A 128,040-nucleotide genomic window follows, 5' to 3' on the forward strand; every position below is an offset into this window, starting at 1 on the left:
AGAAAAATGATAATTTACGTTTTTAAAGTACTGCGCAACTTCATTTGAAGGTCACGTGACAACTTTCTGCTAATTAAATACAAAATATCTGCTTAAAACATGTGTGTGCCCTGCTTTAACGAAAATCACAACTTTTATAAAGCAGTGCATATACACACGTGTGTGCCTTGTTTTAACGAAAATCACAACTTCTATAAAGCAAGGCATACATAAGCTCAGAAAAAAGAAAAAAAAAATTACGTGTATGTGTGTGTGTGTGCCCTGCTTTAACGAAAATCACAACTTCTATAAAGCAAGACATATACACACGAGTGTGTGTGCCTTACTTTAACGAAAATCACAACTTTCTATAAAGCAGGGCATACACACGTGTGTGTGTGTGCCCTGCTTTAACGAAAATCACAACTTCTATAAAGCAGGGCATGCACACGTGTGTTTGTGCCCTGCTTTAACAAAAATCACAATTTATCAATTTATCAATTTTGGCCACGTACAGTATTTCACAACCATAAAATTTTAACTTAAATGGCACCGTTAATATGAGTATGCGGACAACTTAATTTGTGAATATAGTAACAAATGAAGTTGCGCACTATTTAAAAAACGTAAATTATCATTTTCCTACCTTACCAACATCAAAACTTTAAAATTAAATTTAAAAAAAAACGAGACCTGAGCGACGATTTTCCTTCTCAGAATGTTTTTTACACACAAAAATAAACAATTTTACAAAGTTTTAAGAAAATCGGAGGGGAGAGCGTTATACTAAACATTTACCATGTAAGCGTTATATATAGTCTACATATGTCATAACCAGCGCAAATATATAATTTTTCAAAAATCATCTTAAGAAACAAATTCAGTTTAAAAAGAGTAATAAAATTTTGAATTGGATATATGATATAATATTTCTCAATGTCGGGTGAATGCTTGAAATATGCATAACATATTGTAGATACTTCAAGAAAATCACGAAATTTTCTATAAATATTGCAGAAAAATTTCTAGAAAGTTTTTATTATATATATATATATATAATGCTTTCCAGAATATTATGTTCCAAAATATTCTTTAAATATTCCTAGAATAATTAGAATGTTTTTAATATTTTTCCTAAAATGTTTATAGATTATTTTAAAAATATTCTACTAATATGTAAAAAATATTCTATTAATATTCTGAATATTTCATGTTCATTGCAATGTTCACAGATTATTATTGAAATATTTATAGCAATTCTAGAAAAGTTTTTCAGAATATTCATACCACATGCTATAAATGTTTAAGAATATTAACAAAATGTTCCGTAAATATTCCAAATATTTTATATTTGTTAAAATATTTATAGAACCTTCTATAAATTTTTTAAATGTACTATATTTATTAGAATATTTGCAGAATATTCTATGCATATTCCGAATAGACAAAATTTCATGGAATATTTATAGAACTTCTACAGAATATTCTGAATAACCAGTGGAATATTAAAATATTTATAGATTGTTTATAGCACATTTCTTGCATATTCCATGCTGTATGGGATAGTGAAGGATGGAATATGGAATACAGCAAAATACAAGTGCATAGTGCTCTTGTATTCTTTGTTTAGCTTGATATCTTATATATTCCACCTGTTTAGGATATTTGGCATTTTTAGCGTGCAGGATTTGTGCCATAGTATAAACACTCTGTAAAAATCGAAATCTCCTAATATGTGTTCTTTTTCCTTTTTTTTTTGGATCATATAACAATAACCTTTAATGCATTTATTGTTTGTCTATTTTCTTTTTAAAATTTTTCAGTTTTATAATTTGTTTATTGTTCTTACATCTTAATAAACTTTTTACACACATTTGATAACTTATTATGACATTTTATTGTCTCATTTATAAACATAACTTGTAATTTTTTATAAGGCGCATATTCTACCTATGAATATCATTTATTCCACCCCTATGGGATAAATGGCAAATAGGATATATGACAAAAATGCAAGGATCTTTAAAAGTTTATTTTTATTAAATACGAAGAATAAATATTTTATATTTTTAATTTTTTTATAGTAGTAGACAGTATAAAGTTTTTATTGGTATAATTTATTTGCCTTAAACATATTAAATAGTACTCAATAAATTAAGTTTTCTTTAAGTCCGGCGTATATATAGGAGTTACCCTATGTTATTTAAAGTATTTAAACAGTTATAAGAATGCAGATTTAATTTACAATTAGTTTTGCAATCTGCCATTATATTCCGTTAAACCTGTATCACACTACGGATAGGGATTGAAATTGGATTAAAATTTAACTAATAAAAATAAAAAGAATTAATCTCAAGTTTAGTAAACTTTGATCTGATCGGTCAAATATTAATCTAATCTCAATCCTTATCCGTAGTCTGATACGGACTTTAGCAGATCCTGTTATAAGTCTGCTGGTACTCTGCCGACTTTGTAACAGACACTTTGCAAAATGTATTTTCGAGAGATTTGGCCGTCTATCTCTTCACACATGATCTTTTGTGCCCGTAACCGTTAAGAAAAAGCCTTTTCGAGATAATATGCTTTCAAGGGATTAGGATCCACGCACTTAGTAATGACACTTTGTACTTTAGAGTATACTTATACACCATGAGATTCCAAAGCGATCTGCCGATCTTGTCGTTACTTATATATTAATTAATCGGAAAAGAAGGACCGGGATTATAGTGACCCTAGCCGGAGTTACGGTATCATGCTCCATTTCTAAATCATCTTTTGAATCGTCTTTTACTTACTTGGTTTTAATTACGATTCTCTTTGCAATAATTTATCTTTCCTTTTATTCTTTTAGTAATTATTTAATCTTTCATAAACTGTTCTTCTTTTCTTATTTAATATTTCTTAATTTTTTTCGAGGTTTCTCAATGTATTAATTAATATTTCTTAACGTTTTAATGCTTCTTTCAGTGTTTTAATGTTAAGAAATCGATCGGGTTACGACAGATTCCGCAGCATTTTTCCTTACACGTGGAAAGAATAATAATGTTATATTTCAGTATTGGTCTCATTAAAAATAATTTTGGTAATTTAATAACAAATAATGAAACAAATAATGTTCTACTAAAACAGGAGCATCACGTATTTATTTTATTGTTACTAAATTAACAAGATTATTTTCAAAGCTAAAACAACGTTATTTTTTTCATAAGTCATTAAAAAAACTTTTCATACTTCTACATTTTGTTAATCATTCTCTTTCACGGTGTTTTCTCGAACTTGCCATCAAGCGATGCGGTAGCGCCGCGACGCCAAGTGCATAAAAAGAGAGTTAGCAGACGACGCTACCAAGTAGTTTATCCGGAGTTTTCGGGGCGATCAATTTTCCGAATAAAGTATCTTAAGAAAGAAAACTGCGATCAAAAATCTGAAGACAGTTTTCTAATATAACCATAACGTTGATACGAGTTTTCGATTGCGACCAGTTTGATTAAGATTGGTGCAGTCAATACTGGAGATCTCGAAATCTTACATGTCAAGAAGTAAATTTTTTTGGCGACATCTTAGCAAAAAGTTAAGATTTCATTCACATGAACACATACACGCAAAGCCAGTTTGTCTTTCAAAATGCGTTCATAAGTACATACATACCGCTCTGGTCAATGCAACTGCATTCACACGCTCACATTTTTTGATGCTGATTGGTTATTTTGCTTATATACAAAGTTTGAAGTGATTTTTACTTCAAAATGGACCACAAACGATCGGAAGATTTTGTCAACGCGGCGATAAACGACGTAAGTATTGTGTTATCCATTTTGTATCTTTTATTGTATTGTAATAATAACATAAATATTGCCCATTCCAGAAAAAGGCACAATAACATTTCTGGAGCCGCTGCTGCTGCTTTCCCTGCTGCTATCACATAATCTGCTACAGTAATTGTCATATCTCCTGCTGCTGCCATTGCGTCGCCTGCCATCAATGCCAGAGCACCCGAGCATCAAAGTTTTCCAGGTAATTCTTTAGCTAATTTATATCTCTCTGTCTCGCTCTCTCTCGCTCTCTCCCTTTCTCGCTCGCTCTCTCGCTCTCTCGCTCTCTTGCTTTTTCGCTCTTTTTCTTCCTCTTTATCTTTTCCTCCTGTTCTTATTCTCTTTAAAAAACAAGTCTCTTTTTCTGACAAATAAATCTCAAATAATCCCTCAGCCACAATACTTTATTTTCTATTAAAGAATGGAGACCACGAGGTATTCGATCAGGAAGATGAATGAACCAGCAAGAGAGGTTTATGTAATTTTTATTTCGCTTGTCTTCAGCGGAGTGGAATTGGGGACTGAAATGAAGACAAGGACGTCAAGGATAAAGAGGAAGAGGCAGAAGTATGGCACGACAAGAATAATTAAATATTAAAACCTCTGTAATCATTAAAGATAGATGTGCACACCAAATTATTAAAAAAATTAATGAGTCTCACAAATTATTAAAAAAATAAATATAAATAATAAGTAATTTGATAATATTTATACGAATATTTATATACTTCTCATTGGCTTCGCCAGACAAATTCACATTGCAGTTATAACACGTATGTACACTGACCAGCAGGAATGCCTGGACATTTCGATATGTATATGACGTATATGTATATTATATGTATATGTATTGTGACGTTGCGGTTGCCGCCGCGGCGTGGCAGCGCTCCGCTTCGCGCCGCCGTCACAAGGCGCGGATTGCGCGCCCGAGGTCGGCTCACGAATCACCCTTCGATCTCCAGGGGCGTATTAAAGTTGCGATTCAATATTCATTATTGTTTTTTTTTTTTTTTTTCTTTTTTCTCTTGCGATATTGCGTGGCGCCTCACCCCGTCGAGTTGGAGTTCCAACGCCACACTGAAGCTGACGAGGAGTAACCAGGAGAGCGGATGATAAAACGGAATCACAAGGACGAAAGCGGATGTCGAGGGCGAGGAGCCGAGTTACGAGGACCGCTACTAAGCGAGGGACGACGTGAGACGCGCGCGCTGCGCGCCAGCAACGGCAGGCGAACCTGTGCATCGCAGGGGCCCGGCGTCGGGCCTGTCTGCAGTCCTCCGAGGCCAGACGGACTCTGGGGGTGGATGGCCACCGCCCCCGAGTCCGAGCCAGAGGACAACGCGGGAGTCATCGCCTTGCCTACTACAACGGGGAAACCTGGAAGGACCCCGCGAGCGCGGAGGGCACGTTCGAACGACCCGCCGAATCCACGGTCGATAACCCTGCTAGCGGCTCCCACGCGAGCTTGCGAGCTCATCGCCAATTGGTCCGCTTATCGCGCGGAAGGGTCGCGCATGTCCCGCTAGGGGCGTTAGATCGACGCCTCTATCGAGCGCACTTCCGCGATCATTCTTGAGCCACCCTCGGGACGACACGCACGGCTTTCTTGAGCGCTTCTCGACCGACTCTTGCCGCGCACTTGGTGCCTGATTCTCTCGCGACGGTTTTTGGTGACGGCGGAGAGGACAACCCCGATCGAGGAAGTATCTTACCGGTGAGGTTGCCTCGTAATAGACGGTAGTAATGTAAGCCACGACACCGCCCTCCGGGCCACGCTCTCGCCTAAAGTACTCGCGTAATTGAGATCTCGTAATTTTGCATCTGCGATCGAGAGCGAGAGTGAAGGGCTTTGGAATGGTCTCGTGGCCGGTGAATAGTACTCATCGCGTGAAAGTCCTGGAGATCGCGATAGATATCTCGATTCGGTAATTCGCGAACATTCTTACGGTATCTGTGGTTGCGATCGCGTATTATCCGGCTGTGCGTCACGCGCGACTCTCGTGATCGTAGTTTATTCGTCGAGAATGATTCTCTTGCGTACGCCGTTTCAGTAATCTCGTGTGCTTGCGGTCAAATTCGCGTTTTCCTCGTGTAGATATTTTCCCCTGCGTAGATTTAGTTGTACATTGCGTTAGTATGTAAGTTCGTCATCTCTTGCGTTAGATTTAGTTTATTTCGCGTTAGTCTGTAAGTCCGTCAAGACATTATCGCGTTGTGTAGTCTCGCGCTGGTTTAGCGCTATTCTCCTCGGAAAATACGCTTTCTTTCGCGTTGAATTAAGTACTCTTTTGCGTAGGGCGTATGTCCCGTAAAAATTCGTTAGATTGAGTACGATATTCTTCTCGCGCTGATGATTTCCTCGGCGCGATAAAACCTAAATATTTCGCGTTACCTGTCGCGTTCGGGCTTGATCCTTGGCCCGTCGTTGTGTTATATTGCGCCTCGTATTTCGGGGATACTCTATCTTGGCGACAGAATTCTGAACAATCGCGATCCTGCGTACTTTCTGGAGTAAACTTGGCGTCTGAGATCGCAAAAAATTTTGACTTGTTTTCGGAGTTATTATTTTCCTGGTTGTAACGATTTTTGATGTATTCTTCCACGCTCACTATTATTCACGTCTATATGATTTCGCTTTTGTGAGAGATGAATCAACGGTTCTTTAATTTATTAGAGCAATCTCGTGAGCTAATGGTTTTTTTTCTTTGCAATAAATGTTAATCTCTTTTGTTATTAATTGTTTGAGTTCGTAATTTCTGTGTCGCCCGTCACAATTCGCGCTGCCCTATACCACCTTCGTCCCTGAGTAATACGCCGAGCTGGTCGATTTCTCGCACGCCGTTTAATTACGATAAACGTTTTGATAATTTGTGATAAATTTCGTGTTAGTGGACGCGGGATACCGCGTCTGGCGCCCAACACTCACGTTCGCGTTAGAAATTCGGTTCGTGCGAGAGATCCGTCGGAGAGGCCTGACATCCTACTCTCCCGCAACCCCTTTGATCCGGCTTTGCGCCCGAACGGGTAAAAAGTCGTGACAGTATATGTATATGTATATGTATATGTATATGTATATGTATATGTATGTATATGTATATGTATATGTATACGTATACGTATACGTATACGTATACGTATACGTATACGTATACGTATACGTATACGTATACGTATACGTATATGTATATGTATATGTATATGTATATGTATATGTATATGTATATGTATATGTATATGTATGTGTATGTGTATATGTATATGTATGTGTATATGTATATGTATGTGTATATGTATATGTATATGTATATGTATATGTATATGTATATGTATACGTATACGTATACGTATACGTATACGTATACGTATACGTATACGTATACGTATACGTATACGTATATGTATATGTATATGTATATGTATATGTATATGTAGGTCCGGAAGTATGTTCCGGGACTTTTATTTTTGATATCGGTATATTCCGGGACATTTGGCAGTTTCCAGGACTGCCCTGGAAAAAATTCATGTCCTACGGCAATTTTCGGGACAGTTTTTTGAATCTGATTACATATATTCCAGGACTGTACATTTCAAAAAACGTAAACAGTCCCGGAACATACCTCTAGACCTACATATATATATATGTAGGTCCGGAAGTATGTTCCGGGACTTTTATTTTTTACATCGGTATATTCCAGGACATTTGGCAGTTTCCAGGACTGTCCTGGAAAAAATTCATGTCCTACGGCACGTTTCGGGACAATTTTTTGAATCTGATTACATATATATGCGTTATATTCCAGGACTGTACATTTCAAAAAACGTAAACAGTCCCGGAACATACCTCTAGACCTACATATATATATATATATATATATATGTGTATGTGTATGTGTATATGTATATGTATATGTTGCGGAACGCATCAATGCGGTGTTCACCCATAATGATTTTCGTGCAATTCACTACAAGCTCGGACGGTGCTTTGCCTCAGCATCTACAAAATGTTGACGAAAAACTTGCTGAGCCTCGAGTTTGCGTGGAGCTTGTCGTACCTCGGTTGCATGCTCATACAGATTTATTTGTACTGCTGGTTCGGTAACGAAGTGACACTAAAGGTTAGTCATTAAAAAAAATCTTAAACTTTTAAAGCTGCTATCTTGTTTAGGAATGTTTAACTTACTTGAAGCCAGTTTAATAAACTTTTTTTAAAAATTAGTTTATTCTCAAATATACATAGAGCACTGAAATCGGAAGTGCTGTTTACGAGATGGATTGGCCGATGTTTCCTGCTGATTTAATGAAGACCCTTTTGATGATAATTACACGAGCTAAAAGACCAATCAAGATAAATAGCGAACTCATAGTTACTTTGTCCAACGAATCATTTATGAACGTCCGTAAGATAATATCACGGTGATATTAGCAATAGTAAAAAACATTTTTAATAAATCCAGCGCAGTTATATTTTAATTTGTGTACCGTTTTAATTCTTATTCTTTCAGATTATTAAAATATCTTAATCGGCGTACAACGTCCTTATACAGAGGTCTTATTGTTAGTACAAGTGAAAGAAATTCTTTTTTTCGATCTCGCGTTCCAAAGAAACCTGGTGGCCAACTAATTATCTCCACGTGAATAATGAAAGTGAAAAAAAAAGTTTAAAAATCTGTTATTTTTTTAATCAGCTATTTTTTTAAATATTCTTATACGTATGTCTTTCGCATAAACCGAGGAGAGATATCTTCTGAGAATGATCTTTCTCTCGCACTCTCCTTACCGGCTCTGTACTCAATGTGACAGCAGCAGCTCGCGGGAAGTCGAAAGTAATCACGGATGATCTTGCCAGTTTCGGAAATGGCAGTGAGCTCGCGATAAATGTATTTCTGCTTGCACATCGTGATGTATCCCTCAGCGAAACCGTCGATTACCTCGCACTTAGCGTTCTCCTCTCTGAAAATAGAACAATATTGTGCGACATTTCTCGTAACGTTCTATACTTGCTCCCGTCCTACGATCTACATATTCATATATATATATATATATATATATATATATATATATATATATTAAAGTACTGTAAAACTCTGATTTATATATAGCGTTTTTTCTTCACTCACGAGCAAGCTTCGATTCGTAAACCTTGAGAGAACTTCGGCTCCTTCGACTGGAGGATGTACAGCCACACGTCATTCTTGTTTACGGCTCCTTTTGGATAAATCAATTTCTCCTGGAATTTTATGTCGTTTTTTAAAGACAATTTTAGAACTGTGCATTAATACATATTACATGCAATAATAGATCACAGTTTAAAGATAATTTTTACCATAGACAGACAAAGTGGAGTCTCTTGGTCGTCTGTTTTCGGCGTAAGCTTGCTCTCCTTCTATTTAATGAAAGAGAAAATTCTGGATTAAAATCTCCCTCTAGTTTCAAGAGTAAACGATAATTTATAGGTCTATACTAACAAAGTCCTCAGACGCGTAATATAGCAGGCTGGAATTCGCGGCGAGCATCCGGTTCACAAATTCCTGAGGATAATTCGGGACGTCCTCGCAATAAGTTTGTCTCCTTTGATCGCAGTGTGTCACTCCTGCGTAATTATCGTCGCCGTTTCTCACTTGCGATACGTCCGAAAATCCAAAACGATCCATGCTCGCATGTATACCGTTATTTATAGATGTATCCACTAAAATGTTATATTTTAAGATCGCAAGAATAGTCTCTGTGAAGTTGGCACCTCACTTTCAAAAATCGGAAAGATTATCAACAGTTCTATTTGCACCCGCAATAGTTCTACAGTTTCCTGCTAATTTTTAGAAATAGTTCCGTTGATTTAGTTTTAAAAAAATGAATATTGAAAATATGAGGTGCTAACTTCTCGTAGCACCTCATGTTTCGAAAAAAAATAATTTTAACCATGACATTTTATAGTTCTCGAAAAGTTCTACAGTTCCTGATAGGTTTTAGCAATAGTTTCCGGTCAATAAGTATTTTTAATTTTTTTTTTTTTACAAATTTTTAATCTGACCACGAGCACCTCAAGTTTCAAAAAAATTGATTTTACCAATGAAATTCTATAGTTCTCAAAGAGTTCTACAGTTCCTGATAGATTTAGCAAAGTCCAGCCTCTAAATATTTTTTTAACAATTTTTACTTTACCGCTGGCACCGCACACAAGAGTAAAGTCATGAATCGCAGGCAGTTCCGATCGACTTCGTGACGTTCTCGATAGTTCTCGCATAGTTCCAACAGTTTTTATAGGTTTTCAGCAACAGTTCCGGCCTCTAAATATTTTTTAACAATTTTTTAATTTGACCGCTGGCACCTCATCTACGGGAAATACGGGGGTGCTGGCAATTCTGATTGTTTTCTCAGAGTTCTTTGGAAACTCTTGTCAAAACGTATTTAAATGCTCGGAACTAGGTGAGAACTGCTGAGAACTCTGAAGAAAACGATCGGGTTGCCAGCACCCGTATTTCTCGTAGATGAGGTGCCCAGCGGTAAAATTTAAAAATTGTTTAAAAATTGTAATAGCTGGAACTCTTGTCAAAAACGTATTTAAATCGATCGGAACTATGTGGGAACTGCCGAGAACTCTGAAGAAAACGATCGGAATTGCCAGCACCCCGTATTGACCGGTAGATGAAACTGGTGCCAGTCGGTCAAATTAAAAAATTGTTTAAAAAAAATTTAGAGGCCGGAACTGTTGCTAAAACCTATAAAAACTGTTGGAAATATGCGAGAAACTATCGAGAACTGTCAAGAAGTCGATCGGAACTGCCTGCGATTCATGACTTTACTCTGTGTGGCGGGCCTGCCAGCGGTAAAAAGTAAAAAAAAATTGTTTAAAAAATATTTGGAGGGCGGAAACTGTTGCTAAAACCTATAAAAACTGTTGGAACTATGCGAGAAACTATCGAGAACTGTCAAGAAGTCGATCGGAACTGCCTGCGATTCATGACTTTACTCTTGTGTGCGGTTGCCAGCGGTAAAAAAATTGTTAAAAAAAAATATTTGGAAGGCCGGAACTGTTGCCAAACGGAAACTGTTGCCAAAAACTATTAAAAACTGTTGGAAACTATGCGAGAACTATTTTACGAGAACTGTTCAAGAAGTCGATCGGAACGGCCTGCGATTTATGACTTTACTGAGTTTGTGTGCGGTGCCAGCGGTATTTTTAAAAGTAAAAAATTGTTAAAAAAATATTTAGAGGCCGGAACTGTGCTATCTATCAGGAACTGTAGAATTCTTTGAGAACTATAGAGGTAAAAATCAATTTTTTTGGAACTTGAGGTGCTCGTGGTAGATTAAAAATTTGTTTAAAAATACTTATTGACCGGAATATTGCTAAAACCTATCAGGAACGTTAGAACTTTTCGAGAACTATAAAAATTGTCATGTGGTTAAAATATTTTTTCGAAACAGGAGGTGGTGCTACGAGAAGTTAGCACCTCATATTTTCAATATTCATTTTTTTTTTAACTAAATTCAACGGAACTATTTCTAAAAATTAGCAGGAACTGTAGAAACTATTGCGGGTGCAAATAGAACTGTTGATAAATCTTTCGATTTTTGAAAGTGAGGTGCCAACTTCACAGAGACGCAAGAATATACATTATAAATAATTTCTGAGGTATAAATTATGTGACTTAAAAGATGAATATTGAATTAATTAATTTTGAACGGAATACAATCGCGTCAAATGTCTAAAATACTGCTTCAGAATCTCATATGTCACCTTTATTAGGGTTGTAATACGATTCCTTGGGCATTTCGTACGAAGCGGTCGTTGGTTTCAATCCGCCATTAACGTGATTATTGTAATACTGTTTGTAAGACTCATAACTGTGAAAACGACTCCCCAGAATAATCTAAAATGGAAAAATGCGGTTCTTTAATGCTTCATTTTTCTCCAGCGTGTTCTTAATTCTCCTTTATCGGTGCAATATTCTATATCTCGATAATGTCGCGATTAATAACTTCAAAATCGCATTTTGTTTTCTAGAAAAGAAAACAATTGATTACATATGATTTATCTCGAATGGGATCACTCGATATTACATATCGCTGCGATTGATTTTTTCGACAATCGCCGCTTATCTGATTGCGCAAACCCGTGTTTCGCTTGTATCGCAGTTAGGTATTCTCTCTTCATTTTTATTTAACTTATTCGATATTATAAATTCAATTCTATTAATTGATATTAAAACAGATATAAAATCTACTATTGAACACTGTTAAACACCGTAATAATTTTTTTCTTAACGCGCAGACTGCACTTTTAAGTTTCTGATGAAATCGACTCGAATGATCCAAGAAAAATGTTATGTACCGGTAAGATGAGGAGGGCCTGCGTCAGAAGCACTACAGCAAATTTTCCCATTATTAAGAAAAACTTCTCTTCTCTTCAATCACTCGTGCGATGTAATATACGCGATATACGCGATGTAAAGCGAGCTGAGACTAACTGTGAAAAGTGTCAATGCTACCGAAGCACACGGTGACTGCGCAGCTTGTGAGCTTTAAGCAGCTCTTCGTGGACTACTTAAACCGATTTAGGTACATGACGACTTCCGACCGGACCGCAGACTGATGTCAGTTTTGCCTTATCGGCCGCATTATTATCGGCTTCTGAAGCTTTATCTGCGCAATCATCAGTCGCGTCACCGGTCGTTTGCATTTTTTTTTCTGCGATGATATAGATTAGTTAGCTTAACGTAGGATATAGGAAAGCTGATCCAACAAATCTGGCGAGAATACTGTACTCATCGAAATCGACAATTTAAAAAGGGCGCGTGCTGGTTTCTAAATATAGCAGAATGTCAAAAGATAACATAATGACGTCTATTTTGGTTCACCAGGCGTCATTATATTATCTTTTGACGTCAATTTCTATTTGGATTGATCTCTCAAAATTACGAAATTCACATTGTTGAAATTGAAGATTGGTGAATACTGAATTTCTTAATTGATTTTCATTTTTCTTCCCGTGCCACTCAATCGTGTCCTTCCAGGAAAGCCTGCTGATATAATCTAATCTCAGTAGATTACTAGTATTATCTGTTATTTTATACGATCGAAATGTGTCATTTATGTTATTTAAAGTATTTAAACAGTTAGGGTAACCCCGATATTTACGCCGCGCGGGGATTTACACCGCAAAAATCAGAAAAAATAGAAGGAATGAAGGTATTTGCTCGCAATTACTCTGTTATGTGCCTTTATGCCACATTAGTATTGTGTTGTAATTTTAGTCCTTTACTGTTAATATTAACGAAACCGTCGTGAGTCAAGGGGATGCTGTAGTGGCAGTACTGGCAGTAAATTATTATCGACATTTTTTTGAACACACAAAACTTTGAATTAGCTTTACGGAATTAAAAGAACTTTTTTACAGAATTAAAGTACGCACAAAAACGAAGGGCTCTGCAGTCGACTTTACATAAAAAACGAAAAAAAATAAAAAAATTATAGTTTTGTTATCGATTTCTACGGTCGACTCGTGACAACATTTGCCGCACATAAAAATTTAGACTTTGTACGTATAAAATAAGTATACAACGCCATTGTTTAGCTTGATATCTTGTATATCCCACCTGTTTAGGATATGTGGCATTTTTAGGGTGCAGGATTTATGCCATAGTATAAACACTCTGTAAAAATCGAAATCTTTTAATATGTGTTATTTTTCCTTCTTTTTTTGGATCATATAATAATAACCTTTAATGCATCTATCGTTTGTCTATTTTTTTTTAATTTTTCAGTTTTATAATTTGTTTATTATTTTTACACCTTAATAAACTTTTTACACACATTTGATAACTTATTATGACATTTTATTGTCTCATTTATAAACATAACTTGTAATTTTTTATAAGGCGCATATTCTACCTATGAATATCATTTATTCCACCCCTATGGGATAAATAGCAAATAGGATATATGACAAAAATGCAAGGATCTCTAAAAGTTTATTTTTATTAAATACGAAGAATAAATATTTTATATTTTTAATTTTTTTATAGTAGTAGACAGTATAAAGTTTTTATTGGTATAATTCATTTGCCTTAAACATATTAAATAGTGCTCAATAAATTAAGTTTTCCTTAAGTGCGGCGTATATACCGGAGTTACCCTATGTTATTTAAAGTATTTAAACAGTTATAAGAAGGCAGATTTAATTCTTCAGTTTTGCAATCTGCCATTATATTCCGTTAAACCTGTATCACACTACGGATTGAGATTGGATTAAAATTTAACTAATAAGAATAAAAAGAATTAATCTCAAGTTTAGTAAACTTTGATCTGATCGGTCAAATATTAATCTAATCTCAATCCTAATCCGTAGTCTGATACGGACTTTAGCAGATCCTGTTATATGTCTGCTGGCATTCTGCCGACAAAATTTGTAACAGACACTTTGCAAAATGTATTTTCGAAAGATTTGGCCGTCTATCTCTTCACACATGATCTCTTGTGCCCGTAACCGTTAAAGCCTAATCTACAATGTGTTCTTTGGTTTCTGTTTTCTGCTCTTAACCTCTTTGCGACTATCTCGTATTTCGCAATTTCGTCGCGTAACGTGATGTTTCTTGTCTCTTCTGAAGTTCGTCAATTTTTATCTTGGGCGACAGCGAACAAAAAACATCGGTAAAACTTCGGATTAAGGGCGACCTCACCGATTTCAATGACCTTAATATATGTTGTCAAGGTCATGACTCCGAGTGACATTCAAAAGGTTTTAGCCGTCGCTCGTTATTTGTTAAAAAGTTATTAACAAAAAAAGTTTGAAAAATATAGCAGCTATTTTGAGTATTAAAAGGCATAAATGACTAATATATATGTCGAAATAGTTCACGCATACACATTTTTTTCTACGCGAAACGAGGTGCCGTATGGGTTCGTGGCGTGCTTTACAAGCTTGTTTATATATATACATAATGAAACATTATATATTCTCTATTAATTTTCTGAATACACATATTTTATGTCATCTAGTAATACATAAAATGGGTCTCCTCCAATTCTTTTCACATAAATGATCGACTAACTTATCTTGTTTAATACCACTTCTACTTAAACGAGCTCGTAAAGCACGCCACGAACCCATGTGACCGCAGGAGGGTGATAAAGAATTATTGAAATATACTCTACATTGTAACACCGAAACGATAAAGAATTGCGATCAAAATTCATCAAATTATTACATCGAGGACAACACGCAGAACTTGGCAGAACTTTGTGATTTATTAGATAATCAATAAGTTTATTTTTATCATCACATATTCCCAAAAACTCGTAAAGCTTTATTTTAAGTCGTATCAGTCTTGCAACAACGATTGACAAAAGATGACTGATAGAATATGAGCACAAACACGCCAAATAGACCGAATACTACAGAATGTAAATAATCAAAGCTAGTATGAAGCTAGTATGTACATACATATATAAACGAGCTTGTAAATTTAAGCACGCCACGAACCCATGTGACACCTCGTTTCGCGTGAAAAGTGTATGCTTGAACTATTTCGACATATATATTAGTCATTTATGCCTTCCAATACTCAAAATAGGTGCTATATTTTCCAAACTTTTTTTTGTTAATAACTTTTTAACGAATAACGAGCGACGGCTGAAACCTTCTGAATGTCACTCGGGGTCATGACCTTGACAATAATATATCAAAGTCATTGAAATCGGTGAGATCGCCCTTAATCCGAAGTTTTACCAAAACATCGCGTTACTCGAGCCTGCAGCATTTTTCCTTACACATGGAAAAAAATGATGTTATATTTCAGTATTGATCTCATTAAAAATAATATTATTAATTTAATAACAAATAATGAAACAAATAATATTTTACTAAAACAGGAGCATCACGTATTTATTTTATTGTTACTGAATCAACAAGATTATTTTTAATTAGATTGCTGTTAAAATAACGTTATTTTTTTCATAAGTCACTAAAAAACTTTTCATACTTCTACATTTTGTTAATCATTTTCTTTCACGGTCTTTTCTCGAAATTGCGATTAAAATTCTTCCCAATCTATTCCTGAGAGAAAATATCCAATCTGACATAAAGTGTATAAACATAAAATGTATAAAAAATACAAAAAATGTGGTGCAAATATGTTGGAAATAAAACAAAAGTTTACAAATTGGTAGACCGCTTGCTACAAAGATCCCGAGCGATGCGGAATTAATTACGTATTCATTACGTAGCTGGTCAGTCAGAAATTCTAAATATATATGATTATATATACCATTATGCCATCGTATTATCGTCAGTAACTGCGTCAAGATTTGTTACAGACCGCAAACAGGAAATCCGATGACAGATCCTCGCGATAGACTGCACGGCGATCGGTTGGTATGAAACTTCATTTTCTCTTTCACAGCTTTTATGTGAGATCTGTCCATTGTTTTTCGAAGATTTTTCGAAGATTACTGACTCATAGATATTTTAAAGGAAGAGATCCGTTTGTTTCCGGAAATTCCAAATGAACTACTTAAACATATGAAAGATAAACTTCGGGAGGCTTTTAAAAGCAACAAGAACTTTGGAACAAAGATTCAACCTTATCATATCGACAAGATAATATTAAAGATAATCGATCTTATAAAAATTTGTGACTATTGAAATTAGATGCCATGGTTAGTTCATAATATAATGTTAATTTTATGATTTATTATTTATTATTATAATATTTCATAGACATGTACATATGGTACATATGCCTACAAGACGATAATATTCAATTTCTCTATATTTGCATTTTTATCGTCATCTGAGTTTGATCATCGACACGGGGATGACGAATATGGAAAAAACTGCAGTCAATAATATATTTAAAGTTGTACACAAGTATTTTTATTTGAAATTTTGAGGCAAAATTCTTTTTATTTACGGAATATGCAGACATGCACTTCATTTATTATGCATGGGTACTTGATTTGAGAAATTATTCAAACATAAACTTGCAATATCTCGCTTAATATTAAAGATATTAAAAAACTGTAAAGCACTTTTTGATTCAGCTTTTTTTTTACGTAGAATATGCGATTTCTTTTATGACATACGTCAATCAAACATCTTGTATATATATATATATATATATATATATATATATATATATATACTTCGTCGTGAAACTACAGTTTCTTTTTACACTTATCATATCACATGGATAATCAAAACCGGATGATGACAATGAAATTACAGTCTTAAATAAAAATAGAATATTACCTAATCATAAATGTATGAACGTCATGCCTACAAAACACCCGGATAATATAAGTCATAAAATTAACATTATACTAATCATCTAAATTTCAATAGCCACATTTTTGAACATTTATTAACGTGATACTAGTTTTATTAAGATGTCTATTTAAAGATTTTATACTTACAATCAGTTTTTAAAATGCACAAACAGTAAAACACATTTTGTTTTACTCTCGGAATGTCTATTATATAAAATGGCTTATATTTAATATTTTTCCATTGAACAGCGTCGTTCGAAACAAAATCTTCTGCGAAACATTACAAACTTCATGAACAAAACTGGTCAAATTGATAAGTAGGTAAAATATGTTATAGTAATAAAGTAAGATAAAAAAATGGGATTGTATGTTGTTACACCCACATGCAGGATATTAAAGATTTTTTATATAAATAAAAATGTGTTCTTATCTATAAAAACTTACCTTTTTAAAAAAGGGTACAAAAGAGGCGCCAAGTACAAGCGCGGCGTCTACAAAAAGTATGATATCATCAGAAAATGGCATCACCAAGTAGAAATAAATCTTTGGAAAAAAGCTATTGTATATTTTAATCTATGAAAAAAGCTTTTTTGTACAGTGTGTGCTTGCCGCCTTTCTTGTACCCTTTCTTGAAAAGGTAAGTTTTTATAAATACTATTTTGCAGAGAAAATTTATAATACAAACTACAGTTATATAAATTTTACACAAAGTAAACGGAAAATTTAGTGTAGAAGTTAATACATGTATTGAATTCGTAATTCTTCTTTTTGTGTTGTGTCACATACGCAAGATGAATAATTACACGTCATTGGTGTCTACTTCGTCTCTTTCATTTACGCGAGTCAGAACGCGTGTTTGTTAACAAATTTTTATCTGAATCTGCAACGTTGCTGTTTATTGATCTTAAATTGGTCATTCTGCACTTATATAGGGGGAGTTTCCCTAACGCCGGACGGCACCTAGCGCCGCGCCGGACACGCCAATATCTATGCATACAAACACGATCGTGTCGCTGCCGTGGCGGAAAGGTAGAAGGAGGTGAGCGATAGCGACTCGCGTTTGTACATACATAGGGGAACTCCCCTTATAGAATAATTAAACAAAAAAATTAGTCGTTCTCTGACTCATTTATACATACTCTCTAAATTTCTTGGAGTGGAATCTCACTCCAAAAGAGTGAGATCCCACTCTTACGAATAATGAAAATACTGCCAGTCTAAATAGAGCGAATTTTCACTTTGCGAAAGAGTGCTTATTCACTTTTTACTTAGAGTGATTGTTCAACTCTGGAAAGAGTGACATGTTTCACTGAATAATTATTCACCCGACATAAAAAAAATTATTTATTTCGAAATTTTATTACTATTTTTTAACTAAATTTGTTTCTTAAGATGCTGTCTATGATTATAAATATTTTCTCGTATTTGAAAAACACACTTACCTTGGTGGGATTCGAACTCGGGACCTCTGCATCGTGAGCCAACTGCCTTACGTGGTAGACTACTTCTTAATTTGATGTAAGCGTGTATATATGGTCTACATATATCACAACCAGCGCAAATAAATAATTTTTCAAAAATCATCTTAAGAAACAAATTCAGTTTAAAAAGAGTAATAAAATTTTGAATTTGATATATGATATAATATTTCTTAATGTCGGGTGAATGTCAGAAACCAGTGCCGGATCATTATGAAATTTTGTGTTCGTTAATATATTCGTAAATAATCGGGGCCTTATGTTATGTAAGGCCATCCCTAACAAATTTCTACACAGGAACAATTGAACACGCGGGAAGCGGGAAGCGGGAAGGCGATTTCACTTCAAGTTGGAGTGAAGTTTGGAGTGATGACTTCACTCGAAGCGGGAAGCGGGAAGGCGATTTCACTTCAAGTTGGAGTGAAATTTGGAGTGACAACTTCACTCTAACAACTTCACTTTAAAAATCAGAGTGAAACTCAACTCTTTTTACCTTAGAGTAAATAAATTTCACTCTATTGGAGCGAATATTCACTCTTTTTGAGTGAACTGGTCAGTAACTCCATGTTTAGAGTGAAAATTTCACTCCAAAAAATTTAGAGAGTATATAGAACAATTAAACAAAAAAATTAGTTGTTCTGTGACGACTCATTTATACGTATATAAAATAATTAAACAAAAAAAATTAGTTGGTGTTTGAAAAGTTACAGTCATGCATACTATAAAATATTATAAAGACAAATTATATTATTATTCTAAAATTTATAAATAGTCATCAAATTTCATTAATATATATACACATAATTCTATATTCTGTTATTATATTCTAGTATTATAGTAATTTGATTAAGGTTCTTATATATTGAAATAATTTTACAAATTTATTGTTATTGTTGGCAAGAAAAACGCAATGTTGTATAAAATAAATCATAATGTTAAAATCAACAACGTCTCCTTATCTTTTTGATTGTAAGCGAGTTCTATGAGTAAAACAAATAATCACTCATAGTTTCATTGTTCTCTTCATTGCTCAAACGATGTCTGCAGTTTTTCGAATAGAGGTAATGTCTGAACCTAATGGTCTGACACAACAAGATAGAAATTCGCAAAAGAGACAGATGATTCTAAAGTACTTGGAATATATCTGTACATTTACATATACGGCATGATTAAAAATAAAACATGCGATAGACGTTTAAATTTTGTTTAAATTATAAAAGTATTTAAAATGTCATAATCGTATATACATTAAATTGTTGAACAAAAGTATTATTTCTGTGATTGAAAAAACGAAAAAAAAAACTTTTTAAAATATCACAGTTATAAATTGGTTTTGTGTAAAAAAGTCAATATTTAACAACTAGGATATCATTACATTGTATATGATATAAACAAAACAAATAATTACTCATTATATAAGTGCGCCTTTTTCTTTTCTCGTTTCTTCAGATGATTGAACGGATAAATCAGGTGATTCTTAACTTTGACGTTCTACAAAGAAATCATAACCTGTTGAACTTGAAGTGCTTGGTCTGCATTGAAATGTGGTGTAATTAAAAATGGAATTATTTAAAACAATACTGTTGTAAATTATTCTTGTGCAGAGAAGTTACAATATTTAAATAGTAAAATATTATTATATTCTATATATCATAAATATCAAGTAAAACGAATAATTATTTATCAAGCTTGCCTGTTTCTTTTATACTCGTTTGCTTAAATGATAAAACGGATGATTCAAGTAATTTTGGATTTTTCTTTAAGATGCTTGTTATAAATCTGCATTAAAATGTGATTGATGTGATTAAAAAGAGAAACTGAAGAGTAATTTTTTAAAATATCACAGTTGTAAATAATTATTTTTGTGGAAAAAAGTCATAATTCAATTTTGATAACAGTAATAACACTACATGTAACATATGTAAAAAGAATAATTACTTATCAAGTGCGTCTGTTTCTTCAATTGCAAAGCCGTGTATCAACGCTTTCTGTTCTTATTCTCTATTCTTATTGCCTGTACTTTTGTGTTGTGTCCCAGCCCTTACTTGGATGCCCTGTTAAAAACTTTCAATCCTTAAATTTTCTTTGAAGAAGGGAAAAGAATGTCGAAGAAGGTTGAAGGGAGAAGAATGCTTTATTTATTGGAATGAATGTAAATATGAATATAATTTGAAATGTATATAAATATGTATAATTTAAAAATTTGATTAACCAGATCGTACAGGTTTATTTTTCTTTATTCTATCATTAACTTTAAAATTATATATTGTACACAACCTCACACAAAAATTAAAAATAACAAAGTTTGATAGACATATAGTAAAAATTAAAATCAGTTTAATCTTTGAAACATTTTCCTATAAAATTAAATTTTTTTTATTTAAATGTGTACTTTTCTGCTTAAGAAAAAAAAATTAAATATATAAGTCCATATAAAAAACACATAAATAAAATAATTTTAATAAATTGAATAGATTTTAGATAATTTGCTGAAATATTTTTTTAGAAATACAAATAAATTATGATTCGTCAGGATTTAAAGAATTATTATTTTATTAAGAATTAAGGGGATGCTGGAGCCGTAGCCGAACTCGATCGGCGTCGGTAAAGAAGACCGGCGAACTATATCTGTCCTTGTATAGACAAAGATATAGACAAGGATAGCACGCTACATTGCACGCACACATACGCACGATGCACGTCGACATTACACTTTTATATTACGCTTCCAAATCTTGATTTGGAGGGTTTATCGATGTTTTTCTTGTTGTGCAATTCGGGGGAACTTGTTTTCGCGTTCGTACCAATGGTATATCTCTTATATGAAATACATCTTGTGACGAGCTGACAGCTCGCCGCAACTCGAGACGCCATATTGGGATAAAAGTAGGATAAGGAAATCTGTACTTCCGTAATTTTTTCTCGTTTTCTATATAAAATCAGAGTTCCCCCAAATCATTAATGTATGTACTGCAATTCTGGAGAAGAATTTTTAATTCTGTCAAATTAATACGACGCTACGTGCCGACAAAAAATGCCGGTAAAACAGACGGCTCCAGCATCCCCTTAAGAGAGAGCAGTCAAATTTTTAGAAAATGGTTAGCTTTCTTCAAGCAAAAATTAAAATTTACGAAAAGCTTATTTAGAAGAAAGCATGATTAAAATTGCCAAAACTACAAGAAAGAAAATTTAAAAATGATTGAAATATGTTGATGTAGTGATGAGAAAAAAAAAACAAAAAAATGTTTACCCCATGTATTCATATATTATAATATATATTTGTATATATTTATTATGTATATATTTAACATTTATAATTATTTGAATTAGTTAGATTAGAATTATAGGTATATTTAGTTATGAAATTTTTTACTGAAAGGTCAAAGATATAATTCTGATCTGATCCTATCCACATTATTTTATTAATTTATCTATATCTGTAAAATTGTTGAAAATTACATAAATATTTTATTTAATAATTATTTGAAAGGAACAATCAGAAGACTATTACGCGCTGCAATTATTTCCTGTACTACATATGATTTATATTCTATGTCCATTTATTGCTATAATTTTGATATGTATATACTCTTTACTTACAGATTAATATACTATTCTTAATTATTTAGTAGGACAAAAATATCAGGTGACGATGACTTACTTTGCCGCTGTGCCTCGTATTTATGAGTTGTGTTGTAAAATCAAGAAATATAGTAGTGTTTCGTACTACTATATACTATATACTAACGAAAAGTTGGCCAATATGTTATTAATTTACGGCGAATGTCGTAAAAATGGAAGGCAGGCCGCAATTTTGTACGCTGAGCGCTTTCCTGAAGAGCGGCACCCGGCACACGGGTATTTCCATACCTTATTAACTCGCCTTGTCCAGCATGGCACGTTACACGCGTCAACACGCGCACGAAATCATCATCGTCGCCCGGAAGAAACTATCAATCAAGTGAGAGAAGCAATTGTAGAAAATCCGCACACCAGCACGAGAAGTATCGGATATGATCTCCCCAAGATTTGCTCCGTCGAGAAAGATTTTGTGATTGGGTCTCAGAACAGGTAAATTATATAGTTTAATAATGTATTAGCTATATTTTAAGCTTTTATACGAAATCGTGGCAAATAACTTTCGTTTATCGAATATTTCTCTTTTACGCGTTTTTTATATCGTGCTAATCATATCACCGCTTCTTCTAAAGTCTGCGCGATAAAATGTCAACCTAAGTAATAAACAGAAAATTAATAATAATTTTTAACAAATTGCAAAAAAGGCATAATAAACATGAAAAAAATACACAGATACATTATTGTACCTTTATATCGTACAGATTGACGATATTGATGATATTGAGGATGACTACTTTCTGCGGAGTATATTATGGACAGACGAGAGCACTTTCCCCGCAGTGATGGCATGATTAATTGCCATAATGAACACCATTACGCGGTAGAGAACCCTCACTGTATAAAAGAAACGCACGTCCAGGGAAGATTTCACGTCAACGTTTGGATGGGGATTGTGGACGATACGATTATCGGACCGTACTTTTTCCCTGAAAATGTAAATGTCACGGCAGAAGTATATTCCGAGTTTCTGGAGGAAACACCGCCCGGTTTGTTGGAAAATGTTCCATTACACATCCGTCCAAACATTGTCTTCCAACAAGACGGCCATCCAGCCCATACTTCCGTTCTCGCTCGTACGATTTTGAATCGTCCATTTACAAACAGGTGGATAGGCATTCACAGTGATCTGCACGAGTGGCCACCGCGATCACCTGATCTCACGCCTCTGGACATTTTGCATGGGGTTTTATACGCGATCAGGTATATATAAGACATTATCCATGAATTGCAACGAGTTAATTGAAAGAATACGGGTAGCAAGTCGCGATATTACACCTGTCACATTAAGTAGAGTGCGACAAAATTTTATGCGGAGAGTCGCATTGTGTTTGGAGAACAATGGTAGACATGTAGAACATGTCCTGTAAAACAAATACATTGCAAATACGTTGGTTTAATTGCATCAGGTGTGATTTGCGTTAGGACACCTAGATTCTCCACGCGATATTGGTTGCGCCGAGATATTATTCGCGTTGGTGTGATTGCGCTCCGATGTTATCTGCGTGCAAGCCTTTGCGTTAGAATTATATTTGCGTCGGAATGTCGTTCGTGCCGACACATTATTCGCGTTAGAATATTGATCGTGCCGATTGATTTCTCGAGTCGGGGTGTCATTCGCGTTATTCACACCGACTGATTATTATTCTCGTTAATAGGATATTATTCGCGTTAGGATATTATTTGCATTAGGATATTACTTGCGTTGACCTAATATTGCGTCCCGTTATTACTCGCGTTAGTTTTAGTATTTCGTGTTATGCCAAGCGCCTCAGCGCCTTATTCTTCGCGTCAGGATACCCTTGGCGATATTACGCGTTGCATTCGATCATTATTGCGTTGGAATGTCACTTGTACGTTTCCTATCTGCGTTAGATTAAAGCAATTTGGCGACAGAATCATTGCGCCGCTTGGGACCTTGCGTTCACGTGCTCCGAGTGTGACGCACGATTATTTCGCGTTATTTCGCTCTATTATTTTGCGTTTACTCCAGTTATGTCGCATTCGGTCGTAACTTCTGTAGATATTCTATATTATTTGTTAGTTTAATACTCTACTATTATTATCTGCGCGACTGCTATGATTTCGAAGTATTTGTGAGTTTAGATACCAGTATTATCTTGCTTATTAATGGCGCCTTCTGCGCGTTTACTAAATTAACGTAATTCTCCGCTTATTTCTGGCGTCCGTGTTACTGCCATTCTTATTGTTCAAAACTTGACGTCCGTGTTATCAGCTATCTATTTGCTTTTTAGGATTAATGGAAGCCGAAATGGCCGCATTGTTTTCCGAAAGTTATTCTATAATAAATGTTCCTTTTCATTTGTTAGCTGACTGAGTTAATGATTTGCGTGTCACCCCGCCGAACATCGCGCTGCCCTTAATCAACCCCGCCCTGCTATTAGGTCGAGCTAGCCGATTCCTCGCACACCGACTTATTTCGCCTTGCGTCTCTCTCTTTAGTTTCTCGCGATTTTGCGGACGCGAATTCACGCGTCTGGTGCCCAACAATAAAATTCGGTTAGTGGAGTGTCGGGGGTGCGAGAGAACTGCCGGAGAGGCCTATCATCCTTCTCTCCTTCCCCTTTTGATCCGTCACACGGCCCGGACCGCTCCGGGAGTGAAAAAGACGTGACAATATATATATATTAATAATCTGAAATAAATGTTATTAGGCACGAGATCCGTTGATAACCGTTTCCATCGTTATTTATAACGACAAAAACGATTATCAGCGGATCTTATGTCTAACAACATTTATTTCAGATTATTAATATTTCATCGTTAACATTAATAATTAATTCAATATACTGATGCTAATAAGCATCTTTATGTAATTAATGCTACTGAATCTCATTTAAATCTACAAGGAATTTATTACTGAAAAGTATTCATTAAATATTATGATAATTTGCCTTATATAAACTATTCATTAGCATCATAATTAAAATGTATATTTTATACTAATAAACCTCTTGTTTATGAGATTAGTATTGATATATTAAATTGATTATCAATTTAATGATAAATTATTTATTAATTAAACAAAATGAATATTGTAAGATTTGTTAATGGTGATTTCTGCCATTATTTATACTTACATTGAATGAAATTTATTAGCCGACTTATAATTTGCACACATATGCTAATTGCTGACTTTTGTCCTGTGCATAAACATTGTGTGCAAAAAATAATTTAAGTAATAAAATTATAATATATAATGATTATGATGGTCTATGGTACGAGCTTTTTTCGTAAGAGAAAAGATGTCTTTCGTTTTCTTAATAAAATTTATTTCATATATTGTCATCTCGACTTCTGTTTTAACGTTACTGCTACGAATCCGTCACAATTGTATTGCAACTTCGGGCGCTAAAAAGTTCATTTTCCTCTTCTAAAAAGGAGATTATTGTAAAAAAGATATGCGAGTGATTATAAGTGATGCACCGAAGTCAACGCAATTGTGAACGACCATGCGCGCCTGCTCGAATAGGCAACCCGCCGTACCGCTCTGTATCGTCTTGATACACGAGCGAGCAATCTCAAAATTCCCGAAAAAACGCCTGGTAAAGGGATGATGTCGCTGATTGGTAAGTAAAATATCGGAAAAGCGGAAATGATTCAATAGTGTGAAACTCGAGTAGAAAAAAACCGGTTACGACACGTTTAATCTACGAAAACATTTATGCGGCCCGATTTGAAATTAGAGACATTTAGTTATGATTCAAATTACGAATATCAATTTCATCCGAGTGTAATAATTGAGAAAACGGATGCAATATGTGATCATTGTCATGCACGTAAAAAAGTTTAAAACTTAAGCACCTCTAGAATGTGTTATTCATGCAGAAAAGTTAAACTACCGTCTTTAAATCAACCACCCGACACACTCCTTATGTTTGTCCACAATAAGGATATTGAAACACAAATGAAGTCCTTTCAAGAAAAACGACTCCCGGGCGAAGCCCGGGTAACCAGCTAGTAATTAATATATTGAACCATTGATTCTAATACTTAGCATAATTAATTTTTGTACTAACTTTCAAAATTTTAATTTTTATTGAAGCGAACACTTTTATAAACATTTTTATAATCATAAACAGATTTTATATAATATATTATATTATTTATACCTGTTATAAAGAATAGATGAAAGTAAGTTAACTTGTAAATATAATTAGACTCCATAAACTTCAAAAATTTAAAAATTAAATTTTATATAGAATTTTGAATTAAATTAAAAAAAAAAAAAATAAAAATTTGAAGAAAAACGAAACGAATTGTAAAGTTTATAATGTTGTAAGAGAGGGAGAGAGGGGGAAGAAAGAGATTGAAAATGTATTAAAAAACGTAAATTATGATCTCTGAAATCTTGAATTATAATCTCTGAAATTAAAACAATGAAGATTTTTACATTAAATTTACGAATATATAAGCAACTGTGTATCAGTAACAAGTTTATCAATGATATTAAAATGTAGAGTCTTCCATGTTTTTTAATGTAATCTATAATATAATTGAAGTAATCCATGTTAAATAATCTCTCATTTTGCATCGTAAAAGGAAGTATTTTGTAACTTTGTATGACAAAGTAGAGAGTAAAAGTTAATCAAAAAGCCATTAAAGAGAATAATTAAGTTTTCTTATATAATGTTATAATTCTTAGATTTTTCTCGATATAATTATGGTAATCTTAATTTATATTATATATATGAAAACATTATATTACATCATAACAGAATAGTTTTTGATCTTTCAAACTAAAAGATTTGTCATATCAATTCCATGATGGCTTTTTTTAAAGCGCGCCAATATTTATATCTATTATTCTATTGTTTTCCATTTTAATGTATTTGCTGTACTTTGCCATGCCTATTATTATTATTATTTTTTCTACATTATTTATTACAACTGTAGTAAATACGGTAGGCAGGAGAAGGCGCGAGTAGAGAAGGCCCTGGATAGTAGTAGGAGTGGGGAGTCGTGTGACAGAGCCCGTGAGAGAAAGACGTACGCGGTGAGCTCAGCGCGATCCGAAAGAGAATTTTACGATTACGATTATTATCATTTGCGAGTTGTGTACCCGAGTGCATAACATAGCCGAACAACTTCTCTGAAGCAGAAGTACCCAAATATATTATACTACTTTCATATTACAAGAAGTGAGAGTTTATTCGCTCCTTATCCATCCCGGCCCCCACATTAATATTTAGGAAGACTGTCGTAGCACTACATGTATAAGGACGGACAGGCAGATTCTCGGAATGCCTGCCTTGTCTAGTCTCAACACAACAAAAGTCAAGTATTCATTAAAGATCCAGCAAACCCCATTCGTCATACATTGGAATTCTCTTCATCATCAGTTTTATATAACTCTCGCTCTTTAGACCCGGACTTGAAAAAGTATCAGAATTCATCATCTCATCCAAATCTTTCACCTCAGTCTTGCAGCACAGCACTATCGGTAAAACTAAGAAGGATGCTATCATTCCATAACTGGCTCTTCGTTTTAGGGTAGTTTTCAATTCTTCCATGGTGGGTGGCTGCGTCTTGCAGCCCAGTTGCTTCATAGTCGCCGACAGTACGCCAAGATATTCATTTAATAAAACATCTCTCTTGTTTTCAATGACATCCGGGGAAGGACTTGTACTGAGAAAATATTGAAGATCGATTGCCGGCGATGTGTAGACACAATTTTGGAAATCCACCTGTAATATCAAACAAACTCTGTCGATCGATCGATTTTTTAAGCTCCTGGCAATTGAATTAGAAATGAAATCCGTGCCCCGGGAAAGAAGTGGGACTCGTGTTTAGGAAGTCGCGGCGAGAAAGTTGAGAGTTCGCGCGAATGACACCGGCAAACAGGTGGCGGTTGTACCTGAATGTGATCAAACTAGATTTATGCATTATTCATAATCTACTGCAATTTTAAGTATCTCATATTAGCGCTGCCTCTTTGTCTTGATCGCTAAAGTTGATATTGCGAATTATTAAAATGCGTTAACATATACCGTATACTTTTCGGAATATTATATGTGTGTGTGTTTATGTCTTATTCATTTTGTTAATTTTTATGTAAATTTATTTTGCATTTAACTGCAATTTGCATTGCATTCAAATACAAAAATGATAATAAAAATTCAGAAATATAGATAATTAAAACAAAGTGACTAAACGATGCTATACCTATTTATATTTAATTCATGCTCACGATGCTTTACATTTTTCAAAATTAATCTTTTAAGATATAGTTTTAAAGTAAATACGCTGTTTCAACAATATAAATTATGTCATTACATGCAGGTACAAATTAGTTTTCACTAATTTCGTTATTTAATCTTAAATTTTAATCGTGATTATAATAATAAATAAATCAATAAGCTTGTATTTAAAGGAAATATATGATTTTTTATAATGTGGTGGTACTTACACAAATGTGCTGAACAGGTTTGCCATTATTGTCATATTTGAACAACATATTGTTTACCCAGAAATCGCCGTGATTAATAACATTGAATTCATCCTCACATAACTTGGATGCATCTATTCCTATTTTATATATGTGGTCGGTGAGTTTAGCAATTTTTTCCGAGTATCTAACAATAAATAAAAGTCACATAAACATGGAATTCTATAAAATTAGCGGAAAAATCATAAATATTTGCTGTATATTCTAAACAACAATTTGTGTTTCTATATATATTTGCTGGTTTCTGCTTATTATGTTTATTTATGTTATCTTAAACATTAAGAATTAGATTAATAAATATTGCGTTTATTTATGTAAATCTTACTTTTTCATTCCTGGCCAATTTGCAACCTCATCTGCTAAAGCTTTAAGACTTATAACGAAAAAATTTTGCACTTCTGGCGGGTACTGATCGTTAAATATTCCTTTCGTATACATCTCTTTTTGCTTTGGTTCCTAGATATTAAAATATTTTTATCAAAGAACATTGATATTCATTCATTTAATTATAAAATTTAGTAAATAAGTTTGTAGTGTGCAGGACTGGAAATTTGGAACATGTATATACATGAGGCTATAGAAAAAATCTACGACATTAATTTAAATAACATGTGATTTCTTAACAAATTTAGAGATAAACATTTTTTCTTGAAGATAGTTACGAGGAGGACTATTTGTTACAATTTCTTAATATAAATTTCAATATAAATTACAAATTACGATTTTGTAAATGTAGAAGGACTTACTGCTTACAATTAGTTAGGCACATACGTGTCCATTTAAATTAAAAGCTTAAAGCTTTTCTTTTTTAATTGCTTTAGTTTCGAAGGTATTTGATATACGCGATATTTTAATCGAGGAAAAGTCGATTTTCCTTAGGTAGTTAGGTACTAATTGTAAGAGAATAATTTGATATATTAAATCAAATAATTAGGACTCTCGATAATAAACATTAAAAATTAAATCTGAGAGTCAACGCGGTTATTTGTGCGTGATAAATTAAAATTTATTTATTAGTTCTTTTTACAGAGATAGCAAAATGCAAAATATTGAAATAGTATCAAAGCATAATTTTGAATTTATTGCAAATTCTTATAAAAAGAACTTCTTTTATATTTGAAGAAGGACTCAGAATTGATGACATAAAAATGAATTTCTTATGAACTCTTAAGAATCATTTTAGAACAGAGAATAAATACGGAAAAACAATTAATTTCATAAATCGAGAATTTAAAAAAAATTTTTCTTTTCTTCTTACTATTTGGGTTGTATATAACATATCTGCTTTTAAATGAGGCATAGATATCCGACATATGTGCAGAATCAGATATCATATCTGAGATAAAATTATCATGGCTTTTTATAATCTTGGAGATGTCTCTGAAATATTCTCATGATATCTTGCGCAATAAGATATATTCCATCATTCAGATATCTTCTAGATATCTTGGAGACCTATATTTTGCTGTGTGGAGCATGTCATCGATACTCGAATCTATCGAAATATTATTGTCGCTTTTCAGCGATGCCGATTGGTTTTCTTGTTGCGCTTACTTCATGAGTGGCTGTCATGGCATATTTTGGCAGTTGTGTGGTTATTTGGTTAATAGTGTAAAGTTAATAGTAACAGTAAATTATTAAAAATAAATAGCGCGCGTTTGGGTAATTTTATACAAGGTGAGCTCCCTCCTCACCGATTTCGCTGAATTTAGGCTTAATCGACGCGTTTTTGCACAAAACGAACGAATCTGGCAGAAAAAAGTCCCGCTCTGCCCCGCGAAGCAAGATATTAACTGTTAAAGTTGACGACTATCAGGTTATGAAACAGCTGTCATACTGACGAATCATATACTGTGTTTCGTTAATCTCAACGCTTAATATCTGTAACAGAATAAATAATTTGTTAAAGCAGAGAATAGTTGATATATGAAAAGTACATATTTATGTGTACTTTTCACATACCAACCATTCTCTGCTTTAACAAATTATTTATGTTTTGTTAACTTAAATGCTTATATAATATCTGTAACAGAAATAATTTGTTAAAGCAGAGAATGGTTGGTATATGGTACATATTTATATGTACTTTTCATATACCAACTATTCTCTGCTTTAACAATTTTATTTCTGTTTCGTTAACTTCAACGCTTAATATCTGTAACAGAAATAATTTGTGTTCCAAAATATTTTCTGTTGTAATTAAAACCACAAACTTGAAAACAATATATTAAATTTTATTATTTATTAATTGGATTAAAGTTGAAATTTAACATTTCCTTAAAATAAACGTGATAACTGTATACACGGCTATTAAGCGTTGAAGTCAACGAAACAGAAATAAAATTGTTAAAGCAGAGAATAGTTGGTATATGAAAAGTACATATAAATATGTACTTTTCATATACCAACTATTCTCTGCTTTAACAATTTTATTTCTGCAACAATTTGATATTTATATGTACTTTTCATATACCAACTATTCTCTGCTTTAACAAATTATTTCTGTTACAGATATTAAGCGTTTAAGTTAACGAAACAGAAATAATTTGTTAAAGTAGAGAATAGTTGGTATATATATGAAAAGTACACATAAATATGTACTTTTCATATATCATCAACTATTCTCTGCTTTAACAAATTATTTCTGTTACAGATATTAAGCGTTGAGATTAACGAAACACAGTAATATGATTCGTCGGTATGACAGCTGTTTCATAACCTGATAGTCGTCAACTTTAACAGTTAATATCTCGCTTCGCGGGGCAGAGCGAGACTTTTTTCTGCCAGATTCGTTCGTTTTGTGCAAAAACGCGTCAATTAAGCCTAAATTCAGCGAAATTGGTGAGGAGGGAGAGCTCCTTAAGTATTACCCGCGTCTGTAATGTCTGCGATTATAAAACGTAAAAACTTTGCCCGCCACTATACATTTATGCAACAAGAAAATTTACTTTAGTATGAAGTTGGGCAACATGTTTGTAAGTACACGGTATTAAAATAAAATTTGCACCTTTTTAAAATATTAATTAGAAACTACTTCTCTATAGGATCTAAAGTGTTAAGCATATTATCCTAAAGCTTTACAAGTTTCAGACTTATCTCTTCATAGTATTTGAAGCAATTAATGTTTCGTCGCTTTAAAATATATTAATGTCTATTATATGAAACTTTTGAATATTTCCGACGACTATGTATAATGTGTTTAATATAGTGCAATATTCGTATAATATAGTGCAAGAAGTCTTCTAACATCCAATACAAAATGACTTTCCATGCACTGACCTGAATTCGTGATAATCGCAATGAGACATTACAAGTGTCACACGTAGTGATTTACCTTCTCGCATATGGCTACAGAAGCTGCGTGAAACCTGGCTAGTCCGTCAAGCGCCAATATGGTATGAGCTAGGTCAAGACCAGACAGACGATCGGCCATGCGAAAGCCGAGAGGCGCGAGATCCTCGATCACCAGAAGCGTTGGATTTTTATTTTGCACGTATAGGCCCTTCCCGCTTAAGCGATGCTCCTGCCCTAACAACTTATTCATTTTATCCAAGGTATCTGACATCATCAATATCTCGACGTCAAAGATGCCTGATAATTCGACCTGTAAAAAGTTTATTTAAGATTAACAAATAAAATCTTTTAAAATCAAACAAGCATGCAATTAGTTTTGTGATGTAAGGGTTTAAATAAAAAGTTTTGGTTTCTCAGAAATGACAAATAAATAATAATTTTATTCCGCAAATCAAAATTGATTTTAAAATGACTGAAGCATATACTTTTCTTCTAAATGTAGGTATAGGTGCCTCTTTGAACTTGATAAAAATAATTTTATTTTCAATCACTGATTGTCTCAAAAATAATTGTCCTGATCTTTTTGTTGATCAGAAATCTACTTCGAAATAGTAGAATCTGCCACTTAATTTGATTTATTTGTATTAGAAATATTATATTAGTTGAATCAACTTACAAGGTCCTGACGAATGCCTTCAGCTATAGGCGAGATTTTGACAATGATTGATTTCTTCTCCGTAATTTTACTGTCGCCTTGGTCACGCGAAAATTCGGCAGTAACCCTAATCATGTCGCTTGAGTAGCCGTCACCCTTAGTCGTGGCCGGTTTCGAGAATATCTCGATCACCTGAATCGAGTTGTCGCCTTCCGACTTTCGCAGGATCTTCTCCACAAAGCATAGATTCAGCCATGCCGGTGTCTCTAGGGCCATTTCTGAAATTGGAATTGGAATTGGAATTGGAGAATTTTCCCGACAAATCATTGTTCTTCCGCCGTGTCACGAAACGCGAAAACGATTCTTTACTATAACTTTTATTGTTTGCAGCGAGATTTATCACGTTTTCTTTCTCCCTTTTCAACCGGCTCCCTCCCACACTCATTCCGGCCTTTCCACAATCCACCCTTTCCTTCGTCGCGCCCCCCTTCCACCGTTTTTTTCTCCGCCCTCTTTATCGTCGTGTTTTTCTTCATATCCGTCGATATTCAAGACGCATTCTCCTATACGTTTGAGTTAAGAGTTGTTTCAATTAAAAGCGTAATGGGAAGCTTTTTTCCCTTTTCTCTTTTTGAACAACGGGATACGTACGTTTCGCGTTGAGATGCCGTCGAACGTGATCGAGTTGCGGTATTAGTGAGAAATTTACGACGCGTCTATAGGCGGGTCCACACCTGAGCACGCTCGGATCCGAGCTAAGCCGAACACGAACAAATTTAACATACTGGTGTGGACGATAGTCCGAGCCGCGCCGAACAGGCCCAAATCGTTCGCCGAACGCGCTCAGACCGAGCATTCATTATTCGTATGAATGTGTGTGGACGGGCCAGAGCGAATGTTCGAAGGTAAGCCGTGTTCGGAGGAAGAAATTGAAGAGAATTCATCTTATCTTTGTACAGTAGGTCACAGAAACTGATAAATGCATCTTTCAAGTCTTTGTCCGCTATGTTCACTATCTGGGGCTCAATTCTTGATTTCATTCGCAAAAAAGAAACGTATGCGAAAATTCTGCTCTTACAGAAACGTTGCAAGTTGATTGGTTAAAAGCTATGCGACAGCCAATCGACTTGCAACTTTTCTGTAAGACCAACATTTGCGCATACGCTTCTCTTGCGAATGATTTCAAGAATCAAGCCCCTGCCGAACGTCTGGATCACTTCCGAATACTTCCGAATAGATGCTTGAGCAAGTATCATGCAAGTTCGTTCAGATGCCATCCACATCAAAGCACGCGCGTGCTCATTCGGTTCGGCTTGCGTTCGGCTTGGCTCGGGCCGAGTGGGCTCAGGTGTGGACTCGCCTTATAGCGCGCCGCGATCGCGTGCGTACTTGTGGTCGAATGACATCGGCCTTATGCATATTTTACCTTGATGAGTTTTCTCAGAAATGTTTTCCGCGGTTTTCTCAGAACCAAATCCGTCCATTATTAGATGGACGTTTAATGACTGAACTTATGATGAACACATATAATTGTAATAATATATAAATAATTTATAGCAAATGATATAAATCACAATAAAAATGGTTTACTAATCTAGTGCCAGAAATGCAAATAAATGACAAAACTTTTTATTCTTTAATCGATTTTAAATAAATTTTATTTCAATTAAATTATGATACATCTTAATATTGCAATGATTAATGTAATAAATTGATTATAATGGATTTAAGAGAATTTTGATAAAATAGATGGTAACATTTAAAAAATGCATATACTGTTCTACTAATATACTATTTACTTACAATTATTACTTAATTAAAATTTGTAATATTAATCATTGAATATGACTTAAAATGACGATAAAATGACGATATTTTTATGACGACAATATATCGTCACAAACATTACGTTTATTTTACGTCATTATTTAGTCCACTGATGTCAAATGACGAGAAATGACCTTAAATCGACGTTATAATGACGACATCTTGCTACCTGGGCTACATATAAATATGTATTGATATATTTAATTGTGTAATACCTCTTTTTTTAGTTGTACTACATATTTTCACATTTTATAACTCTAATATGCCAACATTAATCATTACGAAAACAAAAACAACGAAATAAGATTAAAGTTGAAAACTGTTCATTTGACGTAATAATTGCTGAAGCAAGTACGTAATCGCGTTATCATGCTTAGATAAAGCATAACATATGATTTGATTATACACTTGCAGTAGAGTCACGAGTCACTACGCTATTAAAGAATATGAACGTAATTTCTTTATATTGAAATCAAATTATTATTATTCAGTCAAAATTGTTGTATGTTTTACATTGTTACGTCTTAATATGTTACTTTTCATTTATTTGAAATACCTGCTATAAAAATTAATAGCTTTACACAATTTTCAATGTCAATAATCATGCCACGTCACATAATAAGTATGTAAATCTGTTTGATTGTTTATTCTATTATATTACCATTATTATAGTTTTTCCTAAGAAGTATTCACAACAGATTTCTATACCTTTTTATTTTAATATTTTAATACATTTTAATTAGAATAGCATACTATATTGCTTAATTGTTAAAGGCATCAAAAGTCGGCCTCAAGTACTCGAGCTACAAAAATATCGCGCTAATTATATTTGCTGCACAGAAAACTCATAAAGTACATGTAACACTCAAATGAATCTTGTTAGATTAAATCTACTTATCTTAAAGAAACCCATGTTTTCTCCTCAATTTTGATGCACTTTGGGTATGTTACATTACAGATAAAAATAAGAGTATTTTTTTAGTGCTTTTACGCATGTTAAAGAAGTGACACACTCTATCGGAAAAAATCAATTCTTATGTTTTTAATCTAAGCGTATATCTCATCGAAACGATAAGAGATCAGCAAAAATGTTTTAACTGAACTTTTAATGTACACGATCTTATAGCGACGAGCGACGCTTCTTTTATGATATATGAAATCGTGATTAACGTTATGTTACTGCGTGAATGCATTTATTAATATCACCATGCTGCATCATTCTAATTAACTTTTTTATTTTTTTCAATAAGCCTTGGATACCAAACTAATGTTCGGTTTATTTAATTGACATTTTAAACTACATAATATCTTAAAATAATTATATTACTATAATATCATTATATGTCAAAGTTATATTGTATGCTTGTTATATTTACGCACACACACATACACACATATTTAACCCTTTCAGTCCCATAATTAAGGGAATAGCCAAATATCTACAAAACGCATTGAGTATATGATTTTCGGGGTCGCTGATTACAAATCTAAAATCAGATTTTTAAAATTCAAAATGGCGGATCCAATATGGCGGACGAATTTGTAAAAATCAACCGGATTCTCTTGAAACTTGTTACTCGGGGGTTTTCGGGGTCGCTGATTAGGAATCTGAAATCAGATTTTCAAAATTCAAAATGGCGGATCCAAAACAGATCCACGAATTTGTAAAAATCAACCGAATTGATTATTAAAAATTCGTCCGCCATATTGGATCCGCCATTTTGAATTTTGAAAATCTGACTTTAGATTCGTAATCAGCGACCTCGAAAACATAAGAAACCATGTTTTAAGGTATACATTAATTATCAAATTTCGTTACAATCAAATTCAACCGAAAAAATGGTGCGTCTTTTGATGTAAATTTGTTAATAACAAAAAAAATTATAAACAATATTGCTAAATATGCTACTTGATTATCAAGTTTGAACCTTAGCAACATAAAAAAGAAAAAAAAATGCAAGTTTTTGCAGTTATACTAAAAGTTACGATGAAGGAAAGAAGACTCAAAAGGTGGTCAATATATCGCCGCCTGGAACTGAAAGGGTTAAAATATCTTGTGTCGTAGTATAGTATTTTTTCCCCAGTCAGAAATGATTAATTAAATCGACATCATACATTCTACATTCGACGTTGATGCATCAATGAATCGTCAATGTCGAATACTGATTAGTATTTTTGTCATCTTTGGCCTCATTATATTTACTATACATTGTTTTTTTGTAATTGTTTTTATGTTAATTGAGTAATCATGAATATTTTTGTAATATTTCTATATGTCTTTCGGCCAATTCCCCCGCCCCCTTCTTTTTTTTCTATTTACATCGAATACGTAATATACACAGTTGGAAAATTTGTGTTAAATATAACATAAATCACATGTCCCAAACGGTTTACTCAAATTTTTGTGTTAATTTAACATAATATGGATGTGTTAAATGGTACAACACTGATACTATGTTAAAATGTTTCAACAGAAAGGAAATGTAATTCTGATCGTAATTTGAAGTTATTTATGTGTACAATTAACATAACTTTTATGTTGAAGTTAAGATTGTAAGAATAAAATTAACTTTCTTTTTCTGTAAATTTTTATTCCCACTTCTCTTATAAAGTAAAATCAACACTCTTTTATCGTAAATTTTAACACATTTAATAAATACGTTTAAATTGTGTTACTAACATATTTTTTGAATTATTTTAGTAATTTTAAATCTACACATGTATGTGTTGCTTATACTTTACACAAAAATTTTAACAAGGACCTTTTTTAACATAAATACACAAAATTTTTTATTGTATACATATATGTATATATTATGCTTTCCGATTTTGGATTAATTCGAAATAGAGTTAGTCAAAAGACAATAAAAATCTTACAAAATTAGTTGAATTGACGTTAACTGCTTCAATAAATAATTGATGTCAAATACTATTATAGTTTAGTTGATATCTTTGTCATCTTCGACCTTGCTTTGTCATCTTCACAATTGCTTCTAATTGAGAAATTGAGACTATTTCTCAATTAAAAGCAATTGTGAAGATGACAAAACAAGGTCGAAGATGACAAAGATATCAACTAAACTAGTATTTGACATCAACTATTTATCGATGCAATTGACGTCAATTCAACTAATAATTTCTGGCTAAATTGTTAATCTTAAAAAGCGTAACAATTAATATTGCATTGAGAAATTGAAATGATATTTGTTATGGCTTATCTTCTTTAATTTAAAAAGTAAAGAGGAAAAGTGGTTATTTGTGTTAGATAGATATATTCGATTTATATAGATATTTGATTTCTACATTATTATATTTTATAAAGTATAAGATTTTTTAAAGATATGGAAAATTATTTATACTGTTGCGCTCGCCGGGTCTCTCACTTTCTCACAAGCACTCGCGGCGCGCACTCCGTCACTCTCACAGAAATAAAGAAAGACTCGTTGTTAATACCGAAAGGAACTTCTTTAATAAATGGCTCGATAATACAGAGAGCTCGGGATGACACGTCCGAACGTGACGGTATCCCAGCTAAATCCGAACATCAGGTATAAACAACATCTGGTAGAAAATCAATATTTAATTGAACATCGGGAAATCAATATTTCTAAACAGGCGTTACTAAGGGCGATTCGCATCTTGACGGAAGTCGGCCCGTTGCACGCTTCAGCTCGGAGTCAGAGAAGTATACCGGGCGGCGCGCACGCAACAATACGTTCTAAAATATTGTCTATAAGATAGAGGAATATCTCATAAGAACTTATAATCGAGTTTATAATGTTTGCGCATGATGTATGTTTACAACTTGAACTCTTTTTCTCTCAAACTCATGCGACTCATGCAATTTACATGGAATAAACTTGAGATTCTCCCACTGATGTAGCATTTTTGTAAAATCATATTTTCTTAAATTATATTAAAGTATATTAAATTATGTATCATATAATTTATTCGGGTGCTTTTTATTCCTATTTATCCATATTTACCTATACACATATCATTGCATTATTAGCAAGTTAATCTCATATTTTTTAAATATAATACGGTATAAGTGAGTTCACTATAATTACATGTTTTACAAGGCTTTATCTAAAATTTTTATTAATAAATTTCGACTGAATATCAGTTTGAGGAAAACAGAGCGTTGATAATAATCGACACACTGACCTGTAAATCGCTTCAACTTTGGTCGTTTATTTCACTTAAATGCTCACTTCACTGTGCCGTTTCGTAAAGTCTGCCACGAAGTGATACACGCAGAACGCATAAGTGACAGGCTATATCTACACAGGCTATATCAGTATTGCGAGTATACGTATGTTTTCATTCGGCACTGCAGATGACGACTGTCACGACATATAAATCTGCTTGTTCACCATTTATACCGTCGAACTTCCTGATTTATTCTTAGATAACTGAGACTTGGCTAACATTAAACACATGTCGATTTATCTCTCAATAAACCAATAGACGCTAACTTAAATGAGATAACAGAGCGATAATAACACTCGTGTGATCATGAACTGAATACGACAAGCAGTTAGAATAGGCAGTAGAAGCGTGCACATATCATCCTGGTATTGAGGCAAGAGAGGGGGGCAATCGTGGCGCAAAGATGTGCGCTGGTCTAGTGAGCCGGAGAACCGAGTTCAAATCCGATCAAGACGGTCTTGTCAGATTTCGATCGGATGTCAGATGGGATGGCAACCCACCGAGAGTATATTGCTTGCCTAGCTCTCTATATTTAGAGAGGGTCCCAGGTTGGGGCAATGAAAAACACGTGCGGTTTTTAATTGTGCTATACTCTTGTTTTATTAAGACTGGCAAACGTTAAAGGAAATTATAAATGAGTATATATTGTAGGTATATGAATGTGTGAAAATATGTAATATATTAAGGAAGAAAGATTTCAGAGGAATGCATGAAATTCATCAGATTTTGCACAGAAAAAAAGCTTACCTTTTGTTAAGAGTGTAGTATACAGTCTGGCGGAGGGTCAATTTCAGGATTTATTTGTGACAAAGTGGTAAGCCAATCAGGTTAGGTGTATATGATATTGAAGTACATGTTTAAGTGCATTTACAGTATTTTTTATATGGAAAAATATTAAGAAATGTAGGAGTTATGAGTCATCTCTTCGCGCGCGCGCTCGACTACGGTGTACCTAGTAGCTCCTGTACGGCGTGCCGGAAATGAAAAATGCAAAAAGGGTATTAAATTTAAATGTATTCCCCACAGAGTGACGTTCGAAAATTGTAAAAATGTTAAAAATTGTGAAAGTTATAGCACTTAACAGAAAGAAGTTTATTTTGTGCCGAAAAAACCAACGGTTTTTTTTTATTGTTATTAACACATGGTTCATCGGGGACAAAAAACTCTACGTCAATCTGAGCATTGTGTTAATTGTTATATTGATGTAAGCCAAACGCCAAGACAGCCGGAATAAAAATACGTTCGGAATCGCGTACACTGTTTCAAAAAAAGTCGTTTCGTGATAAACGTGTTTAAAGTTTTGGAGGCGGCGCGGCGGCGTCTCAGACTGTTTTAGCGGCTAACACTACTTCGCTCCAACGGCTATAACTTCGTCAATTTTTGGAATTTTGCAATCGGCAAGGGTTCAAAATACGCGTAAAGGATAACATTTTCAAAATATGCAACAAAAAAATCGATTTTTTGAAATTTCCAGACTGTACTACTCCCTTAAAGTAACTTTTTGTTAAACTTTTGCTGCTGTTGCTAAATTATAGCTCTCGCTGCAAAAAATACTGCTTTCGCTGCAAAAAATGTTATATAGTTATTATTTTACAATTAAATTTGCTATAATAGCTAATCCTGTAAGGATATACAATTTCCAAAATTAATGTATGCATTATTTGTCGCCGTCCATAATACCGTCATCCTAAATTTGAATAATTTTTCTGAACGGCAAGAATATAGTGGAATTATTCACGAAGGTCGTCTATCATGAGCGTTATCTCGGGATATGAAATTTATATGTGATATTTAACGGAAAAAAATCTCCGCGGATTTCATACTCTAGCTGCGTCAATATATGCATCTCAGTCAATATACATATTGTTCTTTTACTGAATAGATGAAGCGAAACAACACTTCATCAACGTACTGATAATTGAAGTAGCAAATGCATTATTTGCTTATTATATATTTTTGCCTGCATGTACATTTAATTTATTACAAAATTGTGTGTATTTCGCATTATTGTTCTCTTAAAATATTAATTTATTCTTCTTCGATTTCATGGCTAAGTTAAATAAAAATATGAATTGTCTACTGATCTCTCAAATTACATAAAAATTTTTTATAATATATATTTTTTTATTTTTATCCACATGGTAACTACTTTTTTGATAACATATGCGTCTCTAACATTTTTCTACTTAACTTATTTCACTGTATTGTTAATGTAGCTCAGATTTAAATAATCATTAAAATATTAATCAAATTTTGACATTTACAATTTTATGATGATTATTACAAAAATAATTTAGTAAATTTGGAACTGAGATATGAAAAGTTGATAACATGTTAACTATCGTGAGAATTTCCGGTACGTAATCTTAAGGGGTAACGCCACTCTAGAGTCCCAAAAAAAGGCAATTTTTGATAATTTTTTTCAGAAATACAATAATTATAAATGAAAATCGGTTTAATTCTATTTATTATCTATATATTAAAGTATTAAAAAAAAATTTTTATTAATTATTTGTTGCCAAAATGGCGGCACCAGAGCTATTGCTCCAAAGTGTTTTTTTGCGGAAGGCGTCCAACGGGCGGAATCGAAGCTCCTATAATTTCTGAGCTGGAACAAAAATTCAAAGATTTTTGAAAAATATATAAGTTTTTCTATAGAAGTACCTAGGGGAATTGCAAAATATCATTTTTTGTAAGAATGGTGCATGTTGGAAAAAAGTGCTTCATTTTTCGCTAAAAAATGTCGCACAAAATTGTTTATAAAAAAAGTTTTGTTCAACTTTTTCTTTTCTAAATACTTTTGGAATCTACTTATCATCTCCTTAAGCTTCTCTGGACTCCTGGCTAACAGCACCATGTCGTCTGCGTAGGCAAGTGTCCATATTTTTTCTCTTCCTATCACTATCCCTCCTGCTTGACCTTTCCTCATCCTTTCTTCCAGATCCGCCGTATAAAGCGTGAAGAGCGTTGGACTCAGGGGGCATCCTTGTCTTACTCCTTTGGTTGTCCAAAATCTGCTCGTTGTATGACCGTTTACTCTGACGACGTTTCTCGTTTCCTGATAAATCTTACCTATTCTTTTCCTGATCTTCTGGCTGATTCCTGTTCTCTCCATTATCTTATTCAGTTCTTTTCTGTCCACCTTGTCAAATGCGGCGCTTAAATCCACGAAGAAGGCGTAGATTTTTCTTCCCTTGTTGACTAATTCTCTGTTTGTGATGTAATTCAGAATAAAAATGTTATCTATCGTGCTTCTACCTCGTCTAAATCCTGCCTGCGTTTCTGGGATGATGTTTTTGTCTTCTATTTCGGCCTTCAGTCTTTCTTCGAGTACCATTGCGTATATCTTGTACGCCGAGTTGAGCAGCGTTATTCCTCTATCGAATCGAAGCTCCTATAATTTCTGAGCTGGAACAAAAATTCAAAGATTTTTGAAAAATGTATAAGTTTTTCTATAGAAGTACCTAGGGGAATTGCGAAATATCATTTTTTGTAAGAATGGTGCATGTTGGAAAAAAGTGCTTCATTTTTCGATAAAAAATGTCGCACAAAATTGTTTATAAAAAAAGTTTTGTTCAACTTATCGCAAAATCCCTAGGTACTTTTAAAGATAACGTTATTGTAAAGTTTCACTCAAAATTTCAAGTCAATCGGATAAAAGATGTTCGAGTTCTGATTCCGCCCGACTTAAAAAAAACGATTTTGAGAAAAACGCGTTTTAAGTTTCAGTTTCACCATTCACAGATGTGAACGCGGCGGCAGACGGATTACGAAAAAGGGATAATAGAGATTTTTCCGAGCTTTGAAATTAAGTGTACCTTATTTCTAAGACCTTAAAGCATCGTTTAACCAAAAAAAAATCGATTTTTTGAAAATTCTAGAGTGGCTTTACTCCTTAAGTGCGTGAAGCATCACGTATATGTTACTAACAATAAGAAACAGTTCGTGTATTTAGAATATAATATAATATAAAAAAAGCAAATAACGAAAGTAAGTTATGAAGACAAAAAGTTAAATATTTCTGCTAAAATATTTTTGCAATGATTTTAATGTCGGCAAGCAAAGCGTGTCTGAACAAAATCGCGCAACCTGTGATTGATGCTTATGATGCTGGCAACTTGCCGTACATTTGCTTCAATTGATTTAGAGTAATTTAATATTTGAAGCAACATGCAGGCAACATTGAATATATGTATTTCCAGCAATTTGTCGGGAAGAAAGCAGCATCAAATTTACTTCGCGTTGCCAGCAATATGACAACATTGTGTGATTCTATGAATTATTACAGCAACATGACAGCAACAGCTCGAATTTTGAATCAGACGATTTTATTATAGACCGTAGCGTAAGTTGCCAACAAGTTGCCGACAAGTTGCTATGCAAAATTGTTATATCGTGAAGACATCAACTTGCCGACAAATGCGGACTCGAATCAGTTGCCACAATTCTGATAGCAACTCATACTATGTTGTCGGCAACATGCTAGCAACAATGCAAACACGTTTCTATCTGGGCATATATTATCAAAATGTGTTCATTTATTCCGTATAATGATAACAATATATCGATACTATATTGATACTATAACGATGAACGATAACAATAATCACAGACAATGATATTCCAAAACATTTATTTAAACAATAAGATCATTTATGCAAAGTATGCTTATTATAGACATTTTTAACTTAACGATATAGATTCAAATTAATACGTGATTATATAATATAATATAAAGAAAAGATTGTAATATATAAAATTAATTAATTATTTGCACGCAAACGATGAATAAGTAAGTAGTCTGCATTTCATAATCGCACGCAATCTCTAATAGAATCTTGATGTATAACAGATGATATTTTGTTTACCAACAATTCGCACACATTTTTTCGCTGTTCAGGAAGTTAATTGACGCGATTATAAAATTACACAGTAAACGTTACTACATCCGCGCAAGTCATCGTTGATTAGTCTCTATCTTGATTATATCATATTACTCGATTTGACAGCGTAATTGGATTATGAGCGTGGCATTGCAGCATTAGAGTAATAAAAAAATTTTATCATGATGAATAATAGATATTTACCCGTTTACCTTACATCAGATGCTTTTTTCCTTATATCCCAGACTTTGTCCAGATGAAACCATTGTGTACTCTAATTAGATATAATAGATATAATAATAATTATATTTATGAAACTTCTGCATATTCTTGTCTATGCACGTTTATGTATGTTTATGTACGTACATATACATACATATACGTCTTTTTGTAATATAAGAGTATAAGTAAAATTTTTTATTATACTTGATAATATATTATTGTACGTGAAGTCACCAGTTATCCTATTTTTATAAAAGCAAATTATAGAATAGCATACTTTCGTAATTGTATAAAGAATACCTACATATAATTTTAATATTAAACAAAAAAAGATTGTTGTCTTTATAAAAGCTCGTTGATGCATTTTATTAAATATCTTTGTTCAAAAAATAATTTTAACTTGTATCGCTATTGCGTGTTATCTCTTTAAGAATAAAATATTTAATCTGATATTGCAAGTCATGCCGTTGTTGCCTGTTATCTCTTTAAGAATAAGTAATCAATGTAATAAATATCAAGATAAAATATTGAATCTGACATTTAATCTTGAAAATATCTAATCTGATATTTAATCTTGAATTGAAAGATTTTTCAGATTGGAAAAGTCAATAACTTGGATTATGGTATAACGCCTTATATCGTTTATTTTTAATTAGATAAATATAAAAAGATTAAAAAATCAATAAAAAGTGTGCAAATTAGAAACTTGCACATTGCTTTCTCATTATTACAGATCGCTACCATTGCTTTTGTTTTATTTTGCTCTCAAAATTTTTTTTATAAGTTTGTATTTTATTTGATGCATAATTATTAGTATTTATTAGTTTGGGTTTTTCATAGAGAAAGCTTTATGAGCGAAATAAAATAGGAGCAATGGTAGCGATCTGTAAATAACGAAAAAAGAGCAAGAGATAAAATAAAACTAAAATAAGTTTATTAATGCTTTCAGAATATACACTTTTTAAATATCTTCATGGTTTGCGTATCTTAATAGACTGGAAGACTAGATAAGAAAAAGATATTTATATATTGTACATTGTACATATCTGTGTGAAATAAAAATAAATCAGTATCTATATCTGTAAAACAGGAATAGAAAATAATTATTAATATTGCATATGATAATAATAATTTTTTTAATAGACGCAAATTTTTTAAAATAGATTTTGAGATTTGTATGTTTGGTCTGCTTTTAAGATTAAATATTTCAAAAAATAATATGCAAAAATTTTTTTACATGCATATGCTACACATAAGAAAGAATATAAGAAAAATTAAGAAATAGGTATATAAGAAAGCAGAAGATATTTTATAATCAAATATTTTATAATATATTTTAATTGATTTATTTAGAGTACCCTTATAATTATTGATTGTATTTATTGTTACACTGTAATAATTAGTTATAATATCAAATTATTTATTTATATGTTTCAGAAGATAAAGACGCGGAAAGTGTTGCATCGAGAGAGCTGACAACTCGAGAGGACAGCCTGAGAGGAGGAGGAGGCTTGAGAGCGGCATCGGGCGCCAGCGGAACAACTTTGCGGTAATATTTTTTTTTTGTGTAAGAGTAATTTTTTTGTTTGTTATTAAGTTTATTTGCTTTACCATGATTTAGAAATAATAGTAAGTTAGAAGAAAAGAAGTAATTTAGTATTTTATAAAAATTGATTCTTGTAAAGATCATTTTTTGAAAATATATAATTATTTAAATAAATATCTAATTAAATAATGAATAAAACATTTAATGCGCATAAGAATTATGTTTTAAAACATTAGATTTTTTGAACACTACTTTAACATAAATTTGATATATTTATTTGTTACAGAATTAACGTAGCTACGTGGCAGATATAATTCCGCTGTTGCACATCAGAGTCGGTGAGTGATAAATTAATATGTCTATTGATGATAACCGGATTTTTTACACCAGTTGAAGATAGTAATATGATGTAAGATCCGATTTATATTGTTCGCTCGTCAAGCAAGTTCGCCGTCGAAGCACTATCACGCACTCCACACTCGCGCACTAGCCAAATCAAATTAGGCATTTGAGCTCGGAAGTGAAGCGGGATCAATGAAACCTTTTTAGGGTTGTTGGGGGGATGTAGAAATTAAAGCTTATTTCTGAGTTGTCGGGTTAATCGGACCGATGGGTTTTTAAGGGGGGAGGAGGAATGAAAAATTTCGTTTTTTTGCTGAATTTTCGCTTGAATAATATATTAAAACGTCACATTTGTCACAATTTGACTGGACTACACGTACTCCGCGGAACTCGCGAAAGGAAAGGGAACACAGAGAAACTTGAGTAATGCGTTTATTCATAGCTCGACAAACAGAATGCGTGCGGATTTCAAAAATTCGCCAAACAGAAAATCAATAAATTTATAAACAAACTCCCGTTGTCAAGGAGCGCGCTTCACAGCTTTCCGCGACTTCTCTACTCAGTGTCCAGCACGGGCGCAACAATATTTATTGTTATAAAATAGAAAATTTTTTTATAGTTAATTATTTAAGTAATTATTTTAGAATAGATCAGTTACACATCACTTAAAATTAATTTTAAAATAACATATTGTACAAAAAATAATTTTAATAATTTACAAAATACAAAAAGAGATATTTTTATCAATTCTAATTGTGTGAAAAATTTATTATCCTTTTTGGATCTTACGTCATTCATCCGAATTTTTTTGCATGTTTTTGAGATAAGATTTAGCAACGAATCGTTCGAATCGATGAAAATGTGCATATGGGCATTAAATTCTGACGTGTTTAGGCATTTTTTGTTTATTTAGTTTTTAATTAAAGTTTTATTTGGTAAAATTACTCATATTATAAACTGTAATTATTATAAAATTTAAAAGTTTAAGGTGGTTCATGCATTTAGGTCAAATGTAGTTAGCCCGGAAAATGTGATATGAAATGAAAGATTAACGTTCCTAAGAGCGTGTATGTAAAATTTCGGATTTTTTAACCGATTGGTTCCGGAGATATATGTCCATAAACTTTGCCAATTTAGCCCGGTAGCCCCTCTTGCGAAAAACGAGGCTAAAGAGCTTATGCTGCAAAAATTACAATACTTCAAAAATAGATGAACAAACCAAAAACTGACGAAACAATGCAATAAACATTTTGCAAGATATTGGACGAAACCCGAGTTTATTGACCAAACCATATAATAATAAAACGTAATTTTCGATTGACTAAATCGACAACTGACTAAATCGGAACTGAAATCGGACAGCTGGACTCGAGTGTCATTAGCACGGTCTTATTAGCGGCAGCTTGGCAACGTCGCATGTGTCAGCTGATGAGTATAGCGCATATCTCAAACATTCAACGTTTACCATGTTCTGGACGCTGAATAAAGCAAAGGGTGAAACAAAAATATTCGTCCGTTTCTGAAAAGAATTAAAATTAGGTTTGATCAAGATCTGCAATACTGAATAAATACAAGTTTCAATACAATAAGGTTATAAAATGTCCAAACAATTTTAACATGCATCGTTTATTCTATTTATCATAACGTTGCCGCGCTGCTGTTGTACTATACATATATTCACACGGCTCACAACTCTAGTAAAAAATGTGACTTTTGTCTCAATATTAATTACGTAGAGGTCGTATAACATTAAAGATGTCATAAATAATAAATCTAATTATATGTTGATTTTTACGGACAAAAATCACACTTATTTATCACTAATGAGAATAGTTGCCTACTTGACTTGCAAGTACTGCATGAACCACCTTAATCTAAACTTCGTACTCGTAATCGAATCTTTTCGAATTAAAATAATTAAAATAATTGCCACGAATAAACGCGTGCAAAGAATAAATGCGCAAATTAATTTATATGCTAAAGAAATTATTATTTTGTTATTGTTTGTTTTTAATTTTGTACTTAAATGATTTAATTAATATAATAGCCCCTTCGCGACGCGTTCTCGTTTCTTTAGATGATTGAACGGATAAACCAGGTGATTCTTGACTTTGACGTTCTACAAAGCGCAGTATAGCCTGTTGAACTTGAAGTGCTTGGTCTGCATTGAAATGTGGTGTAATTAAAGATGGAATTATTTAAAACAATACCATTGTAAATTATTCTTGTGCAGAAAAATCACAATATTTTAATAGTAAGATATTATTATATTTTATATATCATAAATATCCAGTAAAACGAATAATTATTCATCAAGTTTGCCTGTTTCTTTTATACTCGTTTTTAAATATTATGTATATGTTATGCCCAAACACCGAAATCGCTCAGTGTGCGAAAAAAACATCCACAACGCGTTGTGGACGGTGCTGATCGTCCACAACGCGATGTGTGCATTTGAGAAACGTCCACGACGCGTTGTGGGCGGTGCTGAGTGCTGATCATCCACAACGCGATGTGTGCATTTGAGAAACGTCCACGACGCGTTCTGCATAACTTGATATACTCACAAAGCGAATTTACTTGAGAATTTATAGGAATAATATAAAATTAGAAAACACAGAGATGAATTACTCAAATAAAACGTATTTATTACTAATAAATCAAACTATATTAATTACACAGCCACACAAAAAAAATTATTTTCTGGTCTGGGGATCAGACCATGTTTATTATATGTTTTTGGGGTCGCTGAAACCGAACCCGAAGTCCATTTTACCCCATCACGTCAGGTTTGTCTACGAATATAAAATAAAACAAAATGATATAAAATTAAACAAAAAAAAAACTTAGAAAATAGTACAAAAATTAAGAGAAATCATTGAATAGAATTATTTGTTCTTGCACTCGCTGTTGTTATGACATTTTGAATTGCAGAGAACTTCTTTGAACCGACAATTGCACTTTTTAGACGTACAATAACGCTTGCAATTGCACATAACAAATCCTCGCTTTGTGAAGGTCCACGCTGCTTACCGGCGGAGGTGGGTGCGGGAGGGGGGCCGAAGGGGGGCCTCCTCTTGCACCCCCCCGCGTGGGTGTGTGTGTGTGTGTAAGTGACGCGCTTTAAAAGTATTTAAGTGTTTAAAGCGCGTCACTAACTTATATAGGTTAGTGACGCGCTTTAAACACTTAAATACTTTTAAAGCGCGTCACTCACACACACACACACACACACACACGCGGGGGGTGCAAGGAGGGGGCCTTTGGCCCCCCTCCCGCACCCACCTCCGCCGGTAGGCAGCGTGGACCTCGCTTTATAACTTAAAGTACATGCAAGTTATGCAGAACGCGTCGTGGACGTTTCTCAAATGCACACATCGCGTTGTGGATGATCAGCACCGTCCACAACGCGTTGTGGATGTTTTTTTCGCTCACTGAGCGATTTCGGTGTATGGACGTAACATATATACTTATAGATGGTGATTCGTAATGAAGTGAAAGTAAGTGAAGGAAAGTAAGAGAGAGATGGAAAGTGTAAGAGAGAGAAAACAATAAAAAGAGAATATTTTATATCTCGAATTTCCGAAATATTAATTTCAAACAAATAAACATCTTAAACAGATTCATGATTTTGTATACGTATATACCTAAATGGCAAATTTAAGTTTTAGTATATAGATTTTATTAAGGCTGTTTAATTTTGAAACTACATACAAAAACTAAACATTTTATATATTTGACTCGAGTTTTGACACTAATGTCAAATAAATGCCTAATCTAAATTTTTGAATTGTATACGTCTATGATAGATAGAAAAATGTAAATATGAGCGATTCAAATTTGTTTAAATTATGTGCGAAATAATTGAAAGAATTATTATTACGATTAAATAAGTATATTTATGATTGGAAAACAGATAATTATTATGTGAATGCCCTGATGAAAGCCTTCTCCGCTCAATTTTCTTTATGTTAATTGTTTTATTATTTTTTGTATTTTAATAAGTTTTTGAATGTGTACTGACGCATGTTGACTCTGGTTTTTCCATCCGGGATGTTTTTTATTTAGATGTGATGTCAAATTCCAACGAACTCTATTAGGCATTATGATACCACATTTATTACATATTGCCTTACAATTTGGTGAGTTCGTAAAATAATGACGTAGTTTGTACGGTATGGTGAGGTCTATATCAGATATTTCATGTTTATGCATTAAATGCCATCGTAAGTTCTTTATAACCACTTATGACTAGGATGACCGAATTTCTTGTTCACACAGCCTGCACTTTGTGAGCAAATCTTCTAACTCTATGAAGTGACCCCACAACTCGTTGGATTTGAAGTCTTTTGGTAATTCCATTATATTCGTCTTGTACTGCAGGATGTCCGTTACTATAAATGTGGTATAGAAATGACCTCAACAAGCGTTTGAAATACTGCTCACACAGGTCAAAAAGAGAAGTAAGGAAATTAGTGTTTATTCATCGGGATGTAGGCAAATATACATAAATATATTTAATTTGCTTAACTACAAGATCGGATATATGATATATAAAAAGATGTAAATATGAGCAAATCAAATTTGTTTAAATTATATGCGAAATAATTGAAAAATTATTATTATTACGTTTCTATAAGCACATTTATGATCGAAATTGGAAATACCTATTAAGGCCGGGACAAAATACAAAGGCACAGGCAATAGAAACAGGGAATAACACAAGCAATAGATTGTTAATCTATCGGAAGCCGTGTATCAATGCATTCTGTTCCTATTTTCTGTTCCTATTGCCTGTACCTTTGTATTGTGTTACAGTCCTTACTTGGATGCCCTGTTAAAAATTTTCAATCCTTGAACTTTCTTTGAAAAAAGGAAAAGAATGTCGACGAAGGTTGAAGGGAAAAGAATGGTTTATTTATTGGAATGAATGTAAATATGAATATAATTTGAAATGTATATAAATATGTATAATTTGAAAATTTGACTAACCACCAGATCGTACATCTATTTTTTTTTATTTCATCATTAATTTTAAAATTATATATCGCACACAACACTTACATAAAAATTAAAAATAACAAAGTTTGATAGACATCCAGTAAAAATTAAAATCATTAGTTCAATCTTTGAAACATTTTTCTATAAAATTATATTTTTTTATTTAAATGTGTTTTTTTCTGTTTAAGAAAAAAAATTAAATAAGCCCATATAAAGAACACATATAAATAAAATAATTATAAGGGATTGAATAGATTTTAGATAATTTGCTGAAATATTTCTTTAGAAATACAAATAAATTATGATTTGACCGTCAGGATTTAAAGAATTATTATTATTTTATTAAGAATTAAGAGAGAGCAGTCAAATTTTTAGAAAACGATTAGCTTTCTTCAAACAAAAATTAAAATTTACGAAAAGCTTATTTAGAAGAAAGCATGATTGAAATTGCCAAAAGTACAAGAAAGAAAATTTAAAAATGATTGAAATATGTTGATGTAGTAATGAGAAAAAGAAACAAAAAAATTTTTACTCCATGTATTCATATATTATAATATATATTTGTATATAGTTATTGTGTATATATTTAACATTTATAATTATTTGAATTAGTTAGATTAGAATTATAGGTATATTTAGTTATGAAATTTTTTACTAAAAGGTCAAAGATATAATTCTGATCTGATCCAATCCAAATTATTTTATTAATTTATCTATATCTGTAAAATTGTTGAAAATTACATAAATATTTTATTTAATAATTATTTGAAAGGAACAATCAAAAGACTATTACGCGCTGCAATTATTTTCTGTACTACATATGATTTATAGTCTATGTCTATTTATTGCTATAATTTGGATATGTATATACTCTTTACTTACAGATTAATATACTATTCTTAATTATTTAGTAGGACAAAAATATCAGGTGACGATGATTTACTTTGCCGCTGTGCCTCGTATTTATGAGTTGTGTTGTAAAATCAAGAAATATAGCAGTGTTTCGTGCCAAGTTCACACGCAATATAATGCTGTGCAGAACTGTACGGAGACGTCCATGGTTCTATTTACGCGACCCACTTAGAAAATTGGAGTTCATGTTTTCATATCTTACAAGAAGACGCAAGGAAGCCAATTTTTGACTTAGAAATTTGTTAAATTTTTAATATGTTACAGTACACTTATTCATTAATACAAGGTACAGTAACTTTGTCGAATGCGCAATAGTTTAGGTTTTAATAGTCACCCTATGTCTACCTGACTTCGCTACTTTAAATTATCATGTGTAGCTAAACTTATGCTACAACACAATATAAGCATTGCGTGTGTTTTAGCACAAGTTTAGAATTAGCAATTGGATAAACAAAGATAGTGTTGTACAAATTGGTAGTTAGGCAAATTCAAGTTACATGTATAAAGTTATATGTATAAAATGGGTGAGTCAAGTAGTTTTGGATTTTTCTTTAAAATGCTTGCTACAAATTTACATTGAAATTTGATGTGATTAAAAATAGAAACGTAAAAGTAATTTTTAAAAATATCACACTTGTAAATTATTTCTGTGCAAAAAAGTTAAAGTTTTACTAATCTAGATAACATATTACATTGAGTGATATGAGCAAAACGAATAATTACTTATCAGGTGCGTCTATTTCTTCACTTGTTGGCTTACATGATTGAACGGGCCAATTAGGTGGTTTATGACTTTTACATTCTGCAGAAAGAACCATATCATAATCCAATGAATTTGATACTTGGTCTTCGTTGAAATGTGTGCAATGAAAAATGGAATTATTTAAAATAATATCATGTAAATTATTTTTGTACAGAGAAGTCAATATTTTAATAGTAAGATATTATTATATGATATGAGAAAAACAAATAATTATTTATCAAGTGGGCTTGTTTCTTCACTCGTTTCCTCACATGATTGAACAAACAAACCAGGTGAATCTTGATTTTGATATTCATCAGCAAAAGGATTCGTAACATCTTTTGTTGAAGTGCTAGGTCTACATTGAAATGTAATGTAAATAAAATAAAAAGAAAAAAATAATTATTTTTATCTATTACAATTGTAATCATTACATTATGCTATTCTGTACTTATAGGTGTGGTGATTTGTAATGGAGTAAAAATTTGTGTGAGAGGGAGGATTGGAGACAGAGAGAAAGAGAAAGTGTTATAGATTATTTTATATCTTGAATTTCTGTAATATTAATTTCAAACAAACATCTTAAATATAGATATTTATGATTTCTTATACGTATATAGTTTATAAATAAAACTGTCTTGATGTCAGTAGGTGTTCAGACATAAGTCGGATACAGTCACACATCAATATGTGGCCGAAAGCGGTAGAATGTTTTTACGAATGATTGTAGAATAAGTTAGCTGTTAGAATAAATCAGGTTGGCACTATATATACATTACGCAATCATAACCTCAATTATAATAAATAAAACATTAATATCATTGTTCCGACATTTGCAAAGATCAACGGCGTATATTTAAATATTATATATAGATCCGTTGATTGTGTGTTGGCTAGGACTTTTTATATTAAATAGGAATTTTTATTTATTATTAATTATCTATGTAACAAATAAATGGCAAATTTGAGTTATTGTATATAAATTTTTATTAAATAAGTCTATTGAATTTGAATTCATACAATTATTAAAAATTAAATTTTTAAATTGACTCGAATTTTGACACTTATACTAATGTCAAACAAATGCATAATCTAAATTTCTGAATTGTATATTACGTTTATAATAGATAAAAAGACTTGATCCGGTTGTGTTAGAACAATTGAGTCAGACATTACCTCCGAACTGCAGGTATCGCTAAAAGCGAAGAGAACACAGAAACGTCGTTAATGAGTAATTATTCCATTTGCTTATATTATACAATGTAATAGTGTTTTAGCAGTAAAATTTTAATTAGACCAAAAAAATAACATTTTTTTTCAACAATTTAGTAATGTACACAATTATAACATTCTACACGTTATCATAATTAAAACGTTTATCGAATGTTCTGTTTCTTAATTATATATATCCTGTTGTGAGCGCACAACGTATTAAGGATTAATTACTTGGCAACACTGTGGGCCGGATTACTTGGTAATCCGACCTTAACGACAAAAGTCGAATCTAACATCCGCCGAAAAATCTGACAATTGCATCGGACGACCGATCATTCGATGCAATCCGACACGGAAACCCGGAGCGTTCAACTCCGGGACAACCAAAAACGCTGACGCAAAGGTCAGCGCAAGGCACTGACCGCGTAAGGTTAGCGCTACCTCAGTTAGCAACGGCACGCGACTACAACCTGATAAATACGCCGAAAATGGAACGATCGGCGGGCAGTCGGTTTGGAGCAACAGGTGTAACATCGCCATGGCGCAGCGCGGACGACGCGACGGCGCGGGCGGTAGTTGCTCCTAGGCGTGTAAAGTTGACTGTGTAAGTAATTCACGCGAGTTCTTCTTCGCGATTTCTAGGTATACTGTATCCGTCGCGGAACGTCACGAGTGTTAGGCGAATTATTTTTCCGAACGTAATAAAGTTTGAGTCGTGCGAATGATTGACGTTGAGAGTGCCGTATACAATTCGTGCAATCGTATAATACTTAAATGTGTTCCAGCGAGTCTTGAGTGAGCGCCTTGAAGCGGCCGCGGAGGGCCGAGAGAGGAGGAGGAGAAGGCCTCGCAGAGGCATCGAGCGTCAGCGAAGCAAGCACGAGATGAGCAATTTGTTATTTATTATATTATTTACTTGTGGACTTGAATGGTTTTCCCCACGGTTTTCCCACGAGAACCTCGTGATTGTAATAAAGTATTCCATGCATCAGTTGCAGGATGTAAGACATTATATAGCATATAAAATATTATATATTTGTTACATTTAAGTCTTAAAAGATTTAATAAAATATTTTAAAACTCTTTTAAATGTAACAAATATATAATATTTTATATGCGATAGAATAAGTTTTAAAATATTTTATTAAAACATTGTAATATTTTACAACGTTTAAAAAGTTATATAATTATTTAAATTATAAATGCACAAGAATTAAAGATTCTATTTATCAAATTTTTTTAAATTTTTTTATATGAAAAGATTTCTTATGTAGAGTTACGTAATTTTTTAAACGAAATATTTAATTAAAAAGCTAGAAGACTACAAATAATTAAGAATTTATGAAAAAAGTAAAAGAGAATTAAGAATAAGAAGTTAATAATAGTAATGTAATAATTATTTTTTAAAATATTGAAATTTGAAATATTATTTTAGACATTAATTTAAATATATTTATATTTTACAGGTCGATGTTGTATACAATTCTATTAACTGCGCATCGCAGCGGTAAGTGCATATAATTATGTATATCCTATCTTAATGTAAAAGTAACAAATTTATAAAAATTATACGAAACATAAATAAGATATAAATATGAATATGATATGAAAAAAGACCGGAGATAGTAAACTGTATTTTTTTCTTAGCAATTATTAATATATAAAAATTCCATTTCGCAACAATGATAGATACAGTAGTAAAATATCCACAAACTTCTTAATATCTGAATGCATTTATTCCTTGGTTATCAATATATTTTAAAAAGTACAATTATCAGTTAAGTGTATAAGAATATTATAGATAAGTATATCACATAAATTTGTTGTCTTTTAAAATATGGATAGGCCAGAGCAGAGCAGTAATTTTTAATCCTAGAGTAATTATTATTATCCGTCGAATTATTGTATGTACGTACCAAGGCTGCATAGAGGGAGCATATGAAATAGAGTTCATTAAAATTGACACATCGTTGTTCAATTAGAATTAGATCATTTATTGAACATTTACAACTTATTTTAGATATACATAAATCACTTAAAATTTATAAAAAACTTTAATTTTGAGATACAGAAATTAGAAAAAGATGGAAAATATTTTACAACTAGAATATGTTAAAATAAGTGATAGTTATTTTAAAACAATAGTTATTTTTTAAAAAGAGAAATTGTTTTGAACTTAATAAAAAGATATAATTTTTTACATTTCTTGACAAGCTTTGTATGCACAGATAGGATCACAAAATTTTTAGCAAGTATAATAAGATTATTTAATTTCGAGATATGTACATAAATCGTTCAAAGTTCAGAATAAAATATAATAAAAGTAAAAAAAAAGTTAAACAGGAATTAATAAATAAAGCAAGCTAAATAAAAAGTGATAACAATTATAAAATAATTTTGAAAGAAAAATTTAACGGTCAAACTTTTATAAAGACGTCGCGCTGCACTTATTGCCAAGTTTTTTTTGGCACACATTAAGATTTTCAGGAACTCTAATAAGAAATGAGAATATGAGATGATAGTTTTAGAATATTAAAATACATCATAATCAACTAAAGCATTCGCATAAATGACGAAAAAAGAGGAAGAGATAAAATAAAACTAAATATATGAAATAGGGGTAGAAAAGACTGAAAAATATACTAAAATTAGAAATAGATCAATATCTCCAAATTTGCGGAAGTTAGAACAACTACAAACATTTCTACCAAAATTATAAATTTTATTAAAAAAGAACCGCTTTACCGATCATCGCCAAATTTAATCCCAACCTTCCTTACATGGATACTCTATCGATTAAAAAAAAATACATTCCAATATCTCAAAAATTACAGAAGTTATACACGGAGAGGAAAATCTTACCACTGTTGTATGAGCGCTTCTTATGCATAAAAAACAGTAGCGCCCCTTACAGAAAAGTATTACTGACTAAATACTTAAAATCTCAGTGATTTAATACTGTCAATATTTATTTGGGAAATACTGGGAAAATACTGGTAGTGATAAATATTATAGGTAGTGATTAATACTATACAGAACTACTGGTGCTTAGTATTGAATTACTCACCGATATTTCGATTTCTGATATTTACTCGACATAAAAAAAATTATTTTTTTCGAAATTTAATTACTATTTTATAACTAAATTTGTTTCTTAAGATGCAGTCTATAATTATAAATATTTTCTGGTATTTGAAAAACACACCTTGATGGGATTCGAACTCGGGACCTCTGGATCGTGAGCCAACTGCCTTACGTGGTAGACTACTTCTTAATTTGATGTAAGTGTTATATATAGTCTACATGTGTCATAACCAGCGCAAATATATAATTTTTCAAAAATCATCTTAAGAAACAAATTCAGTTTAAAAAGAGTAATAAAATTTTGAATTGGATATAAGAATGATATTCGCAGTACTATTTCAAAACTTGTACACTTTTATCACGACGAATAGTACAGACCTTCATATAAAATGTATTTGTGCCTTACTTTTATCTCTCTTTCTTAATATTATCAGGAATACCCATTATAATGTTTCTATACAAATTGTAGTACTGGTCAGTGATTAATTTCACATGGAATATTCAGTTCAGTACTTGCATGAGTATTAACATTAAAATACTGGCCAGTGATTTATTACACATGGAATCCTTAGTCCAGTATTTCAGTACTAACATTGAAATACTCATCAGTAATTCAACACAAGTATTTATTACACAAGTATTATCACCTAGTATTAAATGCTTTCTCATCAAAAATTTAATACTAAGTATTCAATACTCGTCCTGTATTAAATACTACTTTCATAAATTACTGACCAGTAATAAAATACTGTGCAATACTTGAATCACAGTGATTCAAGTACTAATAAATACTTAATTTTAGTATTATTAATACACAAAATAAGTATTTATTACTAACCAGTTAGTAATACTTTTTTGTAAGGGGCTGCCTTGCATCAAACGCATAAATTTGTCCGGATGTTTGGGTTGTACAATACCAGCAAAAAGTGATTAAAATTTGAAAACTGCAGATTTCTTAGGTTTATATCGTTTGAAATATAAAATAAATAAATTTATATTACATAAGAAATTCAACTATCGTAAAATAACATGATTTTTAACGTCTTCAAGAAAGGGAATATTTATAATTAATATTTTTCGTAATCAGCGACAGAAACTTTTGGTCTTGAAAATGCCCTGAAATCAACTGCAAAAAAACGAAAAAACGAATAATTTATAAGACGATTTTCGGTTACTATAGGTATCGAATAATTTACTCTCTAAATTTCTCGGAGTGAAAATTCGGCCGGAGGGAAAATTTGGAGTGAGATCTCACTCCAAAAAGAGTGAAATCTCACTCCAAAAGAGTGAAATCTCACTCTATCGGCCGAATTTTCACTCTGAGAAATTTAGAGAGTAAATATATATTTAATATAAAAGTAATAAGTTATATATATTTAATTAATAATTTTAAAACAAAATGTAAACCTAAAATATACCATTTAATGCCAGCTTTAAATATGGCAACATTGCATTATTTTCTACGTTGGCATTACTGCCTGTCACCTTTCAAACGCGGAATCAAAATGCCGAAAAATGTTGAATATCGTAAAAAATTTCGATAAAATTTTGATATTGACTCGAAGTGTTTACACTTTCAATACATCGATCTGTACTGCCTCACTGCGATATTGCCAAGTCTCATAGACTAAAATGTGTTATGCAGCGTACTGACCACATTTTGCTACAGTTTTAGGTAAATAACTTTTAAATGAGTAAGTGGATCCAAATGAACTTTTTTACGAATATTTATCATAGTTTCATTAGCATATGTACAAAATTTGATTTAATTTGTAATGCTACTTTCTCATCAAATTATAAGAATAAGAAGAAATTTCATACGTCAACAAACTTTTGATTAAAATATCTCAGAAACTAAAGCCGTAATAAAAAATCTAACGACATTTTTTAAATATAATGTCGATACAAGCTTTCGATTGCGACTAGTCCGAATAAGATTGGTGAAGCCAATCCCGAGATATGATAAAAATTAATGCAAACAAAAAAATTAAATAACTTTTAAACCAGTAAGAGAATTGTGCTGAAATTTTACACAAATACTTAGACGTAATAATAGAACAATCTATTAAATTTTTAGATTTTTGGTAATGCTTTGAGATGTCACCCATACATCCTTAAAGCAAGGATAATATCCTACTTCACAGGGACAGCGTTTCGTGTCCGATAAGCAATAACTTCATACAGATATCGTGTGAAAACGGTTATGCTTGTAACGCAAAGAGTTCATGCCACAGGGAGAGAAAAATCTTACCTCTGTGGTATGAGCGCCTCCCATGCATAAAAAGCATGTAGCGCTGCCTTGCATCAAACGCATGAATTTGTCCGTTTAAGGCAAGGATAATATTCTACTTTAAGGAGATCCTGCAGCCGTATGATTTACCGACATTATCGTTAATCGATGGATCTTTTAATTGGCTTTACAGAATTGCAAGTTTTTAGTCTAGAATTAAAGTCTGCACAAAAATCTAGGGTGGAAAACGCGATTTTATATCAAAAGCACCAAAAAATTAAAAATATTACTTATTGGGGCACATACACAGCTGTCACCTGACGACAATATTTGCTTAAAACAAAAATTCTACAGTTTATACGTACATAATGTTTATCATTCACCCTTGGGAAAACATATAGGAATAATATCGTGTAAGTAGAAGTAAGATTCAATGCGTACAAAAAAAGATCCATCTAATAATTATTTTAGTAATGAAAATACGGATGCAAGATGACAAGAAGGGCAGCAACAGTAGTTACCGGATCTTGCGTAAGATGGCGAGCAATCGAAAAAAGGACAGATGTCATTTCGTTAGACAAAGACAGATATAGGGAAAACAAAATTAGAAAGGTTGACATTATCGACATCGAGGAAGTTCGCCAGTCACTGCAGGATCCCCTGGACAGGCGTTTCGTGTCCGAAAAGCAACAACTTCATACAGATATTGTGTGAACACGGTTATGCTTGTAACGCAAAGAGTTCATGCCACCAGGAGGTGATACTCCTACGTTTAAAAAACAATATAGTGAAAATGCAGCTAAACTATTTCCTAAATATTTAAAGGAAAGCTTTTATACAAAATCCAATAACAATTATATTGCGCATGGAGTTTTGCAAACATTTTATTCTAAATTGAGAGAAGTACCTACTTGGCTGTCAATATAATAAAGCCAAAGTCAAGATGTTATAAAAGAAAGTTAAATGATGGTTCATATTTTAATTATTTTATTGGAGTAACAGTAGATATCATACAGATAACATGTTTTTATACAATTTTTAATATAAATTAAATATTATTAATAATTAAATAATTATATTGTTATACAAATAAATAATATAAATATTAGTCACACAATATTACATTAGTTGCTTTTATATAATACTTTTCATTATTTTTATTTTTACGTATAATTATTTATATTATAACTAAAATGTAATACTAAACAACGTATTTTACAAGAAACTTTTTCCGACGAATTTAAAGATTTGCAACAGCCAATAAACGTGATCGATGAATCATATAAAAAAAATGGTCTACAACAGCTACTAATGAAAAAATAGCACAAAAAAACCATTAAAACGACTTTTTTAACGTTTCCCAATTTATACAGCATTCTTTAGAGGATATACTTTGGTAATATGTTTTTCCATCTATTTGCTATAATGCTGCACTCTTACTTGCTGCTTCTAAACAATATGTTTTTTTTTATAAATACAAGCGGATTTTAACACATTCTTTAATAAATCTAGTGACATATTTTGTCGGAATTGGCCTAACGTTGCACATAAAATAATTAAATTAGCAAAAACTAAGAAAAATGACAAAGAAATTAAAGGAATTTTAAGATCTGTTCTAAATAATAAGTAAGTTTATTGATGCTTTTAGAATTTAGAATATACACAGTTTTAAATATCTTCATGGTTTTCGTATCTCAGGATAGGACTGGAAGACTAGAGAAAAAGAAAATATTTATGTATTGTACATTGTACATATCTGTGTGAAATAAAAATAAATCAGTATCTATATCTGTAAAACAGGAATAGAAAATAATTATTAATATTGCCTATGATAATAATAATTTTTTTTAATGGACTCAAATTTTTTAAAATAGATTTTGAGATTTGTATGTTTGGTCTGCTTCTATAGGATTAAAATAATATGCAAAGATTTTTTAACGTGCATACGGTGCATATGCTACACATAAGAAAGAAAAGTGTGCAAATAGAAACCTGTACATTGCTTCTTCTATGAGGAAGCCTGTTTTTTATGTATAATTATTAGTAGATATTATTAATTTGGCTTCCTCATAGAGGAAGCAATGTGCAGGTTTCTACTTGCACACTTAAAAACTATGAGGAAGCAATGTGCAAGTTTCTACTTGCACACTTTTTTTTTATAGATAGAGTACCATTAAAGATAGATTGATGTTGAATTTGGCAATAATAGGTGCGAATGGATTTTGTAAATTTTAATTATGGTTTTATAAAAAACCAGTACTTTTCTGAAAACTTGATTGCTTCAAACTCTTAATTAAATTATAATTCTTTGAAACTTTTAAATCATAGTTTAAATCAACCGAACAAAAGCATAACCTGCTTCGCACGATAGGTTATACATCGTAATAATTATTTATTTTCTCCTAGAGGTGTCATCCTATTGAACTTTAGAACCCGGTGCATACATTTTAATAAATAAAGAATTAATAAAGAATAGATGGTATTGAATTTTTTTAGAAATGTTCTTGGTTGCTTTTTTACAATTTTTGAGATAGCGGGATGTATTCTTTTTAAAGAGTATTATTAAAAGAAAGTTGATGTTGATTTTGGTGATCGATGAAAGGATTTTTTTCTATTGTAACTTGAAAAAAATCTTTTCATTGAAAATATTTTTAAAAATAATTAAATCTTTTATTTAGTGAAAAGTGTAAGATTGAATTATTTCATTATATATTTCTGAAAACTTATAACAATATTGCTATGTTTGTATGTTTTTAAACAATATTTAAACAATATTAAAATTATATAATTAGTTTTACGGAGTGGGTACTAAGACTGCTCACTCCAACCCTTCTCCTTTCTCAGGCCGGGCTTGAAACCGTCCAAGGCAGAGTTAAAAAAAAATAAAAAAATATAAAGAAAAAAAATATAAATATGAAATTTAAATATAAATATGAAGTTTAAAACCATAATTTGAAAGTATCGCAGTTTTAGCTGTTTTCTTAAATTTTTGAAAAGAAGAATTTGATAAAATAGTTAAAACTGTGATACTTCCTGCACAAATTTTTAAAAAATATTTTTGAAAGCTTAATCCAATACTTTAATAATTTAATAATAACTTTAAGAATATTTTAAATATGTTGCAATAGGATTACTTGTATATGTTATTTTTATTAAAAATATTACTATAGAACTTAAACTGTACTAAAAAAAATACGTTTATTGACTCCCCTCAGGGTTGCAAGGCGTTTTGTAGGGACGTTTCCAACCCTTTATTCAATTCTCATCCAATACTACCCTTCTCCTCTCACTTAACCAATTGGACCAACGGCTTAACGTTTTTTTCCGAAAGACGAAGCCCAGTTTGCTCCGCACATTGCAAGAGCCTATCTTGCACGGAGGGCGCAGCTTTCGGAAAAAACTTTCCAGTGGACTCGAACCTGGTTCCTCAGATTACGAGTCTGGAGCTCTACCACTAGACCACACTGCCGCCTCAACTTATACTGTACTATACTTTCCTTTCTTCTGCGGCAGCCACGATCTCCGCTCGAAAAATTCACCGGTCACTCATCCATAGTAATCATGCTCATGGAGGCGGAAAAGGAAAAAAAAAGAAAGGAAAGGTTAGTTATTTAATCAATAGAATATCATTCAAGGAAGGTTGTATTGAATTTGCGATGATCGGTAATATTAGGATATTTATTCAATCATGGTGCTTGTATCATAAGATACTCAGGGTACTCCTGAATTGCTAGAGTATGAAAGTTATTGTATAGTAATAAAAGAAAAGAGAAAATATTATATTAACCCTAGACATACTCACTTATTTTTCTCATACGTGAATGACTCACTGGGGTGTCACGATACCCCAAACTTGTACCGCGTGTATAATATTTCCAGAATGTTCTTAGAAAACTTTATAATAGATAATTTTATTTGTTGTTTAATAGGGAAGACGATAGTAGCCATCAATTTGCGGTAGTAAAAAAAAAACAGTAAAAAAATTTCAAAAAACAAGAAAAAGAACCAAAAATTGGGCTGAAATGACTATTTTTATAAAAAATGCTGTAGTTTTTCATAAAATTCACCGATTTTAAAATTTCCTTCAACCTTCAAGGGCATGTAAGCGATTTTTTCGTTTCTTAAAAAAAACATATTTCTTTGAACATCTGAAGTAGAGGAAATGACGAAAAACTGTCAGATGGGAAAAATCACAAGAAATGGAAAGTAAAACAGATTCTGTCGATTATTATTTATTTGAAAGGTAGTCAAAAGTTATAAAAGTATATGGAAACAGTAAAATTAACTCCACAAAAACTTTACAAAGTTTTAATCAGCTGCTGTGCAAGAACAGCAAAAATGAAATAATTGACCGAATCTTAAACAATTATATATGAAACAGGGGTAGAATTTTCCGGGGAGTGCTATAAAGTGTATAAATTTTTCGTTACCGATTTTCACAAAAAATCTGAAATATACTTTACTGTGGTAAATGTCGAGCGTAAATGACTCACTGGGGTGTACGGACACCCCAAACGATTTTCTTTTTCGGTTTTCAGCTGCTGCACGGATCTAACGCACTCGCTGAATGACGGAGGTCGACTGCCGGATGACTAAACTGAATTATGGTTAGGGTCTCGGTATGAAAACTAACCTTCCTAAGGCAGGGGCTCAATTTGAATTTCGCGTGGGGTCCCGTAACACCCCAGTGAGTATGTCTAGGGTTAACTTAAGAGAAGATTTATACAAATTTATAAGACTGTACTGACCTTGATTTGAGAGGAAAGGGTGAAGGGGAAAGATTAGGTACAATATTGGGTTTACGATTGTTGCAAATATGCTTTTCCATTACATTTGTCTTTCCAAAACTTCAAATAAAATTTTCTAATTTAATATGATGTATTTTTCACTTTATTAGCTATTTCCCGGGGTCTCTCATATTAGGAGCACACTTTTTCGATTTTTTCGAAAGTTTATTTTTTATTTTACATATTTCTAATTTTCAAATAATTTATGTTAATATGTTTCAATATGCAAGATTTAATATTTCACAGTTTTATCCAATTAATAAGGGAAAGAGAACGGAAAAGAAAACGAAAAAGAGAACAGGAGAGAAAAGATCTGAACAAAAAACGGAGAGAAATGAGGGACCGAGAAAGTATGAAAGATACAGAAGATTCTGGTAAAAAAAATTTTATATAAAAAAAATAATAGAAATAAGAATTTAAAATAATTAAAAACATCATTTTTGCATTGTTTTATAAAAAATGAATAAATTTGAGGTAAAGTGAAAAATTTGACTATATATAATTAAAATTCAAAGATCAGGAAAAAGAACGCGAGAGAAGAGAACAGGAGAGAAGAGATCAGGAGAGAAGAGATCGAAAAAAAAGAGATCGTGAAAGAGAACGGAGAGAGAGGGACCGAGAAAATGTGGAAGAGGAAGAGAAAAGTGAAGAACGAAAACGAAGTATAGAGGCGGAAGAGGAAAGAAAAAGAAAGGAAAGGTTAGTACACTGTTATTTGTAAATTCCAAGATGTAAAGAAATTCAAGCATCAATTTTGATCCGAAATCTTTTTTGGATCTAAATCAATTTTGGATTATGTCAATAATATTAGGATATTTATTCAATCGTAACTGTGTAATAATTATAAATATATATATAATTGAAAAAAAAGAGAACGAGAAAGAGAACGAGAGAGAAGAGATCGAGAGAGAAGGGATCGTGGAAGAAAACGGAGAGAGAGGGACCGAGAAAATGTGGAAGAGGAAGAGAAAAGTGAAGAACGAAAACGAAGTATAGAGGCGGAAGAGGAAAGAAAAAGAAAGGAAAGGTTAGTACACTGTTATTTGTAAATTCCAAGATGTAAAGAAATTCAAGCATCAATTTTGATCCGAAATCTTTTTTGGATCTAAATCAATTTTGGATTATGTCAATAATATTAGGATATTTATTCAATCGTAACTGTGTAATAATTATAAATATATATATATAATTGAAAAAAAAGAGAACGAGAAAGAGAACGAGAGAGAAGAGATCGAGAGAGAAGGGATCGTGGAAGAAAACGGAGAGAGAGGGACCGCGAAAGTGTGGAAAATGAAGAGGAAAAGGAAAAAGATACAGATGATTCCGGTAAAAAAATTTGTTATTTAAAAACATGAATATATAAAGTTATATATATATATATATATATATATATATATATATATATATATATATTATATAAACATATACTAGAAAGAAGAATAAAAATAATTAAAAAGATCATTTTCGCATTACATTTTTTATAAAAAGTGAATAAGTTTGAAGAGAATACTAAATCAACATTTCTTTACTTTATCATTATAAGGACGCAAAGGAGGTTGGGAAGAGGGAAGAAGAGCACGCAGATGTGGTTGGGGAGAGAGAGGAAGAGGACGCAGAGGGGGTTTAAATGAAAATTGGAGAGCGAAAGGACGCAGAGGGGGTTGGAGAGCGAGAGGACGCAGAGGAGCCCCTGTTTTTATATACCTAAATTTATATTTGAAATAAAAATTTAAAAAGTATGAAAAATTGTTTCTTCTTTTCTTCATCCTTATTATTTTCTTTGCGCTTTTTACTTTTCTTTACTTCATTCTCCGCTGCTTCTTTCTCCGCTGCTTAATCTTCATGATTTTCGTATCTCAGGATAGGACTGGAAAACTAGAGAAAAAGAAAATATTTATGTATTGTACATTGTACATATCTGTGTAAAATAAAAATAAATCAGTATCTAATATCTGTAAAACAGGAATAGAAAATAATTATTAACCCTTAAATGCCACCCGGGGTTCAGCGGACCCCAGACCCTTTACAAATGATATATTTTCAAATGTTCCCCCCAAAAATGGAGCTCATGCTTCCATTGATGATAGTTGAGTGATTGACCTACCCGGTTGTACACTTAGCAGTACTCAGTTTACTTAATTTTTTATACTATGTTGAAATTGAAATTTTAACAATATAAGCATTTTATTCTCTTTTCTAAGCTTTAAACAACATTGAAAATAATTTTCATAACTAAATATCAAAAAATCAATGAGTAAGGAGACATTTTTCATGCTGGGGTCTTTTAGATCCCATGTGTCATTTACGAGATTCTTGAAAGGTGTGGCATTTAAGGGTTAAATTTTTTTATATGAAAATATTTCTTATGTAGAGTTACGTAATTTTTTAAATGAAATATTTAATTAAAAGGCTAGAAGACTACAAATAATTAAGAATTTATGAAAAGAGTAAAAGAGAATTAAGAATAAGAAGTTAATAATAGTGACGTAATAATTATTTTTTAAAATATTGAAATTTGAAATATTATTTTAGACATTAATTTAAATATATTTATATTTTACAGGTCGATATTGTATACAATTCTATTCCTGCGCATCGCAGCGGTAAGTGCATATAATTATGTATATTCTATCTTAATGTAAAGGTAACAAATTTATAAAAATTATACGAAACATAAGTAAGATATAAATATGAATATGATATGAAAAAAGACCGGAGATAGTAAACAGTATTTTTTTCTTAACAATTATTAATATATAAAAATTCTGCAACAATGATAGATACAGTAGTAAAATATCTACAAACTTCTTGATATCTGAATGCATTTATTCCTTTGGTTATCAATATATTTTAAAGAGAACAATTATCAGTTAAGTGTATAAGAATATTATATGTAGATAAGTATATCACATAAATTTGTTGTCTTTTATAAAATATGGATAGGCCAGGACAGAGCAGTAATTTTTAATCCTGGAATAATTATTATCCGTCGAATTATTGTATGTGCATACCAAGGCTACATAAAATAGAGGGAGCTAATATGAAATAGAGTTCATTAAAATTGATACATTGTTGTTCAATTAGAATTAGATCATTTATTGAACATTTACATGCAACAGAACTTCATAAAACGATAGAATAAATTACTTATTTTATAGATATACATAAATTACTTAAAATTTATAAAAAACTTTAATTTTGAGATATACATCAGAAATTGGAAAAAGATGGGAAATACAGTTCAATATTAATATAAATTTATTAACATATATATGTAATTTATTAACACAGAATAGACGAACAGAGAAATAGCGTTGAGGAACTGTAATGAAATTTTATTCTATATTCTGCATGCCATGTGAACAATGCATATGTTAATATTAAACTGTTCCTTATTCGGTTATTCCTTATTCCCTGTTCCCTGTTTTCTGTTCCTTTCATTGTGTGCAGCCCCTATAACGCTATAGGTTGAATTACTGAACGCAGCCCAACAAAAAAGGACAGTTGACCGTAATTCTCCCTCTCGCTCATCCCTTTTCCTTCGCGAGTAGAATGAGTCGAGTTCTGGGTAGCAGAGCCGCAACGGGCACGGACCAGTTCGGACGTGTTTTGTCCGGAAAAAATTTTTTTAAGTATTGCGACTGTTACTGTCTGCATTGTGAGTCCAATTAAATTTATTGCGTCAGTGCAACTGAAAATTAAGACACGCCTTACGGCTCATACGCCTTACGACAATTGGTTTGTCCTGGCCATATTAAGGTAGTTGTATCGCAAAACCCATTTTCTAGGAATCTTTTAAAATTTGAACAGCATATTAATGTAAACACGCTCTACACACACGTGCAAGTAGAAAAATATTGACTATACCAAAGTGAAATAATGGAAGTCAAACTTAGCACTTTTTACATGGTATCGTAGGACGAAAACGGCTTCCCATACACGTTTGTAATTTGTAGCGATTCAAAACTACTCATACGATTTTGATGAAAAACAAAGAGATAACAAAGAGACTTGTAAAAATATTCTTACAAAAGTACAAGACCCTTGTCTATCTAGTTTTGAAGCAATTGTTACGCGAAGTACACAATTTCTTATAGCGGTGGACGCATACGACACCTAACCTGTAAAGATCTGGCAACACTGCATTGCCGCTAAAGCTTTAAGTCTTTTCTTCAATACTTTTCTTTCATTAATTTTCCTTTGTAACGTACAACAGACATTTCGCTTATATTTATTCTAATTCAAAATAACCTCAATAGCATAACCTCAATAATCTCAATAACGCGAGCCTCGCGAGCTAACCTCAATGGTATACTGACATTACTGACGCGAGTCGCGAGCATACAGTGTTGCCAGATTGGTAAGACCATACAGGATGGTTGAAAACGGTACAGTTTAGTCAAAAGTTTTACATAGATAAGTAGAGTTTTCCGTACATTATCGTATGCAGTGTGACCATTATTTTTGACTAATACTGTCGCGATACAACTACCTTAAGAGCAGTACTGCTCAAAGGCCATATTACAAAGAAGAAGAAGAAGAGTTCTGGGTAGCAATCATGTATATAACTTTTTCATCCTTAGAGCGGAAACGTGAAAAGTGCAAAGTTTCATGTAACTATAATAATCTTGTTTGGGGTAGTTTGTATTACGCGCGTAGCAGAGACGGCGCGCAGGTCGTACGTAGAGAGCGTGCGTATAGTCGAGCGTAGCTATTGGTTCCGAGCGGCGCTGCAGCGAGCAGCAAGATCACGTGATACAGCGAGACGGTCGTTGTACGAGAACGATCGAGTCCGTCGGGAGATACGATTCAGATACTGCCGAGACAAGTCCACGGCATGGCCGATAGCCATATTCTTTTGTACGCAGTTTTAAAATACATTGTAGTATTAAGTGTACAAGAAGACCAGTTATTTCTTCCTACCTTACCCCTCGCTCACGGGCCTTACTCGGTCACATACACAACAAATCTCTTTCTATTAGTGTTGAATAGAAAGAGATAAACTCTCCACTTTTCACGTTTACGTCCTAGGGGAAAAAATACATGATTGATCCCCAGATTCTAGTTTAGTACCTAGTTCTCTGCGTGTAAAGTATCAGTGCTATCATTTCAAAAAAATTTCAACATTTGGTAGCCATGTTTATTCTTAAATATAAGCTAGTATGAAAAATAAAAAAAATTTTTTATCAAAAGTTTAGTTTACCATATATAATTAATTTTTAATTATATTATTGTATAAATGGCTAACGGAAGATTGAGCGATTATTCAAAATGTCAGTTATTGTTTATTTCAATTAACATTCGTAGAACCAATGCGATGCAACCAATGTTTCACACTATTAAGAGATTACAGGACTCTGACAGAAGTAAAAATTAGGAAAAATTTGGGTCGCGAATTGTAAAAAGTTATAAATTAATAGAAGTATGAAATTGTTGTTATGTATGTTTATTAAGTACATTTAATATGCACAATATCTTGGTATAAAGAATTGTATTTTATAGTGAGTATTAACATCATTGTGTCCATTTTTTAGTATAACATTTTTTTAAAACTGTAACGATAACTTGAAAACGTTATTCGGTTAATTTCATATTTAATACAAATGTTTTACCATAATTGTCTACAAATCAGTTCACAGGGGCTTTTCGCATTATAACCATTAGTTATTTATTTATTTTATGCAACACGTGCATGGGAAGTGCCCCATTACGCACGCTACGCTTGCGTGATAGACCACTTTCCAGGCACTTGCAACATAAAATAAGGGTGTGTAAGCCGTGTGTAATTCCCGGGTGCGGAGTTTACGCACGAGCCGAAGGCGAGTGCGGTCACCGCACCCGGGAATTTTCATCTTACGACACTTGTTACACAAATAACTATTACAAGTTCGAATTTTTTAGTACTATTGTGTATTGAGAATTGAGAGTAACTGTAAAAAATTTCATGCAAATCGGTTTACTAGTTTCCGAGATATTTCTGGTACCGATTTTTAAAAGCACCGTTTCGAGAAAATTGCGTTTAAAGTTTTACGTGACAGTGACACTAATATAATAATAGCTGCATGCTGTGGGTAAATTGTTGAATAAAATTTTTTCTTATCTTACGCAGCATCGTCGATGCCTGGGCTATAGAATACTTCTTCTTTTGACGAGCAGCCTCCTCGTTATCCCTTTTTTACTCTTTGATCTTCGTTCGTACGTCTTTCGACGAACTCTGCATGAAACGTTTCCGGACCTATGTTTATAGAAACTTTTTTGCCCCACATTCAATTTCCTATAAGACTCTGTAGTTTTATTGACCTGACCTGGAACATCCTGTATATATGTATACACTCAACGATGTATGACAATTATTGATGAAGTAACACCTAAGTCTAGAATAAGCAATGTCTAAACTATTACCATATCCTGTAGCCTCGATCCTACCCACACAGCACACTGTATCCTGAGGATATCCCAAACTGACCAAGATTTCCAAATACGATCCCATGGATATCACAGCAGGTGATCCGGGATATTCCAATAAGATATCGTGAGATATCCTATATGATCTCAGGATATCTAAATATTCTGCCATATCCGTTTGGCTTTGCATAAGATATCTTAAGAGATCTTCTGAAGGATATCTTTTAGAATATATTATTTTTCGTAAATTCTCAGGTTGTACTTGTAATATCTCACAGTAGTATATTATTTTTCGTAAATTCTCGTATACTACTCAGAATATATAAATTAATACGGATCAGAAGATAAAGTCCGCTCGCAGCGTGTTGCTTTCACCGACGACGCCGAATCGGCTAAGTCCGAAGGCGGCGCGGTCGCTGCTTCCGGTACCATCAAACACACAAAAAAGGCGAATATTATGTATGTGCGAGCGTACACGTGGGCGAGCTTATCATTCTACAAATATGTTTCAACCGCAATTAAGCGACGACAATAAGAAACCACTAGGCTTCCCCTCCCCCGATGCCGCTATTGTTATAACCGGTATATTAATACATTTTTAATTGTAGCGCGATAGAAAACATACGGTCTCGGGCGGAGGAGGGAAAAAACCAAGTGTCCCTTCATAAAAATTCTAATAGCGCCTTTTCTAACGTTCTTTTTTTCCTTCTTGAACAAGACCATCCTTGTTGCATAATTAAATATTTTCCCTACGTAAAAATATATTTTGTTTTGGACATGTCTGTGTAACGTAAAAAAGGACTTGGTCACTCGTGAAAAAGCCGAGACCGTATGTTTTCTGTAGTAATCAGCAACATTACATTTATTGCTGTTATTTTTTTTTACAAAAAGTGTTAAAGTTTAAAAGTACTTTATATGTACCTCTATTTTTTTACCTCGGATCGAAAGCTTTATTAGACTCGTACGTGTGATATGTATTTTTATTTTTACTAATTGTATTTTTTTTAATTAGAGGTACTTTGTTTAAAAACTATATATCTTTTAATAAATAAAGATTTAATATGCAATATACTTATTTTTTCATGTACATCGTGGACAGAAAGATTGATTTTTTATAATATTGGAATGTATTTGTTTAATTTTACAATTTATTTTCCAATGGAAGAATTCTTTTATTAAGCAACACGAATGCACATTCCGAAATTTATCACAAAAGAGAAACAATATTTCTGTCCACGATTGTATACGATTATCCCTTTCTGGTTAAACCATAATTTTATTGTATATAAATATCCAAACGATATCGCGAGTGCTATAATTAATATCTTGCGATATCTTTCGATCTCCCTCGGATATCCTGTGAAGATGTCTGCAAGATCTAAATAGCCGGACACTTGTGCATCCACTGGATATCCACCGGATATCTGAGACCATTTTGGGATGTCCCGCGGTTATTGCGATATCCCAAAATGATGTCTGTAGGACGTCCCTCAGATAAAGTGTGCTGTGTGGGTAATAATGTAAGATTCTATCTAATTTATAAAGTAAGAGAAAATTATAGAAAATGTTTGTAACGCGATCAATATTCCTTTTCTAAAAATATTTTCTGATTCTTACATCTAAAATGATATTTGAATGATCTACTAAATGTTTTTATCTTGATATAAAAAATAATAGGAACCGTTTCTACTGTCCTAAATATTTGAAAATAAACGGTAATCTAAATATCAAGAAATTGATGCAGTTAAATAGACAAGTAAATATCTGATATTTAGAAATAGATGTGTTAATCGATTGTTTAAAACGTTTAATATTTCAAAATTAAAAAAAAATTTTATTATATTACATCGAAAATATAAACGTATAATCCTTTTAGATCTTTAAATTTATATTGAAAAATTAAAAAAGCTAGTATTAACCCTTAAATGCCACACCTCTCAAGAATCTCGTAAATGACACATGGGGTCAAAAAGACCCCAACATGAAAAATGTCTCCTTACTCATTGATTTTCTGATATTTAGTGATGAAAATTATTTTCAATGTTGTTCAAGGCTTAGAAAAAAGAATAAAATGCTTATATTGTGAAAATTTCAATTTCAACATAGTATAAAAAATTAAGTAAACTGAGTACTGCTAAGTGTACAAACGGGTAGATCAATCACTCAACTATCATCAATGGGAGCATGAGCTCCATTTTTGGGGGTAACATTTAAAATATATCGATGTAAAGGGTCTGGGGTCCGCTGGACCCCGGGTGGCATTTAAGGGTTAATCGTACATATTTTATTTATTCTCATAATTATTGGTGGACTTGCACAGTCTCGAAAAAAATGTACCGAAATTTGAAAACTCGTATATTGTCCCAAAAAGTCAAAATCCCAAATTTATGAACGGTGACAATGTGCCGAAGGGCATAATCTCGAAATCTTAGAAACGTGACAATTACTAGAGTAAATTATCGTAAGTTACTACAAAATTCCGTTTACGCGAAGGAATTATTGTAAGTTACTACAGAAGTAACGCCCGCATAAACGTAGAGTAAATGTGCCGAAATGTCATAATCCCGAAATCTTAGAAATGAGACAATGTCTCGAAAGTTATACCGTTCAATCGTATACATACATATATATATACTTTGACGACTGTCTTTAAATTAACCGTAACGATAAAAAGCGTAGGGTAACTCGGGGGAATATGCCACAGCGCACTGACGTTAATGACGTTTTAATGACGTCTCGAGACGTCATTAAAACGTTATTTAACGTCAGTGCGCTACTAGGGTAAACTCTTCTTCTCTCAAACTCACGCGACTCATGCTATTTACGCGGAATAAACTTGAGATTCTCCCACTGATGTAGCATTTTTGTAAAATCATATTTTCTTAAACTATATTAAAATATATTAAATTATGTGTCATATAATTTATTCGGGTGCTTTTTATTCCTATATTTATTCATATTTACCTATACACATATTATTGCATTATTAGCAAGTTGATCTCATATTTTTTAAATATAATACGGTAAGTGAGTTCACTATAATTACATGTTTTACATGGCTTTATCTAAAATTTTTATTAATAAATTCCGACTGAATATCAGTTTGAGGAAAACAGAGCGTTGATAATAATTGACACACTGACCTGTAAATTGCTTCGACTTTGGTCGTTTATTTACTTAAATGCTCACTTCACTGTGTCGTTTCGTAAAGCCTCCCGCGAAGTGATACACGCAGAACGCATAAGTGACAGGCTATATCTACATCAGTGCATTTTTTTTATACTCTTGAATGAAATTGCGAGTATACGTATGTTTTTATTCGGCACTGCCATGCAGATGACGACTGTCACGAACACGACATATGATCTGCTTGGTCACCATTTATACCGTCGGACTTCCTGATTTATTCTTAGATAACTAAGCCTTGGCCAACATTAAACACATGTCGATTTATCTCTCAATAAACCAATAGACGCTAATTTAAATGAGATAACAGAGCGATGATAACACTAGTGTGATCATGAACTGAATACGACAAGCAGTTAGAAGCAGTAGAAGCGTACACTTATCATCCTGGTACCTATTGAGACAAGAGTGGGGGGCAATCGTGGCGCAGAGAGATGCGCTGGTCTAGTGAGCCGGAGAACCGAGTTCAAATCCCAAGTATACACCGTTTAACACAAGCTATCCACATCGTCCACTGTACCACTATTATTTAGAAGCGACACCATGTGCATTTTGCGAGAATAGGAGGTCATGGATATGTACGGCCCTCGGTGTATGTCGGCCATCCTCAATCTTTGGTAAATGCTCATTATCCTATTACTTGATCTGGGAAAATGGTATAAGTATAATGTTTCATTAACTTAACATTCGCAATATTTTATTTATATTACTCTCATTTTATTGAAAATTTAAACTTTATTTAATTTTATATTTTAAATGTAATATTTAATTTTTGAAATACCTATATGTAACACCTAGAAATTTGCCTTACGGGACAAATATGTACGTCACTGTATTATTGACAAACAGCTTTCCTTGGAGTTAATTATATAACATCACAAATGCTGATATTTGTCGTGTTTTTGTACACGAATTGATCATGTAAGTTACTGAATACTTCATATAAGAATGATATTTCTCCAGATGGTACACAACCGAAGGAAAAGATCGGATCCTGCAAGCACCGAATCAACTAAATCTGAGATCATTGCACATGACAATGATGTGGCCGCGAAGTCGTCCTTAACTGACGCCAAGCATCATACAACCATCGACTCGTTACTTCCAGAAAACGAGCCTACTGATACTACTGGTAAATATTCCAAAGAACAAAAACAAAATTTGTGATATCTTCAAATAGTAATCTAATGCACCGTTTATCTTGAAAATCGTGTAACTTCAGCTTATACGAGTTCCAATGAAACGCAAAAGTAAAAAAATCAATGTACCGATCACTGAAAAAAAATTTTTAGATCAAAAAATTATTCATTTAGATATTGTGGCCAAAAGATTATTTATTTAATATAATACACATATTTATTTAGAATTAAATATTTTTACTTAATTTAAATAAAAATATTTAATTCTAAATAAAGATGTGTATTATATTAAGTAAATAATATCTTGGCCATAATATAAATGAATATTTTTTGGATCTAAGTATTTTTTTCTCAATGTATTAGTACGAATTCGCTTGAATGTAAACTGTTCAATTACAGATAAGCGGGTGGAGAACCGTCAGATCACAAATGACTATATACAAGAAAAACTACGTTAGAGAAGAAAGAACGTGGTTTCTTGTATAGTCATCTAACGTGGATTTGTTGTATAGTCATTCGTGATTAAATCAAATACGGGAGTTTTTATCCAGACACCAGCAGGCAACCAGGCCGATACCGACGACGATTTGGGCTCTCTTTCAAAGGAAGATGCGTGCTGATGTAGAGGGAATGATTTCTGCCCATACTCGATACCGCCGCAAAAATGCATAAATGACTTTTGCAATAATTACAATTATACTATGTCGCATTATATCCATAGTATAATTGGAATTATTGCAAAAGTCATTTATCGGCAATCAATGAGATTGTCGGTGCGCCATATGACACAAATGACAGACCGTTCCCAAATTATAATTTTAATATTTATATGATTATCCGTACGATTGGAACAGTGATTGTCCCTGCATTGTCCCAATCATTGTCCCATATATAATTTAAAAAATTGTATAGAATTTTGAATTAAATTAAAAAAAAAAAGAAATAAAAATTTGAAGAAAAACAAGACGAATTGTATATAAAGTCTATAATGTTGTAAAACAGAGAGGGGGGGAAGAAAGAGATTGAAAATGTATTAAAAATCGTGAATTATGATCTCTGAAATCTTGAATTATATAATCTCTGAAATATTAAAGCAATAAAGATTTTTATATTAAATTTACAAATATATAAGTAACTGTGTAACAAGTTTATCAATGATATATTAAAATGTAGAGTCTTCCATGTTTTTTAATGTGATCTATAATTGAAGTAATCCATGTTAAAAAAAAATCCAAGTCAACGAAGTCAAACATTATACAATCTCTCATTTTGCATCGTAAAAGGAAGTATTTTGTAACTTTGTATGACAAAATTGAGAGTAAAAGTTAATTAAAAAGCCATTAAAGAGAATAATTAAGTTTTCTTATACATATAATGTTATAATTCTCAGATTTTTCTCGATATAATTATGGTAATCTTAAATTTATATTATATATAAAACCCACAACCAACACACACACACACACACACACACACACACACACACACACACAGCACATAATATTGCAGAAATATTGCAGTAATATTGCAATATAGTGGAAATATTACGTATTACAATGAAATATTTCAGAAATATTACTGATGTATTACACGTTTTTTAAATAATATTGAAATATTACAGTAATATTGCTGCAATATATTGTTGAAATATAATACTTTAAGTAGCAAAATAATGTCAAATGACATTTTAATGACATCTTATTGACGTCATTAAGACGTTATTAAGGTATCACACAATCATACGTATTGCACAGATAATATATACCAGTTAAAGAATTTTGGACTGAAAGAAAAAAAAATCTAAATCAAAAAATGTGATGAAATCAAAAAGACTGACTTGTACTTTTGGGGAATAAAAGTGATTAAGATAAATTTTATAAGTGGTGGTATTTAATTTTATAACTTGTTATTTATGTTTTGTAATAATAAAAGGTAATTATATATACAATTAATTTTTAATTAAGAGCCAGTAAGTAAATTGATAATAAAATAAGTGGATAAAATTTAAAATTTATATTTCTTATATAATCAATATTAAACTTTTCAAATTACGAGTTTGTCACACGGATAAACAGAACGTTTCTGAGTGCGTAAGTGGAGGGAAGAACGCTAGTGTGTGTGGCTATGCGCTTGGTCGCAGCACCGACCTCCACCATTCCCAGTCTTCTCTCGCTGTCTCTTGCATGGCTCCGTGGGACCACGCAATCACGTGTACGACACCGCACAAAAACAATCGTGTTAATTTCAGGCAATTTTTCTTTATTTAATAAATATTGTTCACACAAATATTTTTAAAAGTATTTTTGTATAATTATTACTAATATGTACATTGTACATATATATTTGGCGATTTGTCTTTAAATCTAAAAATAGAGATTACGTGGCACAATGGTCTGCAAAAACCACGTTAATATTATAAAAATCATTTCAATGACCATCTTAAAATACATATATTTGCCTTTATAACCTTATTGAACGAGTCTCTAATAAAATTATTTATTAACGGTTTCATACTTAAATCTTGATGCTAACTTAACCTCAAAATTTTTAACAGTTTAATCCAACTGGAGCCTTTAGTTGGAGATACGTGATAGAAATATGCCGATCCCAAATCTCCTAAAAAGCAGTTTAATCATTAATTAAATGATTTAACCATAATTATTTAACCATTTACATGATTTTATAATAATTATATTGTTCTTATTCTATATGTTACAGTATTGCTTTCCATCAGTGGATGTTCATGTAGTCCAGAGCAGCACCAAGTAGTTTGATAGAAGAGCAAAAGATTTATTTATTAGATATATGTAAGTAAGAAAAAGTTAAATTTGATATAAACCATACTTTCCAATATTAATCGTCAATACTGAAAATCCAAAGTATACGTGTAACATCAACTACAGATTTTCAGTATACATAGATAGTGAATATCACAATACAGATTCATACTTAACCTATTTTTATGTTTAAAATATATAATTAGATGTAAATAATAATTACTGTTTTTGTATTATGTTGCAGTGTTACGTTGCTTTCCATCAGTGGAAGTTCACGCAGAGCAGCACCAAGCAGTTTGATTTCTATCAAACTCTTCTGAGCGACAGCTTCATTTATTAGATACGTAAGTAAGAAAATTTAAACTTGGTATAAACTGCGTTCCCCAATATTTTAATATCCAGTACTGAAAATATAAAGTGTATGTATAACATTAACAATAGATTTTCAGTATAGACAGTGAATATCGGAACACGTCATACTTAACCCCGTACTCTTATGTTTTAATATGTAATTATGTATGAAATAAACAGGGTGATTTTTATTTCGTGTGCCAATCATCTCCGCTATAATTATCTCAGAAAGTATTGATTTATTGGAAAAATGTTTCAAATAAAAGTTGGAGAGTTCAAGGAGGACCAATAGACATTTTTATTAGATTTTGAGTCCGGGACCTGTGTTAAGCCTAATAGGATCCAAGTCAAATTATTTAAATAAAAACCTCTTTTTTATGGTATCATCTTTTTCTACTAATTAATATGAACAACTTTTGTCTGAAACATTTTTTTATTTGCCTTATACTTTTTGAGATATTCAAGGAAAACTTGGTATTTTTTCCAATATTTAGCTTACAATAGATGTTTGTCAATAAATGTTCGTTGGAGTGAAAAGTGGTACAGGACTTTTTGACTTGATTTGGTTTCAAGAATATACTGTTGCAATAGTATTCTAATTTCTTTAAATAATTGTGTACACATGAAAGCTTCAAGAAAATGTATACACAAATATTTAAAGAAATTAGGGTATTATTGCAATAGCATATTCTTGAGACCATATCAAGTCAAAAAGTCTTGTATCATTTTTCCCTCCGACAAGCATTTATCAAGATATAAGCTAAATATTAAAAATTACCAAATCTTTCTTGAATATCTCAAAAAGTATAAGGCAAATAAAAATGTTTCAGACAAAAGTTGTTTATATTAATATTAGTAGAAAAAGATGATGTAATAAAAAAAAGGAGTTATTATTTTAAAAAATTGACTTGGACCCTACTGGGCTCAACATGGGTTCCAGACTCAAAATCTAATAAGATCATCCATTATTCCTCTATAAACCCTCCAACTTTTATCTGAAACATTTTTCCATTAAACCAATACTTTCTGAGATAATTAGTGAAGATAATTGGCATACAAAATAAAACTCACCTTGTATAATTAGATATAAATAATAATTACAGTTTTTGTATTATGTTACAGTGTTACGTCATTCTTTATCAGTGGAAATTCATACAGTGCAGAGTAGCATGGAGCAGTTTTGAAGAAGAAAGAGATAGAAAAATAATATCAATATTATTTTCTTAATATTGTATGTAATACTATTATTAAAAATAACAATTTGATAAAATTTAATAATATTCATTAAAATGTTTTAATTTTTAGCAATATTAAATAAATATTATCTAATATTACACAAATAATATTATTGCGTTTACAATATCAATATTATTTTAAAATTGTATGTAACAATACTATTAAAAATAATTTAATAAAATTTAAAAAACATTATTAAAATGGTTTTTTAATTCCTAGCAATATTATACAAATATCACGCAAATATTATAGTAATTTTACCGTAATATTACTGATATATTGCAGTAATATTACCGTAATATTACTGAAATAAATATCAGTAATATTACTGATATTCATTTTCGCGGACATTTTAATATTACTGAGATATCTCAGTAATATTACTGCAATATTTCTGATACATTTCATTGTAATATTGCAATGAAAAATAATATTGCTGCAATATTTCTGCAATATTATATGCTGTGTGGGAACATTATATTACATCATAAAAGAATAATTTTTGATCTTTTAAACTAAAAGATTTGTCATTATTATATCAATTCCATGATGACTATTTTTTTAAAGCGCGCCAATATTTCTATTATTCTATTGTTTTCTATTTTAATGTATTTGCTGTACTTTGTCATGCCTATTATTATTTTTTTTCTACATTATTTATTACAACAAAAGTCAAGTATTCATTAAAGATCCAGCAAACCCCATTCGTCATACATTGGAATTCTCTTCATCATCAATTTTTTATAACTCTCGCTCTTTAGACCCGGACTTGAAAAAGTATTAGGATTCATCATCTCATCTAAATCTTTCACCTCAGCTTTGCTGCACTGCACTATCGGTAAACATGAGAAGGATGATATCATTCCATAACTGGCTCTTTGTTTCAGGGTAGCTTTCAGTTCTTCCATGGTGGGTGGCTGCGTCTTGCAGCCTAGTTGCTTCATAGTCGCCGACAGCGCGCCAAGATATTCATTTAATAAAACATCTCTCTTGTTTTCAATGACATCCGGGGAAGGACTTGTATTGAGAAAATATTGAAGATCGATTGCCGGCGATGTGTAGACACACATTTGGAAATCCACCTGTAATATCAAACAAACTCTGTCGATCAATCGATTTTTTAAGCTCCTGGCAATTGAATTGGAAATGAAATCCGTGCCCGGGAAAGAAATGGGACTCGTGTTTAGAAAATCGCGGCAAGAAAGTTGAGAGTTCGCGCGAATGACACCGGCAAACAGGTGGCGGTTGTACCTGAATGTGATGAAACTAGATTTATGCATTATTCATAATCTACTGCAATTTTAAGTATCTCATATTAGCGCTGCCTCTTTGTCTTGATCGCTAAAGTCGATGTTGCGAATTATTGGGCGCGTTCAGCAGACACCTGTTGCACAATTGTTGAGTTCGTCTTATCAACACTCTGCGTTGATTCGTTGGTTCTAAAAGTAAGAACCAATCACGTTCGATTGCTACTGAGCGGCTTAGTCTGCTGAACGCGACCATTAAAATGCGTTAACATATACCGTACACTTTTTGGAATATTATATATTTACTTATATATATTCATTACTTATTCATTTTGTTAATTTTTATGTAAATTTATTTTGCATTTAACTGTAACTTGCATTGCATTCAACTACAAAAATGATAATAAAAATTCAGAAATATAGATAATTAAAACAAAGTGACTAAACAATGCTATACCTATTTATATTTGATTTATGCTCACGATGCTTTACAGTTTTCAAAATTAATCTTTTAAGATATAGTTTTAAAGTAAATACGCTGTTTCAACAATATACATTATGTCATTACGTGCAGGTACAAATTAGATTTCACGAATTTCGTCATTCAATCTTAAATTTTAATCGTGATTATAATAATAAATAAATCAATAAACTTGTATTTAAAGGAAATACATATTTTTTTATAATGTAGTGGTACTTACACAAATGTGCTGAATAGGTTTGCCATTATTGTCATATTTGAACAACATATTGTTTACCCAGAAATCGCCGTGATTAATAACATTGAATTCATCCTCACATAACTTGGATGCATCTATTCCTATTTTATATATATGGTCGGTGAGTTTAGCAATTTTTTCCGAGTATCTAACAATAAATAAAAGTCACATAAACATGGAATTCTATAAAATTATGGAAAAATCATAAATATTTGCTGTATATTCTAAACAACAATTTGTGTTTCTATATATATTTGCCAGTTTCTGCTTATTATGCTTATTTATGTTATCTTAAACATTAAGAATTAGATTAATAAATATTGCGTTTATTCATGTAAATCTTACTTTTTCATTCCTGGCCAATTTGCAACCTCATCTGCTAAAGCTTTAAGACTCATAACGAAAAAATTTTGCAGTTCTAGCGGGTGCTGATCGTTAAATATTCCTTTCGTATACATATCTTTTTGCTTTGGTTCCTAGATATTAAAATATTTTTATCAAAGAACATTGATATTTATTCATTTAATTATAAAATTTAGTAAATAAGTTTGTAGTGTGGACTGGAAATTTGAAACATGTATACATGAGGCTATAGAAAAAAATCTACGACATGAATTTCAATAACATGTGATTTCTTAACAAATTTAGAAAACATTTTTTTTTTTAAGATAGTTACAAGGAGGACTATTTGTTACAATTTCTTAATGTAAATTTCAATATAAATTACAAATTAAACGGTTTCGTAAATGTAGAAAGACTTACTGCTTACAATTGGTTAGGCACATACGTGTCCATTTAAGCTAAAAGCAGCTTTTCTTTTTTAATTGCTTTAGTTTCGAAGGTATTTGATATACGCGATATTTTAGTCGAGGAAAAGTCGATTTTCCTTAGGTAGTTAGGTACTAATTGTAAGAGAATAATTTGATATATTATTTGTGCGTGATAAATCAAAATTTATTTATTATAAGTTCTTCTTACATCTTCGTCCGAACGTTTCGACTCCGCATTGAGCCATCGTCAACGGCATAACAAATACAATTTAATAATTCTCACGATCTCCGTTTTACGCTATGGATGAGTACTTCGGGACTGGAAAGTCGGAAAGCCGATTTGCTCGTCTGCTCGTTACGTGTTGACGTAGGTATGGTTGGAATGTGATGTCATAGTCAAGTGATCAGGAGAACGCTGCAAGTATGAGAATTAATATCGTGGTCATTTTTAAATCCATTGTTCAGCAATGCGACCTTAGTCGCACTACGTAAGATACAAGGCCAAGGGATATGATGTACCTCCCGCGGTGCATCCTGGGTGTAGTGCTAAAGCAGCCCGCAATTTTTATTTGACTTTAGCTGTGTTTTGAAACTCATAAAAACCATCTTATGTTTCAATTTTGACAAAAAAATTCGAAGGCAAAGCAATTTTAAATTTTAACATAAAAAATGGCGATAACTCGAAAACAACGCATTTTTTGAACCTATATGTTTGTATCAACTTTCTTTCTTGTTTTTGGTTCCCCACTCATCTTTCGAGCGATTAACCTCGACTTACGGAACACCCTGTATAAAGTTCAAGACTATTTATACTTATTATATATGTCGCCTTAGTCGCATTGCTGAACAATGGATTTAAAAATAACCATGATATCAATTCTCATACTTACGTTCTCCTGATCTCTTAACTGTGACATCACATTCCAACCATACGTCAATACGTTACGAGCAGACGAGCAGATCGGCTTTCCGATTTTCCACTCTTTCCAGTCCCGAAGCACTCATCCATAGCGTACCTAACGAAGATCGTGAGAATTATTAAATATTGTATTTGTGTTATGCCGCTGATGATGGCTCAATGCGAAGCCGAAACGTTCGGACAAAAATATAAGAAGAATTAATAAATAAATTTCGATTTATCACGCACAAATAACCGCGTTGGCTTTCGATGGCCAGATTTAATTTGATATACGTTTTGAGTAAATTGTAGTCTTTTTTTCATGAAAGATACTTTTTCAAATTGTTTTCTTGGCTAAACGCCGAGGCACGTGCTGTATAAAGGATAATAAAGGATATTGGACTTTGATCGATTAAAACGGTTATTCTCCGCCAGGCATTTTTGCTGGATTATTCGCCGTGTAGTTTCGAACTCCCATTCGACCATACAAAATCACTGCGGTTTACGGTAACCATTTTACCGCACGCATTATTACAGTGTATGTACATATCTGTAGCATCAGAGGTTTAGGATACGATATTTATCTTGATTATTGACGGAAATATGTCAACTTTTAGGTAATTACTGCCTACGCGTCGCGGAGTACCCTAGGCGTGCGCGCTCGCGCTCAATTGTACTACAAGACAATTAAGTTCAGACAAGTTCAGAGTTTCAATTGTTTTAACAATACAATTGAGCGCGAGCGCGCAAGCCTAGGGTACTCCGCGACGCGTAGGCAGTAATTATTTAAAAATTAACATATATCCGTCAATAATCAAGATTTTGGAAAAAATTCAAACGCCATTTTGTTTGTCGTGAAAAGAGGAACAAATTTTCTCCAGTTCATTTTTTTATAGGATGTATAGTTTGATCGCTAGGGCAATTTAAACAAATAAATTGTTACTAACTTTTTATTGCATCGACTTACGAAAAAACTATTTACAGATTCTTGTTCTACGACTCAAAAAACATAAAAAAAACATTAACTTAAGCCATGAACCTCGAAAAAATGCTCAATCGACCTGGCGACTCGACTACACGGTATTAAAACAAAATTTGTACCCTTTTAAAATATTAATTAGAAACTACTTCTCTATAAGATCTAAAGTGTTAAGCACATTGTCCTAAAGCTTTACAAGTTTCAAACTTATTTCTTGATAGTATTTGAAGCAATTAATGTTTCGTCGCTTTAAAATATATTAATGTCTATTATATGAAACATTTGAATATTTCCGACGACTATGTATAATGTGTTTAATATAGTGCAATATTCGTATAATATAGTACAAGAAGTCTTCTAGCATGCAATACAAAATGACTTTCCATATATAGTTATTTGTGTAACAAGTGCCGTAAGATGAAAATTCCCGGGTGCGGAGTTTACGCACGAGCCGAAGGCGAGTGCGGTAACCGCACCCGAGAATTTTCATCTTTACGCACGGCTTACACACTCTATTTTATGTTGCAAGTGCCTGGAAAGTGGTCTATCACGCACGCGTAGCGTGCGTAATGGGGCACGTGTTGCATAAAATATATTACTTATATCATTCAGGGAATATTAACATGGAAATTTGCACCTTGTATGGTCCATGGTTTCGTGCCACTAACCTGAATTCGTGATAATCGCAATAAGACATTACAAGTGAGTCACGCGTAGTGATTTACCTTTTCGCATATGGCTACAGAAGCTGCATGAAACCTGGCTAGTCCGTCAAGCGCCAATATGGTATGAGCTAGGTCAAGACCAGACAGACGATTGGCCATGCGAAAGCCGAGAGGCGCAAGATCCTCGATCACCAGGAGCGTTGGATTTTTATTTTGCACGTATAGGCCCTTCCCGCTTAAGCGATGCTCCGGCCCTAACAACTTATTCATTTTATCCAAGGTATCTGACATCATCAATATTTCGATGTCAAAGACGCCTGATAATTCGATCTGTAAAAAGTTTATTTAAGATTAACAAATAAAATCTTTTAAATCAAACAAACATGCAATTAGTTTTGTGATGTAAGAGTTTAAATAAAAAGTTTTGGTTTCTCAGAAATGACAAATAAATAATAATTTTATTCCGCAAATCAAAATTGTTTTTAAAATGACTCAAGCATATACTTTTCTTCTAAATGTAGGTATAGGTGCCTCTATGAACTTGATAAAAATAATTTTATTTTCAATCACTGATTGCCTCAAAAATAATTGTCCTGATCTTTTTGTTGAGCAGAAATCTACTTCGAAATAGTAGAATCTGCCACTTAATTTGATTTATTTGTATTAGAAATATTATATTAGTTGAATCAACTTACAAAGTGACGAATGCCTTCAGCTACAGGCGCGATTTTGACAATGATTGATTTCTTCTCCGTAATTTTTACTGTCGCTTTGGTCACGCGAAAATTCGGCAGTAACCCTAATCATATCGCTTGTGTAGCCGTCACCCTTAGCCGTGGCTGATTTCGAGAATATCTCGATCACCTGAATCGAGTTGTCGCCTTCCGACTTTCGCAGGATCTTCTCCACGAAGCATAGATTCAGCCATGCCGGTGTCTCTAGGGCCATTTCTGAAATTGGAATTAGAATTGGAATTGGAGAATTTTCCCAACAAATCATTGTTCTTCCTACCGTGTCACGAAACGCTAAAACGATTCTTTACGATAACTTATTGTTCGCAGCGAGATTTATCACGTTTTTTCTCCCTTTTTTATCCGCTCCCTCCCACTCATTAATGTCGCGCCACCCTTCCACCGTTTTTTTTTCCCCGCCCGCTTTACCGTCGTTTTTTCCTTCATATCCGTCGATATTCAAGAAGGGCGCGCATTCTCCTCCTATACGTTTTTGAGTTAAGAGCTGTTTCCCCCTTTTCTCTTCCCCCCTTTTTGGTCAACGGCATACGTACGTTCCGCCACCGTCGAATGTGATCGAGTTCCCGGTATTTGCGAGAAATTTACGACGCGTCTGTGTGTGTGGCGCGCCGCTTGCGTAAGTTGTGGTCCATGCGGCCATATTTCACCTTGATGAGTTTTCCTCAGAAATGTTTTTTCCGCTGTTTTCTCATAATCAAATCCGCCCATTATTAGATGGACGTTAATGACTGAACTTATGAGGAACACATATAATTTTAATAATATACTAAATAATTTATAGCAATGATATAAATTACAATGAAAATGGTTTACTTATCAAGTGCCAGAAATGCAAATAAATGACAAACTTTTTTATTCTTTAATCGATTTCAAATAACTTTATTTTAATTAAATTATGATACATCTTATTGCAATGATTAATGTAATAAATGGATGAAATGAATTTAAGAAAATTTGATAAAATAGATGGTAACATTTAAAAAATGCACATAATTATACAAATTTTATACTACATAAATATGTATTGATATATTAATTGTGTAATACCTCTTTTTTTAGTTGTACTATTTTCACATTATATAACTCTAACATCCTAACATTAATCACTACGAAAACAAAACAACGAGATAAGATTAAAGTTGAAAACTATTCATTTGACGTAATAATTGCTCAAGCAAGTACGTAATCGCGTATGTCATGCTTATTATAGATAAAGCATAACATATGATTATACACTTGCAGTAAAGTCACTACGCTATTGAAGAATATGAACGTAATTTTCTTTATATCAAAGTCAAATTATTATTATTTAGTCAAAATTGTTGTATGTTTTACATTGTTACGTCTTAATATGTTACTTTTTATTTATTTGAAATACCTGCTATAAAAATTAATAGCTTTACCACAATTTTCAATGTCAATAATCATCAATTTGCCACGTCACATAATAAGTATGTAAATCTGTTTGATTGTTTATTCTATTATATTACCATTATTATAGTTTTTTCTAAGAAGTATTCACAACAGATTTCTATGTATTTTTATTTTAATATTTTAATACATTTTGATTAGAATAGCATACTATATTGCTTAATTGTTAAAGGCATAAAAAGTCGGCCTCAAGTAGTCCCAGCTACAAAAATATCGCGCAAATTATATTTGCTGCACAGAAAACTCATAAAGTACATGTAACACTCAAATGAATCTTGTTAGATTAAATCTACTTATCTTAAAAGAAACAAACCCAAGTTTTCTCCTCAATTTTGATGAACTTTAGGTCTTTTCATTACAGATAAAAATTAGAGTATAGTGTTTAGTGGCTTTTTATGAAGTTACTGCGATAATACTAGAAGTAAGTATATTCTATAATAGTAGGCAAAGTAAGGGCGTTCTAGGCCAGTTTGTGGTGGGGGTATGACGTCACCGGCGTGGTGGGGAAGACGTCATCGGCGTGAAGAGGGGATGACGTCATCTGCGTGGAGAGGATGGCGGCATGTTTGCATCATTAATTAAATAATTATATTAATTAAATTAGGTTATAAAATTATATTAATTTATAGGTTATAAATATTAAATTAATTGAGTTAGGTTATGATTCATTATAACCTAATTTAATTAATTTAATTATTTATAACCTATAAATTAATATAATTTTATAACCTAATTTAATTAATATAATTATTTAATAAAAAAATTACGTGACTTAAACTATTGAGTGAACGCAGAAGAGATAACGTTCGAAGACCTTTTTTTTCTAGGTCTACGTTTAACAAAAAAATCAACAAAAAACCATATTAGAAATGTGGTTCCACCTTTTTTTCTATTCCCTTTAGAACTAAATCTTTAGGGATGTTCGGGAATAATGCCGTGACGTCTAATGAGATAAGTATTTCGTCATCGTTGATTTCCTTATTATTGATAAACCTCGCAAAGGACCAACTATCTTTAATATGTGATTTCGGTTCCGGAATTGACGAGTGTAAGGTCTTTTGGAGGAGACCTAGCAACATTTAGAGCGGGCCTTCCCAACGCTGAGACAATTGCGTTCTTATAATTCTAGTTATAGAATAGTCATATTCAACCTACTCAATTAATTTTATAAATGAATCATAACCTATAAATAATATAATATAATTTTATAACCTAATTTAATTAATATAATTATTTAATTAATGATGCAAACATGCCGCCATCCCCTCCACGCTGATGACGTCATCCCCTCTTCACGCCGATGACGTCATCCCCACCACGCCGGTGACGTCATACCCCCCACCACAAACTGGCCTAGAACGCCCTTACTTTACCTACTGTACTGCTAAGTGTACAAACGGGTAGGTCAATCACTCAACTATCATCAATGGGAGCATGAGCTCCATTTTTGGGGGTAACATTTGAAAATATATCGATGTAAAGGGTCTGCTGGACCCCGGGTGGCATTTAAGGGTTAATCGTATATATTTTATTTATTCTCATAATTATTGGTGGACTTGCACAGTCTCGAAAAAAATGTACCGAAATTTGAAAACTCGTATATTGTCCCAAAAAGTCAAAATCCCAAAATTTATGAAACGTGACAATGTGCCGAAAGGGCATTATCTCGAAATCTTAGAAACGTGACAATTACTAGAGTAAATTATCGTAAGTTACTACAAAATTCCGTTTACGCGAAGGAATTATCGTAAGTTACTACAGAAGTAACGCTCGCATAAACGTAGTAAATGTGCCGAAATGTCATAATCCCGAAATCTTAGAAAGGAGACAATGTCCCGAAAAGTTATACCGTATTCAATCGTATATATATATACCTTGACGACTGCCGTTAAATTAACCGTAACGATAAAAAGCGTAGGATGTAACTCGGGGGAATATGCCACAGCGCACTGACGTTAAATGACGTTTTAATGACGTCTCTAGACGTCTCGAGACGTCATTAAAACGTCATTTAACGTCAGTGCGCTACTAGGGTAAACTCTTCTTCTCTCAAACTCACGCGACTCATGCAATTTACGCGGAATAAACTTGAGATTCTCTCACTGATGTAGCATTTTTGTAAAATCATATTTTCTTAAACTATATTAAAATATATTAAATTATGTGTCATATAATTTATTCGGGTGCTTTTTATTCCTATTTATTCATATTTACCTATACACATATTATTGCATTATTAGCAAGTTGATCTCATATTTTTTAAATATAATACGGTAAGTGAATTCACTATAATTACATGTTTTACATGGCTTTATCTAAAATTTTTATTAATAAATTCCGACTGAATATCAGTTTGAGGAAAACAGAGCGTTGATAATAATTTACACACTGACCTGTAAATTGCTTCGACTTTGGTCGTTTATTTCACTTAAATGGTCACTTCACTGATGTGCCGTTTCGTAAAGCCTCCCGCGAAGTGATATACGCAGAACGCATAAGTGACAGGCTATATCTACATCAGTGCATTTTTTTATATTCTTGAATAAAATTGCGAGTATATGTATGTTTTTATTCGGCACTGCAGATGACGACTGTCACGAACACGACATATGATCTGCTTGGTCACTATTTATACCGTCGGACTTTCTGATTTATTCTTAGATAACTAAGCCTATGGCCAACATTAAACACATGTCGATTTATCTCTCAATAAACCAATAGACGCTAACTTAAATAAGATAACAGAGCGATGATAACACTCATGTGATCATGTACTGAATACGACAAGCAGTTAGAAGCAGTAGAAGCGTACACTTCATCCTGGTATTGAGACAAGAGTGGGGGGCAATCGTGGCGCAGAGAGATGCGCTGGTCTAGTGAGCCGGAGAACCGAGTTCAAATCCCAAGTATACACCGTTTAACACAAGCTATCCACATCGTCCACTGTACCACTATTATTTAGAAGCGACACCATGTGCATTTCGCGAGAATAGGAGGTCATGGATATGTACGGCCCTCGGTGTATGTCGGCCATCCTCAATCTTTGGTAAATGCTCATTATCCTATTACTTGATCTGGGAAAATGGTATAAGTATAATGTTTCAGTAACTTAACATTCGCAATATTTTATTTATATTACTCTCATTTTATTGAAAATTTAAACTTTATTTAATTTTATATTTTAAATGTAATATTTAATTTGAAATACCTATATGTAACACCTAGAAATTTGCCTTACGGGACAAATATGTACGTCACTGTATTATTGACAAACAGCTTTTCTTGGAGTTAATTATATAACACAAATGCTGATATTTGTTGTGTTTTTGTACACGAATTGATCATGTAAGTTACTGAATACTTCATAAGAATGATATTTCTCCAGATGGTACACAACCGATAAGATCGGATCCTGCAAGTACCGAATCAACTAAATCTGAGATTATTGCACATGACAATGATGTGGCCGCGAAGTCGTCCTTAACTGACGCCAAGCATCCTACAACCATCGACTCGTTACTTCCAGAAAACGAGCCTACTGATACTACTGGTAAACATTCCAAAGAACAAAAACAAAATTTGTGATATCTTTAAATAGTAATCTAATGCACCGTTTATCTTGAAAATCGTGTAACTTCAGCTTATACGAGTTCCAATGAGACGCAAAAGTAAAAAAATCAATGTACCGATCACTGAAAAAAAATTTTTAGATAAAAAAAATTATTTATTTAGATTGTGGCCAAGATGTGTATTATATTAAGTAAATAATATCTTGGCCATAATATAAATGAATATTTTTTTGGATCTAAGTATCTTTTTCTCAATGTATTAGTACGAATTCGCTTGAATGTAAACTGTTCAATTACAGATAAGCGGGTGGAGAACCGTCAGATCACGAATGACTATACAAGAAAACTACGTTAGAGAAGAAAGAACGTGGTTTTCTTGTATATAAGTCATCTAACGTGGATTTGTTGTATAGTCATTCGTGATTAAATCAAATACGGGGGTTTTATCCAGACACCAAATGGTGCGGAGCAGGCAACCAGGCCGATACCGACGACGATTTGGGCTCTCTTTCAAAGAAAGATGCGTGCTGATGTAGAGGGAATGATTTCTGCCCATACTCGATACCGCCGCAAAAATGCATAAATGACTTTTGCAATAATTACAATTATACTATGTTGCATTATATCCATAGTATAATTGGAATTATTGCAAAAGTCATTTATCGGCAACCAATGAGATTGTCGGTGCGCCATATGACACAAATGACAGACCGTTCCCAAATTATAATTTTAACTATTTATATGATTATCCGTACGATTGGAACAATGATTGTCCCTGCATTGTCCCAATCATTGTCCCAATCATTGTCCCATATATAATTTAAAAAATTGTATAGAATTTTGAATTAGATTAAAAAAAAAAGAAATAAAAATTTGAAGAAAAACAAGACGAATTGTAAAGTCTATAATGTTGTAAAACAGAGAGGGGGGGAGGAAGAAAGAGATTAAAAATGTATTAAAAATCGTGAATTATGATCTCTGAAATCTTGAATTATATAATCTCTGAAATTAAAGCAATAAAGATTTTTATATTAAATTTACAAATATATAAGTAACTGTGTAACAAGTTTATCAATGATATTAAAATGTAGAGTCTTCCATGTTTTTTAATGTGATCTATAATTGAAGTAATCCATGTTAAAAAAAAATTCAAGTCAACGAAGTCAAACATTATACAATCTCTCATTTTGCATCGTAAAAAGAAGTATTTTGTAACTTTGAATGACAAAATTGAGAGTAAAAGTTAATTAAAAAGCCATTAAAGAGAATAATTAAGTTTTCTTATAAATATAATGTTATAATTCTCAGATTTTTCTCGATATAATTATGGTAATCTTAAAACCTCGAAAAAAAAACAGTGGTAGTATTATACCTTAAAAAAATCTAAGTAACAAGTGGTAGACGAAATCTTTGTATCTTGAAAAATCTCGAAAAAACCTAAACAGTAGTATCTTCACCTCGAAAAAAAAAACAAAGTAGTAGTATTATACCTCGAAAAAACCTAAGTAACAAGTGGACGTAATCTTTGTATCTCCAAAAATCTCGAAAAAACCTAAGCAGTATTTTTATTTCCACAAAATTATTACTCAAGTGATACACATCACAAAATTACGTTACCTTATCAAAAAATGAGTCGCGCTTCAAGTGATCTATTATTACAATTACAAAAAAGAAATGATATCTTTTTTTAAATTACAGCGCCAATTACAGAGAACATATATTTTTTGAGATACAAAGATTACGTCTACCACTTGTTACTTAGGTTTTTTCGAAGTATAATATTACTACTGCTTTTCTTCGATTAGAATAAAAAATTGAATCATGAAGAATTACACAGGTAACAGTACAAAATACAAATATTTTATTAAAATATTTAAACCCAACAAGGGAATACAAGGTATTTAAATACAAAGTTTATATATGTATTTTAAAAGATTTAATCGCATCGCAAAGAATTACAGAGGTAACAGTACAAAAAATAAAAATATTTTATTAAAATACATAAATTTTTCTTGTCAAAAAACTTGGCGCTGCTAGACCTCAAAATTAGGTCAGCCTGGTGTGTATGTGCGAGCGAGAGGAGGGGCGATGTTTGTGGTAATTTGTACAAATCGCCCCTCACTCTCGCCATCTCTTCTCTCTCTCTCTCTAGCAGCGCCAAGTTTTTTGACAAGAAAAATTTATGTATTTTAATAAAATATTTTTATTTTTTGTACTGTTACCTCTGTAATTCTTTGCGATGCGATTAAATCTTTTAAAATACATATATAAACTTTGTATTTAAATACCTTGTATTCCCTTGTTGGGTTTAAATATTTTAATAAAATATTTGTATTTTGTACTGTTACCTGTGTAATTCTTCATGATTCAATTTTTTATTCTAATCGAAGAAAAGCAGTAGTAATATTATACTTCGAAAAAACCTAAGTAACAAGTGGTAGACGTAATCTTTGTATCTCAAAAAATATATGTTCTCTGTAATTGGCGCTGTAATTTAAAAAGAGATATCATTTCTTTTTTGTAATTGTAATAATAGATCACTTGAAGCGCGACTCATTTTTTGATAAGGTAACGTAATTTTGTGATGTGTATCACTTGAGTAATAATTTTGTGGAAATAAAAATAATACTGCTTAGGTTTTTTCGAGATTTTTGGAGATACAAAGATTACGTCCACCACTTGTTACTTAGGTTTTTTCGAGGTATAATACTACTACTTTGTTTTTTTTTTCGAGGTGAAGATACTACTGTTTAGGTTTTTTCGAGATTTTTCAAGATACAAAGATTTCGTCTACCACTTGTTACTTAGATTTTTTTAAGGTATAATACTACCACTGTTTTTTTTCGAGGTAACAACATATACACTACTATGCGTGTACTTGGCGCCTTTCTTTACCTTTTTTTTAAAAAAGGTAATTTTGTACAGATATCACGCCTTTTTGTAGTATTACGCATTGTATAAACAATATGTACAGGGTGTTATTTCGAGGTATAATACTACCACTTTGTTTTTTTCGAGGTAACAACATAATACATATATACTACTATGCGTGTACTTGGCGCATTTTTTTACCTTTTTTTTGAAAAAGGTAATTTTGTACGGATATCACGCCTTTTTGTAGTGTCATATAAGACGTCGGCGTTAGAAGTAGATAGAAAAAGAAGTATCTTAATAAAAAATTTTCACATTTGGACTTTGCGTCGCAATATCTCCGCTCGTAAGCTATCGATCAAGCCTACTTAGAACTTGATCCGTTCACTCGTTATTGAGATCTCAACATCTCGGGTACTCGCAACCCGTCGCGTCGCGTAAAAGAGTCACGGTCGGTCTCGCTCCGCGTGTACTTGGCGCGAGACACTACCGTGTCTCTTGATTCTGCCGCTAGGGAATTTTTAAGTCGATTCTTATGAATCAAGCTTGAATTCGATGTCTAGGTGTCCCAGGTTGCCGATGACGAGGTTCACATAGTGCGCTTCATAGTTTTCGGTATTCAGGTGTATTAATACCTTGAATTCGATGTCCACGTGTTCCAGGTTGCTGATGTCGGGTTCCAGATAGTGCGCTCTATAGTTTTCGGTGTCCAGGTATAACAATACGTTGAATTCGATGTCTAGGTGTCCCACGTTTCCGATGACGAGGTCCACATAGTGCGCTCCGTAGTTTTCGGTGTCTACGTGTATTAATACCTCGAATTCGATATCTACGTGTCCTACATTCAGATTTAAAGTTATTAATACACCTAGACACCAAAAACTACAAAGCGCACTATGTGGACCTCGTCATCGGCAACCTGAAACACGTAGACATTAAATTCGAGGTATTATTACATCTAGACACCGAAAACTACGGAGCGCGCTATCTGGACCTCGTCATCAGCAACCTGAGACACCTAGACATCAATTTCAAAATATTAATACACGTAGACACCGACAACTACGGAGCGCACTATGTGGATCTCGTCATCGGCAACCTGGGACACCTAGACATCGAATTCAAGGTATTAATACACGTAGACACCGAAAACTACGGAGCTCACTATCTAGACATTGTCATCGGCAACCTGGGACACCTAGACATTGCATTCAACGTATTATTACACCTGGACACCAAAAACTACGAAGCGCACTATGTGGACTTTGTCATCGCCAACCTGGGACACCTAGACATCGAATTCAACGTACGATTACACCTGGACACCGAAAACTATGAAGCGCACTATCTGGATCCCGTCATCAGCAACCTGGGACACGTGGACATCAAATTCAAGGTATTAATACACGTAGACACCAAAAACTACGGAGCGCACTATGTGGACCTCGTCATCGGCAACCTGGGACACCTAGACATCGAATTCAACGTACGATTACACCTGGACACCGAAAACTATGAAGCGCACTATCTGGATCCCGTCATCGGCAACCTGGAACACGTGGACATCGAATTCAAGGTATTAATACACGTAGACACCGAAAACTACGAAGCGCACTATGTGGACCTTGTCATCGGCAACCTGGGACACCTAGACATCGAATTCAACGTACGATTACACCTGGACACCGAAAACTATAAAGCGCACTATCTGGATCTTGTCATCGGCAACCTGGGACACGTGGACATCGAATTCAAGGTATTAATACACGTAGACACCGAAAACTACGGAGCGCGCTATGTGGATCTCGTCATCGGCAACCTGGGACACCTAAACATCGAATTCAAGGTATTAATACACGTAGACACCGAAAACTACGGAGCTCACTATCTAGACATTGTCATCGGCAACCTGGGACACCTAGACATTGCATTCAACGTATTATTACACCTGGACACCAAAAACTACGAAGCGCACTATGTGGACCTCGTCATCGCCAACCTGGGACACCTAGACATCGAATTCAACGTACGATTACACCTGGACACCGAAAACTATGAAGCGCACTATCTGGATCCCGTCATCAGCAACCTGGGACACGTGGACATCAAATTCAAGGTATTAATACACGTAGACACCGAAAACTACGAAGCGCACTATGTGGACCTCGTCATCGGCAACCTGGACACCTAGACATCGAATTCAACGTACAATTACACCTGGACACCGAAAACTATGAAGCGCACTATCTGGATCTTATCATCGGCAACCTGGAACACGTGGACATCGAATTCAAGGTATTAATACACGTAGACATCGAAAACTACGGAGCGCACTATGTGGACCTCGTCATCGGCAACCTGGGACACGTAGACATCGAATTCAACGTATTATTACACCTGGACACCGAAAACTATGAAGCGCACTATCTGGATCTTGTCATCGGCAACCTGGGACATGTGGACATCGAATTCAAGGTATTAATACACGTAAACACCGAAAACTACGGAGCGCACTATGTGGACCTCGTCATCGGCAACCTGGGACACGTAGACATCGAATTCAACGTATTATTACACCTGGACACCGAAAACTATGAAGCGCACTATCTGGACCTCGTCATCGGCAACCTGGGATACTTAGACATCGAATTCAAGCTTGATTCATAAGAATCGACTTAAAAATTCCCTAGCGGCACTTTCTGCCAAGCGTAGAGAACCTTCTTTTCCGGCAGCGGTGGTAATACGATGTAAGGATACGAAATCTCTCCAGATAAACATGAAGGAATTGACTCAATATATATTATATAAGTATATACCTAATTTACCTAAAATATTTAAATAAAAATCTTACTCCTGACCGATAAGTTTATCGACCTAATTTCGAAATACGCGCGCGATATCGAAACTGGCGATACCTGCGCCGCCAGCGTCGAAAAAGTGAAAGTAACGTTTCTGATTATGACGTCATCATACAAGAACATCGGCGTTAGGAGGAGGAGTATCTTAAAAATAAATTTTCACATTTGGACTTTGCGTCGCAATATCTCCGCTCGTAGGGCACGTAGCGGAATATTATGAGAGAAACCCCCCCCTAATTGGACCCCAAGCTATCGATCAAGCCTACTTAGAACTTGATCCGTTCACTCGTTATCGAGATCTCAACATCTCGGGTACTCGCAACCCGTCGCGTCGCGTAAAAGAGTCACGGTCGGTCTCGCTCCGCGTGTACTTGGCGCGAGACACTACCGTGTCTCTTGATTTATATTATATATATAAAAACATTATATATTACATCATAAAAGAATAATTTTTGATCTTTTAAACTAAAAGATCTGTCATTATCATATCAATTCCATGATGACTATTTTTTTAAAGCGCGCCAATATTTCTATTATTTTATTGTTTTCCATTTTAATGTATTTGCTGTACTTTGTCATGCCTATTATTATTTTTTTTCTACATTATTTATTACAACAAAAGTCAAGTATTCATTAAAGATCCAGCAAACCCCATTCGTCATACATTGGAATTCTCTTCATCATCAATTTTTTATAACTCTCGCTCTTTAGACCCGGACTTGAAAAGGTATTAGGATTCATCATCTCATCTAAATCTTTCACCTCAGCCTTGCAGCACAGCACTATCGGTAAACATGAGAAGGATGATATCATTCCATAACTGGCTCTTTGTTTTAGGGTAGCTTTCAGTTCTTCCATGGTGGGTGGCTGCGTCTTGCAGCTCAGTTGCTTCATAGTCGCCGACAGTGCGCCAAGATATTCATTTAATAAAACATCTCTCTTGTTTTCAATGACATCCGGGGAAGGACTTGTATTGAGAAAATATTGAAGATCGATTGCCGGCGATGTGTAGACACACATTTGGAAATCCACCTGTAATATATCAAACAAACTCTGTCGATCAACCGATTTTTTAAGCTCCTGGCAATTGAATTGGAAATGAAATCCGTGCCCCGGGAAAGAAATGGGACTCATGTTTAGAAAATCGCGGCAAGAAAGTTGAGAGTTCGCGCGAATGACACCGGCAAACAGGTGGCGGTTGTATGTACCTGAATGTAATCAAACTAGATTTATGCATTATTCATAATCTACTGCAATTTCAAGTATCTCATATTAGCGCTGCCTCTTTGGCCGGTATTCATAGTCGGTTCTTATATTTAAGACCATCTTAAGTACAATCTTAAAGATGTCATTAACCAATCACAGAGCCGTATTAGCATCTTAAGATGTTATTTAAGACGGTCTTGAAATAAGATATGAATATGAATACCGGCCTTTGTCTTGATCGCTAAAGTCGATGTTGCGAATTATTGGGCGCGTTCAGCAGATACAACTGTTGCACAATTGTTGAGTTCGTCTTATCAACACTCTGCGTTGATTGGTTGATTCTAAAAGTAAGAACCAATCACGTTCGATTGCTACTGAGCGGCTTAGTCTGCTGAACGCGACCATTAAAATGCGTTAACATATACCGTAAACTTTTTGGAATATTATATATTTACTTATTCGTTACTTATTCATTTTGTTAATTTTTATGTAAATTTATTTTGCATTTAACTGTAACTTGCATTGCATTCAACTACAAAAATGATAATAAAAATTCAGAAATATCCCACTCGGCATGTTATGTTGCTGAAATATTGAAATATTCGGAAATAGTACAGAAATATTTCGTTAACATTTCATTTGTAACTATGCATCTGAAATATTTCAGAAATGTACCTGCATCATGTTTTTTATAATATTGCATTAACAATATTTCTGAAATCTTTCAGAAAGTTGTTTACAATGTTTGTAAGTGTCTGTATAATATTGCAAAAAAATGTAGCAGATGCAATATTTCAGAAATATTTCTGAAACATTATAAAAATAATATTACGTTTGCATTGCACAAATAATATTTCTGTAACATATCAAACGCAACATTGCATTTAAAATATTTCTGAAAAATTTCTGAAGGATTGCGTAGGTAATGAAAAATTGAATTGCAGGCAGTGAATTTCTACAATATTGCAGAAGAAATATTGCAGATGTAATGGTTTAGAAACATTTCTGATACATGATAAAACTATTATTTACATTTAAATTGCACGCGTTATATTTTTGAATGTTTCACATACAACATTGCATTTGTAATATTTCCAAAAAGTTGCTGACAGAAACTTTAGAACTTATAAAAAATTAAATTTATTATTATATAATTATTACATTTTATTGCATTTTTTTTCTTTTATAATATTAAGAATTTTCTGATATTCCAAATTTTGTCATATGGCATTTTTAATATAAAATATAAAATACTTAATAATATTTAATATAAATTAATATTCGACGTTGACTGGCAAAAAAGATTTATTCGTATATCTGTATTGTTAATATTGTTATGCGATAGCTTTATGGTCACCAAAATAAGCAAGTATAAGAAAGAAAGAATCGTCAGAGTCAGAGGATCACCACTACCCTGTTCGATCATCGATGTCAAGCAACAAGGCGCCGGTGTATACTACTTGGATGGGTGACCAGCTGAGAGAGCGGATTTCTTTGGACAAATGCGCGGCGGCTATACGCACATGGCTTAATATATTTTTTTTGTTCCGGTAACAAAATATTTCATTTTTCACAAACAGTTTTTACGTCAGTAACAAAATAGTTTTTACGTCAGTAACAAAATTTTGTTTGCTAATACAAAACATTTTTCTCATGGTAAAATGTATTTGAAATATCTCTGAAGTGTTTCTGCAATATTTCGTAGATATATTTCAGAAATATTTCAGTAATATTACCGAAATATTGCCGAAATCTTTCAGCAAAGTTGCATTTGAAATAATTGTGCCGATTGAAACATTGCAGAAATGTTGCAGAAACGGTCGTGAAATATTTCTGAAATATTGATGAAAGGTGTAATATTTTAAATGGAATTTTGCAGAAATGTTTCTGAAATATTACATGCCGAGTGGGATAGATAATTAAAACAAAGTGACTAAACGATGTTATACCTATTTATATTTGATTTATGCTCACGATGCTTTACATTTTTCAAAATTAATCTTTTAAGATATAGTTTTAAAGTAAATACGCTGTTTCAACAATATACATTATGTCATTACGTGCAGGTACAAATTAGATTTCACGAATTTCGTCATTCAATCTTAAATTTTAATCGTGATTATAATAATAAATAAATCAATAAGCTTGTATTTAAAGGAAATACATAATTTTTTTATAATGTAGTGGTACTTACACAAATGTGCTGAATAGGTTTGCCATCATTGTCATATTTGAACAACATATTGTTTACCCAGAAATCGCCGTGATTAATAACATTGAATTCATCCTCACATAACTTGGATGCATCTATTCCTATTTTATATACATGGTCGGTGAGTTTAGCAATTTTTTCCGAGTATCTAACAATAAATAAAAGTCACATAAACATGGAATTATATAAAATTATGGAAAAATCATAAATATTTGCTGTATATTCTAAACAACAATTTGTGTTTCTATATATATTTGCCAGTTTCTGCTTATTATGCTTATTTATGTTATCTTAAACATTAAGAATTAGATTAATAAATATTGCGTTTATTCATGTAAATCTTACTTTTTCATTCCTGGCCAATTTGCAACCTCATCTGCTAAAGCTTTAAGACTCATAACGAAAAAATTTTGCAGTTCTAGCGGGTGCTGATCGTTAAATATTCCTTTCGTATACATATCTTTTTGCTTTGGTTCCTAGATATTAAAATATTTTTATCAAAGAACATTGATATTTATTCATTTAATTATACAATTTAGTAAATAAGTTTGTAGCGTGGACTGGAAATTTGGCACATGTATACATGAGGCTATAGAAAACAATCTACGACATTAATTTCAATAACATGTGATTTCTTAACAAATTTAGAGAACATTTTTTCTTGAAGATAGTAACGAGTATAGGACTATTTGTTACAATTTCTTAATGTAAATTTCAATATAAATTACAAATTACGATTTCGTAAATGTAGAAGGACTTACTGCTTACAATTAGCTAGGCACATACGTGTCCATTTAAGCTAAAAGCTTAAAGCTTTTTTTTTTATAATTGCTTTAGTTTCGAAGGTATTTGATATACGCGATATTTTAGTCAAGGAAAAGTTGATTTTCTTTAGGTAGTTAAGTACTAATTGTAAGAGAATAATTTGATATATTATTTGTGCGTGATAAATTAAAATTTATTTATAAATTTATTTATTCTTCTTACATCTTTGTCCGAACGTTCCGGCTTCGCATTGAGCCATCATCAGCGGCCTAACAAATACAATTTAATAATTCTCACGATCTCCGTTTTACGCTATGGATGAGTACTTCGGGACTGGAAAGTCGGAAAGCCAATTTGCTCGTCTGCTCGTTACGTGTTGACGTAGGGTAGACCGGGGCACGTTGTCACGCGGGGCACGTTGTCACTTTGGCTTTATTTAAAAAACTAATAACCGGAGGGCAGCACCCGTTATTCCCAAAACGTGTTAGTGTATGCCCATCTTTGGTGTGTTTACAGTCTTGAGATTGCGCCAGCCGTGTTGACGTAAAATCAACTTGAAAGTTTTTTGCGACCGTAAGTAAAATTTTATTGTCTAATATTCAACGTACTGGACATGAAGCTTATGTTTTTTCAGAATAGACCTTTATATTATCTTAAAGTATGTACTTTTACCTACCGCGTGCAGTACCTAACCTTACGAATATCTCAAATGTGTCGGACATGAGGCTGTTTGAAATAAAAAAATGCCCTCGGGGCACGTTGTCACAAATTTGATAGGAATCTATTCCGAATCTTCGGATGACGATTACGAATAAAAATATTTTATGTTTAATCACCGACATGATTATAAAAGAAAAAATGTTTATCAATAAGTTGCGCATTCGAGTGGAATTCTTGCCTATTTAGATTAAGACGAAAACTTCGTGCTTTTTGTACTTTTTTGAAATAAAATAAATGTTTCTGTGAAGGATTTTACTTTTTTACATTGCAGCGCACTATAATATATTGATATTTACGTTGTATACAGTTTGGATTACATTTTGCATGCAATTACATTTGATGTGACAACGTGCCCCGGTCACGGGGCACGTTGTCACAAGCGACCTGTCGTTATTTATTGTTATGTAACAACTGTAGAGTAACAATCACACAAAATTCGATACTGTCCAATTGAAGCTGAGGGTTCACTCGAAATTTTGGCATATCAAAGTACTCTTAAATATTGAATGTAAAAAATACAAAAAATATTGAAAAAGTGTGTGACAACGTGCCCCGGTCTACCCTAAGTATGGTTGGAATGTGATGTCATAGTCAAGTGATCAGGAGAACGCTGCAAGTATGAGAATTAATATCGTGGTCATTTTTAAATCCATTGTTCAGCAATGCGACCTTAGTCGCACTACGTGAAGGTACAAGGCCAAGGGATGATGTACATCCTCCCGCGGTGCATCCGTGTAGTGCTAAAGCAGCCCGCAACTTTTATTTGACTTTAGCTGTGTTTTGAAACTCATAAAAACTATCTTATGTTTCAATTTTGACAAAAAAATTCGAAGGCAAAGCAATTTTAAATTTTAACATAAAAATGGCGATAACTCATCAAAAACAACGCATTTTTGAACCTATGTTTGTATCAACTTTCTTTCTTGTTTTTGATTCCCCACTCATCTTTCGAGCGATTAACCTCGACTTACGGAACACCCTGTTAAATAATAAAGTTCAAGACTATTTATACTTATTATATATGTCGCCTTAGTCGCATTGCTGAACAATGGATTTAAAAATAACCATGATATCAATTCTCATACTTACGTTCTCCTGATCTCTTAACTGTGACATCACATTCCAACCATACGTCAATACGTTACGAGCAGACGAGCAGATCGGCTTTCCGATTTTCCACTCTTTCCAGTCCCGAAGCACTCATCCATAGCGTACCTAACGGAGATCGTGAGAATTATTAAATATTGTATTTGTTATGCCGCTGATGATGGCTCAATGCGGAGCCGAAACGTTCGGACAAAGATATAAGAAGAATTAATAAATAAATTTCAATTTATCACGCACAAATAACCGCGTTGGCTTTCGATGGCCAGATTTAATTTGATATACGTTTTTGAGTAAATTGTAGTCTTTTTTTCATGAAAGATACTTTTTCAAATTGTTTTCTTGGCTAAACGCCGAGGCACGTGCTGTAATAAAGGATAATAAAGGATATTGGACTTTGATTAAAACGGTTATTCTCCGCCAGGCATTTTTGCTGGATTATTCGCCGTGTAGTTTCGAACTCCCATTCGACCATACAAAATCACTGCGGTTTACGGTAACCATTTTACCGCACGCATTATTACAGTGTATGTACATATCTGTAGCATCAGAGGTTTAGGACACGATATTTATCTTGATTATTGACGGAAATATGTCAATTTTTAGGTAATTACTGCGTCGCGGAGTACCCTAGGCGTGTGCGCTCGCGCTCAATTGTATCACAAGACAAGTTCAGACAAGTTCAGAGTTTCAATTGTTTTAACAATACAATTGAGCGCGAGCGCGCATGCCTAAGGTACTCCGCGACGCGTAGGCAGTAATTATTTAAAAATTAACATATTTCCGTCAATAATCAAGATTTTGGAAAAATTCAAACGCCATTTTGTTTGTCGTGAAAAGAGGAACAAATTTTCTCCAGTTCATTTTTTTATAGGATGTATAGTTTGATCGCTAGGGCAATTTAAACAAATAAATTGTTACTAACTTTTTATTGAATCGACTTACGAAAAAACTATTTACAGATTCTTGTTCTACGACAAAAAACATAAAAAAACATTAACTTAAGCCATGAACCTCGAAAAAATGCTCAATCGACCTGGTGACTCGACTACACGGTATTAAAACAAAATTTGTACCCTTTTAAAATATTAATTAGAAACTACTTCTCTATAAGATCTGAAGTGTTAAGCACATTGTCCTAAAGCTTTACAAGTTTCAAACTTATTTCTTGATAGTATTTGAAGCAATTAATTAATGTTTCGTCGCTTTAAAATATATTAATGTCTATTATATGAAACATTTGAATATTTCCGACGACTATGTATAATGTGTTTAATATAGTGCAATATTCGTATAGTGCAAGAAGTCTTCTAGCATGCAATACAAAATGACTTTCCATATATAGTTATTTGTGTAACAAGTGCCGTAAGATAAAAATTCCCGGGTGCGGAGTTTACGCACGAGCCGAAGGCGAGTGCAGTAACCGCACTCGGGAATTTTCATCTTTACGCACGGCTTACACACCCTATTTTATGTTGCAAGTGCCTGGAAAGTGGTTTATCACGCACGCGTAGCGTGCATAATGGGGCACTTTCCTTGCACGTGTTGCATAAAATATATTACTTATATCATTCAGGGAATATTAACATGGAAATTTGCACCTTGTATGGTCCATGGTTTCGTGCCACTAACCTGAATTCGTGATAATTGCAATGAGACATTACAAGTGAGTCACGCGTAGTGATTTACCTTCTCGCATATGGCTACAGAAGCTGCATGAAATCTGGCTAGTCCGTCAAGCGCCAATATGGTATGAGCTAGGTCAAGACCAGACAGACGATTGGCCATGCGAAAGCCGAGAGGCGCAAGATCCTCGATCACCAGAAGCGTTGGATTTTTATTTTGCACGTATAGGCCCTTCCCGCTTAAGCGATGCTCCGGCCCTAACAACTTATTCATTTTATCCAAGGTATCTGACATCATCAATATTTCGATATCAAAGACGCCTGATAATTCGATCTGTAAAAAGTTTATTTAAGATTAACAAATAAAATCTTTTAAAATCAAACAAGCATGCAATTAGTTTTGTGATGTAAGAGTTTAAATAAAAAGTTTTGGTTTCTCAGAAATGACAAATAAATAATAATTTTATTCCGCAAATCAAAATTGTTTTTAAAATGACTCAAGCATATACTTTTCTTCTAAATGTAGGTATAGGTGCCTCTATGAACTTGATAAAAATAATTTTATTTTCAATCACTGATTGCCTCAAAAATAATTGTCCTGATCTTTTTGTTGAGCAGAAATCTACTTCGAAATAGTAGAATCTGCCACTTAATTTGATTTATTTGTATTAGAAATATTATATTAGTTGAATCAACTTACAAAGTGACGAATGCCTTCAGCTACAGGCGCGATTTTGACAATGATTGATTTCTTCTCCGTAATTTTACTGTCGCTTTGGTCACGCGAAAATTCGGCAGCAACCCTAATCATATCGCTTGTGTAGCCGTCACCCTTAGCCGTGGCTGATTTCGAGAATATCTCGATCACCTGAATCGAGTTGTCGCCTTCCGACTTTCGCAGGATCTTCTCCACGAAGCATAGATTCAGCCATGCCGGTGTCTCTAGGGCCATTTCTGAAATTGGAATTAGAATTGGAATTGGAGAATTTTCCCAACAAATCATTGTTCTTCCTACCGTGTCACGAAACGCTAAAACGATTCTTTACGATAACTTATTGTTCGCAGCGAGATTTATCACGTTTTCTTTCTCCCTTTTTAATCCGCTCCCTCCCACTCATTCCGGCCTTCCCCCCCTTTTCTTTGTCGCGCCACCCTTCCACCGTTTTTTTCCCCGCCCGCTTTACCGTCGTTTTTCCTTCATATCCGTCGATATTCAAGAAGGGCGCGCATTCTCCTATACGTTTGAGTTAAGAGCTGTTTCAATTAAGAGCGTAATAAGAAGCCCTTTTCTCTTTCCCCTTTTTGGTCAACGGCATACGTACGTTCCGCGTTGAGATCCCGTCGAATGTGATCGAGTTGCGGTATTTGCGAGAAATTTACGACGCGTCTGTGTGTGTGGCGCGCCGCGATCGCGTGCGTATTTGTGGTCGAATGACATCGGCCATATTTCACCTTGATGAGTTTTCTCAGAAATGTTTTCCGCTGTTTTCTCATAATCAAATCCGCCCATTATTAGATGGACGTTTAATGACTGAACTTATGAGGAACACATATAATTTTAATAATATATAAATAATTTATAGCAAATGATATAAATTACAATGAAAATGGTTTACTTATCAAGTGCCAGAAATGCAAATAAATGACAAAACTTTTTATTCTTTAATCGATTTCACATAAACTTTATTTTAATTAAATTATGATACATCTTATTGCAATGATTAATGTAATAAATGGATTGAAATGAATTTAAGAAAATTTTGATAAAATAGATGGTAACATTTAAAAAATGCACATAATTATACAAATTTTATACTACATAAATATGTATTGATATATTTAATTGTGTAATACCTCTTTTTTTAGTTGTACTATTTTCACATTATATAACTCTAACATCCTAACATTAATCACTACGAAAACAAAAACAACGAGATAAGATTAAAGTTGAAAACTATTCATTTGACGTAATAATTGCTCAAGCAAGTACGTAATCGCGTATGTCATGCTTATTATAGATAAAGCATAACATATGATTATACACTTGCAGTAAAGTCACTACGCTATTGAAGAATATGAACGTAATTTCTTTATATCAAAGTCAAATTATTATTATTTAGTCAAAATTGTTGTATGTTTTACATTGTTACGTCTTAATATGTTACTTTTTATTTATTTGAAATACCTGCTATAAAAATTAATAGCTTTACACAATTTTCAATGTCAATAATCATCAATTTGCCACGTCACATAATAAGTATGTAAATCTGTTTGATTGTTTATTCTATTATATTACCATTATTATAGTTTTTTCTAAGAAGTATTCACAACAGATTTCTATGTATTTTTATTTTAATATTTTAATACATTTTGATTAGAATAGCATACTATATTGCTTAATTGTTAAAGGCATAAAAAGTCGGCCTCAAGTAGTCCAGCTACAAAAATATCGCGCAAATTATATTTGCTGCACAGAAAACTCATAAAGTACATGTAACACTCAAATGAATCTTGTTAGATTAAATCTACTTATCTTAAAAGAAAACAAACCCAAGTTTTCTCCTCAATTTTGATGAACTTTAGGTATGTTACATTACAGATAAAAATTAGAGTATATTTTTAGTGCTTTTACGCATGTCAAAGAAGTGACACACTCTATCGGAAAAAATCAATTCTTATGTTTCTAATCTAAGCATATATCTTATCGAAACGATAAGAGATAGGCAAAAATGTTTTAACTGAACTTTTAAGGTGCGATTTCATTGACGCTAGAAACCATGCAGCGGCAGCGTCAAGAAAATATGTAGTGGGAAAAGAAGTTCAGACCGTTTCAACTTTTTAGCGTACCGCAAAATTCAACGGAACTTCTTTCCCCACTACATTTTCTTGACGCTGCCGCTGGTTTCTAGCGTCAATAAAATCGCACCTTTAATGTTCACGATCTTATAGCGACGCGCGATGCTTCTTTTATGATATATGAAATCGTGATTAACGTTATGTTACTGCGTGAATGCATTTATTAATATCACCATGCTGCGTCATTCTAATTAACTTTTTTATTTTTTTCAATAAACGTTGGATACCAAACTAATGTTCGGCTGTAGTTCCGAAAAGCCCATACCTCCGATTGTTCTGAAATTTTGTATACTATTAAATTTTAATATGCTAATTATGAATATGTCAATGAAAATTGGCGCAAAGGTCATTTTCTAGGTAAAAATTAAAAAAAAAATTTTTTTATATTTTTTAATTATCTAAATAATTATACATTTTAGAACAAAAAGTTTCAAATAAAATACACTTTTCACGCAAACCTAGGTTCACCCCCACCTCCCCCCTGCTTTCGGGGGAAGTACGGTAGCCCCTCCCTCACTTACGTGTGTACTGTTTATGCACACACAATTGAAGTAATATTTAAAAATTCATATTAACTTTCCACGCATGAAAAGTTTACGCATACACTTTTCACGCGAACTTAGGTTCACTCCCACCTCCCCCCTGCTTTCGGGGGAAGTGCGGTAGCCCCTCCCTCACTTACGTGTGTACTGTTTAGGCACACACAATTGAAGTATTATTTAAAAATTCATATTAACTTTCCACGCATGAAAAGTTTACGCATACACTTTCCACGCGAACCTAGGTTTACCCCCACCTCCCCCCTGCTTTCGGGGGAAGTGCGGTAGCCGCTCCCTCACTTACGTGTGTACTGTTTAGGCACACACAATTGAAGTATTATTTAAAAATTCATATTAACTTTCCACGCATGAAAAGTTTACGCATACACTTTTCACGAGAACCTAGATTCACCCCCACCTTCTCCCTGCTTTCGGGGGAAGTGCGGTAGCCCTTCCCTCACTTACGTGTTATTGTTTATGCACACACAATTGAAGTATTATTTAAAAATTCATATTAACTTTCTACGCATGAGAAGTTCACGCATACACTTTTCACGCAAACCTAGGTTCACCCCCACCTCACCCCTGCTTTCGGGGGAAGTGCGGTAGCCTCTCCCTCACTTACGTGTGTACTATTTATGCACACATAAGACCTATATAATTTTTTGTTCAGCTTAAGAAATACTACCAGAAACCATAGTCAAATCAAGGGGCACCAGTTATCGTGTTCGTGCCTGATTTTACAGTAATAGAGTATAGAATATAAAAATTGCGTTTTTAAGAGACGTACAATTTTTATTTGAAATTTTTTGTTTTAAAATGTAATTTATTTAGATAATTAAAAAATATGCAAAAAATTTCTTTTTTAATTTTTACCTAGAAAATGACCTTTGCGCCAATTTTCATTGACATATTCATAATTAGCATATCAAAATATAATAGTATACAAAATTTCAGAACAATCGGAGGTATGGGCTTTTCGGAACTTTACCCATGTCGAATACTGATTAGTATTTTTGTCATCGTTGGCCTCATTATATTCACCATATAATGTTTTTTTTTTGTAATTGTTTTTATGTTAATTGAGTAATCATGAATATTTTTTATAATATTTCTATGTTTTTCGGCCAATTCCTCCGCCCCCTTCTTTCTCTTTCTATTCACATTGAATAGAAAACGTAACATACACATTGCAGTTGGAAAATTTGTGTTAAATACGACATAAATCACATGTCCCAAACGGTTTACTCAAATTTTTGTTTTAATTTAACATAATATGATGTGTTAAATGGTAGCACCGATACTATATGTTAAAATATTTCAACAGGAAAGAAATGTAATTCTGATTGTAATTTAAGGTTATTTATGTGTACAATTAACATAACTTTTATGTTGAAGTTAAGATTGTAAGAATAAAATTAACACTCTTTTTCTGTAAATTTTTATTCCCACTTCTGTTATAGAATAAAATCAACACTCTTTTTCCGTTAACACATTTAATAAATACGTTCAAATTGTGTTACTCTTTAACATATTTTTTAAATTATCTTAGTAATTTTACATTTGTTAATTTTACAATTAACATAGCAGATATGTTAAATCTACACATGTGTTGCTTACTTTACATAAAAATTTTAACAAGAACCTTTTTTTAACAAAAATACATAAACTTTTTTATTGTGTACATATATGTATATATTATGCTTTCCGATTTTGAATTAATTCGAAATAGAGTTAGTCGAAAGACAATAAAAATCTTACAAAATTAGTTGAATTGACGTCAATTGCATCAATAAATAGTTGATGTTAAATACTAGTTTAGTTGATATCTTTGTCATCTTCGACCTTGCTTGTCATCTTCACAATTGCTTTTAATTGAAAAATAGTCTCAATTTCTCAATTAAAAGCAATTGTGAAGATGACAAAGCAAAATCGAAGATGACAAAGATATCAACTAAACTAGTATTTGACATCAACTATTTATCGATGCAATTGACGTCATCAATTCAACTAATAATTTCTGGCTGAATTGTTAATCTTAAAAAACGTATAACAATTAATATTGCATTGAGAAATTGAAATGATATTTGTTATGGCTTATCTTCTTTAATTTAAAAAGTAAAAAGGAGAAGTGGTTATTTTTTTGTGTTAGACAGATATATTCGATTTATATAAATATTCGATTTCTACATTATTATATTTTATAAAGTATAAGATTCTTTAAAGATATGGAAAATTATTTATACGTTCTAAAATATTGTCTATAAGATAGAGAAATATCTCATAAAAACTTATAATCGCGTTTATAATGTTTGCGGATTATGTATGTTTACAACTTAAACTCTTTTTCTCTCAAACTCACGCGACTCATGCAATTTACGCGGAATAAACTTGAGATTCTCCCACTGATGTAGCATTTTTGTAAAATCATATTTTCTTAAATTATATTAAAATATATTAAATTATGTGTCATATAATTTATTCGGGTGCTTTTTATTCCTATTTATTCATATTTACCTATACACATATATTATTGCATTATTAACAAGTTGATCTCATATTTTTTAAATATAGTACGGTATAAGTGAGTTTACTATAATTACATGTTTTACAAGACTTTATCTAAAATTTTTATTAATAAATTCCAACCGAATATCAGTTTGAGCAAAACAGAGCGTTGATAATAATCGACACACTGACCTGTAAATTGCTTCAACTTTGGTCGTTTATTTCACTTAAATGCTCACTTCACTATGCCGTTCGTTTCGTAAAACCTGTCGCGAAGTGATACACGCAGAACGCATTAGTGACAGGCTATATCTACATCAGTGCATTTTTTTATACTCTCGAATGAAATTGCGAGTATACGTATGTTTTCATTCGGCACTGCAGATGACGACTGTCACGAACACGACATATAAATCTGCTTGGTCACCATTTATATCGTCGAACTTCCTGATTTATTCTTAGATAACTGAGACTTGGCCAACATTAAACACATGTCGATTTATCTCTCAATAAACCAATAGACGCTAACTTAAATGAGATAACAAGAGAGCGATGATAACACTCGTGTGATCATGAACTGAATACGACACGCAGTTAAAAGCAGTAGAAGCGTGCACTTGTCATCCTGGTATTGAGGCAAGAGAGGGGGGCAATCGTGGCGCAGAGATGTGCGCTGGTCTAGTGAGCCGGAGAACTGAGTTCAAATCCGATCAAGACGGTTTTGTCAGATTTCGATTGCCACCTCTCAGATGTCAGATGGGATGGCAACCCACCGAGAGTATATTGCTTGCCTAGCTCTCTATATTTAGAGAGGGTCCCAGGTTGGGGCAATAAAAAACACGTGCGGTTTTTAATTGTGCTATACTCTTGTTTCATTAAGACTGGCAAACGTTAAAGGAAATTATAAATGAGTATATATTGTAGGTATATAAATGTGTGAAAATATGTAATATATTAAGGAAGAAAGATTTCAGAGAAATGCATGAAATTCATCAGATTTTGCACAGAAAAAAAAGCTTACCTTTTGTTAAAGTAACTTTTTGCTAAACTTTGGCTACTGTTGCTAAATTATAGCTCTCGCTGCAAAAAATACTGCTTTCGCTGCAAAAAATGTTAGTTATCATTTTACAATTAAATTTGCTATAATAGCTGAGAATGTACGATTTCCAAAATAAATTCATGCATTATTTGTCGCCGTCCATAATACCGTCATCCTAAACTTTAATAATTTTTCTGAATGACGAGAATATAGTAGAATTATTCACGAAGGTGGTCTATCATGAGTGTTATCTCGGGATATGATCTGATATTTAAGGGAAAAAAATCTCCGCGGATTTCATACTCTGCGTCAATATATGCATCTCAGTCAATATACATATTGTTCTTTTATTGAATAAATGAAGCGAAACAATACTTCATTAACGTACTGATAATTGAAGTGGCAAATGCATTATTTGCTTATTATATATTTTTGTTTGCATGTATGTACATTTAATTTATTACAAAATTGTGTATATTCCGCATTATTGTTTTCTTAAAATATTTATTCTTCTTTGATTTCATGGCTAACAAGTTAAGTAAAAATATGAATTGTCTACTGATCTTTCAAATTACATAAAAATTTTATATATATATTTTTTCATTTTTATTCACATGGTAACTACTTGTTTGATAACATATGCGTCTCTAACATTTTTCTACTTTACTTATTTCACTGTTAATGTAGCTCAAATTTAAATAATTATCAAAATATTAATCAAATTTCGACATTTACAATTTTATGATGATTATTACAAAAATAATTTAGTAAATTTGGAACTGAGATATAAAAAGTTGATAACATGTTAACTATCGTGAGAATTTCCGGTATACGTAATCTTAAGTGCGTGAAGTATCACGTATGTTACTAACAATAAGTATAACAGTTCGTGTATTTAGAATATAATATAATATAAAAAAAAGAAATAACGAAAGTAAATTATGAGGAAAAAAAGTTAAATATTTCTTCTAAAATATTTCTGCAATGATTTTAATGTCGGCAATCACCAAGATATAGCAAAGCGTGTCTGAACAAAATTGCGCAACCTGTGATTGATTATGATGCTGGCAACTTGCTGTACATTTGCTTCAATTGATTTTGAGTAATTTAATATTTGAAGCAACATGCAGACAACATTGGATATATGTATTGCCAGCAATTTGTCGGCAAGAGAGCAGCATCAAATTTACTTCGCGTTGCTGGCAATATGACAGCATTTTGTGATTCTATGAAGTATTACAGCAACATGACAGCAACATCTTGAATTTTGAATCAGACGATTTTAGACCGCAGCGTAAGTTGCCAACAAGTTGCTGGCAAGTTGCTATGCAAAATTGTTATATCGTGAAGGCATCAACTTGCCGACAAATATGGACTCAGTTGCCACAATTCTGATAGCAACAGATGATATTTTATTCTCCAACAATTCGCACAAATTTTTTCGCTGTTCAAGAACTTAAGTCTGTGATTAGTCTTTATCTTGATTATATCATGTTACTCGATTCGACAGCGTAATTGAATTATGAGCGTGGCATTGCAGCATTGGAGTAATAAAAACATTTTATTATATGATGCAATAATAGATATTTACCGTTTACCTTACAGCAGATGCTTTTTTCCTTATATCCCAGACTTTTACCATTGTACACTCTAATTATATTGTATAATAGATATAATAATTATATTTATGAAACCTTTGCATATTCTTGTCTATGAACGTTTATGTATGTTTATGTACGTACATATATACATACATATACGTCTTTTTGTAATATAAGAGTATAAGTAAAATTTTTCATTATACTTGATAATATATTATTGTACGTGAAGTCACCAGTTATCCTATTTTTATAGAATCAAGTTAGAGAATAGCATACTTCCGTAATTGTATAAAGAATACTTACATATAATTTTAATATTAAACAAAAGAAGATTGTACTGTCTTTAAAAAAGCTCGTTGACGCATTTTATTAAAAATCTTTGTTTAAAAAATAATTTTAACTTGTATCGCTATTGCGTGTTATCTCTTTAAGAATAAAATATTTAATCTGATATTGCAAGTCATGCCGTTGTTGCTTGTTACCTCTTTAAGAATAAATAATCAATGTAATAAATATCAAGATAAAATATTGAATCTGACATTTAATCTTAAAAATATCTAATCTGATATTTAATCTTGAATTGAAAGATTTTTTAGATTGGAAAAGTCAATAACTTGGATTATGGTATAACGCCTTATATCGTTTATTTTTAATTAAATAAATATAAAGAGATTAAAAAATCAATAAAAAGTGTGCAAATTAGAAACTTGCACATTGCTTCCTCATCATTACAGATCGCTACCATTGCTTTTGTTTTATTTTGCTCACAAAACTCCTCTTATGAGCTTGTATTTTATTTGATGCATAATTATTAGTATTTATTAGTTTGGCTTCTTCATAGAGGAAGCTTTATGAGCGAAATAAAATAGGAGCAATGGTAGCGATCTGTAAATGACAAAAAAAGAGCAAGAGATAAAATAAAACTAACATAAGTAAGTTTATTGATGCTTTTAGAGAATATACAGTTTTTAAATATCTTCATGGTTTTCGTATCTCAGGATAGGACTGGAAGACTAGAGAAAAAGAAAATATTTATGTATTGTACATTGTACATATCTGTGTGAAATAAAAATAAATCAGTATCTATATCTGTAAAACAGGTATGACGTAAGATTCGATATATATTGTTACGCTCGTCAAGCAAGTTCGCCGTCGAAGCACTATCGCGCACTCCACAATCGCGCACGCGTACTCCGCGGAACTCGCGAAAGGAAAGGGAACACAGAGAAACTTGAGTAATGCGTTTATTCAAAGCTTGAAAAACAGAATGCGTGCAGATTCCAAAAATCCGCCAGACAGAAAATCAATAAATTTATAAACAAACTCCCGTTGTCAAGGAGCGCGCTTCACAGCTTTCCGCGACTTCTCTACTCAGGCTGCGTTCCTTTTGATGCTTTCAGCGCTGTAAGCATTATTCTATCTCCGTTGCACATTGAATATCAAATAGAGATGGAGCGACGCTTTCAGTGCTGAAAGCGTCAAAAGGAACACAGCCTCAGTGTCCAGCACGGGCGCAACAATATTTATTGTTATAAAATAGAAAATTTATTTATAGTTAATTATTTAAGTAATTATTTTAGAATCGATCAGTTACACATCACTTAAAAATAATTTTATATATTGTAGGGGAGACCGGGGCTATTCGTGACACATTTTTGTTTCGAATTTTTTCTTGCTTTGTATAATAAATGTTTAAAAAATTTTTATTAGTGCGATGTAATCGTCCATCTCTCTAGTTTAAAAGAAAAAAAAATATATAGGTTTTTCTCTCACGAGTCTCGAAATATATCAAGAAATGTATCGCTGTGTCATGTGTGACGAATTGCCCCGAAGCCTGGGTAATTCGTGACAAACCACGGGATAATGCGTAACACTTTCTCTGATTGAACAAACTATATAGATTTCTTTCGTTTTTGCAATTTTTATCTACTTTATACTTTAAAAAAGCCTTTATTTGTCAGAATTTACATATTATATGTATAAAAAATTATGAGGAAAAATGTAACGCCTGTTCCATTAATTGCCTTCATTGCTCACATTCGATTACGGGAAACCACTTCTCGAAGGCGTCCGCGGCCCCTGCGAATTGGTTTTTCCTTTGAACGCTTATTCGTGGCGTTTTTGGTTGCCCCGATTGCTCGTGTCACGAAATGCCCCGACGTGATTTTTTCTTATTCATGATCTGTGACTTACAGATAAGAAAGAATACCATAAAATCTACTCATGCATTATGCTTGGTGAAGTCGAGTGACTGAATACAACTTACCGTTTCGGATCTCTTATTATTTTATTCGGCGAGAAAACAAATTTTTTGGGATTTGAAAAAATTTACTTTGAGCACTTGAAATCAAACTTTCTGTCACTGAGAGAGAAAAATGGTTGACACGCAAATGCCATTCCGTTGGTACCTGAGGACACTAAGAAACATCTGTGATTGATATTACAGGTTTCTAGCAGCAAGCATTTTAAAGTTAGGCCCGCGACAAAATTTCAGCAGTGTCACGAATAGCCCCGGTCTCCCCTACAAAAAATAATTTTAATAATTTACAAAATACAAAGAGAGATATTTTTATCAATTCTAATTGTGTGAAAAATTTATTATCCTTTTCGGATCTTGCGTTATTCATCCGAATTTTTCTGCATGTTTTTGAGATGAGATTTAGCAACGAATCGTTCAAATAATCGATGAAAATATGCATATGGGCATTAGATTCTGACGTGTCTAGGCATTTTTTGTTTGATTAGTTTTTAATTAAAGTTTTATCTAATAAAGTTACTCATATTATAAATTTTAATTATTATAAAATTTAAAAGTTTAAGGTGGTTCATGCATTTAGGTCAAATAATTAGCCCGGAAAATGTGATATGAAATGAAAGATTAACGTTCCTAGAGTGTGTCTGTAAAATTTCGGATTTTTTAACCGATTGGTTCCGGAGATATATGTCCATAAACTTTGCCAATTTAACGCGGAGGGGTAGCCTCTCTTGCGAAAAACGAGGCTAAAGCGCTTATGCTGCAAAAATTACAATATACTTCAAAAATAGATGAACAAACCAAAAACTGACGAAACGATGCAATAAACATTTTGCAAGATACTGGACGAAGCCCGAGTTCATTGACCGAACCATACAATAATAAAACGTAATTTTCGATTGACTAAATCGACAACTGACTTAATCGGAACTGACAGCTGGACTCGAGCGTCATTAGCGACAGCTTGGCAACGTCGCATGTGTCAGCTGATGAGTATAGCGCATATCTCAAACATTCAACGTTTACCATGTTCTGGACGCTGAATAAAGCAAAGGATAAAACAAAAATATTCGCCCATTTCTGAAAAGAATTAAAATTAGGTTTGATCAAGATCTGCAATACTGAATAAATACAAGTTTCAATACAATAAGGTTATAAAATGTCCAAACAATTTTAACATGCATTGTTTATTCTATTTATCATAACGCCCGCCGCGCTGCTGTTGTACATATATTCACACGGCTCACAACTCTAGTAAAAAATGTGACTTTCGTCTCAATATTAATTACGTAGAGGTCGTATAACATTAAAGATGTCATAAATAATAAATCTAATTATATGCTGATTTTTACGGACAAAAATCACATTTATTTATCACTAATAATAATAGTTGCCTATTTGACTTGCAAGTACTGCACGAACCACCTTAATCTAAACTTCGTACTCGTAATCGAATCTTTTCGAATCAAAATACGATCGACATATAGATTTTTCAAATCCAAATTTATTTTTAATTGGATATACATATATTTTAATTGCCACGAATAAACGCGTGCAAAGAATAAATGCGAAATTAATTTATATGCTAAAGAAATTATTATTTTGTTATTGTTTGTTTTTAATTTTGTACTTAAATGATTTAATTAATATAATAGCCCCTTCGCGACGCGTTCTCGTTTCTTTAGATGATTGAACGGATAAACCAGGTGATTCTTGACTTTGACGTTCTACAAAGGGATCCACAGTATAGCCTGTTGAACTTGAAGTGCTTGGTCTGCATTGAAATGTGGTGTAATTAAAAATGGAATTATTTCAAACAATACCGTTGTAAATTAATCTTGTGCAGAGAAGTCACAATATTTAAATAGTAAGATATTATTATATTTCATATATCATAAATATCAAGTTAAACGAATAATTATTTCTCAAGTTTGCCTGTTTCTTTTATACTCGTTTGCTTAGATGATAAAACGGGCGATTCAAGTAATTTTGGATTTTTCTTTAAGATGCTTGCTATAAATCTGCATTAAGGGGCACAACTAGTGTGACACTTTTGAAAAATCAATTTTTTTTTGCATTTTTCGATAGTTTATAGCTTCAAGAATAACATACTAAAATTTTAAGAGTGGATCTCAAATAGTTTTTGAACGGCAGCCTTCTAAAGAGTAGCTGCTCGTCGGTCAGAAACGTGCATAAGCTTCGAAAGAGGGTTGATTAGCTCGAAGGAAAGCTTCAGCAACCCAGCAGGTACTTTTCGAGGAAGAGGAAGGTGAATTATATGGGCCTGGAATAGCAGATTAGCTGTAAGTATGATATTTCTCAATCAAACAATGAAATCAATATTTTTATCTAAACGCGTTTTTCTCAAAACGACATTTTTCAAATTTGCTGCAGTTCTAACTCGAATACAAATCATCCGATCGACTTGAATTTTTTTGGGGCGTGTTTAGTATTTGTTTTTCCATACAATGACCTTCCAATTTTTTGATTGGATGAAAAATGTCAATTTGCCATGCAAAAAACCGCGAGATTTTTAAGCGTAATTTGAATTTTTTTTTCAAAACTCCGCCATTTTGTTGGATTTTAATTTTTTTTCATAATCCTACGTCATTGTACGGGAAATACCTTCTAGTTTAACGAACATTTTTTGTTTTTTTATTTCAGGCACTCTGAAGGCCGCAATCACTGCAGCAGTGGAAGAACTTTTTTTTTTGGAGACTCGGGAGATGACACATAAGTCGCTGAAAGTTGATTATTTTCATACAAAAAAATTACTGCACATAGATCATTTATACACAAATATATTCTCAAAATTTCAAAACATTTGATGCAATACTTTTCTTTTAATAAATTCCCGAAAATCACCTTTTTTTGGGCAGTCACACTAGTTGTGCCCCTTAAAATGTGATTGATGTGATTAAAAAGAGAAACAAAAGAGTAATTTTTTTAAATATCACAGTTGTAAATAATTATTTTTGTGGAAAAAAGTCATAATTTAATTCTGATAGCAGTAATAACACTACATGTAACATATGTAAAAAGAATAATTACTTATCAAGTGCGTTTGTTTCTTCAATTGCTGGCTCATATGATTGAACATGCAAACCAGGTGAATCTTGACTTTTATTCCGAAGTCCTAATCATCGTGAGTTGAAGGCTAGTCGCTGAACGTGAAAAAAGTAAAAGAATATTTTTAAATTTGTATATAGATGTGATCGATGAGGAAAGTAAGGAAGTAAGAGAGAGATGGAAAGTGTAAGAGAGAGAAAACAATACGAAGAGAATATTTTATATCTCGAATTTCCGAAATATTAATTTCAAACAAATAAACATCTTAAACAGATTCATGATTTTGTATACGTATATACCTAAGTGGCAGATTTAAGTTTTAGTATATAGATTTTATTAAGGCTGTTTAATTTTGAAACTACATACAAAAACTAAACATTTTATATATTTGACTCGAGTTTTGACACTAATGTCAAATAAATGCCTAATCTAAATTTTTGAATTATATACGTCTATGATAGATAGAAAAATGTAAATATGAGCGATTCAAATTTGTTTAAATTATGTGCGAAATAATTGAAAGAATTATTATTACGATTAAATAAGTATATTTATGATTGGAAAACAGATAATTATTATGTGAATGCCCTGATGAAAGCCTTCTCCGCTCAATTTTCTTTATGTTAATTGTTTTATTATTTTTTGTATTTTAATAAGTTTTTGAATGTGTACTGACGCATGTTGACTCTGGTTTTTCCATCCGGGATGCTTTTTATTTAGATGTGATGTCAAATTCCAACGTGCTCTATTAGGCATTATGATACCACATTTATTACATATTGCCTTACAATTTGGTGAGTTCGTAAAATAATGACGTAGTTTGTACGGTATGGTGAGGTCTATATTAGATATTTCATGTTTATGCATTAAATGCCTTCGTAAGTTCTTTATAACCACTTATGACTCGGATAACCGAATTTCTTCTTCACACAGCCTGCACTTTGTGAGCAAATCTTCTAACTGTATGAAGTGATCCCACAACTCGTTGAATTTGAAGTCTTTTGGTAATTCCATTATTTTCGTCTTATACTGCAAGATGTCTGTTACTGAATGTGGTATAGAAATGACCTCAACAAGCGTTTGAAATACTGCTCACACAGGTCAAAAAGGTCAAGGGAAGTGTTTATTCATCGGATCGGGATGTATGTAAATGTACATAAATATATTTAATTTGCCTAACTACAAGATCGTACATATGAAATATAAAAAGATGTAAATATGAACAAATCAAATTTATTTAAATTATATGCGAAAGAATTGAAAGATTATATTATTACTAGCTGGTTACCCGGGCTTCGCCCCGGAGGACATATGTAATAAGACACGCAAATAGTCTCTCTCTCTCTCTCTCTCTCTCTCTCTCTCTCTCTCTCTCTCTCTCTCTCTCTCTCTCTCTCTCTCTCTCTCTCTCTCCCTCTCTCTTCCTTTCTCACTCTCTCCTCCCCCTCTCTCTCTCTCTCTCTCTCTCTCTCTCTCTCTCTAAGCGATTACTTCCTAATTCGTAATGATAGAGTGGGACGTATGGGCGGTGGGGTTGCGTGCTATGTGCATAAATCTCTTCGTGTCAAAATTCTGGCCACCTCCAGCAATATCTGTTTTAACTCGCCTGAATATATTCTGTTTGAAGCACGTGTACCCGATGGTGAATCCGTTCTTTTTGCAACTATTTACAGAAGACCTAAAGGTCTTTTCTTGCATGATTTTGTTGAGTCCTTAAACCAATTCTCTCACCTTTATAAGAATATTATTGTTGGTGGTGACTTGAATTGTAATCTTGTGTCTGCGAGTTTTGAGGCGAGTTACCTGCGTGATCTCATGTCTGGTCTGGCTTTGCATATTATTGATTCTGGGCCTACCTATCACACGGCGACTTCTGATTCCTGGCTTGATGTGTTCGTGATTGATGATGTCGAAAAAATTAAGTCCTTCTCTAAATCTCAGTGTCCTTTCATTGCCGGTCATGATCTCCTTGTGCTGTCTGTGTCTCTTAATTCCAAACTCTGCCTATCATCCACTATTTCGCGACGGAATTATAGGGGCATTGATGGTTCTAAGTTTTGTGATTACCTTCGTTCCATTGCTGACTCTGTACGTGTCAAATTGGACTCGTTACCCTGTCATGCCGGCGTGGACAGTTTGTGCGACGTGCTGTCTGTCAGCTTATTGGGTGCACTTGACGTCTTTGCCCCTATTCGTGTCCTTGAAATTAAGAAGCCTCCTGTAAGGTGGCTTACCTCGGAGCTGATAGCAATGTTACGTATTCGTGATCAGTTGTATAAGCGTGCCAAACGTGCTAATAGCCTCCTAGGTTATGCCACTTACAGACTTTTCCGTAACAAGCTCAATGCTGACATCAGGCGAGCTAAGAGCGAATATTACTTTAATTCCCTTATGAGCGTCAATGATCCTGCTAAACTCTGGAAAGAGCTTGCTCGGCTTGGACTCGCCAAATCCACTTTTGCTTCTCCTTTGCAATTCTTCTCGCCTGACAAGTTAAACACATACTATGTATCTGTTACGAACGCTCAGCCGATCTGTACTTACTCTAACTTTATTTCAGCCATTGCTTCAATCAGTGGTCCCTCTGATCGCCCTGAATTCGTCTTCTCTACCATCTCGTCGAATTCAGTATCCAAGGTTTTATCCGAAAAACCTCTTCACTCGTTTGCATCGGGTGTAGACGGAATTCCCTTGTTCATTCTACGTCTTGCATTGCCTATCATCCTGCCTTTAATAACATCCATGATGAATCGATCTCTGGACACTTCTGTGTTTCCGTCTGAATGGAAAAAAGCCTACATTCGTCCACTCTCAAAAATTCGAACACCTCTATCACCGTCTGACACGAGACCGATTGCAAACCTGTCTGAACTTTCTAAATTATGTGAGAAAATTGTAGCTTCTCAAATTCTTGATTACTTACATGATCATGACATCTTAAATCCCAGACAATCTGCATATCGTGTGGGCTATAACACACAATCAGCACTGTTACGTGTGAGTAATGATATTAAACGGGGCATTGATGATGGATTAATCACCATCATGATACTCTTCGACTTTAGTAAAGCGTTTGATACAGTTCCCCATTTGCTGTTGCTCATCAAGCTTAAAGAACTTGGATTCTCAGATGCTGTCCTCAATTGGATTTTTTCGTACTTAACAGGTCGTTCTCAAGCGGTTATTGATGACACTGGTAATCTTTCGGAATGGCTGTTTACTTCATCAGGAGTCCCACAGGGCTCTGTACTTGGTCCTCTCTTGTTTTTACTTTTCATCAACGATATATATAAAATATTACGTTATGTGATGCATATGATCTTTGCTGATGACATTCAAATTTATTATTCATGCTTACCTTCCAACATCTTACGTGCATTGGAATTAATTTCGTTGGATGCTAATGCCATTTTTGACTATGCTACGTCTAACGGTCTCATGCTTAACCCTGCAAAATCCAAGGTCATTATATTTGGCAGTCAAGCGCACATAAGCAGTATTGATATCAGTCGTCTTCCACCCATTGTTGTAAACAGCACGCCTTTACCATACGTTTGCGAGGTAAGAAATTTAGGTGTTATTTTTACATCTAATCTATCATGGACGAGACACATCTCGCTTATCTCACAGAGAGTTCATCATGCGTTGAACAAATTGAAGTTCAACAAGAACTCTCTTTCCAAACAGCTTAGAATCAAACTTGTTACAACATTAATTTTACCTCACATTGATTACTGCTGTCTCGTATATCATGGCCTGACCAAAGAATTAAACATCAAATTGCAAAGACTTGTTAACTGTTGTATTCGATTTATTTTCGATATTAGGCGTGATGACCATATCACACCGTATAGACGACAACTGGGATGGCTTTCTGTTGAGAATAAACGGCATTATTTTCTCGGTTGCCAGATGTATCGTATTCTACACATGCGTTCGCCCACCTATTTGTCTGAGCTTTTCACCTTTCCTGATCCATCACTCAAGCGATCTAATCGTCTTGCTGAATTATCTGTTCAAACTTTCCATATTCCTGCTCACAGAACAGTGGCTTACAGAAATTCATTCCATCTTTCCGCTGTTTATTTTTGGCATTCACTTCCTAGTACAGTCACATCGGCGCCATCTATAGCATTTTTTAAAAGTCTTCTTCGCGAGTTTTTGCTTTTGTCAGAGTCTGAGTGATCGGTCTCCTCCCTTTCTATTGTGTTCAAGCGGTACTATTTTGTTAGTTTTAAGTTTCGTTAGAATTAGTATAATATGTTTATCTTACGTTATATTTTGTTGAGAGCTTATAATTATGTTTATAACTACATTTATACACTTTTGCCCCTTAGCCATTGCTCGGGCATAATAAATCTATCAATCAATCAATCAATCAATCTCTCTCTCTCTCTCTCTCTCTCTCTCTCTCTCTCTCTCTCTCTCTCTCTCTCTCTTCCTCTTCCTCTTCCTCTTCCTCTCCCTCTCCCTCTCCCCCCTCTCTCTCTCTCTCTCTCTCTCTCTCTCTCTCTCTCTCTCTCTCTCTCTCTCTCTCTTTCTCTAAATACAATTCTTTAAAATTCGAGAGATAAGAAATATACCCACAAACACAGTCGAATTAACCTAACTTATGCCAATAATTCGATTAATTATTTCCCGAAAAATTCGTCAAACTTCTGATACCGGTTTTCAAAAAGATCGGTAACGAAAAATTATATACTTGATAGCACTCCCCGGGAAATTCAACCCCTACTTTATGTACAATTCTTTGAGATTCGGTCATTCGGAACCGGTTTTCAAAAAGATTGGTAATAAAAAATAGTACAATTTATAGCACTCCCCGGGAAATTCTACCCCTACTTCATGTATAATTCTTTGAGATTTAATCAATTATTTCCCGAAAAATTGGAAAAATTAAAAAAACCGGTTTCCAAAAAAATCGGTAACAAAAACTGTACACGTTATGGCGTTCGCCGTAAAATTCTACCCCTACTTCATATACAATTCTTTAAGATTCAGTCAATTAATTCCCGAAAGATTGAAAAAATTTTGATACCGGCTTCCAAAAGATCGGTAACGAAAAATTATACAGTTTATAGCACTCCCCGGAAAATTCTACCCTTGTTTTATATACAATTCTTCGATAATGAAAAATTTTTTGAGATTCAATCAATTATTTCCCGAAAAATTTGAAAAATTAAAAAAACCGGTTTCCAAAAAGATTGGCAACGAAAACTATACACATCATGGCGCTCCCCGTAAAATTCTACCCCTACTTCTTTAAAATTCGGTCAATAAATTTCCGAAAAATTGAAAAAATTTCCGTACCGGTTTCCAAAAAGATCGGTAACGAAAAATTATACACTTTATAGCACTCCCCGGAAAATTCTACCCCTGTTTGATCTACAATTCTTTGAAATTCGGTGAATTATTTCCCGAAAAATTAGAAAAATTAGAAAAACCGGTTTTCAGAAAATCGGTAACAAAAAACTATACACATAGTGGCACTCCCCGGAAAATTCTACCCCTATTTCATATACTTTTGGTAAAAATTCGGTTCAGGGGTTTGGGCTGGGCGTTGATGAGTCAGTGAGTGAGTGAGTGAGTCAGTCAGGACATCTTCCTTTATATATATAGATTATTACGTTTGTATAAGCACATTTATGTTCGGAATTGGAAATAACTATTAAGGCCGGGACAAAATACAAAGGCACAGGCAATAGAAAATGGGAATAACACAAGCAATAGATTGTTAATCTATCGGAAGCCGTGTATCAATGCATTCTGTTCCTATTCTCTGTTCCTATTGTATCTTGTTTCTATCTTTGTATTGTGTCCCAGCCCTTACTTGGATGCCCTGTTAAAAATTTTTAATCCTTGAATTTTTTTTGAAGAAGGGAGAAGAATGTCGAAGAAGGTTGAAGGAAAAAGAATGGTTTATTTATTGGAATGAATGTAAATATGAATATAATTTAAAATGTATATAAATATGTATAATTTGAAAATTTGACTAACCACCAGATCGTACATTTATTTTTCTTTATTCTATCATTAATTTTAAAATTATATATCGCACACAATACTTATACAATAAAAATTAAAAATAACAAAGTTTGATAGACATACAGTAAAAATTAAAATCATCAGTTTAATCTTTGAAACATTTTTCTATAAAATTATATTTTTTTATTTAAATGTGTTTTTTTCTGTTTAAGAAAAAAAACCCATTAAGGTAATTCTTCAGTTTATCTACCTCAGCACAGAAATCGATGCAATTAGGCTTAATCGACGCGTTTTTGCACGAAACGAACGAATCTTAAAACGAACGAAAATTAAATATATAACTCCATATAAAGAACACATAAATAAAATAATTTTAAGAGATTGAATAGATTTTAGATAATTTGCTGAAATATTTCTTTAGAAATACAAATAAATTATGATTTGACCGTCAGGATTTAAAGAATTATTATTATTTTATTAAGAATTAAAAGAGAGCAGTCAAATTTTTAGAAAACGATTAGCTTTCTTCAAAGGAAAATTAAAATTTACGAAAAGCTTATTTAGAAAAAAGCATGATTGAAATTGCCAAAAGTACAAGAAAGAAAATTTAAAAATGATTGAAATATGTTGATGTAGTGATGAGAAAAAGAAACAAAAAAATTTTTACCCCATGTATTTATATATTACAATATATATTTGTATATATTTATTGTGTATATATTTAACATTTATAATTATTTGAATTAGTTAGATTAGAGAATTATAGGTATATTTAGTTATGAAATTTTTTACTAAAAGGTCAAAGATATAATTCTGATCTGATCCAATCCAAATTATTTTATTAATTTATCTATATCTGTAAATTGTTGAAAATTACATAAAAATTTTTTTTAATAATTATTTGAAAGGAACAATCAAAAGACTATTACGCGCTGCAATTATTTTCTGTACTACATATGATTTATACTCTATGTCTATTTATTGCTATAATTTTGATATGTAATATACTTTACTTACAGATTAATATACTATTCTTAATTATTTAGTAGGACAAAAATATCAGGTGACGATAATTTACTTTGCCGCTGTGCCTTGTATTTATGAGTTGTATTGTAAAATAAAAAATATAGCAGTGTTTCGTGCCAAGTTCACACGCAATAATGCTGTGCAGAACTGTACGGAGACGTCCATGGTTCTATTTACGCGACCCACTTAGAAAATTGGAGTTCATGTTTTCATATCTTACAAGAAGACAGCCAATCTTTGACTTAGAAATTTGTTAAGGGGGCAGTTTAGATCTATTTTGCCATATTTTCAAGAATTTTTTTGTCATAGTAAAATGTATTGAAATATCTCGAAACTTTTATATATTATCTCACATATATATATTAAAGTACATAAAAAAAATTTTTTTTTTATTTATGGCGACAAATGTAAGGGTATCCCATAGAAATCTGGTTGACATGATATCTCGAGTTAGAAACGTCTGAAACAAAAAATTCAAATTTTTTTTGTAACTAAAAAAGTCCGCTATTTTGTTTCTTTTTACCCAAAATGTTTAATTTTAGTACCGGCTATAGCCATGCACTTATACTTATATTTTAATACCAAAAATAAATGTTTGTTCCGCCAATAATGTTTTAACAAAAAATAATATATTCCATCGACAGCAATTGGCAAAAATATACATATACTTCACGACGTTTCAACCCAGGATTCGGGTCCTTATCAAGTGGTCTGACAAAACAAAAAACAACAAGCGCGAGGTCAAATAACAAAGTCAATAAGTCAAAAATTAATAGTTTAAGAGTTGAAAGTTAAAATTTCCTAAAGTATAAAAGAAGTTCCTTTAAGGGGATCCTATAGCCGGGTCTGTAATACCAACATTTGTTTTGCACAGATATCTTTTTTTTGGCTTTACGGATTAAAAAATCCTTCTCCAAAGTTGAAGCATATTCGGAAATAAAGGCCACACCACGCGATTTTATACCGAGAATAAAAATAATTTTAGGAACTGCATATAACAATGCGTCAACTTGCGAAAACATTCGCTTTATATAAAAATTCGGTAAATGTTTACAATTAGGGCCCCACCTTCGATGACCTTGACCTTGACATATGTTGTCAAGGTCACCCTCCTGAGTGACCTTCAGAAGGTTTTAGTCGGGGGTCGCTATTCGTTAAAAAGTTATTAACAAAAAAAGTTTGGAAAATATAGCAGCTATTTTGAGTATTGGAAGGCATAAATGACTAATATATATGTCGAAATAGTTCACGCATACACTTTTCACGCGAACCGAGGTTTACGCACACCTCCCCCTGTTTTCGGGGGAGGTGCGGTAGTCCCGAAATAATTCACGCATACACTTTTCACGCGAACCGAGGTTCACGCACACCCCCCCCTGCTTTCGGGGGAGGTGCGGTAGTCCCGAAATAGTTCACGCATACACTTTCCACGCGAACCGAGGTTCACGCACACCCCCCCTGCTTTCGGGGGAGGTGCGGTAGCCCCGAAATAGTTCACGCATACACTTTCCACGCAAACCGAGGTTCACGCACACCCTCCCCCCTCTGCTTTCGGGCCGGCCCGAAAGCAGGGAGGGGTGTGCGTGAACCTCGGTTCGCGTGGAAAGTGTATGCGTGAACTTTTCATGCGTGGAAAGTTAATATGCGAGATGCCACATGGGTTAGATGACGCGCTTTAAAAGTATTTAACTGTTTAAAGCGCGTCATCTAACCCATGTAAGTATTCTCTGCTTTAACAAAAAGACTTCAATTTATCAACAATTTACTACTTTAAATGTTGTGTTTTGGTAAAGCAGTATTCTCTGCTTTAAAGAAAAACGTAATATTAGTCGTTTTTGCCTCTCAGTACTTAAAATAACTGCTATATTTTCGAAACTTTTTTTGTTTATAACTTTTTAATAAGAAGCGACCCCCGACTAAAACCTTCTGAAGGTCACTCAGGAGGGTGACTTTGACAACATATGTCAAGGTCAAGGTCATCGGAGGTGGGGCCCTAATTGTAAACATTTACCAAAAATTCTACAATGTATTGTTACAAAAAACTGTGGCGTGGCCAGCGGATTACATCTAAAAATACGATACCGTTGTCAGAATTAGGTTTAGACTCTAAACAAAAAAGTTATCTATGAAAAATGATTATTGCAAACGTGCACTAGCAATGATGACATGGAAGAGCAGTATTGCGTGTAGCGAGAGATGGCGCAGCAATCGAACAAATGTAGGGTTGTGCGTAATGGAAGGATAGTTATGAGACGAGATATAAACTATACGATACAATTTAATATTACTCTCTTTACAGAAGGTATATGCATGTGGTAACAATCGTATCTGTAGAGGACTTGGCGCGAAGTGTGTTCTAGAGAGAACGGTTTCTAACTGTAACTAAAGTGTAGCGTGAGTGTAACTAGTGTATAAGGTGTGAGCCAGTGATACCAATATCCCTACAGTACTCCCCCTTGAGTGAGGTGTTTGCTGTTGAAAAATAAAATGAATAATTATGTTAATGTTAATGTCAATGTCTCTTTGGTATATCAAATTGCACTTTCTTCTTAGCTCCTGGATATTGCCTTGGTCCTTCTGGTTGTTCCTTGCTGCCTGCTGGAGTTAGTTGTTGAGATGCGCTGGTCGTTGGTTGGCTACTACTTGATGAACTGGCAGTTTGCTCCGGTTGTTCTGCCTCCGCGATCTCCGTTGCTGCTAGATGCGCAGGTTTTAGTCGTTCAACAGACAAGTTGGTTGGCTGTTCGTTAATGTCGACCTTGAACAGTCATTCTTTCGACGACGCGATGTGGGCCTGAATATGGGTTATCAAGTATCCCTTTGTTGGTACCCTCTTGTCGCAAAAAAACGTGTGTACATGAGTAAAGGTCCTTGAAACAAAAGGTTTTCTTCCGACCGTGGTGTGCTGCTGGGGTAGGCTTTAGTTCTCGCATGTGCCTGCGAAAATCTTCCAGGAAGAAGTTTGGATCATTTGGCAAATCTTCGTGTGTGAAAAATTCTCCGGGTATTCTCAGTGTAGTCCCGTATAAATATTCTGCTGGTGAGGCTTTTATGTCTTCCTTGTAGCATGTCCTGAGACCGAGAAGTACGACAGGAAGTACTTCTGTCCAATTTCTGTTCTCGTGACACTTGATAGCTGTCTTCAATGTACGGTGCCAGCGTTCGATGAGCCCGTTTGAGGCTGGATGATACGCTGTCGTTCGGATTCTATTTCCTCCAACTAATTGGATTAAGGCGGTGAATAATCTGCTCTCGAATTCGGATCCCTGATCGGTGGTTATTATCTTCGGTGTGTCGAAACGAGAAATCCAGTGTGTAAAAAAAGCTTTGACTACAGTCTCTGCTTGGTGGTTTGGAATAGGTATTGCTTCCGGCCACCTAAAAAATCTGTCTATCATTGTGAGACAATATGAGTTACCTTCACTAGGAGTCATTGGTCCGATAATATCTATATGCACGTGGTCGAAACGTGAGTCTGTATGCGGAAACGTCTCTGGCTGTAGATGAACATGACGTCCTATCTTCGCGCGTTGACACTGAATGCAGGTCTTGGCCCAATCTCTGATATCTTTCCTCATTGATGGCCAGACATAACGTTGTCCGATAATTTTTGTCGTAATTTTCCCACTGGGATGATTAAGGTTGTGAAATGCGTCGAATACTTGACGTCGAAACGTTTGCAGTACGAATGGACGAATGTCGTGCGCTGAAACGTCGCAATACAGTGCTTGATGATCTGGACCGAATGTAAGTTTTTGGAATTTCAAAGATGTCTGATTGTCTCTGAGTAGTGTGGTTAGTTCTTCATCTTCAAGTTGAGCTTTGGACAAATCTTCGAAGTTGATAATCGATGGAAGTTGTAATGCGTCTACTCTGGAAAGAGTATCAGCCACTATATTTTGTTGTCCTTGAATGTAGGTGATCTTCGTTGTAAATTGTCCGATTAAATTGAGCTGTCGGAGTTGTCTGGGAGAAGCCTTGTCTGACTTTTGCAAGAATGCATACGTCAGTGGCTTATGATCCGTTCTGATTTCGATGTCTGCACATCCTTCGATCCAAGGTCTGTAGAACTTGATTGCTTGGTAG

At 33.1% G+C, this 128,040-nt stretch overlaps 4 protein-coding genes, 4 long non-coding RNA genes and 3 pseudogenes across 23 annotated transcripts; 6 read left to right on the plus strand and 5 right to left on the minus strand.

Moving 5' to 3' along the window:
* Positions 1 to 1,694, plus strand: part of LOC139819194 (odorant receptor 2a-like) — an 8,530-nt pseudogene extending 6,836 nt beyond the window's left edge.
* A 6,289-nt stretch (positions 1,695 to 7,983) lies between these two features.
* Positions 7,984 to 12,387, minus strand: LOC139818901 (protein spaetzle-like). Of its 2 annotated transcripts, XM_071787930.1 has the most exons (7): positions 12,124 to 12,387; positions 11,530 to 11,662; positions 9,257 to 9,477; positions 9,115 to 9,174; positions 8,909 to 9,018; positions 8,569 to 8,741; positions 7,984 to 8,119 (listed from the first exon to the last, which is right to left on the minus strand). In XM_071787930.1, exons 1-7 carry the CDS (start codon positions 12,172 to 12,174, stop codon positions 8,052 to 8,054), a joined length of 816 nt encoding a protein of 271 aa, XP_071644031.1. In that variant the 5' UTR covers positions 12,175 to 12,387; the 3' UTR covers positions 7,984 to 8,051. The 2 variants fall into 2 exon arrangements, with proteins under 2 accessions (XP_071644031.1, XP_071644029.1); XM_071787928.1 differs by having other exon boundaries at positions 7,990 to 8,741; positions 12,124 to 12,386.
* A 9,942-nt stretch (positions 12,388 to 22,329) lies between these two features.
* On the plus strand, positions 22,330 to 24,911 carry LOC139819195 (uncharacterized; annotated as a pseudogene).
* A 1,615-nt stretch (positions 24,912 to 26,526) lies between these two features.
* On the minus strand, positions 26,527 to 38,920 carry LOC139819041 (uncharacterized). 2 transcript variants are annotated; one of them, XM_071788176.1, is made up of 6 exons: positions 38,584 to 38,920; positions 32,611 to 32,867; positions 31,975 to 32,244; positions 28,966 to 29,096; positions 28,602 to 28,767; positions 26,527 to 27,879 (listed from the first exon to the last, which is right to left on the minus strand). In XM_071788176.1, the coding sequence occupies exons 2-6, from the start codon at positions 32,863 to 32,865 to the stop codon at positions 27,481 to 27,483; spliced, it is 1,221 nt and encodes a 406-aa protein (XP_071644277.1). In that variant the 5' UTR covers positions 32,866 to 32,867; positions 38,584 to 38,920; the 3' UTR covers positions 26,527 to 27,480. The 2 variants fall into 2 exon arrangements, with proteins under 2 accessions (XP_071644277.1, XP_071644276.1); XM_071788175.1 differs by lacking the exon at positions 38,584 to 38,920 and adding an exon at positions 33,241 to 33,563.
* Positions 38,921 to 39,051: 131 nt separating this feature from the next.
* On the plus strand, positions 39,052 to 65,338 carry LOC139819047 (uncharacterized). Of its 11 annotated transcripts, none has more exons than XM_071788188.1 (12): positions 39,082 to 39,196; positions 39,280 to 39,455; positions 45,171 to 45,282; positions 45,566 to 45,617; positions 54,277 to 54,492; positions 54,958 to 54,998; positions 62,137 to 62,407; positions 63,839 to 63,966; positions 64,108 to 64,291; positions 64,464 to 64,619; positions 64,794 to 64,918; positions 65,136 to 65,338. In XM_071788188.1, coding segments are annotated over exons 5-12 (1,089 nt in total). In that variant the 5' UTR covers positions 39,082 to 39,196; positions 39,280 to 39,455; positions 45,171 to 45,282; positions 45,566 to 45,617; positions 54,277 to 54,490; the 3' UTR covers positions 65,318 to 65,338. The 11 variants fall into 11 exon arrangements, 9 of the variants coding, with proteins under 9 accessions (XP_071644287.1, XP_071644288.1, XP_071644293.1 ...); XM_071788189.1 differs by having other exon boundaries at positions 39,280 to 39,442; XR_011733580.1 differs by lacking the exon at positions 39,280 to 39,455 and having other exon boundaries at positions 39,052 to 39,275; positions 62,319 to 62,407; positions 63,344 to 63,966.
* Positions 65,339 to 69,382: 4,044 nt separating this feature from the next.
* LOC139819051 (uncharacterized) lies at positions 69,383 to 90,173 on the minus strand. Its single transcript, XR_011733586.1, has 4 exons — positions 90,064 to 90,173; positions 73,965 to 74,771; positions 73,141 to 73,828; positions 69,383 to 69,907 (listed from the first exon to the last, which is right to left on the minus strand). It is a non-coding gene; the product is annotated as an uncharacterized lncRNA (long non-coding RNA).
* LOC139819050 (uncharacterized) lies at positions 73,659 to 91,022 on the plus strand. 3 transcript variants are annotated; one of them, XR_011733585.1, is made up of 3 exons: positions 73,659 to 73,800; positions 74,147 to 74,433; positions 90,016 to 91,022. It is a non-coding gene; the product is annotated as an uncharacterized lncRNA (long non-coding RNA). The 3 variants fall into 3 exon arrangements; XR_011733584.1 differs by lacking the exon at positions 90,016 to 91,022 and adding an exon at positions 74,722 to 75,756; XR_011733583.1 differs by lacking the exon at positions 90,016 to 91,022 and adding an exon at positions 74,722 to 75,756 and having other exon boundaries at positions 74,147 to 74,315.
* On the plus strand, positions 76,931 to 78,704 carry LOC139819052 (uncharacterized). The gene is made up of 3 exons (XR_011733587.1): positions 76,931 to 77,129; positions 77,344 to 77,443; positions 78,573 to 78,704. It is a non-coding gene; the product is annotated as an uncharacterized lncRNA (long non-coding RNA).
* LOC139819044 (uncharacterized) lies at positions 78,875 to 96,349 on the minus strand (annotated as a pseudogene).
* Positions 91,878 to 92,909, plus strand: LOC139819053 (uncharacterized). The gene is made up of 2 exons (XR_011733588.1): positions 91,878 to 92,627; positions 92,735 to 92,909. It is a non-coding gene; the product is annotated as an uncharacterized lncRNA (long non-coding RNA).
* On the minus strand, positions 96,014 to 109,668 carry LOC139819045 (uncharacterized). Of its 2 annotated transcripts, none has more exons than XM_071788178.1 (6): positions 109,173 to 109,668; positions 103,778 to 104,031; positions 103,142 to 103,411; positions 99,209 to 99,339; positions 98,846 to 99,011; positions 96,014 to 96,477 (listed from the first exon to the last, which is right to left on the minus strand). In XM_071788178.1, the coding sequence occupies exons 2-6, from the start codon at positions 104,027 to 104,029 to the stop codon at positions 96,079 to 96,081; spliced, it is 1,218 nt and encodes a 405-aa protein (XP_071644279.1). In that variant the 5' UTR covers positions 104,030 to 104,031; positions 109,173 to 109,668; the 3' UTR covers positions 96,014 to 96,078. The 2 variants fall into 2 exon arrangements, with proteins under 2 accessions (XP_071644279.1, XP_071644280.1); XM_071788179.1 differs by lacking the exon at positions 109,173 to 109,668 and adding an exon at positions 104,093 to 104,682.
* Between the last annotated feature and the right edge of the window lie 18,372 nt (positions 109,669 to 128,040).

This window comes from Temnothorax longispinosus, chromosome 9 (assembly GCF_030848805.1).
Source record: "Temnothorax longispinosus isolate EJ_2023e chromosome 9, Tlon_JGU_v1, whole genome shotgun sequence".
Classification (NCBI taxonomy): domain Eukaryota; kingdom Metazoa; phylum Arthropoda; class Insecta; order Hymenoptera; family Formicidae; genus Temnothorax; species Temnothorax longispinosus.

Excerpts from the sequence above, each read along its gene's own strand:
- LOC139819041 (XM_071788175.1), bottom strand. The coding sequence starts at position 33,445 with ATGCTCGGTCTGAGCGCGTTCGGCGAACGATTTGGGCCTGTTCGGCGC. Across the intron at positions 32,245-32,610 it reads AAGGCATTCGTCAGGACCTT|GTCGAATTATCAGGCATCTT; the intron begins GTAAGTTGATTC and ends AACTTTTTACAG. Across the intron at positions 27,880-28,601 it reads AACCTGTTCAGCACATTTGT|GTGGATTTCCAAAATTGTGT; the intron begins GTAAGTACCACC and ends TTGATATTACAG.
- LOC139818901 (XM_071787928.1), bottom strand. The coding sequence starts at position 12,174 with ATGGGAAAATTTGCTGTAGTGCTTCTGACGCAGGCCCTCCTCATCTTA. Across the intron at positions 9,478-11,529 it reads GTATTACAACCCTAATAAAG|TGGATACATCTATAAATAAC; the intron begins GTGACATATGAG and ends ATAACATTTTAG. Across the intron at positions 8,742-8,908 it reads TTACGAATCGAAGCTTGCTC|AGAGGAGAACGCTAAGTGCG; the intron begins GTGAGTGAAGAA and ends TTCTATTTTCAG.
- LOC139819045 (XM_071788178.1), bottom strand. The coding sequence starts at position 104,029 with ATGGCCCTAGAGACACCGGCATGGCTGAATCTATGCTTCGTGGAGAAG. Across the intron at positions 103,412-103,777 it reads CTGAAGGCATTCGTCACTTT|ATCGAATTATCAGGCGTCTT; the intron begins GTAAGTTGATTC and ends AACTTTTTACAG. Across the intron at positions 99,012-99,208 it reads AATTGGCCAGGAATGAAAAA|ATACTCGGAAAAAATTGCTA; the intron begins GTAAGATTTACA and ends ATTTATTGTTAG.
- LOC139819047 (XM_071788186.1), top strand. Across the intron at positions 54,999-62,136 it reads ATTAACTGCGCATCGCAGCG|ACGAAGCCCAGTTTGCTCCG; the intron begins GTAAGTGCATAT and ends TTTTTCCGAAAG. Across the intron at positions 64,620-64,793 it reads GAAAGAAAAAGAAAGGAAAG|AGAACGAGAAAGAGAACGAG; the intron begins GTTAGTACACTG and ends TTGAAAAAAAAG.